The sequence below is a fragment of the Musa acuminata genome, chromosome BXJ1-11, assembly GCF_036884655.1.
Source record: "Musa acuminata AAA Group cultivar baxijiao chromosome BXJ1-11, Cavendish_Baxijiao_AAA, whole genome shotgun sequence".
In the NCBI taxonomy this organism is placed as follows: domain Eukaryota; kingdom Viridiplantae; phylum Streptophyta; class Magnoliopsida; order Zingiberales; family Musaceae; genus Musa; species Musa acuminata.
In genome coordinates, this window is record NC_088337.1 from 9,684,918 (window position 1) to 9,828,714 (window position 143,797).

At 39.5% G+C, this 143,797-nt stretch overlaps 9 protein-coding genes, 1 non-coding gene and 1 pseudogene across 22 annotated transcripts; 6 read left to right on the forward strand and 5 right to left on the reverse strand.

Annotated features, from left to right (window-relative positions):
* Positions 1-314: 314 nt before the first annotated feature.
* LOC103971230 (ABC transporter G family member 42) lies at positions 315-7,992 on the reverse strand. Its single transcript, XM_009385196.3, has 23 exons — positions 7,497-7,992; positions 6,655-6,864; positions 6,496-6,580; positions 6,261-6,420; positions 6,095-6,171; positions 5,959-6,012; positions 5,426-5,516; positions 4,975-5,276; positions 4,609-4,890; positions 4,201-4,517; positions 3,965-4,125; positions 3,782-3,891; positions 3,548-3,698; positions 3,298-3,453; positions 3,037-3,206; positions 2,608-2,940; positions 2,238-2,528; positions 2,057-2,140; positions 1,827-1,960; positions 1,511-1,738; positions 1,254-1,425; positions 925-1,179; positions 315-854 (listed from the first exon to the last, which is right to left on the reverse strand). The coding sequence occupies exons 1-23, from the start codon at positions 7,880-7,882 to the stop codon at positions 585-587; spliced, it is 4,479 nt and encodes a 1,492-aa protein (XP_009383471.2). The 5' UTR covers positions 7,883-7,992; the 3' UTR covers positions 315-584.
* Positions 7,993-13,512: 5,520 nt separating this feature from the next.
* Positions 13,513-20,437, reverse strand: LOC103971231 (pseudo histidine-containing phosphotransfer protein 2-like). 4 transcript variants are annotated; one of them, XM_065089769.1, is made up of 10 exons: positions 20,280-20,437; positions 20,014-20,158; positions 19,821-19,905; positions 16,920-17,348; positions 15,536-16,838; positions 14,623-14,753; positions 14,480-14,548; positions 14,016-14,087; positions 13,859-13,931; positions 13,513-13,772 (listed from the first exon to the last, which is right to left on the reverse strand). In XM_065089769.1, the coding sequence occupies exons 5-10, from the start codon at positions 15,680-15,682 to the stop codon at positions 13,722-13,724; spliced, it is 543 nt and encodes a 180-aa protein (XP_064945841.1). In that variant the 5' UTR covers positions 15,683-16,838; positions 16,920-17,348; positions 19,821-19,905; positions 20,014-20,158; positions 20,280-20,437; the 3' UTR covers positions 13,513-13,721. The 4 variants fall into 4 exon arrangements, with proteins under 4 accessions (XP_064945841.1, XP_064945840.1, XP_064945842.1 ...); XM_065089768.1 differs by having other exon boundaries at positions 16,920-19,905; XM_065089770.1 differs by having other exon boundaries at positions 16,920-17,233; positions 19,821-20,158.
* Positions 20,438-22,423: 1,986 nt separating this feature from the next.
* Positions 22,424-25,835, forward strand: LOC135597178 (clavaminate synthase-like protein At3g21360). The gene is made up of 3 exons (XM_065089772.1): positions 22,424-22,897; positions 22,984-23,237; positions 25,228-25,835. The coding sequence occupies exons 1-3, from the start codon at positions 22,532-22,534 to the stop codon at positions 25,586-25,588; spliced, it is 981 nt and encodes a 326-aa protein (XP_064945844.1). The 5' UTR covers positions 22,424-22,531; the 3' UTR covers positions 25,589-25,835.
* A 597-nt stretch (positions 25,836-26,432) lies between these two features.
* LOC135597177 (sodium/calcium exchanger NCL1-like) lies at positions 26,433-52,656 on the forward strand (annotated as a pseudogene).
* A 992-nt stretch (positions 52,657-53,648) lies between these two features.
* On the forward strand, positions 53,649-56,257 carry LOC135597180 (uncharacterized). The gene has a single exon (XM_065089774.1). The coding sequence runs from the start codon at positions 53,745-53,747 to the stop codon at positions 56,055-56,057; it is 2,313 nt and encodes a 770-aa protein (XP_064945846.1). The 5' UTR covers positions 53,649-53,744; the 3' UTR covers positions 56,058-56,257.
* A 3,382-nt stretch (positions 56,258-59,639) lies between these two features.
* Positions 59,640-100,540, reverse strand: LOC135583147 (probable pre-mRNA-splicing factor ATP-dependent RNA helicase DEAH9). Of its 4 annotated transcripts, XM_065089775.1 has the most exons (23): positions 100,354-100,540; positions 100,088-100,232; positions 98,221-98,295; positions 97,053-97,142; positions 96,851-96,930; positions 96,549-96,618; positions 96,367-96,452; positions 95,911-95,980; positions 95,681-95,776; positions 89,728-89,833; positions 89,562-89,608; positions 89,361-89,444; positions 89,237-89,290; positions 84,263-84,363; positions 83,098-83,188; positions 79,874-80,038; positions 70,991-71,080; positions 70,848-70,919; positions 65,201-65,299; positions 64,989-65,075; positions 62,973-63,026; positions 61,119-61,198; positions 59,640-60,101 (listed from the first exon to the last, which is right to left on the reverse strand). In XM_065089775.1, exons 1-23 carry the CDS (start codon positions 100,461-100,463, stop codon positions 59,954-59,956), a joined length of 2,100 nt encoding a protein of 699 aa, XP_064945847.1. In that variant the 5' UTR covers positions 100,464-100,540; the 3' UTR covers positions 59,640-59,953. The 4 variants fall into 4 exon arrangements, with proteins under 4 accessions (XP_064945847.1, XP_064945848.1, XP_018676249.2 ...); XM_065089776.1 differs by lacking the exon at positions 95,681-95,776; XM_018820704.2 differs by lacking the exon at positions 79,874-80,038.
* LOC135597179 (uncharacterized) lies at positions 76,100-79,344 on the forward strand. The gene is made up of 4 exons (XM_065089773.1): positions 76,100-77,463; positions 77,543-77,749; positions 77,840-79,048; positions 79,141-79,344. Exons 1-3 carry the CDS (start codon positions 76,161-76,163, stop codon positions 79,033-79,035), a joined length of 2,706 nt encoding a protein of 901 aa, XP_064945845.1. The 5' UTR covers positions 76,100-76,160; the 3' UTR covers positions 79,036-79,048; positions 79,141-79,344.
* Positions 100,541-102,697: 2,157 nt separating the features above from the next.
* LOC103971294 (probable E3 ubiquitin-protein ligase ATL45) lies at positions 102,698-103,138 on the reverse strand. Its single transcript, XM_009385286.3, has one exon. It carries the CDS (start codon positions 103,136-103,138, stop codon positions 102,698-102,700), a length of 441 nt encoding a protein of 146 aa, XP_009383561.3.
* A 2,915-nt stretch (positions 103,139-106,053) lies between these two features.
* Positions 106,054-106,127, forward strand: TRNAI-UAU (transfer RNA isoleucine (anticodon UAU)). The gene has a single exon. It is a non-coding gene; the product is annotated as a tRNA-Ile (tRNA).
* A 2,407-nt stretch (positions 106,128-108,534) lies between these two features.
* On the reverse strand, positions 108,535-112,610 carry LOC135597181 (magnesium-chelatase subunit ChlI, chloroplastic-like). 2 transcript variants are annotated; one of them, XM_065089780.1, is made up of 4 exons: positions 112,456-112,610; positions 112,216-112,337; positions 111,066-112,134; positions 108,535-108,746 (listed from the first exon to the last, which is right to left on the reverse strand). In XM_065089780.1, exons 1-3 carry the CDS (start codon positions 112,502-112,504, stop codon positions 111,082-111,084), a joined length of 1,224 nt encoding a protein of 407 aa, XP_064945852.1. In that variant the 5' UTR covers positions 112,505-112,610; the 3' UTR covers positions 108,535-108,746; positions 111,066-111,081. The 2 variants fall into 2 exon arrangements, with proteins under 2 accessions (XP_064945852.1, XP_064945850.1); XM_065089778.1 differs by having other exon boundaries at positions 112,405-112,564.
* Positions 112,611-117,362: 4,752 nt separating this feature from the next.
* On the forward strand, positions 117,363-133,174 carry LOC103971236 (transcription factor GTE4). 6 transcript variants are annotated; one of them, XM_018820829.2, is made up of 6 exons: positions 117,363-118,608; positions 118,690-119,205; positions 119,297-119,342; positions 119,420-119,539; positions 119,663-119,739; positions 132,752-133,174. In XM_018820829.2, exons 1-5 carry the CDS (start codon positions 117,583-117,585, stop codon positions 119,722-119,724), a joined length of 1,770 nt encoding a protein of 589 aa, XP_018676374.2. In that variant the 5' UTR covers positions 117,363-117,582; the 3' UTR covers positions 119,725-119,739; positions 132,752-133,174. The 6 variants fall into 6 exon arrangements, with proteins under 6 accessions (XP_018676374.2, XP_009383484.2, XP_009383483.2 ...); XM_009385209.3 differs by having other exon boundaries at positions 117,363-119,205; positions 119,441-119,539; positions 132,721-133,174; XM_009385208.3 differs by having other exon boundaries at positions 117,363-119,205; positions 119,441-119,539.
* The last annotated feature ends 10,623 nt before the right edge of the window (positions 133,175-143,797 follow it).

The following is a 143,797-nucleotide window of genomic DNA, read 5'->3' on the forward strand; positions in this document are numbered from 1 at the left end:
CAGTCAATACATTAGGGATAAAGGGGAGATGAGAGAAAATATGTGATCTCTTAATAACTTTACGTGAGAAAAAAAAAAGAGAGAGAATATGCAATCTCTCAATAATATTATGCGACATAAGTAATTAAGAGATTTTCTTTTATCAAAATTTCTTAAAGTGACTTGAATTCAAATGTAATTTCGCTGACAGGTTTGCTTCTCGGACAAAACTCTCTCTCTCACTCTCTCTCTCTCTCTCTCTCTCAAAATATACTTCGTATAAAGCTTCATGAAACTAATCTCCAAAAATTCATACAATCTGATAGAACAAAGAATGAAGTCATAAAGACAAAAAAGCATACTCTTCCATGGTGTCTATTTATACATGTTGAAGGAGAGGATTTTCCTCAACTGACAACGAGATTTCCTCGGGAAAATCTCATCTGCTATGTAGTTGGAGAAATCTCATTTGTTGTGACAATCATCACTAAATTTACAACTTAAGTAATTACTTTTCACGGTAATGTATTATATAACGAATGGTACAAAGGAAACCTTAACCTCCAAGCTACAATATTTGAGCTGCCTCTCCTCCCCGCCTCCCCCTACCTCTGCTGGAAGTTGAGCTTCTTGATGCAGAAAGCAAACATGAAAGCAAAGAAGACAGCGAAACCAACCAGCACTATGGCTACCACAGGCATGAAGTCAGTATTGTATCCATAATAGTCCTTCACATAGTTCTTGATCTTCTGATCCGACTGGCCAGGCACTGTGATGTAGCTCTCCAAGTCCCCATATTGTGTTACTATCAGCCCATAGACCGTCCATTGCAATGGGCAAATCCAGTAGTACCACACCCACCATTCGGGAATCCTCTGCAATCAATTACATTACATTCAGCCACCGATCATACAACTCCACCCCACAAAGTACACAGAAACTTACTGGTCTGGGGATGAAGAAGCCTGAGAAGAGGTTAAAGACGGAGTAGAAGGTGGAAGCAAAGATGGCAGCGACTTGATGATTTGGTGACAGCGAGACGGTCATCATGCCGTAGTAAGTGAAGTATAGGAAGGAGAAGAGGGAGATGAAGTAGAACCAAAAGAACTTTGCCGCTGTCCATTGGAAGTTCATCATGGCGTAGACGATGAGGGAGTAGTACACCGCCTGAGTGATCACGTATGGAATTTCCACGAACACCTGCGGTGGATCAAACTCCGTTGGATCATACCAATCAACGCCCGTATACAGTAGATCGCGCGCAGTCCTCTTACCTGAGCCAAGGCATACGGTAAAGCAGAGTACATTCCAGCGGCCCTTTCTCGATAGAACACCGTCCTCTCGATCGCTACCAGTGGTTGCACCGTCGCGCAGTTATTGACGCCGACGAACATGACCGCTGCGTACATCGCCCCGATGACGATCCGAAGACTGGTTGCACTTCCCCTGCACCACGGAGGCCAAACCCAAGTTCCATCAAGATGATCGCAGCAGAGAAATGAGAGGAACAACATGTCCTGCATCCACGCACCTCTTCTGGCCAATTCTCCAAAATATGGAGCCTAGCAGTAGAGCGGTGAGCAAGGTGAAGACAAATCTGACGAGGTTGTAATCAGGGCTCCTCCAGTAGGTCCACCACTGCTTCCAGAGGCAGGCCTTGAACTGCCCCCAAGGAGACTGGGAGTACTGCGTGGGGAAGTAGAGATCATTTGTTCCCGGTGCCGGTTTACTGAGCTCACTAACCAATGCTTTGTTGCGCCTACCCAAGCAAAACTATGCTAATCAGTGATCAAAGCCGCACGTAAATGGATGGATTTCTTGTCCCAAGGTTGCATTTCACTACTTACTGGTAGCGAGCTGATGATTCGTAGTACTTAGCGAAGTCCATTTGTAGGCGCACTTCAGCAGCAACCGAACTGACTTCCAGCATCCATGTCGCAGGATTGTATTTGTCTTTGATCTTTGGAACTCCAGGAATTGCCTGAAACATGCAAAGCAGGAGTTTTCATTTCTCATTCTCGGCTGCAAGGAATTTAACCTGAAGCTAATAATGAGTTCAAAGCAAGAGAAATTGCACCTCGAAGTAGTCGATTATCTTGTAGGAGTTTCTTCCCAAAGGTCCAGAGTAGATTACTTGGCCTCCTCTTTTCATGAGCAGCAGCTGTTGCAAGATCGAAGAAGTTATAGCATCATCGGAACATAAGCAAGCAAGAATGCATTCTATAATCTGTTGGAGGGTCGTCTCGAGATGGGCAGACCTCGTCGAAGGCCTCGAATATGTCGATGCTTGGTTGATGGATCGTACAAACAACAGTTCTTCCGGTGTCGACTGTGTTCCTCACGGTTCTCATGACGATGGCTGCTGCTCTTGCATCGAGGCCTGATGTCGGTTCGTCCATGAAGATGATAGAGGGATTGGCAACAAGCTCCACTGCTATCGTCAGCCGCTTCCTCTGTTCCGTAGACAGCCCTGTGACTCCTGGCAGCCCCACTATGGCATCTCTCAGGTTGTCGAGCTCCACCAGCTCCGTCACCTCATCAACAAATTTCTGAGATTACAGGAATTAGCTTTGGTTCATCATACACGTCACGATTGGATCGTGTCGGGCATCGTCGTCTTGGACTCACCAGCTTTTCTTCATCGCTGACTTCCTTGTGGAGACGGAGAAAAGCAGAGTATATCAAGGACTCCCGGACGGTGACCTGAGGCGAGTGGATATCGTTTTGCTCACAGTAACCGGAAATCCTTGCGAATGTCTCTTGTTTCTTGGGATAGCCGGAGATGCGGATGTCTCCTTCGATGTAGCCACCAGTCTTTCGCCCAGCCAAAACATCCATAAGGGTGGTTTTCCCAGCCCCGCTCACGCCCATGAGGGCTGTGAGGACGCCCGGTCGAAAAGCCCCTGTTACATTCCTTAGGAGCTGCAGCCTATCTTCTGCGACTCCTTGATCTTTCATTTCCTGGTGAACAGAACAACAACGCATCGTTGCTACTCGATTCCAAGATCATATTGCTCTGCTTCATCCACAACAAGGAGAATGAATGAGAGAGCTCACCGGAGGCATGTCGACGTAGTAATTGACTTCATCAAAGGACATGGTCAGAGGCGTGAAGGGAAGAACCATTCCTCTCTTGGGAGCAACGCCGGAAGCGGCCGTATCGATGGACGTATCACGGCTGAGCCCGTTCGTCCCACCGGAGCTCATTCGCAGCTTCATCATTTCTCCTGTTAGAATGAGCTCAAGTTAGAGCACAGCAGCGACCTTATCGTTCCGAAGCATGGCGAGGGTTGGTGCTATCCTAATTGCGGCACTTACTGGTGTTGTTTCCGTCCCTTTTTGACAATGCGCGAGGTAAAGGATCATTCTTGGAGTTCGTCCTCCTAATTCTCGGCGACTCTCTTGTTTCGTCTCGGTCTTCTTCCATTTCTGCTGCTGTTTCTTCAGATATAACAGCTTGCGGTTTTCCAATAGCTGCGCGTCAAAGTATACTGAGCTCAACTGATAAGAACAGGAAGGAAGTCTGCATCATCAGCGAAACATACGGAGAGGTAGGTTGACAACATACGATTCAGATACATGAGGAAGAAGGTGAACAGCAAATTGAAGAGGATGCTGAATCCCAGAAGCGCCAAGGCTCCAATCCAGTACCATCTGGCCTCTGCGAAGACATTGGCATTTTCGAGGATTGACCTTCCTAGCGGTCGACCATCTGCTGCCTGTCACCAATCGTATCAGAGATCTTAAGCTCACACAAAATGGAGCTGCACAAGATCTCACAGTTCGTGGGAGAAGAACTTACCCGTCTGTTCATCCACCTGGGAGCCAAAAATTCGTTCACCGCTAAAGCATTATATCCGTAGGTAAGTGGCGAAATCCAGAAGCCCCATATCCACCATTTGGGAATCACATCTGTTGGTGAAGAACGAAAAGTTCAGTAATCATTCGCCCTTTCGTGTCCTCATCTCAGGCGGTGCATGAGTACCTTTGGGTAGAATGAAGCCTCCAAGTACAAAGATGATGAGCACGGACAGAGCCCCACCGGTGTTGGAGATGATCATGGACCTACAAATACCGGCGACGGTTCTGAACAGCCCCGCCGCCATTTGCTGGATCAGGAACACTAGCACCAGCTGCTTGAAGAACCTGTGACATAGAGAACGGTGAGTGCTACGGCTCAGCAAAAGAGATCAGTATGTCTGTGGAGAGCTAGAAGTTTACCTGCTGGCCTCCGGGGCGTAGCCAATGGTGTAGTAGGTCATGGCAGTCCAAACGATGGTTTCCAGGATCGATATCGGTATTCGGAGGAGAAAGTTCGGCAAGGTGAATACCCATGCCGGATAGAAGAGCAGGTCCCTGTGCTTGTAGAACACCGGGAGACGCGAGATGGCGATGGACAGCTCCGCGAAACCATTGAAGACGTTCACGATCAACCCGAAGAGGAGCGCTCCAATGTAGGTGACACCATCGTCTTCGGTCCTCGTGTGCATGCGAGTCCTCAGAAATACGGTTGACGCTATGAGCGCCACGATGACGAGCTTCGCGCGAATCGAACAAGAAGATGATGTCAATCGTAGGACTCCGAGGCGAGCTACCAGCAAATTCAGGTGACGGGGTTGGGGGCGTTACCTGAACAGTCTTGAAGATGTAGACGAAGGAGTTACGCTTGATGAGGAGCCACTCCTTGGCAAAGGAGGCTTTGAGGAGCTCCGAGTTGGAAACGGACTTCTTGGAGAAGACCAAAGCGGCCTTGTGGCTCTGCGACTTGTCGAAGGGGATGGAGAGCTCGTTCTCCAGACGAAGACCGACGTGGAATCGCTTGAATCGCTGAGCGAACTCGGAGACGGAGATGTAGCGGTACGGCCTTTGTTTGTCCGCCCAGTACTGCTCCTGGTCTTTCCTCGACGTGACCTGCGACCAAGATCGAGATCATCGAGGGCCGAGTGCGCACGCTGCTCGTCGGCGAGGACTGAAGCCTGAGCTCTGTTTCCTTACCTCCTGCAAGAAGTCGGCGGTGCCTTTGCGCTCGGGGCAGCGGAAGCCGCAGGCCTCGAAGAAATCGAGGACGAACTCGCGGGGGCCCTGGTAGACGATCTGGCCCTCGGAGAGGAGGATGATGTCGTCGAAGAGCTCGAAGGTCTCGGGCGCGGGCTGGAGGAGGGACATGAGGATGGTGGCCTCACCCAGGTGGACGATCTGCTGCAGGCATTTCACGATCTGGAAGGTGGTGGAGCTGTCGAGGCCGGTCGATATCTCGTCCATGAACAGCACTTTGGTCGGGCCAACGATCATCTCACCTGTATTGCCATGCCGATGGAGGTCTCATTACGCAGCGAAGCAAGGATCGGATTCCAGCATTCGTCGAAGGAAACAGGAAGAAGGTGCAGGTTCTGTTCATTCACTGTTCCTTCCTTGCAGATTGTTCGAAGATTTAGAAGGTACGAACCTGTGGTGACGCGCTTCTTTTGACCTCCGGAGATCCCTCTCTGCATCTCATCGCCCACAATCGTATCACCACAAATGTCCAGCCCAAGTATCTGCAGCAATTAACGAGTCAACGCCATGGTTAGACCTTCCCTCGTCCATCTTCTATAATGAATAACCCACTATTCGTCGACTAATTTGATTTCATTTGCATTATAATCACTCGATTATTATTTCCGAATTCTTGAAATATGGTGAGATTTCTGTCACTGTGATCGAAATCAACACGTCATTTCTACGCATCTTAGTGGAGCAAAAGTAGAGGGTGGAGGAGGAGGACGACGTAATCGAGCCGGTTCACCAACCCCCACCGCGTGGGGTGGGTGACCGACTCCCCCCCGCTGGACCCCACCCCCAAACGCCAGGGCCCCGTATCGACCTCGTTGACTTCGTCAGACACAAACGACTGCCGCTCTCCTGCCTCGAGACCAGCAAGTATCTCAAAGCAGTTTGACCCGTCGGAAGCATTCACGAGTCAAGTAAGAATCTACGTACCTTGAGAGTGTAGTCCGTCAGAAGACTGCTCTTGACTCCCTCGATTGCTGTGGCCTGCAGTGTTTTGTTTCGGAGAACCTTAAGATCAACCAATCATCATGGATTAAGGCCTGCTTCTGATCAGATTAATAGTTACCTTCATGAAGAGATCCACTTCAGCTTCTGGGAGAATTCCTGCATCCTTCTCCCTCTTCGCCAGCTCCGTCAGGAGATCTAACAACACGATTCAGCACTCAAACTCTAGTACGAGCTACCATGTGGACTTGCAGACGAGAAAGGGACGGGATGGCATGAATCAGTACCATATCGCGCTCCTACGCCTTGACACCTTGCAGAGAAGTCGAAGGTTTCTTTGACGGTCATCTCGCCCACATGAACATCGTTCTGGCTGATGTAAGCTGCAGATTTCTGGGGCACGAACTCGTCCAATCTGTATCCGTTGTATGATATCTCCCCTCTGGTCTGCAAGTCGTAGATTTCGTTTACGACGGGTTGGTCGAACTGATTAAGCCATGGAGGAGGAGGTCAGTCACCAACCTTCAAACTCGGATCGAGTTTTCCAGCTAAAGCTAGCAAGAGGGTGGTCTTCCCGGATGATGGAGGGCCTAACAGAAGTGTCATCCTGAAAGAAACCATCGTTGACCATTTTAGTCGACTCGATTGCTATTTCTGCAACTTCTTGGCGAGCGTGATCACCTCGAGGGTTGTACGACTCCTGAGACATCTTTCAGGATGGTGAGAGTAGTTCTCTTGGTGAGGTTGATTCCCAGGAGGCCGATGGCGGACTCGGCGATGTCCCTGGCGGTGTTGGTCAGCGTCGGCAGAGCTCTGTTCCCGACATGGCATTCGGCCTCCACGTTCAGATGCTCGAACCTCACCTCCACAGTCGGTAACTGGATGCCAACCCTGCATCACAACTCCCGTTGGTGAGGAGGACTCAGTATTGGTCTCAAATTGTTAGCAAGCAAATCATGTTGGAAATGTGATCACCATCACGACAGCCACCCATTGCTATCAAATCCAAATGCGTCAGGCTCTGGGGACAGGAACTTTTGTCCGGCGGTGCGAATGGAGGTAAACCCATCGCCAAGAAACTTGCTGCACATTAATTATTCTTGTCCTTCCCGAATACCCAACGCACTTTGATGTTGAATAGATTAGAATTAGGCAAAAAGGACACATCTCTGAAAGCAAATTACTATTAAGTACTCGAGAGGTAGTGTTCCCCCACGATCTTATGATGGCCCGACCAATAGCCAATAGGATGGGACCTCGAGCTTTACATCTGTCTACCATTACCCCTTACCGCGGATGGGTGATCCATTTATGATGCAATTCTTGTGTCATAAAGGAAGATAGTTGACAGGTAATATTAATGGATTGATTGGTTTTGCCTTTTTTTTTTATTGCTTTCTGTTGATGATAAGACGTTTTGACTCGTTGTTGGATCATTCTACCAAGCATGTTTCGTGGTCCAAAATAGCGCATAATGATGGACTAACGAAAGAGGAGGAGGAAGAGGAAGAGGAGGAACTCACTTGTCGATACGGTTGCGCAGCTTCTTGAGGAAGCGCTCGTTGTCCTCCTCGGCCACCTTGAAGACGCGCTCGATGAACTCCTGCCGCTCGCTGACGCCCATCTTGCGCACGTCCACCTCCTTGTGCTGGTACCGCCGCCGCCCCTGCTCCCCCTCCTCCACCACCGACCGGAGGATCCCGGTGCGCAGGCGGTTGTAGGTGGGGAGCCTCTCCAGCGCGGCCCACCGCAGCGCCTCCTCGTCGTCGTCGACCCTGCTCCGGCTCCGCCATGACCTCCCCCGCGTGCTCGACGGCGCGAACACGTCCTCCATCCCCCAGTTCCCCACGTTCACGCCCCTGCTGAGGCTCCGGCTCGCCCGCCGCCCCGAGTCCCACACCCTCTCCATCCCTTCACCTGCCTCTCCTTGTCTCCCTCTCCCCTCGTATCGTAGAGCTCCGTGGCGTGTTATGTAAGTAGTGGGGAGGGGAGGGCAGGAGTAGGGGATTGGGAGGAGTTGGGGTGGGTGTGGGAGCCTCGTTTTCTATATATACACATCAGGCCGAGAGTCCGATAAGGCGCGGTTGGTGAAGCGGTCTTTCCTTTCTCTGAAGCATCGAACGCTTAATTCGTCGCGTTAGGTGCAATCAATCAGCGGCAATTTGGCTACAGTCGATGCGCCCGGTTCACCATGTAATTTAAAGTTGCTTCACGAGCCGGTCCGAACCCACCAACCCGAATCGGCTCTTTTTTTATGTGACCTGACTCGAACGGACCCAATTGAGTCGGCTCATGTTCTGGTCGATCGAGCTCCGTTAACGTATCGCTCCCAAAGCTGATGATGTCAGGGAGAGCGAAGGCAGCGGAAAACATTGAGAAAATTCTCAAAATTAAAATCATAAAATTTCAGTTTACACCCTTTTTCATTTGTTCTCTCATGTGTTTTCTTTTTCGTAAAAAATGATATTAGTCTTGTTGTCGCTTCTATCCTTTGTCCGGAATTATCGTTGTGCCCTCGTCCACCCCTCAACTCTCGCCCTTTGTTGTCATCTTCTTCTCTTATTTATTGTTATGTTGGCGTGATCGAGGTGGCTTATCTCTCAAGAGAGTGATTGAGGATGGGCTTAATCTTGTGTAAGCCAATTGTAGCAAAGTTATGGATTGAGTTTGTGCGAGCCACCCTCCAAGTCGTTGTCATTGTTCCCGGCCTTCACTCCTCTTTGACACCTCCCCCTCTTCTACTTATCCTTATGAGGTCCAATCACATGTGCTCCGACGAGATGAAGTCGAAGATGATCATACTCTTACACATCTTTGGAACCCCTCGTTCCTCATTATGATAGTATTAGACGAGGGGTGGAGGCGACAAGGCGAGATTGTGATAAATAAGGGTAAGAGGAAAGATGACTCTAAGACTCTCCTTCATCCTATCGTCCACATCGTTGATAACAGCTAAGATTTTTCCAACTGCACGAGGAAATCTCGCTACTCTATTGAGAGAAATTCTCTCTCTTAGTGTGTATAAATAGGGAGCACATATCAAACATAAATACATCTTCTATTTTTCTATCTTCTTCATAATTTATTCTATCAATCGTCAACCTTGATAGAGGGGCAATAACGAAGATCAGGTTAGAGACAGATGTGTAATCAACGATGGAATTGACACTGATGGGGATATAAACAGGAATAACCTTTGTATAGGAACAAATACTAGAAGACCAAAATACGCAGCGGAATAAAATGGAAACACAATCAAACAGAACACCAAGATATACGTGGAAAACCCCTTCAATGTGAAGGGTAAAAACCACAGGGCAAACTAGAGATAATCCACTATGAGAATAATGAATATACAAATCTCAATCTCTTGCCCAAAACCCTAGCAACAACCACAAGAGAATAACTGGGATACAAGGATCACGTCACTGCCCACAATATCTAAAACCTCCCCAAGTAATCACAGCAAGAGTCTACTGTAGATTTGATCTAACCTGAGATGAGAACACTGCTAGATGATTGTGAACAGTCTCTCTGCGTTGTCCTTGTCTTCTTCCCTTTCTTTCTCTTCCTTTTCTGCCTTGTTCTCCTTCTTCTCTTTGGAATCTCGTCGCTCCAAAGATCTGCCTCGTTGCTGCCTTTTTATAGCTTTAATCTGCCTCTAAAACGTAGCCACCACACCTCCCTAATCTTAATTAGGGTTAGGTTAAGAGGGGGTGTGGGCTGTGGGCTAATAAAGCCCACATGGGCTGAATATGGGCCATCAGCCCAACAACCTCCCCCTTCAGCCCATAAGGGAGGCTGTCCCATGACTCCTCAATGTGAAGTCATACCGACCAATTGTCGGCATATCTCCTGTCTTTCTTTTTGCTCAACATGTCCTGCAGGTAAATCAACATCAGGCTCGACACTATTTTCCTGCACATCTCCCCCATCACCCTGATATACTGGAGGAATAACTGGGTCACAATCTGCTAATCCTTCTACAGAAGTCTTAGCTGGTGCCTTCTTCTTCAAATCCTCAAAGGTTTGATCCTCAAAGAAGACCACATCTCTGCTCCTGAACACCTTCTGCTTTTCTGGATCCCAAAGCCTGTAACCAAACTGATCATGTGAGTAACCAAGAAAAATACATTCTTTAGACTTACCATCCAGCTTGGACCTCTCATTATCTGGAACATGTGCAAATGCACGACAACCAAATACTCTCAAATGCTTGTAGGAAACATCTTTCTCTGACCATACATGCTCTGCAACGTCACCATCTAGGGCTGTACATGGTGATAAGTTGATCACATCAACTGCAGTCCTCAAAACCTCATCCCAAAACCTTTTGGGTAGCTTGGCCTGTGAAAGCATACATCTGATCTTTTCCATGATGGTGCAGTTCATCCTCTCTGCAATTGCATTATGCTGAGGTGTACCAGGAACTGTCATCTCATGTTGGGTCCCATGTGACCTGCAATAGTCATTAAACAATCCTGTATACTCACCACCATTATCTGATATTATGCATTTTAATTTCCTTTCTGTCTCCCTTTCAACCCTAGCATGAAACTCTTTGAAGACATTAATAACCTGATCTTTGGTCTTCAAAGCATAAGCCCAAACTTTCCTGGAAAAATCATCTATAAAAGTGACAAAATAAAGTGCACCATTTATACCAAGAACATCAACAGATCCACCAGGAGTTTTTGTCCTCAAAGGACCACATACATCTGTATAAACACGGTCTAAGGCATGCATTTTTCTAGACAAAGCAGCACTAGCAAATGAAACTCTATGTTGTTTACCAGCCAAACAATCAATACAAGGGTTCAGATGTATACCTCTGAGATCTGGTAATACCTCTCTCTTGGAAAGAGCTTGCAGCCCCTTCTCGCTCATGTGTCCCAATCGCCTATGCCACAACTCCATACTGAAGTCTTTCTCTGTAGCATTTAACTGCTCACCATAAGCTTTAGCCTGCAACCTGTACAAAGTATGACATTTCTTTCCACTAGCTATAACAAGATAACCCTTACTGAGCTTCCATTGCCCTCTGTGAAATCTGCTTTCATACTCTTCATCTTCTAGTCTTCCAACTGAAATTAAATTCAGCCTCAAGTCAACCACATGCCTCACATCCTTAAGTACCAACTTGCAGCCAAGGTTGGTCTTTAAATGGATATCACCCATGCCAATGATGTCTGCTGTGCCATAGTTGCCCATCTTGACAACACCAAAGTTTCCAGACCTATATGTAGCAAAAAACTCCCTCCGTGGTGTAGCATGATAAGAAGCACCTGTGTCAATCACCCACTCAAGATCCTGACACACACAAGAAAAAATATCATCAGAAGGAGACAAAATCAAATAATCACCACCCTGCACTATAGCTGTAGTATTATCCTTTGACTCTGTAGACTCCACTTCTTTTCCCTTTTTCTTGTTCTTCTTATGTTGCTTACATTGGTTCTTGTAATGTCCTTTCTCACCACAGTTATAGCAAACAATATCTTTTCTTGATCTTGACTTGCTCCTACCCATACGTGAACTGCTTCTGGACTTTGACCTTCCTCTGTTCTCTGATATAAGTGCTTGTGAATCATTCTGAGATGTTGCCGAACTTTTTCTTCTCAACTCCTCATTCAACAAACTGCTTGTTACTTGACTCATAGTGACAATATCATCTGGTGCAAAATTACTGAGGGAAACCACCAGTGTCTCCTAACTTTCTGGTAATTAACCGAGAAGTAACAATGCCTGCAACTCATTATCAAGAGACATTTTTATAGAGGATAACTGGTTAGTAATACTCTGCATTTCATTCAAATACTCAGCAATAGAAGCACCCTCTCTATATTTTAGGTTCACAAGTTTTCTGATCAAAAAAGCTTTGTTGCCAGCTGTTTTTCTTTCATAGAGACTTTCCAATTTTTTCCAAAGAGAATATGCAGAAATTTCAGTAGAAACATGGTGAAAGACACTATCATCAAGCCACTGTCATAAACCTAATTGTTTTTCGATCTAACCTCTTCCACTCATCATCTTGCACTATCCCCTTGCAAAGGTCCATACAAATCTTTGCAATACAAGAGATCTTCCATTCTTGGTTTCCATATCATCCAATTGTTTCCATTCAAACTAATCATACGAGAAATATTACTGGCCTCCATGTTCAAATACAAAAATTAAATCACCAAAACCCCGCTCTGATACTAGTTGATGGGGATATAAACAGGAATAACCTTTGTATATGAACAAATACTAGAAGACCAAAATACGCAGCGGAATAAAATGGAAACACAATCAAACAGAACACCAAGATATACGTGGAAAACCCCTTCAATGTGAAGGGTAAAAACCACAGGGCAAACTAGAGATAATCCACTATGAGAATAATGAATATACAAATCTCAATCTCTTGCCCAAAACCTTAGCAACAACCACAAGAGAATAACTGGGATACAAGGATCACGTCACTGCCCACAATATCTAAAACCTCCCCAAGTAATCACAGCAAGAGTCTACTGTAGATTTGATCTAACCTGAGATGAGAACACTGCTAGATGATTGTGAACAGTCTCTCTGCGTTGTCCTTGTCTTCTTCCCTTTCTTTCTCTTCCTTTTCTGCCTTGTTCTCCTTCTTCTCTTTGGAATCTCGTCGCTCCAAAGATCTGCCTCGTTGCTGCCTTTTTATAGCTTTAATCTGCCTCTAAAACGCAGCCACCACACCCTCCTAATCTTAATTAGGGTTAGATTAAGAGGGGGTGTGGGCTGTGGGCTGAATATGGGCCATCAGCCCAACAGACACATCACTAAGTAATGCTAAGGTCATCAGCAAGTGACAATAGATCCTTGCGAATGACGAGAGAGGAAGAGGGAAGGGAAGGCAAGGACAACAACAACAAAATAAGAGGGGAGGCGAGGTGAGGGTTAAGGGGAGGAGGGCAATGAAGGAGAGGGGAGGGCGGTCCGACGTACTTTTAAAAAAAAGGAATTTGTCCTTATTATTTTTCAAAGTTAAATGGTCCTTAAATACTATAAAAATTGTTCTTTTTCTTAGATGTACGATTTGGACAACTGTGCGAATACTTCTCTATTAATCTAAATTAATTGGCGCCGTGTCATGCGATCTCAGTTGAGATCACATCAATTATTATCATATCATCATCATCGTCATCCCAACGTAGTGCAGAAGGTTTCGTTGGAGTGACCCATCCTCAACTTCAGCTGACGAAGCTACGTTGACTCGCACACGAATCCACGAATGGGTTTACACGATGAGTCAATCAGCTTTGACTTAATCGTCCAACTTTAGCCGGCCACACATCTAAAATATTAGTACGATTGCAGTACATAAAAGCTACTTATTAAACTTTAAGAGATAGAAATCTTATCCCATAATTTTTAAAAATATTATTTAGTAAAAGATTTTGACTTTTGATAGTAAACTTCTGAAATTAAAATTTATTTTTACTATTTTTGATGAAATTAAATAGAAAAAAAAAAGAGTCGAGGACTTTATACACAGTAATAGAGACTTGAGAGAACATATAAAGAAGAGATGGCTTGTTCTCATGCAATTATATATAATATATAGATGAGGAGGATACAATATAATCGATTCCATTTTGCATTCTACAGCCAACATCAACTGTAACAACATTGCTTATTCTCACACAATCTAGGCTTTATAATGGGTCAGTGGACGCGCATCATGCCTCCCACCGGCGGCATGGCTTCACGAACGAGAGCCTCTCTTCTCAGTTGCCAGAGCGAGTCGCTTTGTCAACAGGACCATCTTGTCTCAGCAACTGGCACAGCAAAAATGAGAGGTGCTTAACAAGTTTGAGGAGATGGAGTTCAGGACAATGTACAGTTTTTTTTGCTCGAATTCAACCTGGAAGTAGTTTTCCAACTTCTGCTTCAGGACGGCATGCTCCTTCTTCACCTTCTGAAATGATCTCAGGCATCTGAATGGGTGTCGATGCATTATTACTAGTAAAGCATGAACAGATCATGATTGAGTGAACTATTGTTGAGGAAAAGAAAAGCACCCTTCACGGTTTTCTTTATTGCAGAATTCTCTGAAACTGGTGCACTCATTCTTCATCTTTGCAGCACCGATGCTACACAAGTTCCGCCAGCTTATGTCAGTCATATTTGCATGTCATCAGGAACAAATGATCCAATAATAAAAGAAAGCAAGAGAGAGAGAGAGAGAGAGAGAGAGAGAACAAGACAAAGAAAAGTTCTTGAAGGGTTGAGCGCAACTTCATGTTTACAAATGTGAGATTTTTGGAGTTCTGGTGAAAGGTTTAGCAGTATATCCATCATCACTCTTTATGTTTTGCAACTTCCACTTAATCATGAGCTAGTTTTTGAATCAAGCAGATAGTCTTTGTGTTTGCAAGGATAAAACTACGTGCATTCACTCTTCTTAATCCTTGCACTGTTGAGGGTCTCATCTACTGGACTGTTCTTGTAAATATGATGTTTTCTAATGGGCACCAAGTATTACCTGGAAGCACTACCCTTCAACTGGTGCATGATGTTGTCCAGCCTACGAAAATCTTGAGGGTACTTCTGACTGCATAGAAATTGATGATATTAACAAATGTGAACTTTCCATGTGCAGACTACTCTGCAAAGAAATGTGCTTACAGAGCCTGGTCGATGTTAGCCACCAATCTGGATGAATCCCTGAAGAACAAGGTGACAACTTCTTCCACAAAATTAGGGCTGGATTCATCCTGCAACTCCTCTAGCTGATAAAATTGTTCATCTAGGTATCCCTGCAATACGACTTGGCAAAATTGATAAACTGGTCTTGTGTAAATAAACATAACAGATATTTGTGTATAAGGAGAAAACACAGTTGCATGTACAAAGATATTGTAAAGAGGATACCTGATGGACATCAGAATATTGATGTGTAGTCTCCGAAGCCTTACATTTGTGAGCTAATAATTCATATAGAACAAAACTTGCAGGTGTTCTTATTTAACATATCAAAACTTTAATGTTATTGTAAGAATGATTATACTTCTCTTGAAGACAACAATATATTTATACATATATGAAAAAAAAAAAGAAATATAAATTCATAAACGTCGTGAAATTATTGGGACATTTTAAGACCAATCTGGAAGCTTAGATGAATAATGTTTAAGAAATATAAGTGACACATTACTGTGGCTTACTCATGTTCTGAATAATGTTTAAGGTAACATCCTGATTCATGAGCTTACAAGGTTCTCAGTGCATCTATGAAACATGAAACTGAGAGAAAGATATGTATGTATGTATATGTACAGAGAGCCAGAGAGAGAGAGAAATCTGTTACTGTTCAAGAATGTCTTGACTAGCAGTGATTCATATATCCTGGTTTCTATCTGATCATTTAGTGTTTTCACTAGAGAACACAACAAAGTTGGACAAATGAAAACCATAATGATCATGGTGGTGTGGCAGTTGAGTCCATTTCTTGAAGTCACTGCAAGAAATGAAGGCTTTGCCTGTATTGAGAGCACCTATAGTACAAAGAGAATAGCAAGGTGGAGAGAAGAAACCCAACCTGATCAAAGAGGTTCTTCTTCATGCTGGCAAGCTGGCGCTGCAAGCTAGAAGCATACTCCATCTCTGGATAAGTGTCGTGAAAAAAGAAACAGAGCAAGTGGTGGAATGCAGAGATAGGAGGTGCTGATGAGATATGAAGAGCCATGTTGGATTGGTATTTATAGAGCAGGAAAAGGGCTTGTGATGTGTGTCACAGAACCCACTAGCAAAGTCTGTATCACTCTGGTGGGGCAGGTTCAGTTGAAGATCCAAGAGATGGACTAAAACCGAATCTGAGTAAAATTAACTTGGCTGGAGCTCATGAAAAAATACTACTCATGTAGCACAGAACCAAAAGGCTCATTTGCTGTATCTACAACACCATGGGCAATATGCACTTTGATTCGTACATGGAACACCCTTAGCTTTACTTGATGATGTCTTAGAGCAGCAAAACATTCCTGGTTAACAAGATGCTTTTGGAGCATGGTATGGTTCTTTCCCAGTGACATCAACAATTGACATTCTTCAGCAGCTAATCAACTAAAAACAATTAGTGCTCTTTGCATCTAGAAAATGTCTACTACCCTCTTGGCAGTGATGTTGAACTGGTTCGACTTTACCTTTAGATTACTCGCATGTGCATAAAACTTGAAAGGCTTTGAAGGCCAGTAGATTTGGATGAATAAGATATATGGAACCGCATAGGATATAATTCTCAAATCAAATTATAAGCAGACATCCAAGTGATTCATGAGCTTCTGATGAATTAACCAGATCTACACTCTTTATCTGTTTATTTATTTCGAGAATGGATGGTAATATGTTAAGCATATCCAATATGTATGTCATCAGATGCTCTACTACATGCCACAAATCATCACCTGTATGTTCTTGTGATCAACATCCCTTGTTAAGAAGTTACCTCTCATGTCGGCCATTTTAATAAAAAATAAGCTTCCATCTCTTTCAGAATTTGGAGGCTGATATAACCAGTATCAATGATATAAACAGAGGCCAATAAGAATTACTTCATAAGATCCGATAAGGAAAACACAGAGCCAGATGAAGTTGTACTCGTTTGGTTGATACTCCCAAAAAATCGCCAACGACTGCTAAAAAGTAGGAATCATGGGAATTACACGTTCATTGAAAATTAGCCACAAATTCCTGTTAGCTAACTTGTGCTCAATCTAGGCTGTAGAGATAAAGGCCAGCAACCCCATGAAGACATCCTTTCTATGATTGATGGCAACACAAGTAATAAACTTCCTTAATATTTCTCACTGCTGACAAGTAGCAGCCACCTTCATGTGTATTATCTGTATTAATTTCCATGAAAGTTAGATAAAAATAATCAAAAAATACAAAAGAAGTTTATCAAATAGTAGTCATTTTCTTGCCTTTTTATCTCCTGAAGCACATGGAAAAGAAAAGATGAGAATGAGAACACACATTTTTGATATGCTATCTTTATTCCATATCCAATATGAGTCGGATGGAGTAACATTTCCCACAGCTCTCTCAAATGGTTTTCAGTTTTGGTGTTTTTGGGGTGCCTGGTCCCATCCACTACTTTGCTAAAGGAGCAAAAGTTGCAGGATGCAAAGCATAATTTGTCTCATCATCATGATTCTTGCCTTCCATCGTTGTCCAATGTTGAAAACAGAATCTTAACCTGGACGGACATACTCAGATGCCAAATCTGCAACGAATACTGTTGGAAAAATTGAAAATTCTCAACTTCGCAAACAATAATGATTGGAAATGATTCCGACAGCAAGCATTGGATAAACCTGATCTCAGTTGTTGCAAGGTGGCAAAATTAGGGCCTGCAAAATTTTCCACAGAAATCCAGTTCCATTCTAGGCACAAACACCACACAAATGCAACACATAACACATTCTAATCTTCCTACATTAAAACTACAGATATCATGGAATGCACTCCAAACATGCTGATAAAAATTTAGTAACAAGCAACCATTAAAAGTGCAATATGGAATTCATTTTCTTTTATAAGTTGTTGGTTAGATAAAAGTAACAAAAAGGACAATATTTCTGTCCTGTGAAGATGACTGAACTAGCAAATTTTCAAGATTAATATTCACATCTACTTAGCCATCACCGCCTGTCTTAAATATTTGGTATTACAAATAAATGCATTCATTTATCAGCTTACAGACAAGAAGGAACAAATTTATGTCTATCTTACTCTAAATGTAGGATCTAGTAGGAGGTTTCAATTTGCCTACATAGATCGCGGACATGTATTGAATCCAATTGAGAAAAGATGACCCAAAACCTCAAGATATCAAATCAAGATGGTTCCAGGAACTTCCGCTTTAAACATTTAAGAAAAACAATAAAAATAGTTAACATGTATCGTGCTGCATTTAAGGTTATAAACACTTCCACTAACATATAATGAAGCACCCTGCTTTATATATTAATGCATATCAGTTGTTTCACTTGATAAATAAGAAAAACATGCAGTGACGAATCTTACCATAAGCAATTTTTAAGTCCAATTTCGCACTAAAATGTACTTCCATCCACAGTATGTTGGGGAAACATGTCAGATTTGTTTTAAACAGCAGAACTCCATCGAAATCAAAGATTCAACAATCAAAAAAATCCTAATGCTTGATGAACAATAAGCTTACAATTTGGAAAATGTTGGGATACATTTTCTTGAACACATTTTTCAAAATTCAATAGAATATCAATGTCTAAATAATGAAAAAGATAATATGGTGAAATTTTCTAAACTCTACACTAGATAAAGTCATGAAATATAACATCAATGTCTTCCAAGATAAAGAACGAGATATATCTTTTATCAGTCATGAGGCTAATATGACAACATAACCACAATGTTTTAGTGAATAATTTTGCTTTGTACTTCTTTAATTTGCCTTCACTCTTTAACTAGTCAATATTCTAGTCAACCATCACGAGACCCTATATCAGAAAGCAAATATATTAAAATAAACTCACTAGGTATCTTCTCACTGACAGAAAGATGACATTAACATTTAAAAATCTGAGATAGGTTGCACATGGGCAAAAGTAAAACAGAGCTGACTCGATATGGACTTATCCAGTTTCTGATCTCAAGTCTCTTCAAGCAGAAGGTAAATTCCGATCCACAAGTATAGCATACTCTTTTTCGAAGCAAATTTGATTTATTTTATACTCGATGGTCAACAAACGTCACAATCTACTTGTACAGATGCACTGTGTCCCACAAATCATCCTTATCAACATATTCATGCATCATACATGACAAACTAATCATTGTGACATCCAGAAATTAGCTTTATAGTTGCTATCTTACCAAGCTTTCTAAAAGAATCATCAGATATTTCTGATTCTTCTCAAGGCCATGTATGCCTTGAGCATCCAGAAGTTAACGTTATAGTTGCTATCTTACCAAGCTTTCTAAAAGAATCATCAGATATTACTGATTATTCTCAAGGCCACGTATGTCTTGAGCATCACTGAAAGCAGAGGATAGTGGCAATTCATGCATCTTGGGCTCTCTCGGAATCTTGTTTCACACCCTACCCACCCATCAAGCACCCAAGTCCCACCTCCCACAGCCAACAACCAAATGGAAAGAAAAAAAAAAAAAAGAGTGAGCCACTGAATGAATAATGCTTTCTACACCCACTTTGTCAAGTACCCAGTCAAACACCCACAAATATAATAAAAAAGTAGATGATGATACTGTATCCTATTTAGCTATAATTGTGGAAGGATGCAGGCAAGGTAATTTGAGTACGTCATAGGAGGTTAGTTGGCTTAGAAAAAGGCATTTGCCAAAGTAAAAAAAAAAATAGGCATTTGAAAATAACGATTATAAAACTTGTGAATGAACACTGAATGGAGTAATGACCGACTTCTTCGATGGAAACATAAATCATGTGTATTTAGTGAGCTGGTAATTCTTCCTTAAATGATGAATGATATGACATATAAATAACAAGGTTGGAAAATTTTAAGGAACTACACATATAAATAATTGCATAATAATGTTCACTATCTTATATGAATATTATCAACACTTGCATAAAAATATTCAAATATTCAAATAGATGAACAAATATTCAAATCCAATATCCAACCCAAATCTGATGGTTATTGTGTATGGAGTCAGTACAAATTAAGTAATGATTATTGCTCTTAGATCCACGTTTAAGTCATAAGCCTTCTTGGTAAAGTAATAACACCATTAATATGAAATGAACATAAGAACACCTAGAACATCGGTATAGTGGTTGTGTACTCAAGTCTACTTACCAAAGGTTGAGGAAGATGCCGATAGTAAAGTTCGAATCCCATCTTCACCGGTTACCATTTGCAAAAGAAAGAACCATCCATCATCCTAATTTTGTTTGGGTAAAAGAACCTTATCTTAATTAACAGAAAAGAAAATGTTCCACCAGCCAGGATGACAACTTTAATCTTCCAAAGAGACAGCCAATGTACGTACAAAGGAGAAAGGCAACCAAAGTGGATGAGATGTCGATGAGCCCCACATTGATGATTGATCAAAAGGAGGTCAATACAACAATTCCATATCAGATTACCAATCAAGCAGTGACTCCGAGCACTTCAAGACGGTCCATTACGAGAATCTTTAAGACAAACATTAGAACAACCCACTTTAGACGACGAATCAGGCAATCAAATTATATAGGAAGCAGTTGGGTACAACAGAAGCAGAAAAGAAAGAGATGGAAGTCAAAGAAACTTTACCGCATCCAAGCAACAAAAATCGGGACTTGCTGCATCATGGCTATACAACTAACGGTCGGATCGGACCGACATATGCTTTGATTGCCCTTCATATCACGACCGCGGAATCGAACTCATCTTCTTGCACGAAGAACCCTAATTACCCGTTCGGACTGCGGGTTGATCCAGGTTTCTGTGTTCCGTCAGACTGACCATACACGTAAAAGGCATATTTCATTGATTCGTACTTCCGGGGCCATAGGCAACTCCGTCCTCCAGTCTTATTCTTTTTTGGAGCCTGTTCCTGACAATGTATCTGATCTTGGATTGAAAGTAAACATACAACTGTGCTTCTAAAGTTAGGTTTAACGTTAATATATCTGCAAAAACCAATTAGCATATATGCCTTCGTAATTAATTAATTAGTGATATCGAAACTCCCAATTGAGATTAATAAAATTTTAACATATCTTTCTTCCCCCTTTTTTTTATAGAGTTATTTTAAATTCATAATCATTAAAATTAATCATACATTAAATTTCTTAAATATCTATATTCTTAACTCAAAGTTGGCCCTGTATTTGGATAAGATTGTAGACATAATCCGAATGTCAACTAATTCGTGTTCATGCGAGAAATAAGTATTAAAAAGATGAAAAAAAAAGATAATTCCTACTAAAAAAATATTTATGTGAGAAAAAAAATTGAATTAATAAACCTAAACTTTTGGATTGAATTAATATCTAATTGATAAATTCTTAGAAAAAATATATAATTTTAAAAAAATTCTCACAAAACACATTAATTTCTAAAAATTTTTGTAAAACATCATTTCTTTCATTAAAAATATGATTTTTCTGCTTTCTCCTCTCTATTCCAACCACTAATCACATTCTTTGTTCACCATTCTTGTCCTACTCCCCCCCCCCCCCCCCCTTCATCAGTGAAAACCCACGAGCTTCCACTCTCATTGTCTTCGCCCACAACCTCCCCACCCATAGTCACCTCGGCCCTATTGCTATGATCAACTACCTCCATGCACAAGCCCTTGGTTGCTTTTGCATGTGGCTCTTTCATATTCACCTATGTATCTTCTTTCTTGCTATCGTAACCCATGACCCTCTCCTTATCATTGCAGCCACCATGATCAACTACCTCCTCCAATATTACATACCCTCATTGTCCCCCGCCCCTCTTCGGCCCTATATATTGGTCACCTTTGTCTCCATCGTCACCTTAATAGAAGGGGCTACAAGCGAAGGTGATAATGCATTGACCGTCTCTTCTTATATTGTTTACATCATACACATCATTAACTTTGATGGAGGCAAGCGATATTAAGCGAAAGTAACGGTAATATCATCATTTTAAAAATAACACTAACTTTTTTTAAAAAAATAGACTTTTTAAAGTATATATATATAATTAATACTAATAACTGCTGCACAAATTACCAGTCAAAAATCAACAAAAAAGTTTTGTTCAACTACTAACAAAGATGCATGAAACCAAAGCTAATTTATCACAAGAATGAGAAGATATAGGGTGAAGTTATTAGAAATTGAATAATGACTAATACTGAAACTTCAACAGCTTAAGCTTTGAGATTGTTTGTTAAACATAATATATGCAATCCGATCTTTCAATATTCAGTAATGTGATATTATTCTCTTAGTTCATCTTAAGAACAGAAAAAGAGTTTGATGTTGACTGATACAGAGAGAAGGTAGCTAATTTAAGGGAAAACTAGGGATCAGAACCCTCATTTTTATCAATCTTGGGTTCTGCATTTATGCTCTCTTTTTTGTTTAGGATTTCTTTTTTTTATTTGTGCATTATTCCAGTGACATCATTTCCTAATTCAAGTACTAATAGATCCATATTTCTTATATTTTCATATCGGTTAGTAAACATCCTCCAAATTAACGATGAGTATTATTCAACTAATGACACTAATTAAGTATATGGAAGGTTTCACATATCTTCTATATCTTTTACTTCTATTTTGTCTATCTGATATCTAAATACATAATTATTATACATTGTTCCTGAAATGAAATTTCGAAGATAAAGAAAACTACTTGAAAGAAATTATTCGAAAACTACAAATTCCTACAGATAATTATCTGTGACCACAATATATTCCTTGCAATAGACCCACGCAAACCCAATGAATGTGGACGTGCTTCTGAACCTCATACCATTTGCATTTGGCTGATATCTCCTCGGTCTCGACCTCAACAGTAGTGGCTCGCAGCGACGGCAAGGGTTTGATGGCCCACGACGAGCTGTTCGTGGAGACGAGCATCCCGGAGCAGAAGGCCGTCGGCGGCGTCCTCTTTCCGGCGGTCCTCTATCCGAGCCCGACCGTGGATCTCGACCTAGGCAGCTTCAACGCGGCCGTGGCATCCCAGAGGCCCCGCCTCGAGTCGCTCCTGCGGTCGAGCGGCGCCATACTCCTGCGCGGCTTCCCTGTCCGGGACGCCGCCGACTTCGACCGCGCCGTGGCCGCCTTCGGCTACGACGAGCTCCCCTACGTCGGCGGCGCCGCTCCCCGCACCAACGTCGTCGGCCGCGTCTTCACCGCCAACGAGTCCCCACCCGACCAGAAGATCCCCTTCCACCACGAGATGGCGCAGGTTCCTCTCTCTCTCTCTCTCTCTCTCTCTCTCTCTCTCTCTCTCTCTCTCTCTCTCTCAACTGACGGAGATTTGGGGTTGGCCAGGTGCCGGAGTTCCCGACGAAATTGTTCTTTTTCTGCGAGGTGGAGCCTGGAAGCGGCGGGGAAACTCCGATCGTGCTAAGCCATCTAGTTTACGAGAGGATGAAGGCAAAATTTCCGGAGTTCGTGGCGCGATTGGAGGAATATGGCTTGATCTACACGAGGGTTTTGGGGGAGGGAGACGATCCTTCGTCGCCAATCGGCCGTGGATGGCAATCGACGTTCTTGACCAAAGATAGAAGCGTGGCAGAGGAAAGGTTTGTGGTATCCTTTGGTTATTTGCACATGGATAGTAACATCTTGACACTGTCCTCGGTTAATTTAGCTTTAGCATTAATAGAATGCCAATGCTTTTTCTATCATTATTGTAGTCATGCAATATATGAAGGAAGGTACCCTCCTATATCATAGGACATCTAATAAATCAGAGTAGATGGAACCAGTCAAGAAGATTATATCAAACAAATTCAGAAAAAATAACTAGAATCGAAGACGAAACTATTTCAATCGATACGTGACATCTTAATTTAAAGATCAAAGGGCAATCAATCAGTTCTTATGTTTGATTAAGGTTAAGTGGTGGGTTATGTTATAATTTATAAAAATGGACAAAGAAGGTAAATGCTGGGAGTTGAAATACGATACTTATAAAAAACAGAGTTATGTTTTTCAAGAAGAAATATAACTATTAAATCAAAGCTGTCCATAGAAAATATCGGTGGTGTCTCGTCATTCCAAAATTTGACAGAGGTATGAACATCAGCAAAACAAGAAATGTCGTGGAAACTTTAATGGCGGCATCTCAAAGAAGTAACTCTTTTCTTTGAATACTTAGGACCCCAGAATGTGACGTGGGTTAGAAGGCATGTTGATCATTTGTTTGGGAACTAATCTCACCCAGATATGCTAAAGATCGAGATTCTAAGCTCACCGGATACCCTCCGGGATAGCCTGGCATTCTGCTTGAATAGCATTAGTCAGTCTTCTATGGTTACATCCAACTGCAATGATCCCCCCACCCATACATTGCTTATAACAAAACCACAACTTGGATTATTTTTGTTAGACATGAAAAAACCACTGCAATCCAAATCGAAACAAGACTCTCTAGTAGGAAACACAAAACCATCTGGAACATATGCTCTACTGCCACCCTCAGTTTGTCTAGAGCCTGGAATGTGGCCATTGGTTAAAGCTAAAACCTTGAGACAAATGGACATTGGCTGGGGCCGATGGTTGCAAAAATGGCATTCATTCCAATGCTTCCCGTAAGAGACAAAATGAATTAGCTATAAGAGCTTTAAAGCCTCACAGCCGATAAGCTATCAGTTTTACTCCAATGGTTGCTAGCATTATTGAGAATAGCAAGTAACCTTTTGGCCTGAATGGTAATCTTAACTAAACCCTAAGACCAATTCTCCCATCCTCAAATTTGGTAAATGTATCCCAACATCATATTGCTATGGGATGGGTTGTGATCCCATAAGAACCTACGAGATAGCTTGACAATTCTGTTTATGCTCTTCACTGAGATCCAAGCGTTTATGAGGAGGATGTGAACAAGAATAGCATTAATATGGAATTGATAAGAATGACTTTTCTGCTTGGGAGATCAAACCTATTTACCATTTTCTCAATAAGGGATTCTTGATACTTTCCAGAGAGTCTTCCATGACTTATCAAGGCACCTTGGTACATACGCCAATTGCCCTCCTTGATCCCAAGAACATCATGAATGTATTGCCCGGTGCCACGGTTATAATTCTTTGGAAAAAGGATATCAAAGTTGCTTCTATTGAGGTTAAGAGTTAAGACCAGTGATGTTAGAGTTCACGTCCAACATCTTAGCCAGATTATGTCAAGACCTATTGTTACCCCTAAAGCAAAATGATGATGTCATTAGCAAACATGAGGTGAATAATTTTAACAATTTACAATGCTGGAACTGAAATTATAGTATATTTGGCTCAGGGAAACTAATGATTCTGTAGCTCAGGTATGTTGGTTAGCTTTGTCGGTCTTTAACTCCTACAAAAGCATTATAATTCATCATCTTAGTGGTCTCACAATTTGCTCTTGGAAACTTCTTCGATGGTTATTCCTCCTACCAAAGCCTCGTTTTTCTCTGTCATTAGCATGTAGCCAGATATAAGATTTTTCAGACTTCAATCTAATTGAAAACCTTTATTCCGGACATTCTTAAATATTTTGCTTGTGAATTTGAAAATCTACATATATCGATCACAGGGCAGCTCACCTAGGAGTGAAGTTGGAATGGTTGGAAGACGGAGTGAAAACAGTCACAGGCCCAATTCCAGCAATCAGACTAGATCAAACTAGAGGACGGAAAATATGGTTCAACAGCATGGTTGCTGCCTATACTGGATGGGAGGATGCTCGCAATGATCCTGTCAAGGCAGTTACTTTTGGAGATGGGACACCTTTGCCAGCCGATATAATACATGAATGTCTAAATATCCTTGAAGAAGAAAGTGTTGCTATAGGTTGGAAGAAAGGTGACATCCTTTTGTTGGATAATCTGGCTGTCCTGCACTCCCGACGATCATTTGATCCTCCACGCCGCATTCTTGCATCACTTTGTAAATAGAGGTTTGCTCGCTTCGGCTGGCCAAGACACTTCGCATATATATTTCTCTTCAGTTCTTGTCATTTCTGTTTTCCTGATCAACCACCATCCTCCCACCACAACCCAAAAGAGTGAGGAATTGCCACCTTCTCCTCATTGCCCAAAGTTCTAGAATTGCTGTAGCTGCTAGTATCACCTGTGATTATAAACTTATCTGCGATGAGAATGATTCATAGTAACCAAATTGATAATTGGGTAGTACTTCAAATTATCGAGCTTTTTGTTAGTGGGATTAATATTTAAGGAATTTTGTGTGGTTGCTGCTGTTTGCAAGTAGATTGTACTGCTTGACCATCAAATTGAAGCTAAAAATAGTTTAACTTGACCTGATAGAATGTTAAATTTGCAAATGAGTTTGGGTTTCTTCTACTTCTCTGCTCGTATCTAATTGCTAGAAGTCTTACAATGATGATGTGATGTAGCGAATGGGTTACTAAAGGTTGGGGAACGATACATATATAGCGAAGTCGAGTACTTAAAACTTCTTTTTGTCAAGAGATAAATAGAAACGCAAGATTGTGAGTCCAGAATATTATGGTAAATTATTGAAGACACGAATATCGTAATTGTAAAAGAAAAAAGAAAAAAAACAACACACCCTTTCTATTTTGGTGAAATTAATTTTATGATGTTTATGAAAGATTCTGAACCGACCCATGTAATATTATTCATCATTCATTCGTACGAATCATATTATCTAATTTAAATAAATCATACATGTTGTACGATAGCAAAAACCTGAACCTAAAGAACACCATTGGAATCTAGTAATACCCCACCCTGCCATCACGTAGTCCCCATGATTTGTTCCGCGTTCTGCGCGGACCGCAGTAATTAAGGTTTGTTTTGGGGGATTATATGCTAAAAGACTAGTGGGAAGAAGGGCTTTTGTGCAAAGCTGACATTACTATATAAAAGACCACTCTTCCCTCGACACTCCGATCGCTTCACCTTCCCGGCCACAATTCGTCCTTCCCACGGCGCGAAGAGTCGTAGTCCCTCCTTCCCCCCCTGCTCCCTCTCCTCCTCATACTCCTCCTTTCCGCCGGCCGCGGTGCCCACGGCCGTTCGATCTCGTCCCCGTCGCTCTTCCGGTCTCCGATGGGGTTTCCTCTCCCTCCGCCCCCGGATCCCAAACCCTCCTCATTTCCCTCCTACAGAGGCCGCGAAGCTCGCGGATTTTTGCCGCGGAGCAGTGCGAGCAGACCTACGGGTTGCTGCCCTGCACCACCACGGTGGTCGGAAACATGTTCCTCGTCGTCGCCTACGGATTCCTGATGTACAAGGCGGCGACGTATCTGTCGTCGGGGAGCGAGCTTCTCCTTCGAGATCATGGGTCCTGGGATTATTGGTGGACTCTTTCTCCCGATTCTTGGGGCTCTCCCTGACGCCATGCTGATTCTTGGTACAAGTTCCTCTTTTGACGTATGAACATATGCGTTTTAGCTCTGATCTCTTCGGCCTTGTCGATCCGAACGTTTCGTCGCGGTCTACCTTTTGGATTTTCTCATTTACGACCCGATCTAGTGGAATTTTTTTGCTTTTGTTCGTTAATATTAAGATTAATTGGGTCCGTTATTCTCTGTTCTGTCATTTGGATCCGTGGTATGTTTTTTGTTCTTTTGCTACTGGCTAGGCGAGAGGTAAATGGGAAGAGTATTGGATTTTTTCTTTCTTTTGTTTGTTTCTTGGGTTGCTGTTGTCCCAATAGAAGCAAGGTTTTGGCATTTGTGTCGGTCGTAGAGTGGATGGACTGCTACTGGTTTCAGCGCAACCATTTGGGGCTACCAAAAGGTTTTGCCCAGGGTTGACTAAGAGTTCGACTTTCCTTTGCAGAGGCCACTGTATAACTTCCTTTTGTAGCCAGACCATGTTGGCATAATGTATAAATACCGGTGAGAAATAGTCCTTTATTATCTACTTAGACACAACCAAGATAATCCAAGGTTTGCTTAATTCTAGATATAACAAAATTTTGATAATGAACATTCACAATTTAACTTATAAAGCACAAGATTTGTTGAATCTTAAATATATTTTTTGAGTTTCAAGATGATACACTATGATCTTGCTTTTGTCGGGGGCAAATTAAATATTTGATATCTGAATTCCATTTCTGGAGAAAATTTTCATGTTCTTTTTCTTTCTTAATAAAGTCCTAAGGATTGTAGTTGTACTCCACAGTCAATGGATTTATAACAAGTGCAACAGAACATCTAATGTCTTGTGTTTGATATAGATTTTAACCTTTTTGCTCTATAGTTAAGTTTTCCTTATTTTTGCATCTATTTCTCCTTATAAAACTTCAGGATTATTATGAAACTACTGAAACTGTGCTCAGCTGAAGTTGTGTTGAGGCACTCAGAAGAATAAACTTGCCAAGGTACCTGAACAACTTACATTAATCAGCATTTAAATTTAGAGAATAGAGCATCCATAGATCCATAAATATTATAGGACAGGCACCTATTTGCATAATGAACCACACCACAAATGCCAGGAAATGTGGACTTCGCTGTCTTTGTTGCAGATCCCATAAAAAGGAGGGTGGTTGTGCTGTTACTGATCTGAGCATGCATGTGGCATATAGATCTCAGATTTCTGTAGATGCTGCAATATGTAAAACATATGTGTCTGTTGACATTAGTCACTTTTACAAAAAGTATAAAATGTTAACTTCCCAACTAATTATACTCTTACATTTCTTGTAGTATCTGGTCTTTCTGGAAGTAGAGAAACTGCTCAAAATCAAGTATTGATTGGAATGGGTTTACTTGCTGGATCGACTGTGATGTTGCTGACAGTACTCTGGGGATCCTGTGTAATTGTTGGCAAATGTGACCTCTCGGAGGATTCAACTTCAATTGATTCACAAGATACCAAAGCCTTCAGTCTGTTTGGTCAGTTCCTTTCTCAGCTTTTTTCTGCAGTTTGTGGGTTCCGTTCTATGGCAGAGGTGTTGTTTTTCCTGTTTCTAGGAAAGATTTTGACCGGTAGTACTTCTCAGATCCCTCGAGTGCTTATAAAATGCACTGATTTAAATAATTGTGATGTTAAGATCAATAATTTTAGTGCTATAGTTGCAGAACAAAGTCAAGAGTTGTTTAGAAATCGAAGGATTATACGCTAATGTGGCCAAGTTTGGATTAGCATAATTTTACATGTTGTATTTAAGCTTCTTCCATGTTTTTTCCCTTTTATTCTAATAATTTTGTTTTGACCCATTTTTCTTCTAGTAATCACCCCATAATGTTGTTACTATAAACAAGGTATACAATTTCGAATAGTACTGCCCGGTATGGGTGGTATGTACCGGTCCGACAGCATACCGGTACGCGGACCGCCCGCTACCGGGCGGAACGTTTAAAAGCACCCCGTATCGGATGATATAGGGTAATATCAGGCAGTAATTGTAGAAATTTCGACTGTTACCGTCCGACACAACTCAATAACGATCGATTTCAACCGTTATCGTTCGGTAACGGTCGAAATCACTGTAACAGTACTATAGTGCTCCAACGGTCAAATTGACCGTTGGAGCCCTTTCTCATAGTATTTAAACCCTTCTTCTCCCCTATTTCACTTCATTACATTCTCATATTCTCTTAAACTATCTCAAACTCTTTTTTTCTCACATTTGTGTTCTCCTAAACTTTACAAAACAACGATTTGTGACGAATATGATTCATGACAATCATCCTACAATCAGCACCACATTGATGCATCAATGACATACAGTGTATCAATACACTATGTCATGGAATCAATTTCATGATTAGGTCCAACAAACATATCATATTGATATGCAGATGTATAGGATCGAGGACCCCGATCCACCACCCATAGAGGCCTATCGTTCGTTTTGGTAGTAGAATCAGTAATCAGGTATATCTACATATGTGATTATTCAATTCATATGAATTTTAGAGTTTATATTGTAACAAAATAGTCTAACAATTCAAATGATTTTTCTGTAGATATTTTAATATTTACATAAGGACAATCCGTAATGGACTGAAATACGAACCTTGCATAAGATATTCTTCAAAGTCCGAAAAAGATATGTGATACTATTCTTACCTAATTTACATTGATTTTGCTAAACTTATTCTATTACTATATTCATTTCTAACTTAAAACTCCTATCCTAACTTTTTTTTTATTTTCAGGTATTTTCGGAGGGTTTTACACCTAAATTAGGTGTACCGCTCGGTACGCCCTGGCGTATCGCTCGGTACACGATACCGTACCGTACCGAGCCAACCTCAAAACACCCGTATGGTACGGTATTGCATTCCTTGCTATAAATATCTAATAATTTAAACTTGCATGTTCTTGAATGATCAAGTGATCAAGTTCAATGTTTTTACATGCATTGACTTGTCAAGATAATGTTTATATCAGCCGTGGTCTGCTTAGGTACTGATTGTTTCATTTCTAATTTGTTTTTAAGGGTCTGGTGTTTCAACTGATCTTCAGACAAGCAATGCTGCAAGGATTATGGCCGTATCCATTATCCCATTTGTAATTGTGCAAATGCCTAGAGTTTTCAGTTTTCCCTCTGGACAGCATCTAGCAGTCTTACTTTCTTTCATTGTTGCAACTGTGCTCTTGGTTTCTTATTGTCTTTATCAGGTAACTATTGAGAAAAATGTAATGTTTTTATCAAACCTAGATATCTATCCATCACTTATCACCTGTTTGGATCAACGAAGCTTGTTCTAGCCTAGAAAAGCACACAAATTAGTAAAACAGCAAGCCATAAAGTCCAGAAAGTCACACTGAACTAGTATACCTTGTCAAATGTACCTGCGCTTCGATGTGTTTTTTTCCTTCGCAATTACTTCTAAATCACAATGCTAAGGGATTCTTTGGTGTTTGAAGATTAAGTTTAGTTTGAAAGTTCAATTATAAATAAAATTTAAGTTGGATCTTTTACAAATTGATCATGGAAAAATGAGATTAGAAATTCAACTCATTCAAGTTGCTAGATGAGGACTATATTGTTTTTCCCATTGTGGCTAATGTCTCAGTGAAACAGAGGTGTCACTGCTCATTAGTGTCACCAGCCTAATTGAATAATCACATATGACATTATTATGTAAGCGTAGCAAAATTTTGCTTGAGAATGAATTTAAATTTGTTCATACTGAAATTGCTATGGTAAAATTTTATCCTTTATCAGGTTAGCATTGTATCTTTTATTTGGATTGATTGTGTGTCACATCTTTTATATATTTATCAGGTTCATGTCGAGCATAACAAGTAGTTCATGTTGAGCATAATAAGCAGTTAGGTCGTATTACCGATTGTTGCTATTATGATTTCATCTACTGCAAGAGGTACTAAAATCTACTAACATAATTTAATTCATACTATGAACCAGGTATTTCAACCATAGATTCAGTGGTGAAGATTGGCATATGCAAAGCACAAACATGTAATATCAGGAATTCTAATACATGCTCAGATGCAATCACTTGGATGGCTCATCAATGATGATGGAGAACCTAATATAAGTGTTGTAAAAAAGTTAGTATTTATTTTTGATTTAATTGGTCGTGAGGTGTTCCACTGATTCTAGCTATTGGTCGTGAGGTGTCACAGGTTGTTCCATAAACTAGATTTGGATTCAAATGGATCACTATCACATTCTGAGTTAAGGGCACTTATCATAGGAATAAAAATTGAAGACGTAGATTTGGATAGGGAGGATGCTGTAAATAAAATAATGAATGAATTTGATACATCTCAAAATTCAAATATCGAAGAAGAGGAGTTTGTTGCGGGAATATCAAAATGGATTGATGAAGCTAAATTTTCTGTTGCAAATTCTGGTGCTTACTCAAAAAAGTTCATGCATGAATTTCACATGGTAAGTTGCTTCTTTCACATCCGCCAAAACATGTTGTGGTTGACATCTATGAAAAGTGGATGGATTGTAATGGATTTTATCTAATGCAGAACACAAAGGATCAACACAATATGCTTATTGATCAGAGTGATGAAGTTGTGGAAGGCGTTTATAATCCCATCTGGATTTGCTTCAAATCCATCCTACTTTTACTACTCGGAACAGCTCTTGCAGCTATTTTTGCTGATCCTCTTGTAGATGCTGTTGACAATTTTTCAATTGCTACAAGCATACCTGCCTTTTTCATGTCATTTATTGTGATGCCTCTGGCAACCAATTCCAGTGAGGCTGTCTCATCGATTATTTTTGCCAGCCGAAAGAAGCAAAGAACTGCTTCACTTACTTTCTCTAAGGTTAGTGTCTCAAGATATATTTCAATTCTAAAAGGATTTTTATTTTTTAGCTTTAATCTTTGTTTCTTTTTCTCTCAAAAGTCACTTCTGTCTTTGTTAGCAAGCATCTTGTGTTTTTGGTAAAAAACACATACTTCACCCATGACAAATTGTTGAAGTGACTTTTTTTTTGCCACTTGGAATAGCATGGGGGCAAGTATGCTAAAGAAAGTCAACTACAACAACATTCTAGTTCATTACGCATTTCTACTTTGTTAGTGCTAGCATTTCTAGTCCACATTTGATTCTTGACAACAATTTAATTATTCAAACTCCTTTTTACTATAAAAACATTTAGGTTCAGGTATTTAAATTTATCTAAAATTTTCAATATTTGAACAGTTTCATTTTGTTTGAACTTTCAGAGAACATAAAATTCATCTCAACCAGTAAATATCTTATTGCTTTTGAACTATCTGAGACCTATCATCTCTCAGTTGCTTTATCTTCAGATGGTGCTTCAACTTCCCTTAGCAATTGTGATTTTAATTAAACATGGAGAGGCTTCAAATCTACATCAAGGCTAGGTTGAACTCCATTAGTTACCAGTAGCAATTAAATATCTGATACACAAAAAAGTTCTTTGGAAAGCAAAATTGTGAACACTATTATGGTTCCCGGTTAAGGTACCTAATTGAGCCTTACTAAGTCTATACCATCTATGTAGAAGTTCATCCCAGTATTCTGTCTACATATGTTAATCTACCAAATATTTTAATCTACACATATTCTAACATGTATTGTTACCTTTTAGTGTGCCGTAGATAATTGTCACATCCCGAATTTATAAAAAGAATAATAAATCAGAAATTTATTATCCATAATTTACATAATAAACTCCCTACTTTTCTTTTCATTCGTCTTTGAATTCAAATCATTGCCTTTACAGTAGTAGATATTCTATTAGCTAGAAAAATGACATCTTCTTCACAGGGTCACAAATCTCTTCCACCCAAGCTTCAGATCTATTACACAATAGTATATTACTCTGAAAATAAATATAAAATAAAAACACATCAGCAACCACACATGTTGGTAGGAACCTCAGAAAAATCATAAAAATAATCTTCAATATTCATGAAATATAAACAAATATCAATAATTCAATATGAAAATATATCTATTCATCATAAAACTTATGCATCAGAAAAATGATGATAATTTCTTGCATAATAAATAAAATCATGCATCAGCCACATGCAACACATACATAATAACAAAGGCGTACATCACCCAATGGTGCGCTTTCCCAATAGCGGATGGAGAGGCATATTCCACGGGATGGATTCCTCCCAACAACGGATGGAGATAATCCAAATCGCACTCCCAACAACGGATGAAGTGGTATCTCTCACCCGCCCAAGTGGGGACACGTTCCTCCTAACAGCAAATGGAGGAACCGTCTAACCATCACGTCTGACGGCCCGCTAATCCCCGAAGGGAATCGCCATACCTACCCTCGGCAGGGATACATAAACATCCATGATCATTCATTTACAATCATTCAATCACTCATGCATACATCAAGAAATCAATATGATTAAATATTATGAGAGACTATACTTGATGTAAATCTACTAGACTATGTTCATTGGTGGCTCCGCACTATGATGGGCCTGTAGCTTCTTTCACAGGTTGCACTCCCAATGTGAACTATTAATCTAGTCACATCTACTATATGATACTTATCATATCAATATCATAAACATAGAAAACTAATAATCATTTTCAAATGACATCTTCAGATAAAATCTTTAAATTCATCATATCATAAAAGCATTAAATATCAATATCTCAATAGTCCTCAATCAATCAAAACCCTAATTGGAATAGCTCAATTGACTTAAACCAAACTCAATTCGATTATGATCTAACGGAACCAATACCAAATCCTTATGGAACCAAGTCTGGAATCACCCTAAACCGATCTAATTTAGATTTGATTGATCTCAATTAGGTCAAATAGGTTTGAACCAGTCAAGTTAGTTTGGAATCACCTTAAATCAGCTTTAACTGATCAAACCTGTTTGATTTCGTCAATTAATGAGCTCAAACCAATAGAGAAGGAGATTGGACTATGTCGTATATGTTGAATCTCGTATTTTGATGATGAAACTACTTGATATATGTTTATGATTTAATCTGCGTTTTGAGTGACGCAGGATGCCTCGATCAGGATGAGACAATTAAAGCAGGAAAATCATGTTGTGCCGGAGGAACATGTCAGAAGATTGGACGTCGGGCCGGTGGATCGGTCGACGTATCGACAGAAGGCTTCGGGCCGTGGACTCGGGCATCGGGCCAAGAAGAGCGGGTATTGTGCCAAGGATATCGGAGTTGCGGAGCCAACTGGCCGATTGGGCAATAGGCCGCAGGAAAGGACGATGCGCTGAAGAATCGGACGAAGCGTCGAGGGACCAATGACATGTCGGACAACTTGGTTAATTGCTTAGGATTAATTGTCTCGATCGAAGTTTTTGTTTTGAGTGTGCAGGATTAACTACGATGGAAGAAAGACATGCAGTAGGAGTTGCGCCGGAGTCAAGACAATGATCACGTTGGGAGTTCGAGAGTTCTACGGAAGTTTGGACGGTCGTCGGAGGTTCTACGGGAACAAATCCGAGAAGTCCAGGAGCTTGCTAAAGAAGCTCGTCGGAACTCGCCAAGTGGATCGTCACAAGTCCAGGAGTTTGCCGAAAGTCCGCAGGAGCATCACCGAGGGTTCATCGGATGATCGACGGAAGTTCGCCGGAAGCTCTCCGAAAGAAGCGATTGACATACCGGAGCAAGTTGCAATAAATGTCTTAGGAAATAATCGTAGTTAGCACAATGATTAAGTTAGAAATGGGAGGTGATCCCATTAACTTAATCTTGGGGCAATCGGGCCCCTGAAAGACCCAAATTGGGCCGAATGAATCAACCCATTCGGACCTGAAATAGTGCTAGGAGGTAGCACCGCCCAGGAGGCAGTCTCCGAGCGAGACTGGGCGGTGCAACCGCCCCAGCCAGGAGGTAGCACCGCCTGGGCTCAGTCTCCGAGCGAGACTGGGCGGTGCAACCGCCCCTGACAAGAGGTGGCACCGCCTGAGCTCAGTCTTCGAGCTCTGGCAGGCGGTGCAACCGCCTCAGTCAGGAGGTGCAACCGCCTGAGCTCAGTCTTCGAGCTCTGGCAGGAGGTGGCACCGCCCAGAGGCTCAGTCTTCGAGCTCTGCCAGGCGGTGCAACCGCTCCAGTCAGGAGGTGCAACTGCCTGATCCCGGAATTCCGGGAATTGACAGTTTTGAGCTCCAAATTTGAACTGGGTTAGGGCCTATAAATACCCACCCATTCAGCACTGAAAGAGCACAGACATACACCGAAATCTTGATCTTTTTCTGTGATTCTTAGAGCTCAAAATTGTTGTAGAGGCCAAAAGTTCTTCTCCCTCTTTTCTTCCAAGTTCTGAGTTGTAAAGAGAGGAGAGAAAATTCTGTAAGGGTTGTCTCCTAAGCCCGTCAAAAGGAGTGAAACTGTAAAAGGGTGGTTGGCCTTCGCTTATTGAAGGAAGGCCTCTAGTTGACGTCGGTGACCTCGTCGGTGGAGGAAGCCAAAAGTGGAGTAGGTCAAGATTGACCGAACCACTCTAAATCTCGGTTTGCATTTACTTTGAGCATATTATCTTTACTGCAAACCTCCTCTGAAGCTTACTGCCTTCTGCGCTTTTACGATCGGGTTTCAAGCCTTTTACTTTCCGAATCAGCGTTTAGACGTAAATCTGCCTTTTTCGTACGATCATCATATTTCAGATTGCGTTTATGTTTTGAGCTTTACCATAACTACAAACTGTCTTCATACTCTTGCTTAAACTGCATCTTACCTAATCAAGTGATTTACGAATCAGCATTTAGACGTAAATCAGTTTCTTCGTACGAACGTCGGATTTCAGTTTGCGCCTATATTCTGGTTTTCATCATAGCTGCAAACTGCCTAGATTAACTTTAATATCATCTTGCTTAGAATCGGATTTTACACAGAAATCGTTTTTATCATTCGAACGCAGCTTTCGGTTTTAATCGCAGAAAGTTTACTGCTGCACTAATTCACCCCCCCCTCTTAGTGCTCTCTATCCTAACAATTAGTATCAGAGCCCGGTATTTCTCATTTCGGATTTACACCCGAGAGAAATGGCTCTTCAAGAGGGCTTATCGGTTGTTCGTCCACCGTTGTTTAACGAATTGGACTACACTTATTGGAAAACTCGAATGAGAGTTTTCTTGACTTCTATGAATTTGGATTTATGGAATATCGTTGAAAACGATTTTCAACTTCCCTCTAAACCGATGAACGAATGGTCGAATTTGGAGAAGAAGTATTTTTCTTTAAACGCAAAGGCTATGAATGCCTTATTTTGCGCTTTGGACAAAAATGAGTTCAATCGGATTTCTACGTGCGAAACGGCTTTTGACATTTAGCGAACACTTGAAATCACGCACGAGGGAACTAGTAGAGTCAAAGACTCGAAAGTTAACATTTTATTGCATGATTTTGAGCTTTTTCGAATGCAACCAAGCGAGACTATAGGCGACATGTACACCCGTTTCACGGATGTCGTCAATAGTTTAAGAGCTCTTGGAAAATGTTTTTCGGATTTTGAACTCGTAAACAAGACTTTGCGTTCTCTTTCTAAGAAGTGGGATCCAAAAGTAACTGCAATACAAGAAGCTAAAAACCTAAACAACTTACCACTTGAAGAACTAATTGGTTCGTTGATGACATATGAAATGGTGCATAATGCACATGATGAACATGATGAACATGATGAACAAAGTCACCTTCCAAAGAACAGGAAGGATTTGGAACTCCGGACAAATGAATACCCACTTGAGCGATGACTCAAGTGATGAGGACAATGATGCTTCGAACACTAAATCTTAATAAGTTTATTAAACAAAAATCTAAAATAGACAATGAACTTGAACGAAGGAAGAGGCCAAAGAAGAGGAAGGCAACCAAGGAGAAAATCAAGAAAGGCGAGGTGGCAAACTACGCCTTAACCACTTTCAATGATGAGGTAATCGAAATCCCCCAAATTTATTTTGAAATTACTTGATGCTTTCATGATGTATTTTCTTTTTTAGTTTAGAATTAATGTTTTAAATATATATATATATTATGATCATGCTAGTAATTTCGAAAATGATAATATTGCATATTTTATGATAAACAAACAAAATGATTTTGATTGAAAATATGAAATCATGGTTAAGAAGTAATAATGTGTATCATGTTGATGTCCATTGTTATTTCTTGATTTTGAGTATATTAAATCATGTTTAATTTGAAGTTATGAGTATATATTTTTGAAATTATGTATGATGATTCTTGATAATTATGGATTATCGATTTTCATGATAATAACAGTGGCTTTAAAAATTGATGCATGTTTTTATTTGACATACATGAAAAGGCATGCTAACATGAAATCGATCACTTAAGATGAAACACTTAAAAAAGGGGAGAAATAAATGAATTGATGCTATAAACACTATGCTATGATTATCCCATGCTTGCATCATCAAGAGATATATGAATTGATATGATTGCCATATTTGCAATGCTTATATGAATTGATGCTATGATTACCAAATTTGCATTATACCATGTTTGCATCATGCGTTAAGATATCAAGAACTTGTATCGTAATTTTACGCATTGATATCTTACCATGTTGTCACGGACAAACTTCTAAACAAGATGTTCGATGTAATGCTTATGTGTGTCCGTGTCTTTTGGCATGTTCATGCCTTGTACAGCATGTAAAGGGGCGGCCGAAGGCTCAATAGTCCCATTTTAGTTGGGTTGGTGGCCTCTTTAGGCTTGTAAATAAAGGTTGTGTCATGTGGACACGTGCGAGAGCTTTTCGGTATGTAATGGACCATTTTACCCTTTGTTGTGCCACTGTTCAGAGCTTGTAAAGTCTGTTTGTAATTTGCATTGTCTATGAAGTGTTTTTCGGAGATGTTTGCTTGTGGATCCCGATTGAGGCGTTTTCTCTAGCCCGTTCTCTCTTTTGTTGGTCCTAAGGGACAATGGGAGGCTTCGGGGAGGCTGACCTTTGCGGACGGACACGCAAGGGTGCCGCACGACTTAGGCAAAACCAGCTAAGTCCGTGTCATATGGTATCAGAGCGGGACAAGCACTCATAGAAACACTTGACATGCAAACGTGGGGGACCTAGCGGGGCTGCGTTGAGGGCAGTCAGCACTCGCGCGACCGTTTGAGGGAAAACGGGCATGGAGATGTAGGGAAAAGGAGTCGCTCAGAGGAGCGGGCATCTGAGTTTGGCATTCCGAGGAATGGCCAACCCTTCGCGCAAGAGGCACCACGAGAACAGGCAAGCTTGGAAGAATGTGGAGCGTACAAAGGTTGGGATGGCTGAGTTTGAGCTACGGCTCAACGTTGACAACTTTACTTGATGGTGCTCAAGGCAAGCGAGGCGCTTGGCAAAAGGACGAGACCATGCAAAGTGGAATGAGTTGCTCAACGACCGAAAGAGTTGTGCAAAGCTCACAGAGGTGAGGGGAATTGCTAACTCGAAGAATTCGGTACTCATGCATGGGCTTGTATGCGGACGATGGAATGTTCGTGGCCATCCCAAGGCGGTCGAGACTCGGCGCCATGGAGCATTGAATCTTTCTCTTCGGCATGCGAAGGATACGTCCGGAGGAGGCTGAAGTGTGCAACGAGTTCAGCATGTTGCTAGGCCTGGAGGGGTGCAGCGATGGCTGTATTGACGTGGAGGCGCAATCTAGCAAGTGCGTTTACAAGAGGCAGAACAATGCACAGTTTGTTCAGCAGATCGGAGTAGTCCAACGGGATGGTGGTCTCAGAAGCGAAGAGAGATGTTGCTCCAACGGGACAGTTATCCAGGAGGGATAAGTCTCGGCTCTCCAAAGGGAGAATCATGTGAGATGGACTTCACATGTTGAGGAGGAGTACCTCAACAAACAACTCCACGAAGCTCGATGGACTGAGCAAGCGGCGAGGAGTTGTCGCATGATCTCGCTCGAGAGAATGCATTGGTGGATGCATTGTGAGATCAAGTGGGGGAGCGACCCAAAGCAACTTAAATGAAGGCACACTTGGAGTCGATGTGGAGATCGGACTCGAGGGAGGGCTGACCCGTGGAATGGTGGGCACGAGGGCCACCATCGACTCAATGCAAAAACGAGGAGCGAAGCAACTTGGGTGTAACTTGGCGAAGTACCCAAGCCGCATGAAGGGAGCCAGCAGAGAAGTTGGAACATGGAGCAGAAGCACAGTGCTTTCCTTAGACAGAGGTCAAAGACATGAACTCTTGCAGAGGCAAGAGTAGGATCATGTTGTTCCATGGGTCCTTCATTCTGACGGAGCAGACTCATCTTGCATGGTGCCAAAGACGAAGGGAGCTTCGGGGCACATGCACCTTATCTCGGAGAAGCATTTGATGGAGGAACTAAGGCGACTCAATTTGCGGAGGCGAAGTTGGGTACAGAAGGCCTTAGCACGGGGCAAGAGGACGCAGAGGCGGGTACTCTTGAAGAATATACCACAGTGTTGCCATTCGAGTTGCTATGATGGAAGCGGTGCGCAGCGGGGATTGTGCTGGTAGGGGCAGAGGCCCAGGATCCAGGCAATAGTGCACAATTTACAGCGAAGTCGGTGGACTTCGGGAGCTACTAGGCGACGGACTGTCCTAGAGCGGTGCTTCATCTAGGTGTGACCCAAGAGTGGGTGGATGAAGGTCGATTGCCAAAGGAGCGAACAGAATCGAAGGTGGAGGAGACCCTGCGATGTATTGGCAGAGGCCACACATGGAGGGTTCACAATTCGAGCTTATTCCACAAGGATCAGAATGCAATGGAGATGTCACCAGGAGGCGACATGGTGCAGCGGATCGTGGTGGAACAGTTCGTGGCAATGCGACACACACGACATAGTCCCGGGAGGGACTAGATCATATGGACGTATGATCGGGAGCTACTGGGAGCTCCACTTCGGTGAACAACACGACGGCAAGAAGGCCTATGGATTCAAGGAGTGAAGGCCATGGTACCGCAGAGGCGGGTCTTCCGGGCGTGCATCGAATTTTGCATCGGATGAAAACCTTGGTCATCAGCATATGGGGGCTGTGTTCCACTAAGGGAAAAGTTCGAATGCAAGTGCCAGTGAGTTCCATGGGAGGGACTTGATCATGTAGAGGTATGATCGAAGTAGCTGGAGATTTGGACTGGTCCAGAGCTCATATTCGCTTAAGGGAGCCCGGCAAGTCAGAGGACAAGGCCGAGTAAGCGAACGTTGCTACCAAGGAAGCTAAGGAGAACAGAATTGGTGCAAACCCTACAACGTGATGGCAGAGGCCATGCATGGGAGTTGCAGTCTGTCTCTCCATCGATCAAACAGACTGCTTAGAGAACACAGAGGTGTTGAAGCAGGGGGTCGAAAGGGGCGAGGAAGCGACGACGAGTCCAGAGGGACCTAGCTACCCAAAATCAAGCAATCAGTTAGAATGGAGGTGGACTCGGAGGAGTGTCACGGAGGCATATCTACTGATTGTGAAGAAAAGGGATGGAGATGCGAGGCGACGGATAGTAGTGCCATGGGCATGGCAGCGCCATGGTACCGCAGAGGCGGGACTTCCGTGAAGGTCATTGATCCCTTACTCTCATGGAGGGAGAGTGTTTGGTCGTGAAAGGGCCCGAGGAGGTGGAGAATGCAGAGGCAATCTCCAAGTACCGAGACAAGGCTGAAGGGCAGAGACCGAGGAACTTCGTAAGACCGGTGTCAACAAGTTTCTCATCAAGATAGCCGTAAGTGAAGGACTTCGGGTCATACAAGAGTGCACGACCAAGGAACGAAGCAAGCAGTACGCGGTGCTGTACCTTTGCTACTCAGTGGAGTAGGCGGCAGGGTTGATGGAGAAGACGGTACAATCCTAGAGGCGACCTCATCTATCAGAGAATTACTCCAAGTTGGGGTGAAAACTTCCTGCATTCCAGAAGTTCAACGGCATTGAGAAGGTGAATCACAGTAGCTAACTCAACGCAAGGAGTGCAAACACTTCAAGTGCTTCAGAAGTGTGAGCAAAGAGCAGGCGAAGGCCAGTAACCAGCTCGATGCATGAAGTACAACCTCGAGGAGGCGGGTGAAGTCAAGTAACCGTTGCCTTCTCAACTCTTAAGAGAATGGGCGAAACCGAGTACTCCAATTCTCTTATCTATCCAGCAGAGGAGCTCTGCACAAGTTCAAAGACCCTTCGAAGAGAATGGAAGACAATAGTTGTCAAATCCTCACCAACGGTGATCAGTGCTACTGAGAGTAGATTGTCCGCTTCATTTCCCAACGAAATGCCAATCGAAAGCGGAAGTGATGCGAACCTACTTGGATGTGACAACTAACTGAAAGAAGAGTCAATGAGCAGATGTTGTGGAGGAAGGACCCAAAACTTCAGAAGTTTGCGAGGCGATGCTCGTTAAAGCTCCAACAAGCATCCACCCAGTTCAAGCAGCATGTGGAATTTTTGAGCGACTGGCGCAGTAAGGATGGTCTCTTCCTTCATTTTGGTGGATCCGCAGGAATCAACGAGGATCAACACAACTCAGCCAACCCCACACCAAAGTCAGAGTCATTGGCGAGTTGAAGCAGCATGGCGGATCAAAGGTTCGACTAATCAAAAACAGCAGCGGAGAGCAACTGGGAGCCAGGAGGCGCATTGCAGCTGGAGCAGAAGATTGAAGACTCAGCAAAGGCGAAGAGTTGCAGTGTTCACAAAGGCTTCGACGAGGACGTCGAAGGGATAAGTGGGGGAGAATGTCACGGACAAACTTCTAAACAAGATGTTCGATGTAATGCTTATGTGTGTCCGTGTCTTTTGGCATGTTCATGCCTTGTACAGCATGTAAAGGGGCGGCCGAAGGCTCAATAGTCCCATTTTAGTTGGGTTGGTGGCCTCTTTAGGCTTGTAAATAAAGGTTGTGTCATGTGGGCACGTGCGAGAGCTTTTCGGTCTGTAATGGATCATTTTACCCTTTGTTGTGCCACTGTTCAGAGCTTGTAAAGTCTGTTTGTAATTTGCATTGTCTATGAAGTGTTTTTCGGAGATGTTTGCTTGTGGATCCCGATTGAGGCGTTTTCTCTAGCCCGTTCTCTCTTTTGTTGGTCCTAAGGGACAATGGGAGGCTTCGGGGAGGCTGACCTTTGCGGACGGACACGCAAGGGTACCGCACGACTTAGGCAAAACCAGCTAAGTCCGTGTCAATGTGATGAAATGCTACAATTGATGAACACTTGAAATGTAATCCTCTATCTTATTGATTTTTCAATAAATCTATGCTTGTCATATATGAATTTATTGAATGTAATTTTGAGGATGATTTCAGATTTGACAAATGCTTGATTCGTATTTACGACATAAGATACACTTTAAATATGAATCATGCTTCAATCATGTTAAATGCTTCAATCATTTTCTATCTCTAGAGTTCTCGATTTTGATGAAATACAAGTGATAAATTCATTTATGATATCTTGTAAATCACTTGAATTATGAATGAGTTTTTTATGATATGTTAAAAGAATCACTTAAAAAGAAAAAGCTTTTCCCATCTTATCGAGATTAATGATTTCATGATATTGTGTGAATCTCGAAATTGATTTTGATGAAATAGTAATAACGTTATTCATGTTATGAATCTTAAAAATGATAATATGCTTCATGTGATAATATGAATACATGAAACACTTATGATATGATTTTTATACAATTCCGTGTATTCATAAAATATTTATCTCATCATCCAATAACTCTTCTTGATATTCCTTATGAGATGAAATGAAATAATGCATGAAATACAAATGAGGAGTTAATGATCATGCATAATAGGATGTAATGAATTTTGACATTTAGATACCATCGTTTGAATATCTATGATCATGTTGCCAAAATGATATATCATGAATGCTTGAATATCATGTTTGATATGCTCATGATGATGATTGATTTTTCGGTATCGTGCATAAAAAAATGAAATGTAATATTAATGAATTTGTGCATTGAAACTATAATGATGCACAAATAAGAATGATTACTTACCTTTGTCATGATTTAGAAATTGATGTAAAGGGTTTTTCCCTTCTTTTTGACAATGACAAAGGGGGAGATAGATTGCTAGCACAATTCAAGAAAAAGGCAAAAATTACAAAAGAGAAGAAATTGCTATCTTGAACATCACCGATAATTGTTAGCTTGAAATGTCAAGAAAATGCAAAAACTTGTTTATTTTCTTGCACATCTAAAGAGAATATGCAAATGTAACACTTGTTAAATTGTTTTCTTGCCTCATGTAAAACATTATCTCTTGCTAGTTTGGCATTTTGCTAGCTTGCACTTTGCAAAGAAAGCAAAAATGACACTTCTCAAAAGAGAAGAAAGAGCTTGTTATCTTGAACATCACAAGCTTGCCAAACAAAAATTGCAAAAGTGTTATCTTGCCTATCTCAAGAAGCAAAACTTGCATATCGTAAAAATTTGCTAGCTTGCAACTTGCATATTTCAAGAAGCAAGAGTTGCCTTCTTGAACATTTCTAAATTGCTACCTTGCAAGTTCTAAAATGTTGCAACATTGCTAGCTTGCATGTTATAAAAGTGCTATCTTGTATGCTGTAAAACTTGCATATCTAAAACTTGATAGCTTGAATGTTCTAAGCATGATGTAACATTTGCTAAATTTTCTGGCTTCAAAACTGCATGATGATAAAACTTGATATTATGTTTTTTCATGCAATGAGTTGAACCAATATCACAAACACTTGATTGTGGTACTTCTCCTTTTTGTTGATGACAAAGGGGGAGAAGTATGTTGATGACATGACATGTTATGCATAAGTTTATGCATAAGTTCATAATGACGTGTTGCAAGTATTCATGATGAATATTGCAATGACTTGAATTCAGTTTGAATTCAAGATTCTATCAATATGGCATATTGATAGGGGGAGTTTGTTTAAACTCCGGGAGTTAAGTTTAACTCCGTCATCAAGTGGTTGTCATCATCAAAAAGGGGGAGATTGTTGAATCTCGTATTTTGATGATGAAACTACTTGATATATGTTTATGATTTAATCTACGTTTTGAGTGACGCAGGATGCCTCGATCAGGATGAGACAATTAAAGCAGGAAAATCATGTTGTGCCGGAGGAACATGTCAGAAGATTGGACGTTGGGCCGGTGGATCGGTCGACGTATCGACAGAAGGCTTCGGGCCGTGGACTCGGGCATCGGGCCAAGAAAAGCGGGTATTGTGCCAAGGATATCGGAGTTGCGGAGCCAACTGGCCGATTGGGCAATAGGCCGCAGGAAAGGACGATGCGCCGAAGAATCGGACGAAGCGTCGAGGGACCAATGACATGCCGGACAACTTGGTTAATTGCTTAGGATTAATTGTCTCGATCGAAGTTTTTGTTTTGAGTGTGCAGGATTAACTACGATGGAAGAAAGACATGCAGCAGGAGTTGCGTCGGAGTCAAGACAATGATCACGTTGGGAGTTCGAGAGTTCTACGGAAGTTCGGACGGTCGTCGGAGGTTCTACGGGAACAAATCCGAGAAGTCCAGGAGCTTGCCAAAGAAGCTCGTCGGAACTCGCCAAGTGGATCGTCGCAAGTCCAGGAGTTTGCCGGAAGTCCGCAGGAGCATCACCGAGGGTTCATCGGATGATCGACGGAAGTTCGCCGGAAGCTCGCCGGAAGAAGCGATTGACGTACCGGAGCAAGTTGCAATAAATGTCTTAGGAAATAATCGTAGTTAGCACAATGATTAAGTTAGAAATGGGAGGTGATCCCATTAACTTAATCTTGGGGCAATCGGGCCCCTGAAAGACCCAAATTGGGCCGAATGAATCAACCCATTCGGACCTGAAATAGTGCTAGGAGGTAGCACCGCCAGGGTAGGAGGTAGCACCGCCCAGGAGGCAGTCTCCGAGCGAGACTGGGCGGTGCAACCGCCCCAGCCAGGAGGTAGCACCGCCTGGGCTCAGTCTCCGAGTGAGACTGGGCGGTGCAACCGCCCCTGACAAGAGGTGGCACCGCCTGAGCTCAGTCTTCGAGCTCTGGCAGGAGGTGCAACCGCCCCTGACAGGAGGTGGCACCGCCCAGAGGCTCAGTCTTCGAGCTCTGCCAGGCGGTGCAACCGCTCCAGTCAGGAGGTGCAACCGCCTGATCCCGGAATTCCAGGAATTGACAGTTTTGAGCTCCAAATTTGAACTGGGTTGGGGCCTATAAATACCCCACCCATTCAGCACTGAAAGAGCACAGACATACACCGAAATCTTAATCTTTTTCTGTGATTCTTAGAGCTCAAAATTGTTGTAGAGGCCAAAAGTTCTTCTCCCTCTTTTCTTCCAAGTTCTGAGTTGTAAAGAGAGGAGAGAAAATTCTGTAAGGGTTGTCTCCTAAGCCCGTCAAAAGGAGTGAAACTGTAAAAGGGTGGTTGGCCTTCGCCTATTGAAGGAAGGCCTCTAGTTGACGTCGGTGACCTCGTCGGTGGAGGAAGCCAAAAGTGGAGTAGTTCAAGATTGACCGAACCACTCTAAATCTCGGTTTGCATTTATTTTGAGCATATTATCTTTACTGCAAACCTCCTCTGAAGCTTACTGCCTTCTGCGCTTTTACGATCGGGTTTCAAGCCTTTTACTTTCCGAATCAGCGTTTAGACGTAAATCTGCCTTTTTCGTACGATCATCATATTTCAGATTGCGTTTATGTTTTGAGCTTTACCATAACTACAAACTGCCTTCATACTCTTGCTTAAACTGCATCTTGCCTAATCAAGTGATTTACGAATCAACATTTAGACATAAATCAGTTTCTTCGTACGAACGTCGGATTTCAGTTTGCGCCTATATTCTGGTTTTTATCATAGCTGCAAACTGCCTAGATTAACTTTAATATCATCTTGCTTAGAATCGGATTTTACACAGAAATCGTTTTTATCATTCGAACGCAGCTTTCGGTTTTAATCGCAAAAAGTTTACCGCTGCACTAATTCACCCCCCCCTCTTAGTGCTCTCGATCCTAACAGTATAGTACTAACCCAAACCGAACCAACCCACCTGAGTCTTGGGCGGGTCATACACATTGCATTTACCTGTTCCAAATACTAGGTTGAGTTGAGGTACGACGGGCTATATAAAAGGAGCGATGATATGTCTAATATCAATCGCGTAGCTGGGCAGGCTTAACTTCATGGACTAAGCTAAGCCTCACTTATAAGTTGGGCTGGGCCTTACCATTGAACTAAGTCATGCTTGGCTCACAAATTGATCATAGACACATGAGTTGGGGTCGTATTTGACCACCTAGACTGAGTTGTACCTAGCCACATAAGTTGGCCCATGCTTAGCCACATGGTTGGGTCGTACCTTACCATATGAGTTGGGTTATACATGGCCACATGGACTGGATTGTATCTAGCCACATGAGCTAGTTCATGCCTAACCACATGGTTGGGTCGTACCTTACCACATGGGCTGGGTCATACATGGCCATATGGATTAGATCGTACCTAGCCACATGGGTTGTGTCATACCTGACCACATGGGCTAGGTTGTGCTTAGTCACATAAGCTAGGTTGTACATGATCACATGGTCTGAGTCGATTCGATCTGATCGATCAACTTGACACCCCAATTAGACTCCTCTTATCAAATTAGATTTTAATATTTAAAATTATTAAAGAATTATTCAAATACATTAATTAAATCTTTAAATTCATGAACTAAAATTTAAAACTAATTACATTACAAAAATTCACACATAATTCTTGAAATATAGATATAACTAATTAAATAAATTAGAACTATTATACTAAATAAGAATTTTAATAATTAAATCAATATTAAAATTTACTTAAGCTTAAAAGATCAATACAAATCAAATAATCAATCTAACATCACAAATCAATTATTATTTTTTAAAAATCATGAAATTTCGAAATTAAAACATCGTTATTCATTATAAAATTGTAACAATCTCAATGTCAAGATTTCAAAACATAAATCAAAGCTAATTAAAAAGAAAAGATCCTACCTCTCTTCGATTATCCCTTCCTTGATATCATCTCCCTAGAAAGTCATCTCCTCAATCCTCCTATAGTTAGGCCTAGTAGAGAATGAGGGATGAATAGTCCCTTTATACAGGAGAAGATGAGATATCCCCGAAAGGTAAATAATAATTTAATTTTTATTTTTAATTTATTTTACATTTACTTTCATATACAAAAAAAGTAATATAATATTTATTTCTTATAGTTCACACACAAAAATGGAATATAAACTATTTACTTCCTAAATATCAAATCACTCATTAGGAAATAAATTAATTAATAATTTAATTGATTAGTAGAATTCCTAACTTATCCATATGATTAAGAAAACCAAATCTAATCATTTCCTTAACTATAATACACAAATATAAAAGTTAATAATAAAATAATATATCATTTATAGTAATTAATTTATGTTAAGGGAAAAATTATCGGTGATTACATTTCTCCCCCACTTAATAGAAATTTGGCCCCCAAATGTGATTAAGAATAACATTAATCAATATAGTTAACTTTTGAAATACTAAATCGGACAAAACTAAATTAGCTTGAAAAATATTTTAATTAAATGTACCACTCGAAAAATTTTTAGTCAAAAATATATATATTTTTAACATAAAATATATGATAGATTAATGAAACTTATTGAATAAATTTGGTTTTAGATTACCCAAGTATATCAAATTCTATATCTAATAAATCAATAAAATTTTTAAGTTTTAAAAATTAATTAATTGTTGACATAAAATATAAGTTGAGGTACAACTCAACAAAAGCAATTTAAATGATGAAAATTTATCCAACTATTCAACATATATTCTTTTATAATTTCGAATAATTTACATTTTATATGTGTCAAAGAAATAGCATTATATCTAATTCTCATTAGACTCATCACTTCATTAAACAAATAATATCTGATAATTTTACATTAAATCAAACTATATTTAAATTAATTACTCATACAATTAAGTTTAAATATCAATGCACAATCAAATATATTCTAACTTTAAAGTCATATATTTTATCAGTGCCAACAATAACTTCTACAAACCATCCTACATATCAAATTTAATCTCAATTTTAAGAATAATATATGGTAACAAAAATTATAAATATAAATACTTTATATTTATATTTATAAAGTTCCTATAAAATTTTTACACTTAAAAATATCAAAACTTTTAAATTAAGAGAATAACTGAAACTTACTATAATCTTAATGAATAACTAAGTCATATATATCTCAAAAATAAAATATTATATAATTAAATTAACATCCCTAATCTACTTTTCAAAAAGGGGACAAAGAGGATAAAGGAAAAATCACATTCAAAATATAAAATCTTATGAGAGTTTATAAGATAAACTAATATGACACTTATTTTAATTTAGAGAAAAATTAAAATTTTGACCTTCTATAATCCTATTTCAAATCATTTAACGAAATTCAAGTAACATCTTTAATCAACTATTTTTATAAAAAAATTATATTTGACTAAAAATGATCATAATATCTTAAATATTTGTTGTATTTAATCTAATTCTCAAAATCAAAATCTCAAACACTAATTGGGTCATCTAATATTCTAGTCCTAGAATCCCATATTCCAACAGGTCCTCAAAATCATTGCTCTGATACCATTAAATTTGTCACATCCCGAATTTATAAAAAGAATAATAAATCAGAAATTTATTATCCATAATTTACATAATAAACTCTCTCATTTTCTTTTCATTCGTCTTTGAATTCAAATCAGTCTTTACAGTAGTAGATATTCTATTAGTTAGAAAATTGACATCTTCTTCACAGGGTCACAAGTCTCTTCCACCCAAGCTTCAGATCTATTACACAATAGTAGATTACTCTGAAAATAAATATAAAATAAAAATACATCAGCAATCACACATGCTGGTAGAAACCTCAGAAAAATTATAAAAATAATCTTCAATATTCATGAAATATAAACAAATATCAATAATTCAATATGAAAATATATCTATTCATCATAAAACTTATGCATCAGAAAAATGATGATAATTTCTTGCATAATAAACAAAATCATGCATCAGTCATATGCAACACATACATAATAACAAAGGCGTACATCACCCAATGGTGCGCTCTCCCAACAACGGATGGAGAGGCATATTCCACGGGATGGATTCCTCCCAACAGCGGATGGAGATAATCCATATCGCACTCCCAACAACGGATGGAGTGGTATCCCTCACCCGCCCAAGTGGGGACACGTTCCTCCCAACAGCGGATGGAGGAACCGTCTAACCATCACGTCTGACGGCCCGCTAATCCCCGAAGGGAATCGTCATACCTACCCTCGGCAGGGATACATAAACATCCATGATCATTCATTTACACTCATTCAATCACTCATGCATACATCAAGAAATCAATATGATTAAATATTATGAGAGACTATACTTGATGTAAATCTACTAGACTATGTTCATTTATGGCTCCGCACTATGATGGGCCCGTAGCTCCTTTCACAGGTTGCACTCCCAATGTGAACTACTAGTCTAGTCACATCTACTACATGATACTTATCATATCAATATCATAAACATAGAAAACCAATAATCATTTTCAAATGACATCTTCAGATAAAACCTTTAAATTCATCGTATCATAAAAGCATTAAATATCAATATCTCAGTAGTCCTCAATCAATCAAAACCCTAATTGGAATAGCTCAATTGACTTAAACCAAACTCAATTCGATTATGATCTAACGGAACCAATACTAAATCCTTATGGTATCAGTCTGGAATCACCCTAAACCGGTCTAATTTAGATTTGATTGATCTCGATTAGGTCAAATAGGTTTGAACTAGTTAAGTTAGTTTGGAATCACCCTAAATCAGTTTTAACTGATCAAACCTGTTTGATTTCGTCAATTAATGAGCTCAAACCAATAGAGAAGGAGATTGGACTATGTCGTATAGTACTAACCCAAACCGAACCAACCCACCTGAGTCTTGGGCGGGTCATATACATTGCATATACCTGTTTCAAATACTAGGTTGAGTTGAGGTACGACGGGCTATATAAAAGGAGCGATGATATGTCTAATATCAATCGCGTAGCTGGGCAGACTTAACTTCATGGACTAGGCTAAGTCTCACTTATAAGTTGGGCTGGGCCTTACCATTGAACTAAGCCATGCTTGGCTCACAAATTGATCATAGACATATGAGTTGGGGTCGTATCTGACCACTTAGACTGAGTTGTACCTAGCCACATAAGCTGGCCCATGCTTAGCCATATGGTTGGGTCGTACCTTACCATATGAGTTGGGTTATACATGGCCACATGGACTGGATTGTATCTAGCCACATGAGCTGGTTCATGCCTAACCACATGGTTGGGTCGTACCTAGCCACATGGGTTCGGTCATGCCTGACCACATGGGCTAGGTTGTGCTTAGTCACATAAGCTAGGTTGTACATGATCACATGGTCTGAGTCGATTCGATCTGATCGATCAACTTGACACCCCAATTAGACTCCTTTTATCAAATTAGATTTTAATATTTAAAATTATTAAAGAATTATTCAAATACATTAATTAAATCTTTAGATTCATGATCTAAAATTTAAAACTAATTACATTACAAAAAATCACACATAATTCTTGAAATATAGATATAACTAATTAAATAAATTAGAATTATTATACTAAATAATAATTTTAATAATTAAATCAATATTAAAATTTACTTAAGCTTAAAAGATCAATACAAATCAAATAATCAGTCTAACATCACAAATCAATTATTATTATTTAAAAATCATGAAATTTCGAAATTAAAATATCATTATTCATTATAAAATTGTAACAATCTCAATGTCAAGATTTCAAAACATAAATCAAAACTAATTAAAAAGAAAGGATCCTACCTCTCTTCGATTATCCCTTCCTTGATATCATCTCCCTAAAAAGTCATCTCCTCAATCCTCCTATTGTTAGGCCTAGTAGAGAATGAGAGATGAATAGTCCCTTTATATAGGAGAAGATGAGATCTCCCCGAAAGGTAAATAATAATTTAATTTTTATTTTTAATTTATTTTATATTTACTTTCACACACAAAAAAAAGTAATATAATATTTATTTCTTATAGTTCACACACAAAAATGGAATGTAAACTATTTACTTCCTAAATATCAAATCACTCATTAGGAAATAAATTAATTAATAATTTAATTGATTAGTAGAATTCCTAACTTATCCATATGATTAAGGAAATCAAATCTAATCATTTCCTTAACTATAATACACAAATATAGAAGTTAATAATAAAGTAATATATCATTTATAGTAATTAATTTATGTTAAGGAAAAAATTATCGGTGATTACATTTCTCCCCCACTTAATAGAAATTTGGCATATAAAACCTGTGTAATAGTTTAAGTGTTTTTTTTTTATAATTTAGACTTAATTCATTATCATTTTCCCAATGTAAGTTGCAATGTTCTGTCCGCATAGGAAGATCAAATTGAGTTAATATCACATTTGGCTGGGGATTACCCAATTTTTTTCCTGATTCTGTCCCTTAGTTGTTTCAGATTTCTTGGGCGTACAACAACATTAAAAATCCATTGAATTTAGTTTTGATGTTTAAATAGACAAGCACAATGTTGGCCCTTCTCAAACACCATTGTTTTAACTAATTCTTGTAGTTATCATGTACATTGTGCTACAGAAAAATGTATACATCACCTATCCCATATTTGGTAATGCTATCTCACACATTGTCTCTCGTGCAGCTGCAGGTTGTACCATCAGTAAGTATCCTAAGCTAGAAACTTCAGGCTAGTGAATCTCATTATATTCAAATTGCTCTTACTATAAAGTCAGAATTCTCTTCGTCTGATATAATTTCTGCATTTATTGGATAACTCTGTCAGAAATTTATTTAGCCATCACATCACAGTTTCTGCATTCAATAGTGGAACCAAGAAAACCAGAACCGTTGGTGATACTGAGGAGGAGTTCTTCCCTACCTAAAAATTTGCTTGTGCAGATATACGGAGCGGTGACGATGAACAACACGCTTTGCTTGGCTGTTTTCTAGGCCCTTGTTTACGTGAGACAATTAGCTTGGGACTTCTCAGCCGAAGTTCTCATCATCTTCATCGTCTGTGTGGTGATGGGCCTCTTCACCAGCTTCCGCACGACCTTCCCACTGTGGACTTGCTTCTTCGCATACTTGCTCTACCCACTCTCGCTGGCGCTCGTCTACGTTCTCGACTTCATCTTCGGGTGGTCGTAGAGCAAAAGTTGGCCATGCGAATCAAGCAGTCACTTTGTTGATGAATTCTGGACCTTTAAAGCTTATGCAATATTTTGTCTCACCATTTTGTGCCGTTCAAGTCCTCAATCAGTAAGTAGTCTGTTCCAGTTGTTCTTCCCATGGTCTTGAGTTCTCTGAAGCTAATTACACTCGAGTGTTGCTTTTGGAATTGTGAAGTTTGTAAGAGTCGAAGACATGGAAAGGGTGTTGTTTTCTTCCTCTTTGTCAGAAAACAGATGAAATCATATTACTTCATAAGCTGAACGCATCACACTTTTCTGCTATTTAATTCGGTGAGTGCTGCTGAAGTATTCCATGCTCTTTACTTCTCTAAATCTAATTACACTTGTGTGTTGCTCTTGGAATTGTGAAGTATGTAAGAGTGGAAGACATGGAAAGGCTGGTTTTCTTTCTTTCTCCCTCTTTGCCAGAAAACAGATAAGCTATATTACTTGAGAAATTGAATGCATCACACAAGAAGAAGAAGACAGGCCTTTAGGCCAATTGTCTTTTCATAAAAAAAAACATGAGCATAGATAGCTTAGCAGAATTTGTCAACAAATTGACACAACAGTTGCCTTCTCTATAAATATAAGATAATTTAAATCTCTAAGAATGTTTATTTTGATTATATGATGCAAAGCTCAACATGTTTGTTCTGTGTTATCCAGAAAATGATGAATTTTTTTTAAAATAAATTTCTTTAACTTTCTCGAATGTACACATCCTCATTTTTTTTCTGATATTTTAAATGCTCCCTCACCATCCCTAATGTCTCTTTCTTGCTTTGTCATGACGGTGGTGTTCTTATCGTCGTCATTCCTCTTTCAAATTAGCATTATTGGCATATCGTTTTCATTATGACATCTTTGTCTGTTGTTTTCATCTTACAGTAATCGCTTTTGCTCCATTATGATCGATGATTTCATATATATATATATATATATATATATATATATATATATATATATATCTTGAATAGATCTTTTAAGCAAAAAAATCACTCGTTTTATCGAAATAAAAAACACAAATTGTAAATTTCTAATGAAAAATAGTTATGGAGTGAGACGGGTTCAGATGACCCAACACCCAACAATTACTTTTCGAACAGCGGTGATCCGAGCATCCGAAAAGGAAACGCGATTCGGACGCCCCGTTTCATTGACACGTTTTGAGTGCACAACAATTTCCAACCCGTCCTCGCTTTCTTCACACGCCTTAAGGCTCAAAGCGTCCCCCTTTGGTTCCTACTCCAAAAAATAAAAAAAAAATAAAAAATAAAAAGGAAAATAAAGACGAAGACGAGCCGCGAGTTCAGTGAACCGAGCAAACCCGCAATAAATTATTGGATCCCTTTGGCGTTCCCCACTCCTCTCCATGCCTCCGCCCAAGAAGAAGAAGAAGAAGAAGAAGACGAAGACCAAGAAGAATTCCACCCAACCCCGCCCTAATTCCTTCCCCGCCTCCCCTCCTCCCATGTCCGGCCTCCAATCCCCCATCGATCCCCCGGAAACCCTCCTCCCCCATCCCTCGTCGCCGCAAGAAAACCCCCAATCGCAATCACCGGCGACCAAGTCTGACAAGGGAGAGGAAGTATCAGAACACCCGGCTGCCGCCGATACGGAAGAAGACGAGCCCCAACTTACTATGTCTCCGGCCGCCGCCCCACCTACCGACGTCGCCGCGGTCGATCTCCCGGCAGCGCCGCCCCGCCCCTCGCCTCTCCCTCGGAAACCCCCGGCCAAGCGCAAGAAAGCCCTGTCGAGTAAGCAGCGCGCCGCTGCCAAGCAGAAGCTCGCCCTCCTGACCGCCGGCTTCCGGCCTGTCCCTTTCCCCTCCGATCACGCCGGGGCCGACGTCGATCTCGCGGTCCACGAGCCCCTCTTCCGCGCCCTCGCCCTTTGGGACTTCGCCCACCTCCCGCTCGACCGCGACGTCCGCACTGACCTCCTCATCCCCCTCATCGCCAACTACGACCCCCCCAATCGCCGCAGCTTCGTTCAGGACCTCCGAATCACCGTCAGCCGCGCTGATCTTGCCCGCGCCCTTATGCTCCCGGTCAAGAAGGACAAGACTGGCTTCTCGGAGTCTGGCGCTGCTGATTCCAACCCCGAGATGTACTCCAGGGAGGAGTCAGCTGCCGCCGTCTTGGGCTTTATGTCAGGCTTCATGCTTTTCCCGTTCCAGGATGATGCCTGCATACTACCCGCAGAAGTCATGGCCGCGCACCTATTGGTGAAGGAAGGCCAGCCACACAAGGTAGATTGGGCGGGGTTGATGTGGATGCTGGTGGAGAAGGAGCTGCTGGAGGCGCCCAAGTCTGCCGTTTGCCATTATGCCTCGCACTTGCAGTGTCTAATGAAACACCAACAGCCGAGGTTGTTCCAGGAAGCTGAATGTAAGCTTGAGCCAGTCCCTGAACCTGTGCCTGAGGCTGAGAACTTGGAGGATGCTGCGATCGCAGAGGAGGAAGATGACGCAGAAGATGTTACAGAGGACGATGCTGCAAGGATTAGAAGTTCAGATGATGTTGTGGATGTCGCTGGAGAAAAACATGAACCAGGGTTAACTTTGGGCTTGGGTGGGGATCTGGATATGACGAATGACTTTGAACAGTTCAAGGAGGGAGAGGAGCAGTGGCTGCGAGAGGAAGATAATGGAGGTACAGAGCAGTGCTTGAGGCGATGCAATTCAGCCGGTGTGAGAAGTATGGAGTTTGAGAATTTATGTAAAGAAGACGGGGAAGGAAGGGTAGAAGAAGGGTATATTGATGACCTCTCAGCAAGATATGCTTCATTGGATGGGTTGACTTCATTCGATAGGTTAACATCCACAGACCTTCTCCAGGTAATGGACAATGTCAATATCTCTTACGGTCAGCCTATGAATCCCCTTCTCTCTTCTGGTGAATTCTTGACAATGAGTACTGATGCACATAAGAACATTCATCTAGACCCTAGTCATGGTAGACCTTACTTCGTTGGCAACAATGGCAAACGACAAATCAGTGAGGTCGATGATGAAGATGATAATGATGATGACCCCCAGCGGTTCTCACAGAACAATCAGCAAAAAAGGTTCAGGAGTGGTGGAATTTGGGAGAGTACATCATCAGAACTTGATGCCATCCTAGAGCAAGTCGAACTTGATGTGGGAAAAGCTAGGATGGTATATGCAGAAAAAGAGCAAGCACGCATGAATGCGCAACTGCAGTTGCAGTGCATGAATGAGATGCTCCAGCAAAAGGACAGGGTCATCCAGTCCTTAGAGAAGACAAGGGAAGAAGAGCAACAGAAGTGGCATCTGGAAGCTTGCCGTTACGAGCATGAGATCAATGTCATGGCCAACTTGGTCATTGGTTATAAGAAGGCATTGAGGGAAATACGCGGAGCTTTTGCCGAGTACAGAAAAAAGTACCCACGGGGTGATGAGCCTCTTTATCATGTTGTCGTTGGCTCTGGTGGTTTGGTTCTTTCTGCCAAGGAGTTGGAAAGGCAACGATTTGAGAAAGAGGAGGAAATTCGACGCACTGCAATGGAGATGATTAATGGTTTTGAAAAGGAATGGATGCTTAAGCTTGAACAGTATGATTCATCGGTTGTCATTCTGTTTGGGAGGATGGTGGAACTCAAAGAAAAGATGGAACTTCTAAAGGGAAGGTTGGCGAAATCTGTGACATCGGATGCTTAGATGCTCGAAGATGCATGTCAATCATCAATTACTTTTCGATCCTTTTTTGTGGCATTAGTCTACTTAATATGGCAAATTATGTGCTTTTAGTACTTTGGAGCATATCCAATAGCTCTGCATCATTTAACTTTTAGTTAGCTGATTCTAAGTTAATCTGACAATCATATGCATGAATTGAGAAGATCATTGCTCTTTATTAATGTGTTTCGCAAGTAGCATTGCTATTCTCATGCTCAGCATTGCATTGTATAGTTTTACTAACTTGTTGCTATCTGAACGTGGTTCTGTCTCTTCGATAAAACATTAAGAATACCTATTTCTCATTTGTGCACACAACCTACAATCTTTTAACTTTCCGATGCTTTTGAATCTTGTTACCATGTTCAATGTGTGTCCTCAGATTTTTGTTGATAAACTGGCAGGCCTTCGTATTAGCATTAGCCAAGTATTCAAATCGTCTTTCGATAGAATTATAACTTAAGGTTGTAACTGTTGTCAATTTTCGAGATCTTTCATATGTTCAAGTTCTTACGAGCTTTATATGTGGAACTCATGCCTGTAGTATTTACGTCCTTGTTTCTGGTTGATTTTTTTTTTTTTCGTCTATGCTGATAACTATGACTACATAGAATTTCTTATTCATATTTTTCATCCATACTTTGGTTGCACTAGTTTATGTATTTTAACTACGGAGTTAGTTAGTTCTTACTTTTACAACATATGATCTGCTTTACTTTGAATCTTCCATTAGCTCTACAACAGAACTAACTTCTAGTTGAGGTGGCTAAGATTATTCTTTGTCGCCCTTTAATTTTCATCTAATCATTCCTAAATTGCTCTGATCTAGGCTTGCCTTAATTATCTAGCCGCATCACTACAGATGTTGCATCAATTTTCTAGAGAATTTTCTTTGCTTAAAGTCATACGAAAAAGAAGCAAAGTTTAGCATATATTAAGCATGACCCGTTATTCGTAGACATCCTTTTGATATTATTTCACTGAAGTATGTGTTTTTCTTGTTATTTATTTATTTGTTTGTTTATCTAATGGTTTGTTGGGGTGAGGTGGTTTGTGTTCCTCCCATCAGAAGAATTATAATCAATCATTGGTCATCAAGAAAGGAGGCTTTTTTGATAATTGGGCTCAACTTATTATAATCAGAATTATAATCATTGACGGTTAGTGTTCAATTCTTGCCTTTAAACATTTTGGTTCTTAGTTAAAAACATGTCCTTTTTAACTTTTTTTTTGTCTGTCTTATATATCTGTAGTTGTAATCATAATTCCCAAAGCACACACTAATATAGTACCCTAAATGATGAAACATGTACTTTGGTACAATGATTCTCTAATTCTATAGTCACATGTGGTGGTATTTATTGCAGCAGTATCCATAACATGAGAAGGTATTAACAAATGATAGATAATGAGACCTTGATGGACAAGAGAATTTTTTATGCTTGCTTTGAATTGTCATCCTTTTATTTTTGCCCTTTTGATTTTTGATATGGTGAATACACACTATTTGTGTCCTGACACATGGTTTCTAGTCCAGCTAGATCCCTACCAAAATAGGGCATTTCCTATGGTGCAAAGTTGTCTTTTTTTTTTTTTTCTGGCATACATACTAAGGACATTGTATCAGAGCATGTCAAGGAAACATCAACTTGTTGTTGTACAAGAGGAGCAACGGGGCTTGTGTGATTTGTAATGGGTTGGTACACTTTGTAGTTGAATATGATGAATGACATGAAAGAGTCTCGTAGAATACTTATAAGATCGATCAACTATGAGCATTGAAGAATCAATCCAATGTTAGGTACACTTTCTAGTTGATATTGATGGAAGACATGAAAGAATCTCGTAGAATACTTACAAGATCGATCAACTATGAGCATTGAAGAATCAATCCAATGTCAGGTACACTTTCTAGTTGAATATGATGGATGACATGAAAGAGTCTCGTAGAATACTTACAAGAATCCATTGTCAATATCTCAATAGTCATTTCTTATTGAAGAATCCCTTACACTACCCTCGTCTTCCTACTAAGCATATTTTCTCGTAACTAAGCCACACCCAATTTTGGCCAAGTGCAAGTGACATGTACCTAAGCTCTCACAAGTAGGCCACAATAGGATGATCGAAAGATTGCATTTGACATGGCAAGTTTTGCATCTCGAAATGCAAATGTTTGGGGGATATGATACCGTGAATATTTCACACCAATCATGGCCTAACACGTGGATCTTAGCTAGCTCGATCCTACTAAAGTAGGCTAATAATACTCGTCACCTCAAGATCAAATCCTAGAAATCGCAATTTTTTTCCTAATCGTAATGACAATGGCACCATAAGAGGGAGCCTTTTCCAAATACCACACACAAAGTTCTTTGTCTATCGCATAAAAAATTGCTAACCAAAGAAGGATACTTGTAGCACCCCATAAGCGTATCGTGTGCAATAATGCTATCGTAGGTATCTATCTGGTCATCGTTTCTTGGAATAATAAAGTCGGAATTAGATATTGGATTTATCAAGCAGGCTAGAAATATAACCATGATGGAGAATGTATCAGAACCATGTATGGTATGTATGGTATGGTATGGTGACAGGAAAATTACTGATTTGTCTCTTTTGCAGCTTCTAGCAATTTTTTTTTTTTTTCTTGTGCAGGAATTAATTGTTAGAGACCTCCTGAGGTGGGAAGTGGGAAGTGGGAAGTGGGAAGAATAGCAAATGGAGAAAATTGAAGAGTGGTTCTTTGTTTTTTACTTCTTTTTTTTTTTTTTAACGCAAACTAGTTATCTTGCCATGTTGTTTACGAAAATGGGTAACACATGAAACAAAGAGATGTGAAGAAGGTACATCCACAACTAGTTTTGCTTGCAGGAGGAGGAAGAGGAAAAAGGGTGCCACCATTCTAATTTTGTAACGAGCCACAAAGCTAATGAGTTTTCACTAATTTTGTAACGAGCCACAAAGCTAACAAATGCTAATGAGTTTTCACTTCATGATTGATTGTTGCTTGTCGACTGACAATACTGCACCTGCTGATTCAACTGGGAGTCTTCAAATTTTGCTGCAGACTGTTGTCTTCTTTTTTCTCTGGAATGTAACAGTCTATTTCAAATGGAATGTAGTCTCGTGTTAAAGTCAGGTGCGAGATATATGATGTGCATGCTTCGTCATCAAGATGAAGTGTTGTTGTTGTTGTTGATCATCTTACGACAAAGAACACGGAATGCATGACTCAAAAATTGATGTTTTGAGCTAAATAGCATGTGGTTTCATGTTGATTTGGTGACTTGCACTCTCTTTGTTGCCCGGTGATAGGCTTTTGGTGAGTAGAGCAGAGATTTTTCGTTTTTTTTTTTGGTGGATAAAATGTAAGTAACTAAAACAGGATTCAAACTCGGATCTTATGATAAACTTCCAAAGTAGCTGCTTCACTTTGTGAGGCTTTCACCACACTTACTGTTACAAGCCGCCCAAATCTAGTGTTGGAATAGCGAGACTTGCAAAAAATTTACCCACAAAAGAATAGAAAAAAAAAGCGCAAATACCGCTCAACGCAGAAAATAGAAGCGACGCAAAACCCACAAAATATACCAATTTACTGACCCAGTTAACCAGACAAGAGGCACCGTTTGGGAGGAAACGTAAATAGTAGCTAGCAAGAAAAGATAAATACAGAAAGGAAAAACAACAACGCAGAAAAATAATGGTAGATGACAGTTGAAACCAAATAGACACGGATGAACAATCCGCTGGATAAATACAAAGACTACTAGTAGCGTCCAACTGATAGTTGCTAAATAAATGGACAATTAAGCGCTGTGTCAACTTGATATCCTCAACTGCAGAGAACAAAAAGGTTTCTACAGTAATTACTGTCAGCAAGGGGCAAGATTAGGTGTCCGAACCTGATAGAAATGTGGTGCAGCTTCGATAAGCCAGGATGGATCTATAGCAATTACATTGCGCATATAATGCTTGTTAGTGGACACGAGGGAATGATACACCACCCACTTTGGGTTAACCCTGTTGACAGCAAACACATGTCAGGAGCAAAGAAAGTTTAGTGAAAGTCCAACACATTTCTTTTTCCCATGCAAAAAAAAAAAAGTACAAAATATAAATAATGAACAAAAGATTTATTCATTGTTAGATTTGCAAAGGATGGCGCGAAAGCTGAGTGGACTAAACTGAGCATAAAATTGTTTGTACCATCCTAAAACTACAAGTTTTATTTATCTCCTGTACTAGTGCAAGAACTGACGAATCACATTATAACTATGATTGTGTACATATTTATAATATACTGGTAACAACAAGCATGGCATCAGACTTTGCTAATCTTCATAATGTTCTATGTTTTTCGATCCAGAGAGTATTAAACAAAGGTTTTCTGTTCTGTTCTTTTTTTTTTCTTTTTGCTTTTGTTTTTTGAGTGCATGCCCCTACGCTGATATTCTATGCTGGCACAATACCACGCTGGAAGTAGCTGAATGTGACAAGGGTATGGACTATCTGACGGTTGGCATGAATTGTGTGCCAACAGGATGTTACATGGAACACAATATATCATATTGAAATTTCAAATTTGTGGAAAATGGCTCAAGTAGCATGTCTCAATTGTTTTACGCTAATGTCTTGATATCCTTTATATTCATCATGTTTTACCTCTTGATGCGAGGGAACTTTCAAAACTATGTCATAACATGGTTTAACGACACTAGAACATGCTGAAAGAGATGACTTCAATCTTTTTGCTCAACTTATTTTTCCTCAGACCAAGAAGATTTCAGCATAAATGCCACAATGTGATAATACAAAAATATGGAAACAGATTATTCTTTTTCTTTCACTCATTCATTCTTTTTTCTTTTTTTCTTTTTTTTTTCTGAAAGGAGGGGATAGGAATTGGAATATTCATTATTAACAATACTTGAAAACAATTTGATTGATTAAATAGAAGTAAGCATCTCATTTAGTTAACTATCATGAGAAAAAAAATGTGGACAAATTAGCAATTCCACAATAATTTGCTCCGCTAACCTGAAGAGTACAGAAGAAGGATGAATGTATACTTCTTCAGAACTCCTGACTGTCTTGTACAATCCATTGTGACTATATTCCTACAGGGAAAAGAAAAGTAATTTAGTCATGCTTATGGCCTCAAATACCAATATCATGTTGTACAAAAATATTCTACGATAGAAAAACAACTATTTTGGTGGTCCTGAGGTAACAAAAGTTAATAATGAATACTGATGTTAAAAAAGAAAGAGGAAGACCAAGGAAATGAGGAATATCTTTATAAAACGAGCAAATTTCCATTGAATGAACTAGTGATACTTTTCTTACCAGGAAAGATTCAATGTGGCCTACCCTTAATAGGTGTGAAGCAAGGAATTTTATTCTAAGTGGCACAAAGATGCACTGAAAAGACATTAATTAATCTTAAGCAAAGTCTCATACACCTCTCTCATAAAATATTGTAATTTCGACTTACCTACTCAAAGGTGAAAGCATACATAAAATCCCTCTACAAGACACGAAAAGCTATTGTAAAAACCTTTTAGCAGCTTACATGAAGAAGGGTCTGCGAGATTTTTCCATGTATATCCTCTAAAGTGGTACTTACAATTGTTTGTGTTTTAGAGACACCACATCACTTCTCAAATGGGTAGATTAGGCATTTTCATAATTTGGAGAGACACAAAATAGCTCCATAACTAGACTTAGGAGGGGCAAAGGACTAAAGGCACTTTTAAACAAAACAAAACCATACGTGAGATAAAAAGATGACGAACTTATAGTCCAACAACTCAACAGGGAAAGCATGATGTTTGACAAACGACACAAACATAAAATTTTCACAGAAACCAAGAAACTTTAATCTAGCATGGCATACCTTACAGTAAAATTTTCAGTGTGACTTTGAAAATTTAAGTTCCATAGGGGCAAATGGTACTGAGCATGACTTTTATTTGACTCAATGCAACACATTTATTTTGCTTCAGATCCTGTTGGGAGTTATATAAGAACTAATTTCTTACTGAAAAAAGAAAGTACATTAGTATTAAATGGCACATGAAAGTACATTAAGTCAGCAGAAATTACTGATTTCAAGAAAATACAGAAAAAATGTTTCTAGATTTTTAAAGAAAAGTTCAATGGATTTTCAACAAATTTATCATATACATAAAAAGAAGTAAATTATGAATTTACTGGATAATCACCAACTTATACTTTCTCTTTTTTATTCTCATCTTCATCTTATCTTTCCCCTTCCAATGGGTTACTAGTCGTCTCACCCAAGAGCCTAGGCACATGTCAGTGCCCTTGCCTTTGTTTTTATATATTAATTATTAAGTATAATTTTTTTTAATCAATAGTTGACGTTTTACCTCTAGTTTGGGCTTTACCCAGCCCACAAATGTCCTGTAAGAAAACTAATATTATGAATGTGATTTACCATGGGTCATCTCTTATGTCAATTAATAGTGTTTGGCCTTCAAAAATAATCTGAACCTCTCCATTTGTGGTTTATTGTCCGACTGGTTCTTTTGACATTGGTTTTAATTATTCATCATTCTATGGCCTAGTTTTTTTGTCCAAATATATTGCTGGTCGTAGCTATTTACAGGTTATAATGACAATGATTTGAATCCTTAAGCCTAAATTTAGACTTTACTACATAGCTCTTCTTAAGGCAAACTTCACACAATATTTATAAAGATGCTTATAATGTTAAATGTATGGCAACAACCACATATTGTGTGAATTTTGTCCAATTAAAGTGAGCCATCAAAACATCTCCCTTGGAATATAATTTTGGAATCATGGTATAAAAATGTCTTAAAGGATAGGTATTCCATAACACAATAATGTCATATGATAACAGACCTCCAAGTGGCATGAATTTGCAAAAAATCCAGCAATTATGGCCTTCCTTAGAATCTGCAAACAACATAAGCCGATTTAATCACCAAAATGCAAATAAAACTTAATTACCCTTACAACTTAATTTAAAATTTAAATCTATCCATTTGAATTATAAAAAGATGAACAACCTTGAAGTTAAAAAGAGGAGCTTAAGTTACAATGAAGCATATAATTGGAGCATTCTAAAAAACTATGGAGCATATTGCTTACCAAAAAACTGGAACAACCAAGGCTTCAGATGGTTTAAGTTTGATCAAGTGAAAAAACCTAATCTCACATTCTTTCAGTTCAAATTTACTGCTTTCTTAAAGGTCGTTTCGGCTTGACAGCACGAAATGACACAATTCTGCAATTGCCATGCATGACATAGATTTTAACTGCTGAGGTAGATTTTGCTCAAGGACTGCCCCAGCCCCCAAGTACCCCTGATTACCTTAGCTAGGAATCAAGAAACTCTTATTTACTAGCTGGAGCATCCCCATAGGGTTTTGAAAAGCTCGCACGGTCAGGATGATGTTGGTTGATGAACCAACCATAAAGCAAAATCATGTAGTGAACTTGACGCCTTCTACATATGTATTAACTTCATAAGGCTTATGATAATGTCAGAAGTACCACATAGACTTCAGTTTAACTATACAGGCCGAGAAGTATAATATAGTACAAAACTCAAGAACAATGGGCACTCTGAAAATCCAATGTGATCTACACCAAAAAGAAAACCTCTTTAAGAGATGCCTCAATACCATGAGTGAAACCGAAACCTTAAGAACATGATCAAGTAAAAATGGCAGACTTCCGTCCAATGTATTTTAACTTGTATCCAATTGATCAAATTAATCTGATATTGAAATGCATAATTCGGGGTACCATCATTTATCCAGGCAACACATCAATAAGTTTAGTATGATACAAACTCACACTCCAAACCCCAAAGCCCATTCCTTTTAAACCATGGTACCATGCTAGTTATTCTGCTCTTTCACCCGAAAAGCAGAAAAGTGCAGAATGCCTCAGCTAAGGCACATATGATGCAAGATAGGTTTGCAGTAATTTTGGATGATCATGGATATGTCATAGCCAGTTAGTCCAAACTGAATCAAGGCCACAAAAGAATTTATCAGCTTGCCTCAGATCCGGATTCGAAAAATTGAACATGATTAATCGACTCTTTGAACTCAGCTATGCTGAGGATAAACCCATAATGAAGGGTTATCAATTTCAATCATTGAGAAAAACATCCTTAAAATCTCTGCATGCTTCAGGCCCTGAGAAAGGATCTTTGTTTGTGCCGGAGCCATCTTCCAGAAATGAACTAGGTTGAAGAACTTCAACGAGTATGACATATCACAGAGTCTATCATCTAAATCTCAAAAATAGCTAGACGGTACCAACTAGGCCAGAGTACAGATGTAGCATAGTAAAGCCCATTTATTGCAGCACATGGACTGTTTTGCAGTTTATTAAAGCAAGCTGGTCTCATATTAAAGAATGTCAAGCTTTATGCCTGTGGTGTGGCTTTTAAGGGAAAAAGCTCAAGATTCTATGTTTCTGATCAATAGAAACTATGGGATGGGACTTTACAGGCATCGGTCATGATGATATCAAAGCATGTTCCCATGTATTGCTGTAGATGGATAAATTTTGAAAATCATGCTCTAATTGATGCTTTTATCCAGCACCATACAGAGAAGAAAACCTAGTGAGCCAAAAAATTGCTGCTTCAACATCTTTGGGGACTTAGTTTCTCTTTGTTATTTCAACAGGGAGTAGCAAGATTGTTGTGGTTAAACACAAATGCAACACGAACCAGGCATGTCAATTATAGTTTAAGCCATGGATATTGGCAGGAACAACTAAATGTTTGAAAAGAGGAAAGAAATGAAATTTATGCTACGCCAGTCCCATACAAAAGCAAATAGTTAACACAAGAATATAAACAGTGAAAAGTGGACAAGTGAACAATAGGATAAATGCCTGTGTGTCTTTTTCACAAGACTTGAGGGCTAAACCAAGTCGCCTCAATAACCGGCTGAGTTGTTCTCTGACATCCACAACCTTCTTCTGCACAAATATTTGCATGAAAAAATGAAAAAGATAATAGCAATCAAAACAATGACACGTATACCCACAATATAGTGTTAAAGAGTATAGCAAGCACCAGTATTCTGCAAAACAAGGAGACTCACCATAGCTTGATAGTTGAGATAATTTTTGTAACACCATTGTGAAGATTTTCCAGAGTTAAGAAACCCTTTATAGACATTAAGATATGTAACATGATCTCCCTGCATATGACCAACAGAGTTTCAACAGGATATTGTAAACATTTTGGAGGGTTAGGTAATACTTCATAGACATTAAGATATATAACATGATCTTCTTGAGTAAAACCAATAGACTATCTTGAACAGGGTATTGTGAAGAAGATTTTGCAGAGTTAAAAGGAATCCTTCATGGTCATTAAGATATGAAATATGATCTCCATGCATTTGATCAATAGACTAATCTTGGACAGGATATATTATGATAAAAGACAAAACAGTTCTATAAGAATCAATCAATTTTCTGTGATGGAAGAATTTAATCTTAAAGGAGCTTAAGGACAAAACATTTAATGGTCTAATTTCACAGTCAACACCAAAATAAAGAGTTTATTTCAAATAAAAAAAGAAAAATAGATACAGCAGGAAAAGTTCAACAGGCAAAGATTTTCCTTTAAGGCAAATATTCCATGAGGGATATACAAAGCGCAAAGATTTTCCTTTAAGGTAAATATTCGTTGAAGGATATACAAAGCATCACTAAGCCGACCTAAAAATATCAATAAGATCACAGTAGGATCTACCTAGTTCAGTATAACTCAAGAAAAGTGAGCAAACAGGTGCACGATCAGAGTAGAATCTCTAAATTCATGCTGCATGTTATGAAGATTATACACCTTTCTGCACTTTAGAGTTTATATCATCCAAGATATAGTCATGAGCCAAGACCTAGACTGTGGTATGAAACACCAGCCATTTCAACACCTAGAACCCCTTGAGTGGCACATAGCTAGATGGGGGATCCCTTATTGTCTAGGAGTGACTAATGGTTTTTAGTGGCTCAACTTGTTTAAAACAATTCAAGTGAATTGGATAAATGTTCATTAGGCCCCAGTCTGCTCTCTCAACTGAAACTTATGAGCGTCCTTTTTCGTGCCCAACAAAGTTCTTCACCTACCCTATGCTTGTATGGTCCCTATAGCAGAGCAATGGCGACATTTTGCCTGTCGTTGTGATCCTCATGTCCTGAAAGGAGTTTGCAACTAGGCTGATATTAAAGTGCAGGATGGCTTAAGAAATTCGAGTTGAATCCGTCACACTCAATGGCCAAGAAATCAAATACAAGCTTTATGAAAGAACTGTATGACACATCACTGAGGTGAGGCTAGCGGACCGCATAGGAGCTGCTAGCTATAGGTGTCCTGTAAACCAATCACATGAGCGATAGCACATCACTCTTTTTGCTTCTTATTATTTATTGGTATTTTCTCATTTTATCTTGTGTGTTGCATATATTGTGATGTCTATCGATCTGTGTAATGAGAATCGGATCTTGATGAGATCGCGATAATGAGACTAATTCGTCTATAAGCACAGACCCTAAATGATCCCGATCGTAGGTTACTCGAGAGGGACATCGAGATAACTGAACATACTTGTTTATTGTATACCCGTCCATATAATGGAGGCGACTAGTCTCATAGTTGCTCATGTGGGGACAACAAGGATACAGTGCAAGTGCTCATTGGAGAATGAGTTCATTGATTGATCCGCTCACGGAATGTTGAATGGTTGATGTTACCTCATTGTCAGATAGTGATTTTGTCGTCCCAATTATGTATATGGTCCTTAGACTTGAGACACCAAGGATGTCTTGTATAAGTACTCCACTCATTGATACCAGACTTATACGCCTGAAAGTTCTAGATCTAGCACAGTCGGTTATCGAGAGTGACAGTCAACCTTTCGAGACAATTAAATGTCAATAGAAGATCATCTGTTCTCAATATCATGAGAGGAATATCCTATGTGTTCTTGCTCAAACAAATCCTTGGTCATGGTCATTTGGATTGAGAGAAAAAAAGTTCTCCAGGAGAATTCGATTAGAACAATACTTGAGTAGAAACCGTATGAGCTTGACAACATCATGCCTAGTATACAGTCTCTAGGATATTAGATGGATGAGGAACTATAGATACACAGTAACTGAGGACAGACAGATCCAATGGATTGGATTCCCCTGTATCGTTTGGGGACTACAGCGCAGTAGCTTAGTGCGTCCGTAGTCGATGAGTCGAGTGAATTATTATAGATATGATAATTCACTGAGACAAAAAGAGTTCTACCAGGTATGACTCACGGCCAGCTCGATATTGGGCCTAGAGGGTCACACACATATGGTAGGTGTTGCGACGAGTAGAGGTTCGGATACGAGATATCCGTTGGAGCCCATAACTTATTGGATATCCAGTAAGCCCCTGAATTATTAGATCTTATAAATAGAATCCAACAAGAGCCAATGACAAATTATTGGGTGGAGGTCCATTAATTTAAGAGGCTTGGGTAGTTGGATGGAGATTCAGTACCCAATAGGACAGGATCCATTAGGGTTAAGTTAACAGGAGACTCTATAAGTAGGAGGGAACCAAAGGGGGCATGGGCTAGACCCTTTTTGGTTGTCACCTCTTATACTTCTCTCTCCCTCTCCTTCTCAGCCAACAGCCCCAGTTTAGGGAGTGTGGACAGCAAGAAGGGTTGGCCCCTTCTTGATCGTGTGATACGCGTGGAAAGAAGAATTGTATAATGATTTAAGGAGCGTCTTCACAGTGCTTGCCGTATGGATCACCGCTAAAGAGGAGAGTTGACCTCCTTCATCCTCTTCCACAGACCTGCAGGTTTTCAAGGATATGCAATCTCCTTAAGTAACATATCTTTCATATACATGTAGTTTTTTGGTTTTGCATTTTTTCACGCACCAATCTTCAAACAACAACGAGAAATTATTTTCTGCGAGAAATCTAGGATTTTTGTTTTTTGTTCTTTCGCTACGCATATGATGCTGCCCCAGGTTTCTCAACAGGAGCAGCTCTAGTCATTCATTGTGGAAGGACGAGTGAGGACTCATGACAAACCTAGAGAAGCCGCTCAAGAAAAGCATGGCATCCACGTCAACGGTCAAGAGGAATACACTTCATGCAAGCTCCATGAAACTCTAAAAAAACAGAAAGCAAATTATGGGGATAGAGCCCACACGAGAAGAGATGGTGATCAAATAAACCAACTTAAGCTCTAAGTAAAAAGGCTAATATCCGAGTCCTGAAGCACCTAAATGAAATTATAGCGGACTAAGAATTGTGATGTTCATCCGATCTCTACATGTAAAGAGAACACCCATGAACAACAAGAATTTCATTTACCTATCATTTTAGGAAGGAATGGCATAGAAAGACAAAGATAGCACTGGCCTACTTAGAGAAGGTTGGAGAGGGCTGCAAAGAAGATAAAGTGGGTAGACTAGGGAGGGTGACCTAAGAGATTAAAGTTGATGATATGATGTTGGTCAAGATGCAACCAGCATCTTCCAATTCTTATGGCAACAAGTGAACAAAGGACTAGTGCACAAACATAGAGTTCAGCGCGAAACATGATTCATAGTCCACAATCTATTCCATATGAGCAACTTGAAGGCTTATCATTCTAATCCACAGGATCCTTCAAGGAACATCCAACTAGTCTACCACCCACAAAGATGTCCTACAACTAATAAGTTAAAGATATCTTGGCAGATCGCAAGTGTAAACTACCTAATGGAATAGAACAAACACAGTACTTGGTGAAGTGGTATAATGCTCGCAAGAAGCAAGTTGGGAATTGGAGGACGGCCTTTGCAGTACCAGCATACGTTAATGAGGGCGTCAACGGATTAAGTGTGAGAGAATGTTACGGATAGTTGCAACTTTCAACATCCCTGCAATGCCCACAACTTTGTCAAGCGAATAAATGTGATAGATCCATGGTACATGATTGAATTGGTATAGTTTCCATATGTGTCAACATAAAAACACTCAGTATAGGTCAGTACCGCCAAGAAAACGAAAGAGGAAGAAGACCGGTGCAAGGGAAGAAGGGGAGATGAAGCAATGGAGGTGGTGGAGGGGACATATGAAGACGCGATGGAGCTTATGGCGAGGAGATGATGACACAACAAGGAGGAGCTCGTGGCAGCGAGACAACAAGGAGGTGAAGAGGCAGAGCCACGGATAGAGAGAGAGTGCTACATGAAATAGAGAAAGAAAAAGCGGAAAAAAGAGGATGAGAGTGGGGAAAAAGAAAGAAGAAAAACTAACAATTGTCGATAGCTATAAAAAATTAAAAAGATGATACGATGATACTCCTGGTTCTTAACTAGTAAGACCATGTGGGGTAATCTTAAACGAAATGAAACTCAGTGGTTCATGAACCAGTTCACAATCAGACTAATACTAACCAACTGATCTGTACCAACTAATATGATTGGTATTTTAAAACTTGGATTTAAGATTATAAGGCTTAACTAAAAATTGTACATACAAGAAAATTATCATGATTGAAGAATCTACAAAGAATAAATTCTACCAATCAAATACAATTATAGAAGAAAAAGACAAACACAACATATAAGGTTCCTACAAATACAGGATCTAAGGACCAATGTACACACTTTTACCTCTATATTTAGAGAGGTGGTTTCATGACTTGAACACTAGTCTCCTATGTTGTAGAGGAGCAACCTTAATACTAAAGTTCGTTCTCACAATCAAATATCTGATCAACAAAAAAAAATATTTGATAAAGAAAATCTAAAAATTCATCAAATCCAAAGAAAAAAATATCATGATTTACATCAACGTAAGCTTCTCACCTATGATCTTAATTTTATAGTTTTCGTCTATGATTTTTCTGTCTATACAAAGGAAAAATGGGTTTGTAATTGAGATATTAATAAATGAAACAATTTTGTTTTCTCACAATATATGTAAATAGTGTGAGGTCACGATCTTCCTCCCAAAATGAGTTCGAAGGACTTATAGAGCGAGTCCAAGAAATTTAGTTATTACTCATCTTTTCTCTCTTCTCTCCTTTGATTATCCTACCCCTTTGACGAAGTCGGAAACATATGGTTCAACATAAAAGCTATTCCAAAAGGGGAACATAAAAAACTTTCATTCGCCTTAATACTAGGGTGTTTAAATATCCACTACTCACGCTTCCATTATTTAAAATTGATTTTTATGTTAATCAAGTTTGTTTTACTGAATCCTTGCCTCCTCCCTTTTTTATTGTTTTTCACAGCATTATTCTCAATACCTACATAATAGGTAACAGATTCCTTGCCTTGATATTATACATAACAAAACTGATTATTTTTGTGCAAATATAAGTTAGTTGATTCTAGAGTAGCTTGGTTTTCAATAGAGCCAAAAATGAGTTATACTAATCCTCTTGATTCCTAGACAAACCATTCCTCTTAATATGTACAAGAAATCAATTATGGTTTTTTTTGTTCATAACACTTGCTTCCACAATAGATAATAAGTTTAAAACTATTTATAATGAATGGTAAAAGAATCATTAATCCCCCAACAGGTCCCCAACAACAATTTGCATGAAGTACTCCATTGCAAGTGGTACCATGTAAGGATCACTAGAAAAGTAATATTCATAGTTAATACAGCAAAAATGATGTAACAATAATATCAAGACCAAACTATTAGCTACTGAAACTCCACATACTAGAAGTTGATTAGGGTACCTCTGCAGCAGCAAAACGTAACTTCACTTCATCAAATTCCTTCTGTGCTCCCCACATAGAAACCCAAATAGACTGCAGGCATCCATAAACATCAAGCACCTTTCACAGGGCAATAATTTAACCTTGAAGCTGCAGAAAATCACCTGAACAGATAGAACTGCTGCTATAGTGATTATCTCCTCAGAACAACCAAAGTTACATGCTGACAAGATCATTTTAGAGATCATAGGGTCCTGCAATTTTTCGTTGAAACCTATAATGTTAGAATAAAATAAAAATGCACAAATATTGAAGGAAAATTTGAAGATAAAATTCCACAGAAGCATGAAATAATGGACCAATAGAGCTTGCAGATCAGGATAAACACGTAAAAGAAAATTTTGTTCATAGCAGAAGATAAAGAAGCCATTGTTTTCAACATATACAATCTGATATACCTCTTTCAACCTTAGTCCACTAGTACAAGTTTGCCATGTGCTAAAAAAAGTTCCAATATGCTGCTTCAAATGTGAGATGTGCCTTCTAAGTCAAAGACCGCCATACCACCCGAAATGGTATGAAACGAGTGGTATGTACTGCTTCGGGCGTGGACCGGTGCACTGACCACTCCCATTTCGGGCGGTCTAGTCCAAATCATATATAAAAAGACCTAAAGATACATGCGACACTGCCCCTAGATTAGAGCTTGCGACCCATTTCTCCCCATGCCGCTGCCATCAGACGTTGCCCACCTGTTGTTGTTTATCTCTCCGGCACATGCCTCCTATTCTCCTCCTCATCTTCCTTCTCCTCCTCCATCGGTCTGTCTTCTTCCTTCCTCTTCCTCTTTTTCCTCCACTGCTCCATAATCTTCCTCCTCATCGCTCCTTCCTCCACTGCTTCCCCTTCTTCCTTCTCCTCCTCCACCACTCCGTCTTCTTCCTTCTTCTTCCTCCTCCTCCACAGCTCTGTCTTCTTCCTCCTCCGTTACTTCCCCTCCTTCCTTCTCTTGTTCCTGTGCTGCCTCCCCTTCTTCCTTCCTCTTCCTCTTTCTTCTTCCTCTTGTTCCTCCACCACGCTTTTCTCTTCTCCCTCTTTTTATTCCCCTTCAAAACACTAGTGCTAAACATTAGTATTGACCATTATGTACCAGTCCGACTAGATCACAGAAACAAGTTCGACACCCGAAAAGGCGATCCTTATTCTAAGTTACAACAAGAGTAAAATGGCATGCTACAATGTAAAAAGTGCCACAACAATAAATGCATCAAGACGTTTGTTGCTAGGGCACTTCATTGTCTACAACTATCATTATCGTCATCCAGCAATTTAGAAGCTACACATTTCTGAGTCAAAAGACGAGAGATTTGTTTACCATTGTTTGCCAGTATCTCAAGTTCAGCATCTAAGTTGGATTTTAACGATGAGATACTAAAACAGCACAAAACAAGGTGTTTAAAGAACAAAGGAAAAAAAGTTCAACACTATGATAAATCATTTTCCAAAGAACAATAAAAGATATAAGTTAATGGTACTATATTTGACAATTAAAGAATGATGGAGGAAGAAAAAGGTCTAGCAGCCAAGATTTGATATACGGTCCTTGTTTTGTCCTGTAAGCCTTAGGACCTTTTCCTAATAAAAAGAACCTCATGTTGTAATAGATGATAGAAAAAAAAAATTAAAAGAACTGCCGAAAAATATCATGACTACATGGTGAAGGATGATGTTCAGGCTTCTGCTTACAAAGGATTTCACAAATTCAGTTGAGATCTATCCTAAATTAAGAGGATTCAAACAAAAGTGGATTAATTGAATCAAGATATGCATCTCCTCCACTAATGCTGCAATATATTTTCAAAGAAGAACCTAGAAATTGGTTCAAACCTAAAGGAGGGGTAAGACAAAGGGATTCCTTTTCTCATCCTCTCAGTCCATCAATAGATGTCATTTTTGAAAGGGTTTGTAAATGGGATTATGCTGAAAAATATCGATGTAAAATTCATCTTGCATTTTTGTCTGGATGACTGCTGTTCTATGTGCTAGTAATCATAGGTTCATCACTTTGACTCTCCTATCCTGCTTTATGAAATATGTAGGTCAACCAACTTACTCAAAACTGTCACAATCTAGAATTATGTGATCTAAAATGCTTAAGGTTGAGTTATTGGTAGTAGGTCGATCTAGTCTCTGTCTTCATAAACATCTTAGTCAAGGGTGTAGCAATCTCCACCACTCGAGAGGCTTGACATCCTCATCAGTATCCAAAATGTCCAAAATTATTTCTATTAGGCAATATGTAGGACCGAGTCGCATGGTGATTTTGTGCCATAAAGTGCTTCCAGCTTCATACATAAGTAGCCTTTTGCTACTTAGGCTCCCTCATCATGCCATTTGATAACAATTATCACAATCTAGCATGACAAGAAACTAACTCACTGACTTGATGAACCAAAAAATCATAAAACCCAAAATGCTTAGACCTAAGCTAATGTAAGTAGACCCATGTAGCCCTCTATCCTGTCACAAACATCCTCTCACTATCAGCATGGGATAATCGAGGTGTAATAGAAACAACAACTCCATAAGTTAGAGATCTGCCACCTAACACCACTATGCTTCAGCTGTTTTTCCATGAGTACCATATCATCACTTTGACAAAACATTAACAAGTTGAAAAAAATCTCCTCTCTTTAAGTGACAGGTTAACCTGGTTAATTTATACCTCTCTATTACGTCTATCTTCCTCCTCCCTAACTGGTCAACTAAAAAAGTCCAATTCTAAACCTTCTTACTGTAACTTCAATAGCACATAAATAGCATTAATGGGACTGGTGTTTGGTAACTTGGAATATTATTTGTGGCAAAGGTTTAAAGATACAGATAGAAAACTAGAAGACCTCAAAGTATTGGAGAAACTATCATCTTGCTAATGTCCAATTCCAGTGTCTACCTCGTTAAAAGGTGTTACAGAGCCAACCTGGTTCAGGACCACCTTTGTCACAAAAGTGGTGTCAGGTACAAGTGGGAGTCAGTCTTTTGACCTGAAAACATAGCTCACAGGTATCATGGTCCACGTTATCGAAATGAGATGCTTTATGGTCTAATTCGGTCACAGAATGGAAGTGGGATGTGATTCGGCTGCATCATGGCTTTTGTCATTTTCTCATTGCCAACTATTGTAACCATCTCCGACAAATACGATTTGCTTTGGTTACGGTGACAGATCTGATCCAATTCATTATCATGATGCTCTTCTGCATCCAACCACCTTGCACCACGCCATGCAATCATTCATTTCCCTACAGCGGAGAACTTCCATAAACTTATGCTCTCAATGTAATGAGATTGAAGGTCCTTTATTATCTATTATTGCTCAAAGAGCAAATTGATAATCTAACTACCAATCGATTTAGTTGACATAGGGCTACAGCTTTTGACTCCTCAAAGCTTTCACAAATTAATTGAAAGGAGAACCTTGAGTACAAACTTGCACCAAAAACAAGAACTAACATGCACCCATTCAAGTTGATGGGCATACCAACCATATCAGTTCGACCACTTATGGATGATCAAAACATATTTCTGTATATAAGTCTAATGGCACTTTAACTAGTTCCTTTTTTTCCTACTAATACCCAAGTATGCAACACTGGTTTCCACAGTGCCGGTGTGAGGTTGATACCCAGGATTCAATTCCTTCCTAGCATGACCACAAAGCTTGGTGGCAAGGATTGACTTACCGAATCGTACCGCCCGGTACGGGCGGTACGTACCGGTCCGATAGGTGACCGGTACGCGGACCGCCCGCTACCGGGCGGTACACCCAAAAACCCTAATATCGGGCGGTAACGGTCGAAATTTCGACCGTTACCGCCCGGTACCACTCGGTAACGACCGATTTCGACCGGTACCACTCGGTAACGGTCGAAATCAACCGGTACCACTCGGTAACGGTCGAAATCGACCGTTACCACACTGTAGCAGTGCTACAGTGCTCCAACGGTCAAATTGACCGTTGGAGCCCTTTCTCCTCCTATTTAAACCAATCTTCTCTCCCCTATTTCATTATACTCTCTTAAACTCTCTCTCAAACTTTTCTTTTCTCTCCTAAACTCTATAAAATAACGATTTGTGAATTCAATTGAGGCTAATTTGGAAAGATCAAGAGGAAGAACTTTCTAATCAAGAGGTATGTATTCGTTTTCTTTAATTAGAGAGTAATTAAGATATTTAAGATTATGATTAGTGTTTTTCATGCATAGTAAATATTGAATAATATTTATCATAGTAAAATAAGTTTAATTAAATTTTATTAAAATTATTTAATGCTGCGATTAGTTATTTTAATGATGATTAAATCAAAATTTATTTGATTTTATATCAATTTAATGTCTTTAATACCTATTAAGGTATTTGTCATGTTTATAGTGGTGAAAGAGAAGTAATTAGTGAAAAATTAACTATATTAATCGTGTAATTAGTGTAGATAAATGATAATTATCATAATTTGAATCATATTAGATTAAAATTACATATTTAATGTTTCTTTTATGTATTTAACATATATATGATGGTAAAATAAGTTTAATTATAATTTATTAAAGTTATTTAATACTGTAATTAGTCATTTTAACGATGATTTAATCGAAATTTATTTGATTTTATGTGAATCTAATTTCTTTAATATCTATTAGGGTGTTTGCCATGTTTATAGTGTTGAATGAGAAGTAATTAGTGAAAAATTAACTATGTTAATCACGTAATTATTGTATCTAATGATGTTAATACTTATTTTATGCATGTAACATATTTATGATAATAAAATACAATTAGTTATGTTTTAATAAAATTACTTAATGTTGTGATTAGTGATTTATGATCGATATTTGATCAATTTAATATGTTTATACTTTATAGTTTATTTGAATTAAATTTGATAGGATCATGGCACCAAAGGAACAGCCACATGATGATGCATGGGTTCATGCCCGAAAGCTAGATGGAAACCGTCATCATTGGCAATGTATTTATTGTGACTACATTGGCAAAGGTGGAGGAATAACTCGAGTGAAAATGCATTTGGCTGGTGGGTATCCTGATGTTGCAAAATGCAAGAAAGTTCCAACGGAGATCCGTAAATTATTTCAAAGCAAGCTTAAACAAACAAAGGAAGATACATTAAAAAAGAAGGCAAGAGTTGAGGAAGAATATCATAGGGCTACACAGGAACCGGTTTATGATCAGTATGAGGGTTGCAGCGATGAAGTCGACCCGGATCTCACAGCTGGGATTCGTGCATCATTGGAGCATCAGTATACGGTCGATGAAGCAATGAGGCATCGACGACCTGACTCACAATTTGAGCATGGCACTGGTAGTGGAATCCAGAGGTCAACCAGCATGAGGCAACCAACTGCTCCTTCTCAGCTAGGCCGAACTAGTAGCATGAGATATGGTGGACTCCGTGGTTTTATGAGAGGTCTTGGCAGGAGGTCCGCACCAGATATTGTTGATATTGATCCGCAAGCCTATCCCCCACAAACAGCGAAACAAACACGGATTGACGATGCATACACAAAAGAAAAAAAACGGGATATTGGGAAGGCAATCTCAAAATGGTTTAACTTTCATAGGATTCCAGCCAACACAGCCAAAGGTCCATATTATCAGAGCATGATCTCCTCTATTCAAAAGTCTGGCACGGGGATCCAACCTCCAACACCAAAGGAGATTCACGGCGTGTACTTAGATGAGGAGGTGGCAGAAATAAAGGATTGGATCAAATCCTTCAAGAGGCAATGGGAAGAATATGGGGTGACATTGATGTGTGACAGTTGGACAGGACCAACAAGAATGAGTATCATCAACTTTCTTGTTTATTGCAATAGAAGAGTGGTGTTTCATAAGTCCGTTAATGCTTCTGAAAAGATCCAAGATGCAAACTACATTGAGAGCTTGATGGACACTATGGTAGAGGAGATTGGACCACAGTATGTTGTACAAATAATAACCGACAATGGAGCGAATTTCAAAAAGGCCGGTTTGCAATTGATGGAAAAAAGAAAAACTTTGTTTTGGACTCCATGTGCAGCTCATTGCATAGATCTAATGTTGAAGGATATTGGTGAGTTGGATGCGGTCAAAAAATGTGTAGCTCGAGCACAATCAATTACCAAATTTATATATAATCATCATTGGGTCCACGCATTAATGCAAAAGTATGTAAATGGTGAGGTACTTCGACCTGGAATTACTCGGTTTGCTACCAATTTTATTGCATTAAAGTCATTACAGCAAAAAAGGCAAGGCTTGAAGGCAATGGCTAGCTCACAAGAGTGGTCTGAATCCAGATATTCAAAATTGAGTGATGGAAAGAAGATAGAAAAGGCCATTCTTTCCTCTAGATTTTGGGATACTATAGCAGAAATCATAAAAGGTGTGGAACCACTTTATATTGTCCTCCGTAAGGTCGATATGGACAAGCGTCCACAAATGCCGTATCTTAAATATATGTTGATTTCAGCAAGAGAGGAGGTCAGGAAAGCATTCAAAGATGATTTTAAGGCCGACCAATATGTACGAATCATTGATCGTCGGACCGATGTTCATATGGATCAAGATATCCATAATGCAGGTAAATTCATATTAAGAATAATTTAATTTATTATTATTTAGAGAATAAAAAATCATACTAACAAAATTATGTTTTGCAGCGTATTATCTAAACCCAGCAATTCAATATCGATATGCTCTCGGAACGCAAAATAATTTCCTAACGACACTACGAAATGTTATATATCGGCTCTTGCCAAACACTACCGAGGCAACCGATGCTCTTATGGAGGGTCGATTATTTCGAGAAACAATTGGTTCATTCTCCGACGTTGTAGCTGTATCGTGCCGTTACACTATGGATCCTGGTGAGAAAAAGTTATGCATATTGATTATCAATTATATTTAATGTTGATTATTTGTTATGCTAATAAAATCTTATTTATATCTTTTTGCAGTCGAGTGGTGGCTACAATTTGGAGGCGATGCACCACATTTAAGGAAGGTTGCCGTTCGTATACTTTCACAGACAACAACATCTAGTGGTTGCGAACGTAATTGGTCAACGTTTGCATTGATTCATACGAAGGTCCGCAACAGACTCTCCTACAGACGGTTAGAGAAACTAGTATATGTCCATTATAACATGCGGCTAAAATTACGATGTGCTGAGTTGGATAAGGAGCCAGAGGAACCAGATATTGATCCCATTGACCTCCAATTCTACAACGAAGATTCAGAGCCAATGTTAGATTGGGTTGAAGCAGCAGAGAACCAAGAGGATCCTCTACTTGATGAGGCGGGAGATCCTCAGCGTCCTTCGCGTTTTATCACCGAGGCAATAGAAGAAGAAGAAGAAGCACAACCCCAACAGGTGGAAAATCCCCCTCGATTACAACATGGTATGAGTCAAACTGCTCGAGGAACTACCGATACCCAACGGTCACACTCGTCCGCCCAACGTACAAAGGCAAAGGGGAAGGCAGTAGCATCAGTTGCATCGTTGGAAAGAATCGAGTCGGGCGACGAGACACCTTCACAATCACATTCTCTTTCTCGCTCGGTCCAGAGACATGATAGCAACACGGACAGCAGTGCCTCAACAGATGATGGCGGTGATACCGGGCAGTCGTTGGTCTCGTCTGCACAACTTGAGGGTGGTGAATGGACTGAGGAGCAATATTTTACACATGCCACTCAAGATTCAGATCATGGAACTCGACAAGGTACTGGTCAAGTTTATGCGCGGAAGGGAAAGGAGAAGGGGAAGGCAGTGGATGAATATGAACAAATGCGACAGAGCATACATGATATAGACACAGAAAGAGACTCATCGTATTCACAGCAATCGTATTATGGAGAATCATATGGGCAACAACAGTATGGTGATAGTTGGTCATCCTTCTCTGAGCAACAGCATGATACAGAACAACATCAATATATGCCTCAAGAGCTGCCTCGAACAAATATGATTCATGACGATCAATCTACGATCAGCACCACATTGATGCATCAATGGCATACGGTGTATCAATACACTATGTCATGGGATCAATTTCATGATTGGGTCCAACAAACGTATCATATTGATATGTATCGGATCGAGGACCCTGATCCACCACCCGTGGAGGCCCGTCGTTCGTTTTGGTGGTAGAATTAACAATCAGGTATATCTAGATATATGATTATTTAATTCATTTGAATTTTAGAGTTTATATTGTAACAAAATAGTCTAACAATTCAACTAATTTTTCTGTAGATATTTCAATCTATAACGAGCTAAAATACGAATCTCGAACAAGACTACCTCAAAGCCCGAAAAAGATATGTGATGCTATTCTTATCTAATTTACATTGATTTTGTCAAACTTATACTATTACTATATTTATTTGTAACTTGAAAACCTTATCCTAACTTTTTTTTTTATTTTCAGGTATTTTCGGAGGGTTAAATCGGTAAAATCGGGTGTACCGCCGGTACACCTCGGTACACCTCGGTGTACCGGTCGGTACACCCGTACCGTACCGTACCGAGCGTGGGTCGAAACGCCGGTACGGTACGGTACGGCGAACCTTGCTTGGTGGTGTTAGTTTTATTTCATTTACAATCAATTGCCCACTACAACTAAACCATAAGACATGTTTGTCACTAATGGCACTTTAACTAGTTCCGTTTTTTGCTACTCATACCTAAGTATGCCAAAGTGGTCTACACGGGCCGGTGCGACATTGGTACCCAAGATTCAATTCCTTGCTAGAATGATCACAAACCACACTAAGTCCCAGCTTGGTGGTGCTAGTTTTATTTCATTTACAAACCATTGCCCACTACAAATAAACCATAAGACATGTTTGTCACTAAATGGATATGACGTTACACAATCTTTCTTAAAAATCCCATTTATCCAACAAATAACTAAGGAAAAAAGTATTAACTAAAAAAAATGCATCTGTAAAGTTGTGTTATTAACAATTGAAGTTAAAGCCAATACCAGTGGAATCTCAGCCACCTGATAACCAATAGGTGACGTGAGTTTGGCATCTTCATCAAGAATTCCAAGAGAGTATAGAACTTCAAGAGCTCGCACCATTGCCTCTGGTGGTGGAGAAGCTAGCCAATCAAAGCCCAATATATTATCTATACCCAATGCCTTTAACTGCAAATTGAAATTATTAATATTAGGTATTGCCCTTGAATCTTGAAGATAGGCTGAAACACTGTGCAATATAAAAAAACAACAATGAAGACAAATAATATCATAATTATCAATTATTAGGTATCATTTTAATGGAGAATCATCTAGCTATACAAAGGATTTCAAAAAAGTTTATTCTAGGTAAAGAAATCAACAAAAAGTTATCAATTAGTTCACCTAGAAATTCTAATATTTGTGTTGAAAATTGAGGAAGTTTTTTGGTATTTCTAGAGACTCCTTTTATATTAAGTGCACTCATTTACTATTTAGATATCCTAGAAATCATATTTTGGATTTCCAAGAGACATACTAATTCCCTAGGAGACTACTCTCGGGAATCATTGCCTTCATTGATTACACTAAGGCTCATAACCCCTATAAATAATGGAGCTTGTCAATTGATAACTTACTTCATATTTGAATGAAAAGAATTACATCTTTTCTAGTCTCTTAATCTCCTCTCTTATCTCACACTTCTCTTTCTGTCTCTTCCTCTCTCTTTCTCTCTACTTTCCTACTTTGTTCTACATCAATTTGGTTTCAAAGCTCATCAAGAAACGTGCCCTGTACCTCATTGGAACCCAACTAGCACCTTCAACCAATAGTGACGTCACTTACAGATCCTTACACCTCCAACGTCAACCCCTTGCGTATGGAGTTAGACTTTGGGGTAACTGTCCCTACGGAATTAGTGGACCACATAGCTCTCAGTGCGAGTAAAATTTTGAGAACTTTACTAATATTTTTTCTATCAGAAAGAAAAATCATATATTTTATTAGATCATGATTTTCATCACTTCTCCTCCCGTTTTCTCCTTTTGTTTTTCTATTTATCACCCTCTCTCTCTCATTTAGCTACAACTACAGTACCACTAAAATTTGAACCCTTGAAAGTTGTCTAGAAAAAACCAAAACAAAATGTAAGAAAAAAAAATGAGTATCATTGAAACATTGCATTTCCACCTTGTGCATTGCAACAATTAACAACCTCATTACAAAAAGATAATTTGTCGATAGCATTAGATCATGACTCGACGAGGTGAAAACCAAACCAATCCTGATGAATCCCTAAACCAACAGAATGAGCTAGACACCCGTAGGACTAAGCTAGCAAATCATGACACGATGTTGAACCAGTTATGTGACAAAATGACCCAAGTCCTAAGAACTCTCCAACACCTTAAAAAACGACCCATGAATGAGGAGATTGATGAGTCGGTTAGGCAACATGTCCATTCTTCACAATTCATAGCTTCAAATCAAATAATTTTACCTACTACCTAAGCCCCAATTCAAACAAATCCTAGGTCTACCTATAGGGCACTTGTTCGTAATCATGCACCAACAATTCCTAATGACCAAGCCTTTGACCTTAATAATGAATTCCTAGAACCTACTAGTAATTCACAAAATCAAGTAATGGCAAACGAGTTTGGTTTGCTGACAATATGAGGGAAATGGCTAGAAGAGTCAAAGTGGATGTGTCGAACTTTGATGGTAGGTTTGACCCAAATATGTTTGTTGACTGGTTAGATAGCATGGAAGACCACTTTAAGTGGTATGGAATGATTGATGTCTAACGTGTACGATTTGCAAAAATGAAACTGATAGGATCCACTACCAAATATTGGCAACATATCCAATGTAGTCTTAAACACCATCAAGGGACTCTTTTTGTATTAAGTGAGCTCATTTACTATTTAGGTATCCTAGAAGTCATATTTTGGATTTCTAAAAGGCATACTAACTCCCTAAGAGATTACTCCTAGGAATCAATGCTTTTATTAATTATCCTAAGGCTTCTAAACCCCTATAAATAGTTGAGCTTCTCAATTGATAAATTATTTCATATTTGAATAAAAAGAATTGCATCTTCTCGTCTCTTACTCTCCTCTCTTATCCCACACTTCTCTTTCTTTCTCTTCCTCTCTCTTTCTCTCTATTTTCCTATTTTATTCTACATCACACTTTAGAATCCCGAGGGAGATATTTCAAAAGTCTCTCTGCTTATCAAGGTAAAAATGTGCATAACGACCCTCCTAGAGTTCATTCTACATTGACGAGAAACTCACACTAGGTTGTCCATTTTAGTCCCTAAAATCTACTATATCTAAATATTTAATTGCTCAGACCCTTCAATGTTGCATTTCAATCCCCAGGACCCCAAACCACAATACATATTCCTGATTATATTTAACCATAAATATTAGCAATAATCCAAAATGTTCATATAATGATGATTAAACCTTTAATAGTACAAAATTTCTCTACAATTACGTTTTTATTTCAAGGTTTCGGATAGACGTCTTTTATATTTTAAGACTTATGTAGTTCTAAATTTATATGATTCAAATTAATTTTACTGACATAGATTACAATTTGGCATATGTGTATTTTATATTTGTTATTTATATTCGCATTACAATTCCATTAAAACGAAGGTCTTATGGTAAATTGATGATCATTTGCATCCTAATTATAGATCACATGTATGCAATTTAAAATGTAGATCTTGCTGGGGGATAGTCGAACAAACTCTTTTCTTTTTCATTTAATTCATCATCGAATAGAATTCAGAGTCATCCTTTTTTCTGTTTTTATTTGTTTCTTTATGAATAAGCAAACCAATCTCCCAAGCCATGAAAGATTGGCTAAATCACAGAACCATGGGCGATAATACAGTCTTTAATGAGTTATGCAACCTTTCTATTATTATAAGAGATACCAGCTCTTTCCTGCAACTTTGTATTTACAAAATAAAGACCATACACAAATATAGAACGACAATAAAAGAATAACATTAAAAAAGACTCCTGTTACATAGTCCAAGGGTGTGTAAATTCTTTCTCTAAATGGTTGACATGAGTACTCGATCATACCACAGAAGCATGGACAAGTAAAATAAGTAGCACTAATACAAAAACCCTAAAGATAACAGGGGCTAACAGGCAATATTATACAAAATAAATAAGGAAAACCAAAAGAAATAAAAGAATTAGAAATCCCAATGACTTACATACTTGTATCACACACGAGACAAGGTTTGATCGTTGCATTTCTGGAATTCCTTCTGTGGGCATTTCCTTCAAAAAGTACTCTTCTGTATATAACCTGTGAAATGATGAGAACAAAGTCAACAAACAGTGAAAGGCTAGAGTTTTGATGGCTGCCACCACATATTTAGGGCGATAGTGTGAGATTAGTATCAAAAATACAAAGCAACCAATCAAAGCAGAAGATAGCTTGGTAGGTATTACACATACAAATTTAACCCCATCTTTTTCTCTTTTTTTGGCTTCGAATGCCAAAGGTATTTCCCTAGCCACTACACTGCTGTGAAATTAAGACTGCTTTCTAGAGAGGCACAACTGGAGAGAAGATACGAAAAAGATAATCTAGCCACAGGTGAAAAGAATGCACACTCCACCGGCAGTCCAGCGCAAAAGGATGTACGACTTTCTTTCCTTTTTGGCTTGCTGGAAGGGGGAGGGATGATTAATCATCATGTCTGTTGCACAAGCACTCATAAGAAATTTTTATCTTTAGTGTAGGCACAACTACAACTACATTACGGCATCATGTGCAAAGAACATCCATTTATTTTTACATATGACAAATTTGAACAAGATCATTCTTTGCAACAGCAAAGCAAATTCACCATCAATAGATGCACAAGAAGCATAGAACTTAAAATCATTTGCTCCTAAAGGTCCGATACAGAAAAAAAATTTGCAAATGAAATTACATGTGCAATACTAAGTAACATGGCACAATTAAGCTTGAAGCAGCAAACAATTTTCCATGCTGATGCAGCTCAATTCCATAGGAGAAAATTTTTTATATCACTTCATGATAGTTTATTAATGGCTCTCAATGTAATGGCTACTATTTATATCAGATTATTGGCAATTATAGGGTGGATAAATGGAGACATAAAAGACCATGGTGAGTAACATAAACAAGTCATATGAAAGAAGCTCTATGCAAAGATCCCCAACACCATCCCATCCTTAAAGACAGAGAGGTGCAAGTTTTCACCTTGCAGACATACTAACCTCTATGACACATTAAACACTAAAAATAAAAAAGATAACAAACACATTATACTATATTATGTTAACTGCATCTCAGACAGAAATTCAGTAGTAAATTATAGGAACTCCAAAAGAGGTCATTCGGTATTACCTAAAGCACTTCCCTGGTTGTATTCTTCCAGCTCGCCCTGCCCTTTGTCTTGCAGAAGCCTTAGATATTGGTGTCACCACCAAGCTCTCAATGTCAGAAATCTAATAACAAGCATGTTAGCAACAGCTTATAACAAAAATATACACAACAAAATAGCTAATTGTCACAACATGACAGTTCATAATTAAACATAAAATATGCCATCTATATGTTATATTGCTTCTCTAAAGAAATTACTGCTAAATTGGAATTGATGAAATAAGTGAAACCTATGTCATAAAATGAACCTTTGAAAGACAATGGAAAGACAGCACTAAATCAAGTATTTTTAAAGAAAAGGAAAAAAATTCTATTACATTGAATAGCGTACAAGATGCGTGAAACCAAAACCTATCACTTATGTAACAATGGACTAACCATAGGAATGTCCCATCAACAAAGACCACAAAATCAAGTATTTAATTTTTTTGCACAATAGCTCAAAATTTATCTTCAGTAATCAGCAAAAAAATTAATGAGATGATGGTGGTGGAAATAGAAGTAGAAACATAGCATAAGCAAAAAAGCAAAATATCCACAATTGTTGGTTGGCTCACTCTCCAAGTTATATAAATTCAAATATTGCAGTATACTGGTGGTACTGACAGTATGATACTAGTCCTATACTATAATGATATACTGTTGTTTTAATGTATTAAATAACTAATAGTATGAAGCATGGAATGATGTTTCATTTAGACCGGTATGAAATGGGCGATACATATCGGTCTGGGCATGAACCGATACGCAGACTACCCTTGTTTTGAGCAGTCAGGTCGAACCCATTAAAAAAAAACTTGAAAGTTAAACATTCAATTAGGCCTCACAAATGCGAGTCAAGCCCTCTTCTCCATAAGCAAGAAGTGCATAATTGCTGCCACCTACCTCCCTGTCACCCACTGCGTGTTGTTGACTGCAGGTATGCTTCCTCCTCTTCTACTCTTCCTCCTCTTTCTCTTCCTCCTCCTCTTCCTTCCTGAGCCTTCTTCTTCCTCCTCTTCCTCCTCTTCCTCCATAGCCATATTCCTCTATAGCCATCTATTCCTCTTCTTCTTCATCCTCTTTGAATCATCGATACATACCAATATACCATGTGTTGACACACTAGGACCGACCTGTCACAGACAAATCTGTACACGATGTGTTCGATGTAATGTTTGTATGTCTCCATCTTTTGGTTTTGTTCATGCTTTGCACAACATATATAGGGCTTGCAGTAGGCTTGACAGTCCCATTTTAATTGGTTTTCATGGTTGTTTTAGTCCTGTAAGCACAGATTGTGTGCAGTCGTCACGCAGAGACAAAACTGCCCAAAAATAAGTCATCCAAATAGCGATTTTGAGAGTTTTTTAGCTCCACAGAGTAGTGTGGAGTATCAGCCAATACAACACCCTGGAGCTACCCAGATGACACATGGCTAGATGGGCCTTTGGGGTATTGTCTAAGGTTGGTTCGCTGCCTTGTTCCGCAACAATGTCATGTGAGCACTTGTGGGGATTTTTGACCACGGCGGACCACCTTGGACCCTTTGTCACGCAACCGTTCAGAGCTTGCAAAGTCCATGTTTCTAATTTGTATTGTATATCAAGTGTTTGCTGAAATGTCTGCTTGTGGGATCCCAAACTAAACACTTCCTCTAACTCGTCTTCTCTTTTGCAAGTCCTTAAGGGATCATAAGAGGTTTTAAAGAGATTAACCCTTTGCAGACAGACACACAAAAGTAACGCACGACTTAGGTAAAACTAGCTAAATCTGTGACATATGGTATTAGAGCGGGACAAGCATATACTTAGAAACACTTGACAAGCAAACGTAGGGGACCTAACGGGACTGCATTGATGGCAACCAGCACGCGTGACCGTTTAAGGGACACGAGCGTAGAGACGTAAAGAAAGGAGTCACTCGAAGAAGCAAGAATTCGAGATTAACATTCAAAAGAATGGTTAACCCTTCGTGCAAGAGGCACCACGAGGATAAGCAAGCTGGGAAGAATGTATAACACACAAAGGTTGGGATGGCTAAGTTCGAGCTATGGCTCGACTCAACGTTGGCAACCAAATTTGACGATGTTCAAGGCAAGTAGGGGCGCTTGGCAAAGACCGTGCAAGGAGGGATGAGTTGCTTGATAACTGAAAGAGTTGTGCAAAACTCACAGAGGTGAGGGGAATTGCTAACTCGAAGAATTCAGTACTCATGCAAGGGCTTGTATGTAGACGATGGATTGTCTATAGCCATCCCAAGGCAACTGAAACTCGACAGTATGGAGTATAAAAACTTTCTCTTCGACATGGGAAGGATACCTCTATAAGAAGCTAAAGTGTGCAGTAGATTTAGCATGTTGCTAGGCCTTGAGGCGCACAACGGAGGCTATATTAGCAAAGAGTCACATTCTAGCAAGTGTGTTAGCGATTACGGAACAATGCATAGTTTGTTCAACAATGCGGAGTAGTCCAAGGGGATGGTGGTCTCCGAAACTTTCAGGGGGAAGGATGCAAAGAGGAAAGTTGCTCCAATGAGATCTCGAGTTAAACGCTTCATCTGACACGTCTTCTATTTTGCATATCCTTAAGGGACCATAAAAGGTTTTAGGGAAGCCGACCATTTGCAAACAAATAAGCAAAGGTGCTGCACAACTTAAATAAAACCAGCTAAGTACGTGATAGGACAATACATACATGTTCAACCTAAGATTAATACTAATCTAGTACCCAAAACAGTGTTTCCTAGAACGGAGTACTGTGACTCAGACTATACTAGTCAGTGAATACCAATATGGTAAAATACTATTACGGGTACTAGTAATGATGTAAAAAATCTTTGTTTCAAGTTTCAACTATATCACCACAACATAAAGATTACAAAGCCAAATATTATGAGCCAGTGAACAATAAGTTGTCAGATAAGTATCACCACGTACCATCAGAAGAAAATTAAAGACCCTCACATCCTCCTTTTGAGTTTTTAAGTATTTCTCCCCCCTTCTTAATTGACTCGTATAAGCCAATGCTATTTGAGTTCTCATAAATAATCTCAATTGTCCTTCCATCCTTCCCTTTCTTAAATAACAAACACCTACTTCATTTAACCTAGCTCTACCATAATTAATTGTCCTTTGTCTACCTTTTTTTCTAATCCACAGCTAAAAAACCAAACGTTCTTCCCAATAAAGCAAATTGTATATTAGCTTGAACCTAAGGTTAGAAGTGGGGTAAGATAATATCTATCTAAATCTGATTTTGTATTTAAATTGAGTCAGATATGGTTACCTAAATGTTTGACTTGTCACATATCCATATCTATATCCAACTTTTTGCCCTTAGATATGAATTTATTCTATTTGTACCCAAAAATCTGAAATCTATATGTATCTCAAAGTGTTAAATTTAATTATATAAAGACAAATGTTATTTAATGATTTTTCTATATACATACACTTTTTCTTCTTTTTTTTCTTATATACAGACAGTCAGATGTTAATTTAATTAAAGTTTTCTATTATAACAACTAAGGCTGATAATTTTGACCTAGTGTCACAATTTTTGCTAGCTATATATCAATATATATAGTTTTCACCTCTATAGTTAATTTAGACTTGGCCAAATTTATATTAGCCATATATTTGTTTCATAGAATACTAAGATGAACGTGTGGAGTTAATAGGAACGATAAGAAAAATATATTTATTCGTGAACAACTATATCGCTTCGACAGAGGAAAAGATGAGAGAGAATTGTTTAAGATTGTATGAATATGTGCCTAGGAGACCTATGGATACAATAGTTAGAAGAGGTGAAACGATTAATGTTAATGGTACAAGAAGAGATAGAGGAAGATCTAAGAAGACCCTAATAGAAACTATAAACAAAGATTTAAGTACTCTAAACTTAATTAAACATATAGCTTTTTACAAATCTCAATGGCAACAAAAGATCCATGTAGCCAACCCCAAATAGTTGGGACTTATAGCTTTGTTGTTGTTGTATACATCTGACTTATATCCATATATGTATTGAATGTTTGGAACTACATAATTTTATATATGCCTAATCTCCCTATATAAATCCATAATTTCTGATTAAAAGTCAAGGTTTGCAATTTCGTATCGTACCGAAGTATCGAGCGGTACGATTTGGCGTAACGCTCGATATATATATATATAATAAAAAAAGTTTAAAAAATTTTAAAAAAGGGCGACATCGCCTCGTTTCTTCTCCCCGCGTGGGGTGAAGAAACCTCGCGAAGCTTCTTCTCCTCGCGCGGATGAGTAGAAGTCGTCGACGACACCAAGGCCTCATCGCCTCAGACGAGGAGGAGACGACATCTCATCTGCGGCGTCCAACGAGGGAGGGCGGCGACAGATCGAGATCGTCGAGGAAGAGCAACGTCGGATCTCCAAGTTCTCCCTCTTCTTCCTTCTCCCTCGGCTAATACCGTCTCGTAGCGAGCAACGACGATTGAAATCGACCGTCACTGATCGATTTCACGTGGTAACAGGGCAGAAACAGCCCCAATCGACAGTACCGCTCGGTAGCGGGTTGTCCACGTACTGATCTACAGCCAGACCAGTACGTATCGCCCGATACAGGCAGTATCATTCGAAATTAAAAACGTAGCTAGAAGTGGATACAAATATGAGCTCTCCAAACATAGACCTGCCTCCTTGTATTTCTCCCACCTATCCCATTATTCCTACAAAAAGACATACACACAGATAATTCTTTAATCTAAAAACTAAAAGAATTTAGAGAAATAAAAGATTGTGGGCAACTAAAGAGGGTGGCCTAAGTACATTATACTATTGTTTTATGTCAATTATTGTTGCCCATATAGATTCATATTCTCCCATGATGCTTCATGGAACTAGTAACATTATATTTCATGTCTTAACAAAGGAAAACATCATCAAAATTATGCATGACTAATTATACAATATACCGGATTGTAAAACCTCTGCTTTGAGAATCCACTATCCACAACGTAGACAACACCCTGCATAAATCAGGAAGGGACAAAATTAAGCCATTGAAATTGCTTTGAGTAAAGACAGAATAGTTGATACCTCTAAAGTCAATGATGTCTCTGCAATATTGGTTGATATCACAACTTTCCTCTTTCCCTTGGGAGTAGGAGCAAATACCAGATCCTAAAGACAACAATTTTCATGTGGATGCATCTAACTGATCAAACAACTCCCATACTGATGGATTTACTTAATTGATATAGACTAGCTAGCTCAAAGTAATTGTTATCCAACATGTACCTGATCAACACGTGAAAGTCCAGAGTATAATGGCAAAACCAACAACCCTAGTAGCAAGGCTACACTGTCATTTACTACCTTCAAGATGCTTTTTGCCAGAACCCTTTTCATTTTTTTTAAAACAAAATGAAAGTAAATATATGATTCAAAGAAGACACAAATCTACCTGATGTGCGTCTTCGATCATCTTGAGTATCCTCCCTCAATAACTTTACAGCAGCATCAATATCATCTTGACCCGTAAGGAACACCAGAATATCACCAGCTGGCTCCTGCACCATATTAAAATGAAAATCAAACACCACATTCAAATGCCCGGAGTCCAACCATAATAAATGACATAACAGCTCCGAATAATAACTTCTAAGTTATCAAGACTTGCATGTCAATGGAATTTTATATTGTTAATCAACATGCAGAGATTATTCAGCAACAAATACCCCTGTCATTATGTGCCACCTTTCCCAGAATAGCAACAGCATAAGAAAAAGATGTACCTATAGTAACCTATGCACAAACTGGACTAATGCACGGGCCTGTGACCGACGGGTTGTCACGGACAAACTTCTAAACAAGGTGTTTGATGTAATACTTATGTATGTCCGTGTCGTTCGGCATGTTCTTGCCTTGTACAGAATGTAGAGGGGTGGCCGAAGGCTTAATAGTCCCATTTTAGTTGGGTTGGTGGCCTCTTTAGGCTTGTAAATAAAGGTTGTGTCATGTGGACACGCTCGAGAGCTTTTCGGTCTGTAATGGACCATTTTACCCTTTGTTGTGCCACTGTTCAGAGCTTGTAAAGTCTGTTTGTAATTTGCTTTGTCTATGAAGTGTTTTTCGGACATGTTTGCTTGTGGATCCCGTTTGAGGCGTTCTCTTTAACCCGTTCTCTCTATTGTTGGTCCTAAGGGACAATGGGAGGCTTCGGGGAGGCTGACCTTTGCGGACGGACGTGCAAGGGTGCCGCACGACTTAGGCAAAACCAGCTAAGTCCGTGTCATATGGTATCAGAGCGGGACAAGCACTCATAGAAACACTTGACATGCAAACGTGGGGGACCTAGCGGGGCTGCGTTGAGGGCAGTCAGCAACGCGCGACCGTTTGAGGGAAAACGGGCATGGAGATGTAGGGAAAAGAGTCGCTCAGAGGAGCGGGCATCTAACATTGGCATTCAGAGGAATGGCCAACCCTTCGCGCAAGAGGCACCACGAGAACAGGCAAGCTTGGAAGAATGTGGAGCGCAAAAAGGTTGGGATGGCTGAATTTGAGCTTCGGTTCAACGTTGACAACTTTACTTGATGGTGCTCAAGGCAAGCGAGGCGCTTGGCAAAAGGACGAGACCATGCAAAGTGGAATGAGTTGCTCAGCGACCGAAAGAATTGTGCAAAGCTCACAGAGGTGAGGGGAATTGCTAACTCGAAGAATTCGGTACTCATGCATGGGCTTGTATGCGGACGATGGATTGTTCGTGGCCATCCCAAGGCGGTCGAGACTCGGCGCCATGGAGCATTGAAACTTTCTCTTCGGCATGCGAAGGATACGTCCGGAGGAGGCTGAAGTGTGCAACGAGTTCAGCATGTTGCTAGGCCTTGAGGGGTGCAGTGGTGGCTGTATTGACGTGGAGGCGCAATCTAGCAAGTGCGTTTGCAGGAGGCAGAACAATGCACAGTTTGTTCAGCAGATCGGAGTAGTCCAAGGGGATGGTGGTCTCCGAAACGAAGAGAGATGTTGCTCCAATGGGACAGTTATCCAGGAGGGATAAGTCTCGGCTCTCCAGAGGGAGAATCATGTGCGACGGACTGCACAAGTCGAGGAGGAGTACCTCAACAAACAACAACTCCACGAAGCTCAATGGACCGAGCAAGCGGCGAGGAGTCGTTGCATGATCTCGCTTGAGAGAATGCATTGGTGGATGCATTGCGAGATCAAGTGGGGGAGCGACCCAAAGCAACTCAAATGGAGACACACTTGGAGTCGATATGGAGATCGGACTCAAGGAAGGGCTGACCCGTGGAATGGTGGACGCAAGGGCCACCATCGACTCAATGCAAACACGAGGAGCGAAGCAACTTGGGTGTAACTTGGCGAAGTACTCAAGCCGCTTGAAGGGAGCCAGCATAGAAGTTGGAACATGAAGCAGAGGCACAGTGCTTTCCCTAGACAGAGATCAAGGACATGAACTCTTACAGAGGCAGGAGTATAATCATGTTGTTCCATGGGTCCTTCATTCTGACGGAGCGGACTCATCTTGCATGGTGCCAAAGACGAAGGGAGCTTCGGGGCACATGCACCTTATCTCGGAAGAGCATTTGATGGAAGAACTAAGGCGACTCAATTTGCGGAGGTGAAGTTGGGTTCAGAAGGCCTTAGCACGGGGCAAGAGGACGCGGAGGCGGGTACTCTTGAAGAATATGCCACAGTGTTGTCATTCAAGTTGCCATGAGGGAAGTCGGGGGACTTCGGGAGCTACTATGCGACGGACTGTCCTAGAGCGGTGCTTCATCTAGGTGTGACCCAGGAGTGGGTGGATGAAGGTCGATTGCCAAAGGAGCGAACAAAATCGAAGGTGGAGGAGACCCTGCGATGTATTGGCAGAGGCCACACATGGAGGGTTCACAATTCGAGTTTATTCTACAAGGATCAGAATGCAATGGAGATGTCACCAGGAGGCGACATGGTGCAGCGGATCGTGGTGGAATAGTTCGTGGCAATGCGATACACACAGTGAGTCCCGGGAGGGACTAGATCATATGGAGGTATGATCGGGAGCTACTGGGAGCTCCACTTCGGTGAACAACACGACGGCAAGAAGGCCTATGGATTCAAGGAGTGAAGGCCATGGTACCGCAGAGGCGGGTCTTCCGGGCGTGCATCGAATTTTGCATCGGATGAAAACCTTGGTCATCAGCATATGGGGGCTGTGTTCCACTAAGGGAAAAGTTCGAATGCAAGTGCCAGTGAGTTCCATGGGAGGGACTTGATCATGCAGAGGTATGATCGAAGTAGCTGGAGATTTGGACTGGTCCAGAGCTCATATTCGCTTAAGGGAGCCCGGCAAGTCAGAGGACAAGGCCGAGTAAACGAACGTTGCTACCAAGGAAGCTAAGGAGAACAGAATTGGTGCAAACCCTACAACGTGATGGCAGAGGCCATGCATGGGAGTTGCAGTCTGTCTCTCCATCGATCAAACAGACTGCTTAGAGAACACAGAGGTGTTGAAGCAGGGGGTCGAAAGGGGCGAGGAAGCGACGACGAGTCCAGAGGGACTTAGCTACCCAAAATCAAGCAATCAGTTAGAATGGAGGTGGACTCTGAGGAGTGTCACGGAGGCATATCTACTGATTGTGAAGAAAAGGGATGGAGATGCGAGGCGACGGATAGTAGTGCCATGGGCATGGCAGCGCCATGGTACCGCAGAGGCGGGACTTCCGTGAAGGTCATTGATCCCTTACTCTCATGGAGGGAGAGTGTTTGGTCGTGAAAGGGCCCGAGGAGGTGGAGAATGCAGAGGCAATCTCCAAGTACCGAGACAAGGCTGAAGGGCAGAGGCCGAGGAACTTCGTAAGACCGGTGTCAACAAGTTTCTCATCAAGATAGCCGTAAGTGAAGGACTTCGGGTCATACAAGAGTGCACGACCAAGGAACGAAGCAAGCAGTACGCGGTGCTGTACCTTTGCTACTCAGTGGAGTAGGCGGCAGGGTTGATGGAGAAGACGGTACAATCCTAGAGGCGACCTCATCTATCAGAGAATTACTCCAAGTTGGGGTGAAAACTTCCTGCATTCCAGAAGTTCAACGGCATTGAGAAGGTGAATCACAGTAGCTAACTCAACGCAAGGAGTGCAAACACTTCAAGTGCTTCAGAAGTGTGAGCAAAGAGCAGGCGAAGGCCAGTAACCAGCTCGATGCATGAAGTACAACCTCGAGGAGGCGGGCGAAGTCAAGTAACCGTTGCCTTCTCAACTCTTAAGAGAATGGGCGAAACCGAGTACTCCAATTCTCTTATCTATCCAGCAGAGGAGCTCTGCACAAGTTCAAAGACCCTTCGAAGAGAATGGAAGACAATAGTTGTCAAATCCTCACCAACGGTGATCAGTGCTACAGTACGCGGTGCTGTACCTTTGCTACTCAGTGGAGTAGGCGGCAGGGTTGATGGAGAAGACGGTACAATCCCAGAGGCGACCTCATCTATCAGAGAATTACTCCAAGTTGGGGTGAAAACTTCCTGCATTCCAGAAGTTCAATGGCATTGAGAAGGTGAATCACAGTAGCTAACTCAACGCAAGGAGTGCAAACACTTCAAGTGCTTCAGAAGTGTGAGCAAAGAGCAGGCGAAGGCTAGTAACCAGCTCGATGCATGAAGTACAACCTCGAGGAGGCGGGCGAAGTCAAGTAACCTTTGCCTTCTCAACTCTTAAGAGGATGGGTGAATCCGAGTACCCCAATTCTCTTATCTATCCAGCAGAGGAGCTCTGCACAAGTTCAAAGACCCTTCGAAGATAATGGAAGACAATAGCTGTCAAATCCTCACCAACGGTGATCAGTGCTACAGTACGCGATGCTGTACCTTTGCTACTCAGTGGAGTAGGCGACAGGGTTGATGGAGAAGACGGTACAATCCCAGAGGCGACCTCATCTATCAGAGAATTACTCCAAGTTGGGGTGAAAACTTCCCGCATTCCAGAAGTTCAATGGCATTGAGAAGGTGAATCACAGTAGCTAACTCAACGCAAGGAGTGCAAACACTTCAAGTGCTTCAGAAGTGTGAGCAAAGAGCAGGCGAAGGCTAGTAACCAGCTCGATGCATGAAGTACAACCTCGAGGAGGCGGGCGAAGTCAAGTAACCTTTGCCTTCTCAACTCTTAAGAGGATGGGCGAAACCGAGTACCCCAATTCTCTTATCTATCCAGCAGAGGAGCTCTGCACAAGTTCAAAGACCCTTCGAAGATAATGGAAGACAATAGCTGTCAAATCCTCACCAACGGTGATCAGTGCTACTGAGAGTAGATTGTCCGCCTCATTTCCCAACGAAATGCCAATCGAAAGCGGAAGTGATGCGAACCTACTTGGATGTGACAACTAACTGAAAGAAGAGTCAATGAGCAGATTTTGTGGAGGAAGGACCCAAAACTTCAGAAGTTTGCGAGGCGATGCTCGTTAAAGCTCCAACAAGCATCCACCCAGTTCAAGCAGCATGTGGAAATTTTGAGAGACTGGCGCAGTAAGGATGGTCTTTTCCTTCATTTGGTGGATCCGCAGGAATCAACGAGGATCAACACAACTCAGCCAACCCCACACCAGAGTCAGAGTCATTGGCGAGTTGAAGCAGCATGGCGGATCAAAGGTTCGACTACTCAGAAACAGCAGCGGAGAGCAGCTGGGAGCCAGGAAGCGCATTGCAGCTGGAGCAGAAGATTGAAGACTCAGCAAAGGCGAAGAGTTGCAGTGTTCACAAAGGCTTCGACGAGGACGTCGAAGGGATAAGTGGGGGAGAATGTCACGGACAAACTTCTAAACAAGGTGTTTGATGTAATACTTATGTATGTCCGTGTCGTTCGGCATGTTCTTGCCTTGTACAGAATGTAGAGGGGTGGCCGAAGGCTTAATAGTCCCATTTTAGTTGGGTTGGTGGCCTCTTTAGGCTTGTAAATAAAGGTTGTGTCATGTGGACACGCTCGAGAGCTTTTCGATCTGTAATGGACCATTTTACCCTTTGTTGTGCCACTGTTCAGAGCTTGTAAAGTCTGTTTGTAATTTGCTTTGTCTATGAAGTGTTTTTCGGACATGTTTGCTTGTGGATCCCGTTTGAGGCGTTCTCTTTAACCCGTTCTCTCTTTTGTTGGTCCTAAGGGACAATGGGAGGCTTCGGGGAGGCTGACCTTTGCGGACGGACGCGCAAGGGTGCCGCACGACTTAGGCAAAACCAGCTAAGTCCGTGTCAGGGTGGCATGCAGCATGTACCATATCAACTTAGGGAATGCAAATGCTTTTAACTAAGTTGCAGGAATGGTGTGCACTGCAATTTTAACTTAGATTTTGCAAATGACAGATTAAGAACATCACGAACCAGCAAAATGATTTTTCAAGTAAACCACCATTACTTTAGCCAAGCAGAAATCTACCTTATCATTGATTGATAGAACAGTACCAACAGCAGCTTGCAAATAATCAGGCACTGGCTCTTCAACATAATGAATTTCCACAGTATAACCTTTACCCTAACACACTAAAGTTAGTCAGCTAATGGTACAGTTCATTTACAATATAAAGATCACTCTGTAACAGTTCTAACAGTAAGCAATAAGTACATCGAGACAAAATATTGAAACACATAAACATTATCAGAGCATACTTCAACAGAAAGGACGGCAGGCAGATGACTTGGCACAGAGTCTTCAGCTGCATGTCGTAAATCCTTCTTTCTGAATGCAATAAATGACAATCAAAAAGTTGTAGCAAATAAAGATGCTCTAAAATATATAAATATAATTATAAAGGTTGATTATGTACTATTTGTAAAACATGGTACCAAAGATAATCAACCACGCGTAGTAGCTGAAATTAAATTTATAAGGAAAAAATCATGGAGAAGACAAGGAGATGCCCCAGAAGAGAATTTCAGGATGGAGGTAAGGAAAGAGGAGAGAGAACAAGGTAATACCAAATAATGCTTGGATTTGGCAAAATAAAATAATTATAGTTCACTTTCAAAGGAGTCCAGAAAAAGGTTCATTGGGACTGAATAAAGCAAGATGATTATATAAAGCATAAGTCAAAAATGATAAACTAAACTAATTAAGGACATGACCTAGCTTTGAAAAAAGTTGACATGGACTTTGCCTCAATTGTTGCAGATGATATGATTATACGCAACTCAGGCCTCCGGCGTTGGATCTGGAATATTAATACACAACATTAGCTTAAAAATATAAAAGAGAGAGTAGCACTTTTAATGAGATAAAAGCTAGATAGGTTCATTAAAAAGTTCACCTTCTTCAAGAGGCCTAATAACATGTCCGTTGACATGGATCTTTCATGAGCCTCGTCCACCATTATGACACTAGGCAAGGCAAGACAAACAGATAAAAGAGTCATTCAAGGATACTATTGTAAGACACTCTATCGCTATCAAATGAAAATCAAAAAAGAAAAAGAGGGAGAAAGTAAAACATAAATGCAAACAATTCATGTTGGAGTAGAAATCACATGAATTACTCGATAAGAATAATTTTATCTTCATAAACATATATGAAGATGTAAGAAAGCAACCACATATAAATCATGAGCAGTACCTATACTTGGTTAAAAGAGGATCATCCATCATTTCTCTGATCAGCACCCCATCAGTGAGAAATTTTATCACAGTTACACTCTACACCAAATACGCAGATCCATAACCAAAACTTATTAGGTGATATCCAATGTTCAAGATAGAAAGATGCTTCACATCCCGACACTTCAGACAGAAATGTCAACAATCATGAAAGTTATTACCGGATTTGTCTGATCTTCAAATCGTATAGTATAACCAACTTCTTCTCCAATTTTGACACCCATCTCCTCAGCTACCCGTGATGCGACTGACTATATGAGTGCAATACAAAAAAAAAAGTATAATTACATTGTTAATGAACCACCAAAGGGTAAGCAAATTCCAAGTGATTACATTTTTTACCTACCTTTTAACATGTCAAGAATGAAGCATTAATTATGTTTCTACTGGCAAAGAATCTGAAGATCAATGAGTCGAACTAAATCTGATGATTTCTTTTATTGCTTGAGTGCCCAGATGTCTTATTTTGCAAATGTAAATAAATGTTCTAAAAAGTGGAAGTTGTCTTCAGCAGCTGGGGTAGCGTAGATATAAGAGTATGATGGCCACATAAGTGGCCAGCTTCCAGCAGACACAGCTGAAAACAAGCAAATCTTAGATAAGAACAAATAAACAAAGGAGGAAAGGGAGAAGAAATGTAGCAGCAGTGCAAACTGCAAAAGAACAAGAGCAATAGAGGGGACAGAGGAAACAAAAGGGGATAAAACGGTGAATAAATGAAGCTACGAGATGGACAGCAAATATAAAATCCTACACGAATTGTAAACCACTTGGTAGAACAGCCAACATGACTAGATATTGCCTTAACTAACCGTACTTACACGTGACCAACAATGTTTTGTTCAGCTTCCAGAAATGATTTATTTTAAAGACAATGTGTTATCTGAAGTCGTAGTTTTAGTTTGCATCACAACATCACTAGCACAAAGTATATCATTATTTTACATAAATTAAACATTACCAGACGATAGTATACACAATAAGAATATTTTATTTATATATTTGTTAATCTATAACATATTATTTCATAATGCTCAGTGGTCTTTTAACATCCCAACATTGATATATAGTAAACTGTGAACCAAACTGAGCCAAATGGACATATTTTGTTCAAATTACCAATTGAGCAAGCCCATTTGCACAAACCCTAATGGTAGTGTTAGCATAGACCAAGCCAATGCACATTTATCAGCAAAAAATTCTTTTTAGGCACAAAAACTATAACTAAACTAGTTAGACAATTTGAAAGAGAAGAAAATAATTACTGGTTGGTAGAATTGGAAGCATAATACACACAGTAATAGATCAAAACTATGCAACAGTAATCACCTGAACAGCCAATCGCCTAGGTTGTGTGCAAGCTACAACACGACCACCTTCAGCCCAACCTGCCTCTTTAAGATACTTGCAAAGAAAACAGATCATTCAACTAACAGTATACTATAAAAATATTAGAGATGTTATCTAAACTATTGATAAATTATATATAAATTTCAATGGCAGAAAAAGATCCATATAGCCGACCCCAAATAGTTTGGACAATGTTGTTGTTGTATCTAAACTACTAATAAATACAAAAGTCCTAAGCTGTTCAAATGACATGGAAGTAAGCAGAAGTGGTTATATGATCAATGATATATTAACATGAACATATTGATAATATTAATATGAAAATAATAATAAATTTACACATGATCAAGATTACTACAGATGTTCCATGTATACACACACAACAGAAGGCAACAATGAAATGGCTTCAATTAGAAGATGGTAACAGTGTTTACTTCCATCAAGTGCTAAAAGCTAGATGATCTTGCAATAGAATTTCTCTTGTAATATGGATGGATAAGACTAGTTAGGATAATGAAGAAGAAATATAATTCAAGAATTTGTTAGGATGAAGATATCATGCTCAACTGCTCTCTCAAGCTTCTGTTGAGGAATAACTAAATCTTGTCAAAAGAGTTGATGTGACACCTTAAATAGTCCCACTCAAACTGTAAGAGAATGAATATGATTTTATATAAGTTAGATGAGCCTACTATCATCAACTTGGACTGACATATTTTGGGATCACATGATTTGAGACCTTCAAGATATTCATGGGAACTCACATCAGAGCAAGTATAGTAATATCACAATGTCTGCTAAGCATGATTCCAGACTATGCGTTGACAAGGACGCCAAACTTTTGAGTGGACAAACAAGAAGGATGAAAGCAATAGTATATAGGACTAGATGGACCTAATATCATAAACTTAAGCACAAACATTTGGAATCACATGGCTAAGCGTTGACGAGGACACCTAGACTATGAGTGGGAGAACAAGAAGGATGAAATAGTATACAGGACTAGATGGACCTGGTACCATCAGGTCCATAAACTTACGCAAACGTTATGGATCACATGTTTTTAGACCTTCAAGTCATTGGTCAACACTCTCATCAAGCCAAGTCATGATCATTGATGAGGAAAAGATTAGATAGACCATATACTAACCAGGGTGAGAAGGCCCCGGGACTTGCAGGTAAAATGCAAGTTTCCCAGCTCACATGGACTAATGTATGTGTGAATATAAATATTTTGCAGAACTTTTTCCAAATTGGAAAATTATCCTGGAAGGGGAAATATTCACCCACGGCTAGGATTTAACATGTAGCTGCCAGCTAAAGAGGCCAAGACAAAATGCAACAAAGCAAATCTGCCACACCAACTAGAATCAAAATGAAAAATATTGCACGCCCCGAATATAAAAGGTGCTTGTCAATGCATTGCACCAGACTAGACTCTCTCTATAATGCACATAAATCCATCTCGCTATTTTCTAACTTGGCATCGGAGAGACATGGTCGAGAGGAGCACTCAACATAGGTCTTGTTGCAGGAGAATGGACATCTGGAATCCTCATCATCAAGCATTGTCGACCAACTCGAGAAAGATTTTCATGTGTATCAAGACTCGAATCGTGAACCGAGTCACTCTGACCTTCCACCTCGGCATTGGCCACCGACACCAAGAGCTAATACATCCAATTCTTTAAATAGCATGGCACATAACCAAGAAATGGGTCCATACAGGTTCAGCAGAAGCGTCAAAATGACTAAGACCAAATAATTTAGCTCCAACAAATTATCCTAAAAACTTCCAATAATTCCAGTTCTTCAGAAGGCCATGACATTGAATGCAAAAGTCAACCTGGGGTATCTGGGTGGTCTTCCCGCTGCCGGTCTCACCAACGATAATCGTAGTAGCGTGATTCTCCACCAGGTAAAGGATGGCATCCCGGTACTTGAACACCGGCAGCCTCTGCCGCTGCCTCTCCAAGCTCGAGTGTCCGAACCTATTCGATCCAACAATACCCAGAACATTAGGGTTTACATGGAAAGCATAAGAATCCGTCTACCGGGCGTGGCAAAGAATCAACCAAAAGTGAGGGGGAGAGACGGAAGAAGGGAGATTACCCGGAGGATGAGGAGGGAGGAGGCGCGGAGACGAAAAGGACGCCGCCCTCTTCATCGTCAACTAGCGTCGCTCGGGGTCGCTCCGAGCCCGGTCGCCAGAACTGAGCCATATGTTCACCGTAGGCGAGAACGCTGCGAAGCCGCGGACAAACTCAAAATTTTAGGGCGCGCCGACACCGACCGTGCCCGATTGCCGGCTAATAAACTGGTCATTTTGGTGAATTTTTATTCTATTCATTTTCAAATCTAATCAAATATTTACAATCTAAACTATCATAAATCTAATTATAATTACATAATTTTATACCTATATCAATTTTAACTTCAATTAATCAATTTCTCGTAGGGCCCAAAAAATTTATTTTTTTAGTATCTTTTTTGTTTTATTTCAACTGAATTTGTAATAAAAAATTATCCATAATCTTCGTATTGTCATTAAGCATGGAGGGGGAGGTCTATCGATGGTTTCACTTGTGACCTTCCGGACTTATTAGTTACCGACTGTCTCATAAAAAAAAAAGACCCATGAGGATTGATTAGCCTTACTCTTTATTGTCTTATGACACTCCTTTTGTCGACCCCTTCCCCCATAGATTCTCAATCAATCTCTATACTGTCGCTTGTTCATTCGATACTTCTTTGGATTTGTCATTAATTTCTCTAATAAAACTAGCATCAACTAACTTCTACTTATCTATAGCATTTGTGGTTAAACGTACTAAAATTAAAAGCGAGTGAACGATAATGAAGCAAGTGAGCGACGACGGAATCCAAGAATAAGAAGTTTCTTAGCATCCCTGTCACCTAGTTCACATTAGCAGCACGAAGGTGAATACGATCAGTCATATGATGAGTAAAGACGATCATGGCACTACCAAATCCAATGTTATCAGGTAACGGGTCAATGAGAGGGATGTTATAGTATTATGAAATTTTATTAACGTTAATAAAGAATAAAGTTAAGTGGATCTTCAAGATGGTGACGTAGCTGAAAGCGGCTCCGACATAATGACTGGGCAAAGGAATAATCTCATCTTTTAGAAAATAGGAGACACTGAAAAAATGAAAGCTTTGGAATTTTTTTTTTGAATTTTGCTCTTTCTTTTAAACTATTTTTATAAATGACAATGAATATATTTGTTAATGGAGATTGCTATTGGTCCATACAACCACTTAAAATAATAAAATATAATTTTACTAAATACAACCTCTCAATTATTATTAATTTATATAATTTATTTTATCTTATCTTTGCAAGCATTGATGTCGTAACCATAATCATGTCTTCTCCGATCATTTCTGACTACTAAGAGGGGGAGAGAAAAAAAGAAAAAGAAAAAGAGAAAGGTGTTGTATGAGTCCTCAATTTCAAATCCAAATCCAAATCCAACTGACTATTCACATACCTGAAGTCGATTTGAGAATCTACTTTTGGCTGATTTCATGAGAAAAACCTCAACTTTTATGTTTTGTTCGGATCATATACTTAAAAAAAGGTTCTTAATGCATTGATTTGGACAAAAAACCAAACTAAACAGAGAGGAAGTGGACAAATAAAGGAGCGTTAATTTATAACATTAAATAAAGAAAAAAGATTAAAATGGGTATTGTTTGTGGAAAAAAATCCAAAATGATTTTTTTTGTTGCAGGAATTCATTAAAAGATTATGAAATAACAAATTTATCGAACATGTATGTAGAATTAGATATTTATTTCTATAGTCCCTTGTCGTAATAATAAACGAAGGATCCAGGCGTCGTCTCTGTGCTCTTCTTTCTCACATTGTTTTTTTTAATGGGAATCGGACACAAGTCATGCCATTTATTTATTTATTTACTTTTAATGAGAAGCGAAGTCAAGTCTTACAACGGAAGTAATATATATTAAACAAATTAACATATGGACCGACAAAAAATATATATACATATAATTATAAATGACACAAATTCGATGTAATCAAATCAAGTTAAACCATTTAGTATGGCCGCCCAAACCACGCTTAATTACGTTGTTGATGTGACCAAATGTTAATTAGTCATTTCTAATTTGAAATATGAAATTTGGAAGATGATCCATGCAGAGTCAATAAACGAAAAACAAAGAGATCATCGAGTTGAATTCACAGGAGAATATTTCCTTGCTTCATCTTATGCGCCATATAATTACGAGATAACAGGTTGTTCGCTCGATCAACAAAATATGTGCTACGATAGCAATAAGGAAATGTTGAAAGCTAAAGGGAGGAAATTATATGCCCATCTCACTCTTTATACATGCCCTTTGGAGACGACAAGTTTACCTCTCGATTACGCTACTGTGACCTTGCAACAACTTCGAGCTGAATTCAAACTACACTGGTGGAAGAAAGAGGAGGCGAAGGAGGAGGAGGAGGAATCTCCGACTCTTCGGTGTCCACCAGGTGGGAGAGCTTGAGATCGGAGCGGCACACGGGGCACGTCGCGCGGGCGCGCAACCAGGCGTCGATGCAGTCGACATGGAAGACGTGAGCGCAGGCTGGCAGCACCCGCACCAACTCGCCTTCGCTCATGGCGCCGAGGCAGACGCTGCACAGCGTCCGTGACGCGCCGCGGTCCTCGCGGGGCCTCTGGTAGGCGACCGTGGGCAGGGCGGCTATGGAGGGTGACCCGAGTCCGGTGATCTTGGGCGGCGAGTTGCGGGCGACGGTCGCGTTGAAGCGGCGGCTGACGCAACGGACGTACAGGGCCCCGATGACGAGGAGGACGCAAGCGGCCACGGCGATAAGGACAGCAGCTCCGACGCCCATGTTGGATGATTGGTTCGAAGCGCTTGTCGAGGGTTGCACTATGTATATATATATGTATATATATATATATGTATATATATATATATATATATATGTATATATATATATATATATGTATACATATATGTATATATATACATATATATATAAAAGATGGAATTTCGAATCCTAAATTTTCTTTTGAGATAAAAAAATGATGTCACAAACAGTATAAATATGTATAATGTATCCGTATAAATATAAATAGACACGATTTAGAGAGTATAAATAGGTATACACAAAAAAAGAGTATAGACACGTATATTTAATGTATAAATACGTAATACGTATAGAGTAGAGTTCTATAACCTAATCCTCGATAGATATAAAGAGACACGACCAACCCACGTCACACGTTCCCTCGTCCATCCATTCCAATTGCCTCTTCCCTTCCCTCCCTTTCTCCCTCACTCTCCTCCTCCTCCTAATCCCCGGTCCGCCGCTGCCTATCCATCGCCGCCAGCCCTCGGCGTCATCGTCCACCCGTCGATCGAAAGAGAGGAACTAGCAACTTAGGGGAGGGTGGAAGACCGATGAGGCGGTCGGGAGTAGTAGCACCGTCATCGAAGCCCTAAAATAAAGCTCCGCGTCAAGGTCCGGTTCCTTTCTGTTTCTTCATTTTGTGATACTTCCTAGTTTGGAATCTAATGGGCTCTGCTACGATTCTATAGGTTTTGTTTCGTTCGAACATTATTCTCGAACATTTACTGGTTGCTGATAAGTAAACTCATCAATCTATGGTTGTGTTCCTTGTATCTACTTTGTTGTTTTATTTAATAATTAAGCACAGATAATTTCTAAAGTTGCAAGAAAAGAAAAATATATCAAGATGTTTAATAGCTTAAGGAAACTAATCAATCTATGGTTGGTTTCCTTATGTCTATAGTTTGTTGGTTTTTAATAATCAAATACAACAAATGTGTAAAGTTGCCAATAAAAATCAAGATCTTTAGCAACTCTTTATCTTTTGATCTCCTTAATTGGAATTTTAAATACATTTGTCCTTTTTTTAGGGTAAGGTACTCCTGTAGTGTCCCTCCTACAAAGCATGCTATTAATCATGTTAACTCCTTAAGATAAGGATTGCTAATCAGTAGTTAAATTGGTCCTTTGGTTGGTCTGATTAATGGATATAAATGAGTTCATAGATAAATTTGTATATCGAACTTAATGTAAATAATATGAATAGGCAAATCTAATAAGTAAACTAACCAACATATGGGTGTTTTCCTTATATCTTGTTTGTTGTTGTTTTATTAGTCAAATACGTCTAATATGCAAAGCTGCAACCAAAAAAAAAAAAACAAGTTATTTAGCAACTCTTTATCTTTTGAGCTCCTTAATTGTAATTTTAAATACATTTTTCCTGTTTTTGGAGGATAAGATACTCATGAAATGCCCCTCCTACGGAGCATCTTATTAATCTTGTTAACTTCCTGAGACAAGAATTGCTAGTCAGTAGTTGAATAGTTGCTCCATGATAGTTTCGGATAACTAAATAGGTTATACCATTATTTCATAAACAAAATTGTATATCGAACTTAATGTAAATGATATGAATAGATATTATGTCCTTCATGGAAATAATAATTAAAATTTTCACTATTCATCTATTTGTTACAAAGAAAATAAGATATTTATCTGACACTATCTTGTCATTTTTATATAATTAGGAAAATGGTCCATCTCACTCCTAGCTGACACTACCATGCATTTTATTAGTTGAAAATTAAAATAGAATATATTAGATATTTTTACAGCATGCTTTATTTGAATATGACATTTTCTACCTCACTACCATGGGTTTTATTATTTAAGAATTAAAATAGAATCTATTAGATATTTTTACAGCATGCTTTATCTGAATTATCAAGAGTACAATTTATTAATTATATTTCCTTATCAAACTCTTAATTCCTTTAGTAGGACATCAAAAAGTTTACCTAATGATTTTTTACATCTGATATGTTTCAGTTTTAATTGAAAGTCTTCCATTTAGATCTGAAGGTTCTTTAAATATCTTCTTGACTAGAACATTTACTAGTTGCTGGATAAAAGCAAGATAGATCAACCTGATTAGTAAACTTATCAATATATTTTTGTTATTCCTTATGTCTAGATTGTTGTTTTTTAATAATTAAATACAAGTATATGTAAAGTTACAAAAGAAAAAAAAAGCAACTCATCCTTTTCTTTATCTCCTTACTTGAAATTCTAGATACACCTGCCTTTTGCTTAGGAAAAGATACTCTCGGAATGTTCCCTCTTATAAAGCATGTTATCAATCTAGTTAACGTCCAATACGAGAATTGCTAGTCAATAGTTGATTGGTATCCCATGTTAGTTCTCGATGATTAGACAAGATATATTATGTCCATTAATGGATATAAAATTAGTCCATAAATAAATTTATATATGTACTCGATGTAAATATATTTTCTTCTTCTTCTCATGTAATTAATTATATCCTTCATGGAATGATGGTAAAAAAATTTCACAATGTATGAGTTGAAAAATGAATATTTATGCAACATTTTTAGTAGGTTATTGTCTGTCTCATTCCTACATGCGATGCCCTGATGGTCTTATTAGAAAGAATCAAAACAGGATTCATTAGATATTTTTACATCATGCATTATTTGAATAAGCAAGAGGATATTTATCAATTAGTTTTCATGTTAGACGTTTAATGTTTTAAAATTTTCTACTCAAGAAATTATCACACAAGTCAATATAGGTTTGACAATTTTATGTATTCTAGAGAATCAAAATATTGGATACCGGATTTTATTAATGTGAAATATTAAATTGGCTTTAAAATTATTACCATAAGTAAATATTTGTTCATTAAGATTTCTTAACAAACATAAACATATGGTCCCGTAGCTCAGTTGGTTAGAGCGTTGGTCTTATGAGCCGAAGGTCGCGGGTTCGAGCCCCGCCGGGACCATAATGTTGTTAAAGTTAATTTTGTTATGTTGCATGTATTTTGTGACAAGGTTTATTGTATTAGCACATTTTAGGCAAATATAAATGGTCAAAATATACTCAGGTTAGTTAATACTTCTTATCAGTTTCTATTAAAGATTTAAAAAGAAAGTTGAAATAAGAGCTATGATTCAATTGAGCACCAAATTTATGTAATTTTAATTATATCCTGTGTATTCTCTGATTATTGCAACTTTACGTTACATGCCTAATCAAATTTAGTTTTATTAGCATATTTTATATACATTTTACATTGTTTAATGTGATCTTTTTCTTTTGTAAAATCATAGTATGGCGATTAGGAATATATGTAATCATTTGACCACCAAATTTTTGTAATTTTAATTCTATCTTCTGTGTGATCTGATTATTACAACTTTACATTGCCTCATCAAATTTAGTTCTATTTTAATATTTTATATATGTAATACATCGTTTAATGTGATCTTTATCTTTTGTAAAATATATTATGATGATTAGGAACATGTGTTATAGTGTTTTTAGAAAGATGCATTCCTACTCAAATATTATTTTTAAAGATGCATTCCTACTCAAATATTATTTTTTACGATAATAATTACGGTTAGATTGATAATAATTTTGTTATACACATGTTTTTCCCCATAAAGATCATAAGTTTTTGTTAGACTGATAATAATTTTGAAATACACATTTTTTCCCTTATATTTTAATGAAACTCGTCTAGCGATAATATACATATAGATTGTGGTGAATTCATAGTTATAGGAATAACTAGGCTCTATTGATTTTATAAAACCTTATAATCAATTGGGTCATAGTCCTATAGTTCCAAGTCCTTTAGAAACTTCTTATTAAAATGAATACAAATATTTTCATACAATTCCAAATTATAATTTCTTCTTCAGCTTGAGAAATTAGGAAACTTCAAAACTAGTTATACTCATCAAATGATGTCTCTGATACTCAAAATATTTCTGTCATACTCTTTTCTTTGATAAAAGTTGTACAGATAATAAACTTGTCTTATGACATAAACATTAATTATAAATCAAGGAATGCTTACTACTCTACAAACTATGCAAGAATTTAAGGTATCACCTGTCTCTTGGATAATAAATTTTTTATCTTTTGCGGCATAATTTTGTGTGTGTATTAATTTATTTTGATTATCAATTATTGGATAATTGTCATTTGAGACCTTCTTAATTACTCCTTACCTTTTTTAATTCGTTTTGAATTGAAGACAATAAATTTCAGTTTTTAGTTGTAATTTTGTGTATATTTTTAATATTTTATAAATGTTTAGTGCTTCAATTGTCATTTTTTCAAAGTGTTGCAGTTTAAATTAATGGTGTTATGTACCTATAAGCTGCTAGATATAATAGTACACGAGCATAATCTATTAGGTCTACTGCTAAATATAAGAATTTCTATTAGAGCAGAAAACGATGTTCCATTATAAGGGGGAAAAAAATTTGCTCTTTAGATATAGAATGTCACAAGGCCTGCTGAACTAAGTCTGTAGTACTTCTACAGTATCAGAAAATATGAATGACAAAAGTACCTAAAATAGTTCCTTGTTTCTGATTTGACAGTATGAAAGTGTCTCAATAAAGTTAAGGATTTAAACTCCTTTTCTTTACCATCCAACATTGTTATTTCCTGACCCATTTAACATCTCGTATTTAGTTATAATTTTTTGTTTTTCTTTTTGCAATTTTTGTTATTATGTCTAACCAAATTAAATTTTGTTTTGATATGTGGACATGCAAACATACATAGTAACATGATATGATCGATTAGAAAAACTTATGATAAATCATGTCATGTTTTGGTCGTAAGTCCAAAGCCACACATCAATATCATAAGTCGCTTTCTCGTTGTTGTCCGATCCGACATATGAAAAATCACATTGTGTATGTTGGGAGTTCTAAAAAATGTATTAAGATCCTTCCTAATAGCTAAAGTTTTGGGACTAGTGACTGCCTAATTATTATCTTATCATGGTATCCTAGCATTTTTATACTCTTAATCTTATCATGGTAAGTTTGTGAAAAATGATGATTAGCTTCTTTTGAGACAAAGGGATAAACTGATACAGGCAAGGATCTGAATATATGAACTCAACCTCACACAGGTGTCCTGACACATCTTGATCTATAATGTCAAGATGATGTCAAGATGGATATATGGGGTGTCTAGGCTTGTGTCCAACACTCCATCTCACCATGAAATGTCTTAAAAACCATTAAGAAAAGAAAAACCACATATTTGACTCTCAATATATTCACTCTAACATAAAAGTTCAATTATATATATATATATATATATATATATATATATATATATATATATATATATATATATATATATGATATCCTCAGCCATATCTAAAACTCATGTCAAACATACAATTTAAGTGTTGTAAATTGACAACTCTTCATAAAAACAACATGGATGGGAATAGATGCATAGAAGACATTGTGACTGACACAAGAACAAATACAAAACTGCAAGGGATATACATGTGTAATACCAGCATTTTAAGGGTTACACATTTCCTTTTATCTTTGTGAATCTTGATGCTCTGCAAGATAACCTGCAACATAAAGTATATTAAATTGAACTTTAGGAAGGAATTAGTTTAAGAATCATAGCAAGGATTTACTTATGAACTTTCTTTAGGTAATTAGGAATTTTTATTTAGAAAGAATTCAGATAGGACTAGACCACTCAATATTAAGACCATATATGTACATTGAGGATATGACATAATTCTCAAGATTTAGTACATGTGAGAATGGAAGAGAAAACATTGATCGATGATGAACATTTTATAATTTTCTGAACACCAACTTCCCAAACAGTTCTTTAACAGATCATGTGTTGCAATCAGATCAACAGAGCTTAGAAGTACACTTCTCCAGGCCTACAAAAGTATATGATATGGTAATATCTTTCTCCAAATGTGATAAACATTGATGTCTAGTCTTGGGTTTCATATCAATATGTCTTTTGACTTTTCCTTCTCCATGAAAGTGCAAAAAATATAAAATCTCCCCAACTCTCTGACAACACTTACCGTTGACTTGAAACTTCTCAGTCTGATAAGGAATGGTGACCTAAATCTCTAGTCTACAATGATGGAGCAAAATTGATAACCATGCAATCATGATCTTTTTCTTCACACTGTTAGAATTTGACTTTATTATCAGGGATTGCAAAATAGTAGAAGCAGACTAATCTAGAACATTCCCTTGGAATTAGAAACTAAGCTGCAAATCATTTTACAAGTCCATCTTCACCGCGAGTTCTACAAAGAAAAATAGTTGTTGAACTAATCTAAGCCATATTTTTGTCAGACCCAGCACTCAATGTATTACTATGAGCTGGACTGATCTAAGTGAAGTTGAGCCCCAACTTGCACCCTCTCATGTCAAAAGGACTTGCATATGGAGTATGAATCTACCAAGTTATGTTAACATCAAATAAAAGAGGAAATTGCATGTCACGATGGCAACTGTCTGTAGTGTCCTCCTAGTCATAGTATCTATTTATTAGACCTTGACACCTTGATACAATTTTCTTGAAGAAAAGAATCCACTTAAAACCTACGATAAAGATTGTTGCTTCCAGCTAGTTAGAACAGGCCCCGCTGCCAATCAATTATCTCGATTCCCACAATTACGTTCAAGTCCTTGAGGATTTCTGCATCATCAATCACTTAAAGTCTATTTATATTGATAGCTCCAGAAGGAAAAGATCAAAACAAAATCTTAGACACTAAAATATCTTTCACATGAATGTATTGAGATTAGAAGAGACTCAAGATATAAGCCTCTCAAATTATCACGATACTCGAGTGATTCTCAGTGTTTCACCACTAAAGAATCACTGTGCTCTAGCTGAATCAGAATGTAAGAGAAATCTAGATATCTCAAATAGTTGTCTAATGCTTGTTCATACTTGTCATTTTGACATAGGATTGTGAATTAGATACTTTTTCTTATTACAAACAAATGTGTATCAATTTGTACAATAGACTAGAGATATAATCTTCTCAAATTATCACATTACTCAAACTCATCTCCCTTTCAGTGTTTCAGCCCTAAAGAGTCACTGTGCTATAGCTGAATCAGAATGCAAGAATAATCTAGATATCTCTAATATATGTCTAATGCATGTTCATACTTGTCATTTTGACATAGGGTTGTGAAGCAGATACTTTTTCTCATTGCAAATAAATGCTTATCAATTTGTCCAAAGTCATCCTGTTCATATGTTACAGTTGTGTATATAACTTCTGGGCTCTGTACCACTTTCAAGTGGGTAAACTGGGGTCAAACTAAATGGCTGACACATGACACCATGTTCAATTTTACCGTGGTGCCAAAAGTCACCCTCTTTCGCTGAAATTGGGTGAGAAAATTATTAATCAATGTTCATTTGTTTTTTTTTTCTTCCTTTTCTGGCACCAATCAAAGTTGTTGATAATTATTTGGATTCTACCTCTTCAAATACTTGCCCTCTACATGTAGGAAGCCTTAAATATTCCTATTATCAATTTACCACTACTGATACTCATACAGTACATCTAGCAGTCATTTTTAAGTTACAAACAAACCTATAACCAACAGACATCACTACATCCTAGCGTCTCTTCCGATAATAGCAAAACTAAAATGCCAAAGTTGCACTATGGCATAGTTGTCTCTTGTTGATCATTCAAAATCACTAATGAAAAGTAAGAAAATCCTACAGACTGAATTCATGTGTACTTTCAAAGCCATGGCATTCTGAATAACATATAATTGCATATAAAAATTAGAGCATTGAGGACAAAATAAGGTCTATAAAAGGTTATGCCAGAATGATCCAAAAGAACAGCCATATAATTTCCTGGGACCTTGCAATTTACCTCTTAGAGTGAATGCTCAGCTAAAGACCTCGTAGAACTTCTCAATGACGAGCAAACCAGAGTCTATCGACTCCAAAGGATCCTTCCTGAGCCGGTGTCTCAAACAGTTCGGAATGACAGTGGCTATGTCTTCTGCAGTCACTTTGTCCCTCCCTTTCAATGCAGCCAAGGCCTTGGCAGCCCTATTGGAGACAATATCCCCTCTCAGCCCATCCACATTCAGCTCTGCACAAACTTTAGAGATCTTCACACGAAGGTCGTGATCGATCTGAACCGATGCAAGCGAGCTCCGTGCCGATGCAATCTGTTGCTGGAGCTTCTCCTGCTCTGCTCGGTAAGTTTCCCTGAACCCCTTGGGGTCTTGATCAAACCCAGCTCTCTCCTCCACAATCTTGACCCGCAGCTCGGCATCCCTCACCGTCCCCACCTGAGCGTGCATTCCGAACCTGTCCAGGAGCTGTGGCCGGAGCTCACCTTCCTCGGGGTTCCCGGAACCGATAAGGATGAACCGAGCGGGGTGGGAAATGGAAATGCCCTCTCTCTCCACGGTGTTCCACCCGGAGGCAGCGGAGTCCAGGAGCACGTCCACCAGGTGGTCGTCCAAGAGATTGACCTCGTCGACGTAGAGAATGCCCCTGTTGGCCTTGGCAAGCAGGCCGGGCTCGAAGGCCTTGACGCCCTCGGTGAGTGCCTTCTCAATGTCGATTGTGCCGCAGACCCGGTCCTCGGTGGCGCCGAGCGGCAGATCGACCATGGTGATCCTGGTGGCGGCCACCGGAAGGGGCTCGCCACGGGCGGCGCGGTCGCGGACGTCCATGCTCATCGACTCGGGGTCCTCGGGGTCGGAGTTAAAAGGGTCGCCCACGACCACCTTGATCTCGGGAAGGAGGTCGACGAGGGAGCGGACGACGGTAGACTTGCCGGTGCCCCGGTCGCCCATGATCATGACGCCGCCGATCTTGGGGTCGATGACATTCAGCAGAAGGCACAGCTTCATCTCGTCCTGCCCCACGATGGCCGAGAACGGGAAGACCGGCCGCTGGCTCTCGCTGCTCATCAACTTCTTTCCCTATCAAATCTCAACAACAAATACGCAAACACCTTTCCAGCATTTGGGATTAACACCATGGGGGAAGCGAGAAGCACCTACCTCATCGGCGGAGGAGAGCTCGGTGGTGGCGGGAGCGGCACCGGAGACCAGGAGGTGGCGCGGCCGGTGCCTGATACTAATTCTGGCACCACTGCTGAGGTTTCTCCGGTGGACAACCCGGGCTGCGAGGGAAAGCAAGTAAGAAGGCCGTGATTCACGACTCGAGGTTGGAATGCGAAGTGGGCTTACCAGGAAATGAGGTTGGAGGGAGAGGAGCGGGGCAATAGGATAGAGTTGGACCTGTGGGAGCGGAGAGGGCGGTGAAGGAGGATGAGAGGAGACCCGCCATGGGAGGATGAAGTCGAGCTCTGCGGCGCTATGCTTGTTTGGAGGCGAGTAACGATGGGCGGAGTCGTATGGTCGGATAAGAAGATAGAGAGGGAAGCGGAGGGATTGCGCGGAATAGATTTCGTCGTTGCCTATGTGGAGTTGGGCCGCCCTTTGAGATCGAGCCCAGTCTTTCGGCCCATTACATACTGTGTTAGGCTTCGGTCCATTTGTGCACCGCTCCGATCTTTTTCTTTTTCTTTTAATTATTCACTCCATACAATAAATATATCTAAGATGTTAAAATCACTTTCCATGATTATTATTCTAAGGCCGAATGGATTTCATATGATTCGCTAATAATTAAGCCAATTGAAATTATCAAACAAAATAGTACTCTATATATATATATATATCAATAATAAGATAATATCCAATGTTGAAAGGTGAAAATAATTATAAGCTGATTTAAATATGAAAAATATAAGTCCATCAATCACCGTTAAGAAGAGTGACCATTCTTTCCCTTCACCACTTCATCCTCGAACGAATCAACAAGATACAGAGACTCGGATGAGAGCGTGGTAAGATGGGAGTTCTCACAATTTGTTTGAGAGAGTTGGCGCAAGTTTGCTAGACATTCATCATCATCTTTGGTGGAATATGGACTCGTTGCCGTGGTGGAGATACACGAACGAGAAAAGGAAAGATCATCGTCGGAAACTTGGAAGGCCGCTCGTGCACACCATACTAGTGTGCATCAAACTCAATGCCTACCTCGTCGAAACCGAAGCAATCAGGAAAAAGGAGGCAATGAGCCATTGCCGAGGACGAGACCGATGCCTCGAGTCACGATGATCCTTTAGGGGATGCATCTGATACTTTCTCCATCGTTCCTTCCGCTGAACTGTAGAGAAGCACGCTGATGCTCCATTAGATGGTATTCATCTCGTATAATATGCACGAAGGATATTATGGGCATAATGTTGTACTAAGAAAACCATGGATGGAAGTGCAGTTCGTCCACCATTATTATGGGGGCTTTCAATGGCCTGTTCTTGGCTCAAGATCTACCTCGGATAGCATCCAAATCTAATCATCGTAATAGGATTTGGAATGCTGGATTTCTCATCAAACCATAGTTTTTGTTCAAGTTGCCAGACAGAGATGGCTGTATGTGCATGATCGACTGCTATATTTATTTGTTTAAGGGGAAAAAAGCCTATGATATTCCAACAAATATTGGTAGCATTCCTATAAAGGCATGATAGTGGAGTAGTAGTAGTAGTGCATCATCAGGAAGACAGAACGAGGTGGCAGTGTGTGTGTATGTGATCGCACGCACGATATTAATGATTGCTTGGCTGTATATAAACGTCGAAGGGCAGATTCAACCCTAAAGCAAAGGTCTCATATGTCCTCATGGCATTAGCAAAGGGCTGATGAGAACACCACAGGGTTCGGGGGGTGTTATCGAACATGCAGAACCCCATCCTCGGTGAAAGTGGTCACTCAATAGTTCTAACATTAGTTTACGCATGCAACTTACGTTGGTGCTTAACCTCCTCCATGTATTCTTTAGTGGTGGATGGGCATAACGTGTTCGCCATCTACGCCGAAATAAGATGAGATTGTTTAGTGTTATATGGTCCCTTTTGCAAGGGATATTTTAGATGTAATATCACTGTGTTGATGTCTTTCTTCTTAGAAGAGAATGCAGATTACAATGCAGAAACCCCACCCTGCCGGAGCGATATCATCACCGACGATATGATATCGCTGAGCGGTTCAATTCTCAGGACAAAAAAAGTGTCAACATAACAATCATAATATATTATTATTTGATAAAAAAAAAAATCTTAAAATACAAAATTAAATAATAATATATTTTAATTTACGATACGTACCTTTTAGATGCTAATCAGAAATTTTTTTTAATCTATAAATACATCGTCGATCGTATGATATACAAAGATAAATCTTGGATATAAAAATATTATACCGTACCACTTACTTGATATGAGCGGTTCATATTGATCCACCAAAGGATCGACACGGGGGTACATCGATATATCTTAACGTATCATGTGTTGGTATAGCTCGATACATATTGTATCTACAGCTGATCGATCTATCTATGATATTCAACTTTACATATAATTAAGAGGAGCCGAGAGAAGATCTATAATCATATGTATCGTATATCCATGTAAGAAAATTTACTATTAAGATCATCTCTTAAGAAATATAATTTATTTTTTATTTATTGATACTTATATTAAATAATATATCTTATTTAATTAAATGGGATCACGTAAAAAAAAATTAAAGATTTTTAGTGTAGGTGGCTTGTGGGGTCCAGGCAGACAAAATCTCAGTGACTAGATTGGCAACTACTACAGCACTAGGATATAAAGGGATACGTATAGTAAGAATGAGTTTTTGTGGAACACACTTTTCCAACAACCGTAGGCGAGAAAAGAAGACCTAAAAGTTCTTTCTGGTAACATAAACTTAGCGACTTCTACGTGGAATTGGCAGACCACGAATCAAACTGAACTAAAAAAACGAGATTTTTAGTCTATTATTAATCATCGCTGGGTTGCCCTGTTTAGTGTGGTATCCTCTCTATATAAGCATGCACACATAGTCTCCTGATGGACATCCGTATTGGCATAGAGATCACTTCCATAGGGCTTCTTAGCATGTCTAAGGAACTCGTGGTGCTCGTCGTCATGTTCTTGGTCTGCTGCAACGCCAGGAGTGAAGCTAGAATGCAGCATCTTCCTGGTGTTCTTCTTGTAGGAGGAGCGCATAACAGCGTCGTCGTCCACGGTGGGAGCTCCACGCCTTGGGCACACGAGAGGAGTGGCTGGCGAAGAATGAAGACAGGTCCAGAGAGAGACGTGCCCGGAGGCCCTGACCGTCTGCACCACATCCTCTCGCCGCCAGCTCCATAGCAACTCTCCTTCATCCTGTTCCGGACTTCATCTTCGGTCTGCTGTTGCACTGTTTCTGTGACAATAAGGGTCTCGTCTTTCCAACTCGAAAGACGAGGAAGAATGGATGATGCAAGTACTTCGGCGAGTTTGAAGTATATTATTGTATTATTATTAGCTTTTGTTGTCGGCGGCCTACGCCGAAGTGGAAGGTCAACCCGTTCATCCTAATTCGTTTTCCAAGCTTTCATGTAACGTAAGAATCCTTCTCGAAATGGTTGGTGACGCTCCTCGGTACAAATCTTCAATCGAGCTTTCACGTCCCTTCTTTTACGACAAGATCAGTGCACCTTTCGATAACGTCTATCTGATACTTAAGTTATCGTAACAAAATATAATTTTACCTATGACTCATATCTATATGTCTCTGTAGGTTCGAAATTAGGAACCATGACAATAGATCCCATGTTTAGTTTTTTTTTAATGATTTTTTTTATTAATTATTGTCCGTAAGACGTTTTTAAAAATCATAATTAAAGGTTAAAATTAAATGATAATTACCAAAATTATGGCAATTGTTTAATTATTATTGTGGTTAGATAAAACTGTAACATAAATTATATTTTGTTGTCTTCGTTATCGTGTTATAGCACTGCATCGAGCTCCCACCATGGAAGAAGACGCTGCTATACATAGATCTCCTTCTTCTGGGACACGACGAGGACCGGTTCCTCGGGCATGCTAAGCTCTACAGAAGTCGGTGATCGACGTCCATCAAGAGTGTACTACTGTGTATTCACGGAGGGAGAGGATGAGAAGAGGGTAGCAGTTCCTCAGACATGCATGCTGGCTACAGATGATGGAATGATACTTCATTCTGTGTTTCGTCGTACGGAGCGCCCCCATGAAAGCACAAGCTTAGTCCTCCTTCTTCTTCTTCTATGTTTGTTTCATCTCGTGATCTCCGTGCAACAGTGGACGATGAAGCCACTGTTTGGCAGGCAATGGATGATGCGAGCCTGCACTGCGTTGGGTGGTGCTGCTCACCCTAACTTATCAGAAAGAAATAGATACAGATCTAAATAAGAAGCAAACATAGCCTTTTGTAGGAGAAGAAATCATAAATGATTGGATGCTCAACTCAATGTTGCTCTTTGATATCTCTACCGGTGAGATACGATCCAAAACTCATTATTTTTTGTGCCAAAAGTTGATACTCTAATAAATCTAATGATAATTATTTATAATCTTATTGATTCTGATTAGCAAAAAAATTTTATCCTCACTTATTACGTATCACTCTTTAATATTTTGGTCTCTGTCTTTTTAAAAGTTACATTAAAAATCTTATATTTACTAAAATAAAATATTTAATCTTATTTCTCTTCATGTCATCGATTCTGCTGGCAAAAATACCACACGTGCTTAGTGATAAATATTTTATTTTTATAAGTATAGAGATTTCAATATAACCTTAAAAATATAGGGAGTAGCTAATTTCATTTTTATAAGTATAAGAATTTTAAGACAAAAGCGATTACGATGAAATGAAAATAATTGATTGTGTTCGTTAGTATTTAGGATATTAAAAAAATTAAATAAGTTAAAAGGGATACCTATAGAGGAAAAACTAAAAAATAAAAAACTTTTTCAGGAAAATAGGTCAAAATAAAACCTTGAAAGGTATGAGCACGTGTGCTGTTTCGTGCATTTCTCACCCCGTAATTTACCTGCTTTTTTATTGGAGAAATTGAGGGAGGCATTGCGGGCCCCATGGATCACCAGTGGCGAGGAAATAGAGGCGAGTGACGTATCTTTAAGGACAGGCGGAGATCAAAAGCCATCCTTTGTCCAAGGACGAACCAGGACGCGCCGCGTGTCCATTTCGTTGTCGTCGTCTCCTCCCCGAGCGTCACCACCTCCACTCCTTTTGTTCGCACTTCCCCCTTCGCGATTCTTCTCTCTTCCCATTTCCCGAACGATGACGAGGACCCCAAAACCCTCTCAATTTCTTTCCTTCGATCCGTTTGACTCCGGGGAAATTGACGGATCCGGTGGAGAATTCTTGTAATCTAGGGTTCCGCCGCCCCAAACCCTAACGACTCCCCCCCGATCGCAGCGGTGATCGATCCCCCCATGGAGGAATTCAATAGGCCCTCTGATGGCTTCGCCATCTGAGAGGGCTTTCATGGCGTCGGGGCCTCTGGTAGGCGGCGGCGCCGGTGGCGACGGTTCCCGCGAGAAGCACCGGTGGGCGGAGAGCAGCAAGGTGTACACTCGCAAGTCCTCTAACAAGACCCCCAAGCCCTCCTCTAATCCCCAGCCCCCTGCACCTTCCGCGGCCGAAAACAACGACCTCGACTCCGCCCGCCGCCAGCACTCCCAGCCGGCGCCGGCGCCCCCGGCTGCCTCGGACGATGCCTCCTCCAGCTTGAATCGTCCCCCGGCCGACCCTGCTTTCGCTGCCAATGGTCATGGCCGCAGCGTCACCATTAGCCTGGCGTCCAGATCGCGCCAGGAGATGCAGGAGCTCCGCAGGAAGCTCGCCACAGAGCTTGAGCAGGTGCGCGCTCTCTCCCGGCGGCTTGAGGCCCATGAGCTCCAGCTCGCCTCGGCGGCTGTCGCCCCTGCTGCTGGGTACACTCATTCGCAGCTCTCTGCCACTGATCCTAACACGCCAGTAGCTGCCAAGAGGGCGCCGGAGCTGGCCACCCCTACGACCGCCGCTGCTGGCCCGTTCTCTCGCCAGCTGAGTGTCTCGGTCTCTGCCATGGAGAACAACCTAAGCGAGGGTGTAGAGAAGGAGAAGCGGACTCCCAAGGCCAACCAATACTATCAAAATTCCGATTTTGTTCTTGGGAAGGAGAAGTTCCCACCACCTGACCCGCATGGAAATAAGAAATCAAAGGCCATTGGGGGAAAGAAGCAGTCCTCGGAGTTGTCAGATTACAGTGGCGCCCATCCAGCTGAGAAGAAACTCTATGTGCAGGCCTTCAAGAGTTGTGTTGTGCTGCTCTCGAAGCTGATGAAGCACAAGTATGGCTGGGTGTTCAATAAGCCGGTCGACGCAAAGGCCCTTGGCCTGCATGACTACTATAACATCATCAAGCACCCAATGGATCTTGGCACTGTGAAGTCCCGGCTTGCCAAGAACTGGTACAAGTCCCCACAAGATTTCGCCGAGGATGTAAGGCTAACCTTTTGCAATGCCATGACTTACAACCCCAAGGGGCAGGATGTCCATGTCATGGCTGAGCAACTTCTGCAGGTATTTGAGGAGCATTGGCCTGCCATTGAGGCCGAGTTCGCCTTTTTTTCCCATCCACCAGCCCCCAAGAAGCCCCCACCTCTTGACATGAGAATGCTGGAGAGATCAGACTCCACCGTGCATCCTGTGGTGGTTGAGCCAAAGACAAAGCCAGTGAACCAGCCGACTCACGTAGGCCGCGCACCTGCTTTGAAGAAGCCAAAAGCCAAGGATATGAATAAGAGGGATATGACTTTCGAAGAGAAGCAAAAACTGAGTAATAACCTGCAGAAGCTGCCTCCAGAGAAGCTGGAGAGCATTGTGCAGATTATTAAGAAGAGGAATTCATCGCTTAACCAGCATGATGATGAGATTGAAGTGGATATAGATAGTGTCGACGTGGAGACACTGTGGGAGCTGGATAGATTTGTCACGAATTACAAAAAGAGTTTGAGTAAGAACAAGAGGAAGGCTGAACTTGCAATTCTAGCTAGGCAGGAGGCCGAACTTAACACACAGGAAATGGCGCAGGGAATGGTATTACTTGGCATATCGTAGCTTTTGTTTTTTGTCAGTATGTTCATTCGGAACTATACATTTACTCTTAGCTCAATCGGCCTTGTCCTAGATTCAAGAGGCAGTTGTTGCTGAAGTACTTGAGAAGAGCAAGACAGGTAAACTACAGGTGTCTCCAGGTTTCTTTTGGTTGCAATACGTCATCAGATGCTTATTAGCTTATTTGAAAATGTAGCGGTTAATGAGAAATTTGCAGCTTCTTCATCACCAGTTGAAGGTGCAAAAAAGGGAGAAAATGCAAGTAGATCTAGTAGTTCAAGCAGCTCTAGTAGTGATTCAGGATCATCATCAAGTGGTACTGGGCTCCATTGTCTTTTGTTTTCAATGACATTCACAGCTTATTACATTCTGAGAATATTAATATGTAGCAACTATTTTTGACTGGAGTGAGTTAGATGAAGCACTTACTTTTGTGCAGATTCAGATAGTGAAAGCTCCTCTGCATATGGTTCTGATGCTGCACGTTCGCCTAGAACATGAACTGATTTAGGAAAGGTAGGGATTGATTATTTCTGAATTCAACTATCATAATTGTTTTCTGTTGACTACATATGACTAGGTTGTTGTATCTCTCTGTCAAATGCCTCTTACTGTGCATTATTTGTAGTTTTGCCTAAGATACAACAACCAGATTGTAGTCGTTACTTTATATGTTGCTCTTAACCATATGCGTGTACATGTTCATGAGAATTTCATATATACATATATCCAAGTGTCTGATTCGCCGAGGAGACAAATTGGATACAAGGACATGTACAAGAATAATAATTAAAATACAAAAAAGTACTTGTATTCTAATGTTAAGAAAATATACAATATTGAAGTTTAAGTGCATAAGAAGCCTGAGAATCATAAAAAAAATGCTTATTCTGTCATTGGATTTAGTGACAGTCGCTACCAGTTTCAATAACCTATCGGGTTAGTATATACTGAATGTCTTAGATGCTATATGGACCTGTACTGTCTGATATTATTGAATGATTAAATACAAGTTAAAAATGACTGCATATGAATTGGGACTGGTTTTATGATTCAATTCTAGTACTTGATTGGACTGGTACATACAGGTGTACATTTCAGCCTGGTGACCATTTAAAACCTTGATTGTCATGTTGGATACTGGAATAATATAATGGAGTCTGCTAAGTGTCATTCCTGTATGCAAGTGATATGCATCCAAATTTTTACATGAGAGCTAATATAGAAATGTTTGTTGTTGAACATTTTCCACACCATTTCCATTTCAAAATCATGCATGTATCTGGCTTCCAGTCCACAATCCATTTGATAGTTGAATCTTATTTAATTTATTAAAGAAGGAATGATATTTTTGGTGCTTAGTTTTTTCTAGCCATTAGTTCAAATCTTGTATATTATAAGGTAGTTACATTTGCTTAAAAAAATAGTTAGATGCATGAGGCAATATCAACAGCTCAATTTCACTTTAGTAGTTAGTTGGCACTTATCATGTAGGTCGGGAGTCTATTTGGGTGGAGGGAAGTGGCAATTTTTAGGCAGACCTTAGCTGGTCCTGTTTGAAATAAAAATTAATTTGTGGATCAATATCTCTAGTTTGCGGTGGCATTCTCTTGTTTTAGTTAGCATTTAATCTTTGCACCATCAGTAGTTGATAATGATATAAAACTAATTTAAATCATGGATCCCATAGGGTGTCTTTTACATTATTAGTTCATAAGTTGGAATAGATGGAATGCCTGCTTAGCAGGCTTGTTGATAATTGTGATCAAGTGCTCTAGCATCTATGAAGGATAGACATGTAAAAATGCTTGTGTCCCTATCAGATACTGACATTTGTCACTCACAGCAAAGCTATATTGATTATACAGTTGGAGTCTAAATCAGTTTGCAAGCTATTTCAGGAAAAAAAATCTGTGCCCTTTTCTGTCTGTTGGTCGATCTCTCTCTCATTTTCTGCTTGTTTCTGTTTCTTGACCTATTTTTTCCTCTTCTCCCATTTTGTGTTCATTTTTTAAATGTGATTCGAGCTGCAGTATTCCATCTGCTCTTTGGAGTCATCTTTTGCACCAGTTCATCATTTATTTATCTTGGTCCATATACTTTCTCCTTTTCTGTTACAGAACCTGAATGCGTCCCTTTTCAGCATATATTTGTTGTAAAACTGATCTTATTTACCAAAAAATCTGTACAGGGCAAGATTCATTCATGTTGAGTCAAGAAGTCACGGGATGTAAAAAGAGAGTGTGACATATGGTGGGGCCTTTACGATAGATTTGAATGTCTCTTGTTAGGAACCCACATAACTGTGCAATCATGAATTTAATCAGGTGAGATGGACTGAGTCTAGTTGTCAGCACATATGAAGATTTCTCCTAGCTGGATTGTCGATATGCATGGGCTTATCACTTATACCACTGTGAAGTGGCATTGTCAAGGTGGGAAAGCATGAGGGAAACTATGAATCCTTTGAGGCAGCTATGCAGACAAAAAAATGTTGTTCTATTTGGAAATTCCAGTTGGCAGGATTGCCTTGGTTGAACATTGGAAAAAAAAAAATCAAAATCTCCTTAGGAGCAAGCCAGATGTGCTGCTGAGGTGATTTCCCAAATTGAGCAGTTGGCTATGTTTTCAGCAGAAGGAATACCATTGGATGGACTTGCATAGCTTGCTTGGTAATGCCATTGGATAACATAGTAATTGGTCATTGGTGTAGCTATGAATATGGACTTTAGTTGATGTTACCACATGCTTGCAAAATCACGACAAGCAAATTTGATGGGCTATCCATGTAAGGGATTTGGATGGTGTGATCAACCAACACAGGGTCGAGTGCTTGCATCATTGCAACTTGTGGCACACAATTGATGGATTTACCATAATATATTTTCAGTGGATGTGCCATTCTTTATGATTGAAGATTATCTGCTTTAATGAATCAAATATGGTGGTACATCCTAGTGGTATAGTCTGAATGATATTTACTCAAATTGGTTTGGGAGGTATTTACCAATGGATTAGCCCAAATATGGATTTTGCACCTTTTAAACTAGGCATCTCTTTCCTATAATTTTCTCTTTACACTTTTACACTTCCATTCACTCTATTATCTTGAAAACTCACAAATATCTCTAAAATTTTTCTTAACTTCCTTTTAAAATGATTGAAGAACATTTGTGGGAGCTTTTTACTTTAAGAAGAAGGTTCAATCCCTAGATCCGATCTGATTTCCTTTCAAATCAATGTAAATTTGAATCTAATCTCTAGGTCAACTTTATGCAATTAGGTTTGGGTTTATAATTATTGTTATATCTTAAGCCTAGATCTTTGCCAATTTACCGATAGATATAGAAAAATTAACCCTAGATTATTGTAGATTTAAGCCATATCCATGTGAATCATTAAGGATAGTTCCATGAGGATCTACACTAATTTAGGCTACATGCATCCAGATTAGCCTAGATTTGCATGGATCTAGCATAGATATACAAAAAGTGTAGCTCATTACAAATCTGGCACTAATTTTTGTATGAGTATGAATTTGTGGATCTTATATGTTCAGAACTTTTATTATGGAAAATGGTCCTAGAGTAGAAATGTTTCGGTTCGGCATTAGGGTTGGAGTAGCACCATTATTGATGGTATTTACATTAGGACCATATCAGTCGGTGTGAAGGAATAATCCGAATGATGGAGTATGTGGTTGGTAGATTTTCCGATGTAGCAAAATGCAAGAAGTTGCCTCAAGAGATGAGAAAGACCTTTAGAGGAGACTTGACGCTCGAAAAATATTACGATTGAGAAAAAGATCGAGTATATGACATGCATACTACAAAGCCTCATGCCTATGATTAGTATGGGAGTCGTGACAATGATGTTGAAGGTGACCTTAACTTTATAACTAACTGACATTCATGCTTTGTTAGAGTTTCAACACGTGTATGAGTCCCTTACTATCATAGTATGATATCCTCAATCTAGGAGGCCAATCCGCCCTAAAAGAGAGATACAATACCTATCTAAATAAGAAGGTACAAGAGATTAGAGACGATTAAATCATTCAAAGGAGTGGGACCTCTATGGTGTTGCAATAATGTACGCACTTGGTTCGGACCCACAACAAAATAAGCACCATTAACTTGTTTATTGCAACAAAAGGGTAGTTATTTGTTGTTGCTTTTAAAATGATTCATGATGCTAACCATATAGAGGTTCAATGAACATAGAAAGTAAGGAGATTACATTAGAGTATGTTGTGTAGGTGGTGATAGAAAATGAGGCAAATTTTGAGAAGACCAACCTGATGGAGTTTAGAAATATTTATTTTGGGCGCCATGTGTAGCCTTATTGTATTGACTTGATAAAGGGCATCAGTGGTTTGATCAGTGATTTCAATAGGTGCTCGGGCGAGGCGAGGCGAGGCCCAAGCGCCTCGCTTCATTTCCAGGCGACGCGCTTCAAAGAGGCGTCGCCTGGGCGCTCGCCCTAGCCCAGGCGCCGGGCGCTTCGGGCGAGCGCCTGGGTTAAACCAGGCGACCGAACCAGCGTTTTAGGTCTGGTTTGGTCTTCGGTGCTTTAGTTGGTTCAAGCGAACTAACTAAATCACCGATATCAACGTGACTTCCCCAACCCTAACCCTGCTTGCCGTTCACGCTATCGTTGCTCGTTGCTGCCGCTCCCGCTCCCTCTCCCGCTGCTCGCTGCTGTCGCTGCCACTATCGTCGCTCTTGTTGCTCGCTGCTACCGCTGCCGCTGCCACTATCGTTGCTCGGCGATGCCGCTGCTCGCCGCTACCGTTGCCACCGTCTCCGCTCGCCGCTCCCGCTCCTGCTGCTCGTTGCTGCCGCTCCCGCTGCCGCTGGTCGCTGCTCCTTGCTACCGTTGCCACTGTCTCCACTCGCCGCTCCCGCTTCGGCTGCTTGTTGCTGTCGCTACCACTGTTGCTGCTGTTGCTCGCGGCTACAACTGTCGCTGCCACTGTCGTCGCTCCCGCTCCCGCTTTTCTTAGTCAGCACCTCGGTCTTCCCTTACACTCTTCTCTTCTCTTTCGATAGTATACTGTTAACGGTATACAGTATACGGTTAACTGTATACTAGTAATAATATTTATATTTATTAGATTAATAATATATTATTTTGATTTTAATACTGTTAATTTTTATTTATTTGAAATTATTGTTAGGTTTCAGGATAAATGACAAGTGTATAGAGCAACTCAATAGAGTCTCTAATGGCATAAAAAAAAGATCCTGTATGGAAGTATTATTATCTAAAGGATCCGAAAGATCCTAATGCAGTGACTTGCATGTTCTGCGATAAGACTACTAGAGGTGGTATTTTTCGTGCAAAACAACATCTAGTAGGAAATTTCAAGAATGCAGCAGCTTGTAAAAAGTGTCCACTTGAGGTAAAAGAAGAGTTGCCGAGTTATATGAATGAAAACTAGATGCAAAAGAATGAATCTTACGGGAATTTACCAGAAGACAATGTTGAACATCTCAGGGATGAAGAAAAAGATTATTCTATGAGTATTAACCCAAGTGGGAAAAAAGTATAGGACAAAAAAGGAAAAGAAGTTATGAGTACTAAGAAGGGTAAAAAAGGATCGATGGATCTATATATGTTTCAAGGATCACAGAAGCAACAAGGGCAAGCAGAAGACTCAAAATTTAGACAAACAAATATAAGTGATGCTTGTGAAAAAGAAATAAGAGACAATTCAACACATTATTCGCTTCTTCTATCAGGCTGATCTTCCTCTTAATACAACTCGTTTAGATAGTTTTAAGGAAATGATTGAAGCTATTGGAAGATATGGTGCGGGATTAAATCACCAAGTTATTATGAGATGCGAGTTCCATTGTTGCAAAAAGAATTGAATTATACAAATGACTTACTAAAGGGTCATAAAGAATTATGGGCAACACATGGTTGTTCTATTATGTCAGATGTTTTGACTGACAGGAGGCGCAGGAGTATAATTAATTTTATGGTTAACTGTTCTTTATGGACTATGTTTGTGAAGTCACTAGATGCTTCTTTTGTAAAATCTGGAGACAAGATATATGATTTACTTGACAAGTTCATGGAAGAAATTGGAGAACAAAATGTTGTTTAAATCATAATCGACAATGGAAGCAACTATGTATTAGCTGGTAATATTCATCTTTTGAATTTTTTAATTATTTTATCTTCAATTAAATGTGTTAAACTGTTAAGTCTTATCATTTTTGTTATCCTTTATCTCATGTAAATTGCTTGGAACAAAAATACAAAACTTATGTTGGACTCAATGTCCGACACATTGTATTGATTTAATGTTGGAGGATATTGGAAAGATCTTAGACATCAAGAAAACCTTAGAAAGGGCAATTTGTGTTGTTGGATTTCTTTATAATCATATTGAGGCTTTGAATATGATGAGAGAATTCACAGGGAATAAAGAATTAGTGAGATATGGTGTCACCCAATTTGCTACTTCATTCTTGACATTACAGAGCGTGCATTGTTAAAAACATAATCTGAGAAACATGTTTACCTCTAAGAAATGGGTGACAAGCAAATGAGCGAAAAAAGCAAAAGACAAGAGGGCTACTGATATCATCTTAATGCCATCCTTTTGGAATTATGTAGTCTTTATATTAAAGGTAATGGGCTCTCTTGTTCGAGTTCTTCGGTTGGTGGATAATGAAAATAAACCCGCAATGAGATATATTTATGAGGCTATGGATATAGCAAAGAAGACGATTAAAATGTCTTTTAATGAAAATAAAAAAAAATATGAGAAAATTTTTACAATCATTGACGAAAGATGGAATTGTCAATTTCATCGTCCCTTACATGCTGCAAGATATTATTTGAACCCTGAATTCTTTTATAAGATTAAATCTGTTGGGTTTGATGCAGAAGTTTTGGATGGATTATATCAGTGTGTTGCAAGATTAGTTCTAAGTTTTGAGGTGCAAGATAAGATTATTTGTGACGTAGTTGTCTTGGATCGAACGACCATTGGAATTCTAAAAAGACATTCGACATTTTTATATAAAGATCATTTGTAATAATAACATAAATTTTACAACTGAATGGTGGAGTTTATTTGGAAATTCCACCCCGAACTTACAGCAATTTGCTATTAAAATACTTAGTTTGACATGTAGTGCTTCGGGTTGTGAGCGAAACTGGAGTGTCTTTGAGCATGTAAGGATCACTAAATAATTTTGTTTTAATTAATTAATTAATTTAGATAGATGTATTAATATATTTTTAAATTATATGATATGACTGATTCACTCAAAAAGAAGAAATCGGTTGGACATCAACGATTGCACGATCTTGTTTACATAAAGTATAATCAAGCTTTGAAGGCTCGTCATGATTTGCAAAATAGAATCGATCCAATCTCATTGTAAGATATTGATGATTCAAATGAGTTGTTGGTGGGAGAAATAGGTGCTAACTTGCAAGATGCCGAAGACGAGCTTGTATTTGAAGATGATAGATTGACATGGGGAGATGTGGCAAGAGCTTCAGGTGCTGGAGAATTATAAACATATACAAGACATATGACAAAGAGAAAAATGAGTGCAAAAGCATCAAACTCGACTTCTGCTATTGTTAAAGACATAGAGAATGAAACATGTTTTGATGAAGAGGAAGGACAAGAGGAAGATGATGAATTCAATGAAGATGATTTGTGTGAAAATGACGATAATATTGATTATGATGAATGACCTTGATGTAAAATTTTATTGTTTTGAATTTTGAAATTTTTTGTTAATGTGACATTGTGATTTTGTACCTTAGATTTTCTTAATTTAATAGCATATTTTTATTTAAAATTTTAAATAATTATATTTATTAATTATATTATATATTTTTATATTTTAGCGTCTCACTTCACTTGGGTGAGCGCCCAACGCCTCGTACGTTTTTGGATCTTAGCGCCTTTTGGCGCCTAGCGATTTTTAAATCACTGGGTTTGATGATAGTCAAGAGGATAATAGCAAGGGCCCAGGTCATCAGTAGATACATCTACAATCATCACCGTTGTATGCTTTGATTTAAATACTCATATACGGAGTGAGATCCTGCGGCTTGACATCGCCTGATTTGTCAAAACGTGGTCTATATGGTCAGACTTTGGGTAGTTTGTCTGTTAGGGACCATGGCAAGACACAACATGTTAAGACATTCAATCGACAAGACAAAGGATCTAAGCTTCGTAGTAAATTGATTTGTTGGACATAATTCCCGAGCAATAGATTTAGTCGGTGATGAGAGACCTTCATAATATGCACTTTATGAGGTCTGTGGAGATAATAGTGATATAAACAGGAGTGTGTTGACCGATGATCTTGGTCACCATAGCGGATAATCATGATTGATATGAACAACATGAGAATCTACATGGTTTGTTAATGATTGTTAGGATAAAGGAAAGATTATTAATTATTATAAGAAGATTAAACAAAACCTATACGATCTCGACATTGACAAGTGTTTACATCATTCACTTCTTACTATGGTGGATCACATGGCCAACAAATGTATGGTGACAATTGATTATAATTATCATGCAACGGAAGTGTAATGTCGAGGGTTGCAGCTCTAGTACACTTTATCCAATAAATCCTTGGCATGATTGTACTTGCCCCAAGTTCCTCCTACCACACTATCATGAACATAGCTTATTTTGCCTAAGCTCTGTGACACCCTTGTGATACCCGTTCGTAAAAAGGTTAACCTCTCCAAAACCTCACAAGGTCTACTAAGGACATGTTAAAAAAAAAAGCTACCAGGTTAGTTAAAATGGGAAAGCATGGAGCAAACTACCGCCATTATACTGTTGAAGCGTAGCTCGAGTTCATATAAGCATAGCTCAGCAAAACATTTTATTTGACAACTGAAATGGTCACACTTTGCTTGTAGGGGATGATTGTGCAACAAAGGGTCCAAGGCTAGTCCCTTGTCCGCAAAGTCCTCGTGCAAAAGTGATTATGCGACATTGGTTGCAGGATCGAGTGATAACATAACCCTAGACATTAGCCTGGAGCCCTACCACCTTAGACGCTACTGCAAGCTTGAGGCCTTGTTTTGGGAGGTTTTGTTCAAGAGTGATGATCTCTCGTGAATTCCACCTACATGCCAAAAAGGCTATACGATCCAATTAAAATTGGGTTGCCAATCCTGATATAAACCCCTTATGTGTTGTTTAAGGCATGAATATATCGAAAAGATAGTCGACTGCATAGACACGATTTCACACTTTACAAGCTTGTGCGAACAGTTCATGGGAGAAAGTACGTTGTATTCTATTGTGCTTATTGCTTCAACGTTCTTGTTGAAGTCTTTGCGAATGTTGCACCTCCTAGTTACATCTTTAAATCTCCTTTGGTTGTGAAGCTCCCCGTTGGTCTCTTGATACTACTACTAGTAGTTGAACTTTGATTTGCCAACATTGCCTGAACTCACCATTGACTCTGACTATAGGATGGGGTTGGTGGATTTATGATAATTTTTGTTGGTACCTATAGATCCTTTTGAGGAAGGAAAATGATCTTTTTCTTTTTGCATGACAGTCCCATGAATATCTTGCACCAATTGAACTGGATTGATGCTTATTGAAGCTTACTGAGCATCACCTCAAAGAATTTTGAGGCCTTCTTTGTAAATTTTTACTCATCGATTCACTCTTTTGCTTAGCCCTTGCCTCTAGGTAGATTCACATTAACTATGCATTTTGATGTCATTTTATTGGGTGGATAACGAGGTACTTGGTTCTGGTTATTCTTTTAAAAGTTGAGGATACCAAGGTTATCTGACTTGGCTTGCCTCCTCGTGATACAATTCTTGCATAAGTTGGCTACTTGACTTGGCTTGCCTCCTCGAGATACACTTATTACATAAATTGGCTATTTGACTTTGCTTCCGTTTTGCCTCTTACTTTTGAAATGCAACAAGTGTTTCCTTAAAAAGAGCAAAATTTCACCAAGATTGGAACAAGTCTTTGATAAACCTAGTCGTCCTTTGGGGGTGTATTGACTTCATCTGTCGCCTACTCCATTGAGCAGTAAAGGATACAACATCGCGTGCCACCTACTCCTCCTTTAGTTGAAAACCATCACATTAATCTGAAGTCCCCTAGTTTCAGCTAACTTGATAAAAAGCTTTTTGACAAAGGCCTAGCAAAGCCCTCTAGCAATTGTCCTACCTTGTCTTTTGTTCTTGGAGGTTATCATTGCATTATTTACTGCATTGGTCCCCTTTCTCAACCATAATGCTCTTTTTGATGAGAGAAAAGTATCCATAATAGTTCGAAAGTCCCATTTCTGTGGTATCAAGAAGCTCTCTCGTGTCCACGACCCTACTATCCATCATTTTGCATCCGCATCCCTTTTCTTCGCAATTGGTAGAATCCACCACTACAACATCATGTCACTCCCATTCATCTCTTCGCTTGATCTTGGGTAGCCAAGTCCCTTTGTACTTATCATTGTTTCCTCACACCTTTTTGACTATTTGTGTTAACACCTTTGTGTTTGTTAAGTATCTCCTCTCCGGTCAATAAAAACACATACTATAACTCCTTTACGCGGCCTTTGTTTTCTTGTTATAGGGTTCACGCTAACTTGCATGCCTTTATTCTTTGTGGCATCACTGGTAGCAATGTTTGTTTGTTCAAACTTGTCCACTGACTGTGTTGGGCTCCCTCGAGCGAATGTAAGCTCTAGAGAAGTTCATTTATAATCTTTGATCATACCTTTGTATGATCAAATCCCTCATTGGACTTCATGGCATGTACTAGAAAGATCCACCTCTATGGTACTGCCATTCATTTGTAGATGTCTGCAACTTCATTTGATGTCAATTTGGTTCACACACGAAAGATCATCTCTATGATACCATGAAATTCACTTGTTGCATCCATAGCCTTTTCTCGTCGTGTTGCCCACTGAAATGAAGCTCCTAACATCTCCAACCAACCATCCCTCAGATGATTAAATCCCTCATAGGACTTCCTACATAGGGTATCACCTTGCCCTGAACGGGCCTCTGCTTTGAGTCATCGCTTGGTGACATCCCAGCAATCCTTTTATCTTTTATTGGAAACGCGATCTGCAACCTTCCCGTTGTAGGACCTTTGCCCATCGATGTTCATCCATTCCCACAGCATCGAGCCACCCATGAATGATGCTTAGCTTTGGGCTAATTCGTCTCCCAATAGCTCTTGAAGTTTCATCGACTTTGTTGAAGGTTATGTAAATGTCTAGATCATGTGCCTCTGCCCCAGCACAATTTCGTTGTGATAGCATCTTAGTGCATTCTCCTATGACAACTTTAGCACCTGAGCATTTTCTTCAAGAGTGCTTGCCTTTGCGGCCTCTCGTCGTGTGCTAAGGTTCTCTAGTTCCATCTTCATTGCTACAAGTTGAGTTGAGTCTCCCTTCCTTGTTTCCCTGTCAATTGCACCACTAAGATATAATGTGTCTGACTTGAAGCTCCCTTCGACCTTGACACCATGTGAGATGAGTCTTGATCGATCAATATGAAAAAAACTAAGTAACGACATGGTTCTGCTCTTGCGTTTGTATTTATGTCCTCAATCTACGTTCGAGGAAATCGCCACAAGGTTTGAACATACTTAAAAGGCAAACGGATGGCTGTGTACAAGGTTTTACATGTTGTGGACCTGCACAATCAGTCTGTGACAACACGGGTTGTTCATGATTATGTGGTGAGATTGCTGTCATGTTATTGCATTAGTGTCACATTGTTTACCTGAGGGCAGTTTTATTCATGAGGCTTGCAGTCACACCCTATTGATGTATAGTTTGATCAATGTCGAGTGTCCTGATTTACCAATTGTTGATTCATGTTGATCATTTTGGTTGTAGGAACAGTATATATTTTACTTTTGCATCTAATTTATTATAATTATATGTTACTTAGAACTCTTTATGTACATGTATTCTTTGGATAATGCATTTGAGCCTTATCCAATATATGTTTCAATTGGGTATTTTATATGTTTTTATATTAGAATCACCTTATTGTTACCAATATTGATTATATTTGTTAATAATAGGTGAGAAAGAACACTAAATTAAGGGTTTTTATTTTTCCTGAATTTTTGGGCTTTTTTGATACCATGGTACATATGGACATACCACGTGCCAGTATGCTGTTAAGTGCCGGACACATGCTGGTATGGGTCTGGCACTCAAAATTCAATTGCATGATCTGCCTAACTAATCTATGCGCAATTTTGTGCAACTTTTCTATGCTCTTGATGTTTCATGAGATTGATAATCGCTTTTGTGGAAATAACATTACTTGACATAACTGGTACTGTTCCATGTATTGTGAGTAATGCTTGGAGTTAAAGGTCGTGCTTAGGAGTAGAATGGCTTACATGGCATTGTGCTTTTGTTACATCATGCCATGCAGCAGATTGTTTCATGACGAGGCATGATGAAATGAATAGTTACAGCACCTTGGGTAATAAAAGGTCAACGAGCTTGGTTACATGCTATTTGGTTCTCTCTTTTCCAGTTTGTGGATGATATTTTGGGTTGCTGTGGTATCCAACCTTTTAACTAATCAAGCCGATTGGGACTTGGGCTGGAATTTATTAATCAATATGCAGACCACAGTTTTCATCCAGTACTGGTTCACACTAGGTTCACCACCCTGTAAGAATATCATACCAAGCCTGGTGTCCAATTTTCCTAGTCGGAATCGTATGCACTGGATGGTAGATCTACTGTCCAATAGCTATCCTTTTTGTCTTACTTTTTGATAGCTTTTGGCAGCTGTTCGTCTCTCTCTCTCTCTCTCTCTCTCTCTCTCTCTCTCTCTTCATCTTCCTCCCTCCTAAGCCATTTTCACCTCTTCCTCCACCCTGTCATGTCGCCTCCATGGCCACTGTCTCCTCTTAAGGGATTCCTGTATGCCTCTCCCTTCATCTCATCTTCCTCCTCGTCTTTCCCCTTCTTTTCCTCCTCTTTCACCTGTTCTCTTCCTTCTTTCTCTCCTCCTCCTTCCCTCTTTTCTCTCTCTTTTTAGTTCAGACAGTATCACCCCATAATAGTACTGATACGTCGGATTTGTTCCAGAATCATGATGGTCCGGCCACTGACTGATATCTGCACTGGCCAAGTTTTTACACCTTGGATAAAACTTCATAATAACCATAGCAACCGTGGATATCATGCCTCCATCTCAAGTAGCATCTCAAGTAGCAACCCTTTTGTTGTGATAGCATCCCTTGCCCATCTCAAGTAGCATGTCTTTGTTATCAACTTTCAAATGAGAACTTGCGCAAATGATCTGTATATATCCGCCTCGAGGATAGCTTTTCCTTTTCCAGCAGTCTTACACGTGCATGCTGCGTTGGATCACCTAGATTCAACCTACGTATTTCCCATGTCATGTACATGCGACAACTCAATTAAACTGCTATCATGGTAATCCTTTTTATTGAACTCTCCATATTTTCAGGTTGACTACAATATTTCCTGTGTGATGACAGATGCCATGTACTTATCAAACTGGATGGTGGCTGGATCATCTTCGGGATGGTAATGCACTAAAAACACCGGTGTGCCAAGCTAGGGGACATCCAACTTCCCACCTTAAAACAATCTTTGTTACATGTTTGAAGCAATTGCAGGTTTCTAGCTGTAGGTTGGGGTTAGAAGGGCAGTAGGAGTAGAGAATTATGTATTTGGTGGTGTTAGTGGTTGTTTTTGTTCATGCAGATGTTCGTTGTAGGGGTGCAGCAATTCATTGGTACAAATAATTTAGTGTGACTGTTGCTAATGTATATGTAGATGATTCCCTAGTCATCCCCATCAACCGGTAAACCTACCTAATGTGGCGAAAGCCACAGTGCACTGGGAAGTGTATTAACTGTTCTGTAAGCTTTGGTAATAAGAAATGTACATTTGGATCACTTGGTCGAAATCCATGAAACTTACCATTATATCTTGTTGGACGGTGGCGTCGTAATTGTCGTGTTGGAACATTTGTGCCGTGATGTACATTTTTGTGATACAATGACTACCGTTCATCTCATTTGTTTTGATGAGCCCGGCGGGGAATAATAATCTTGCAAGAATCCATGGAAAAGACCATCTTTTTTTTGTTTTTTCTTTTTCGGATTTGGTGGGTTTTTTTTTTTTATTTTTTTATTTTTTATCAGTGATGAAATTGCCCTTTTCTTTTTTGAATTTGAAATTTGGTAGAGGAACAATAAATGTTTGGTTGCTATGATCCGACCTAAAATTACACTGTTTACATTACTTAAATTAAAATTAACAGTCGTTCATCATGCAACCCTATATATCAATTCAATTCAAAATTTTGATTGCAGAATAAATAAAGGTGACATGAAAAATCCAAAGCAAATTTTTTCGGTGGATTAATGAATAATCTCTTTCTACTTCGTTCGTTCCTCATGCCAATTACAATCGATATTATTCATCCCGACTTGCTTGATTCGATATGATAATTGGGACATTAATTCGGTGAGCATGATTATTAATAATCTCTTGCCTGAATCTAGAATTACGACTCCTCATCCTGGACGTAGACCTTCAATTCAATTGGGACCGAGTCGATTTCATGAACCTGACGCTTCAACGCATGGGGGTTTCTTATTCTCCCATCATCGTTAAGCTTCATTCCAAAAGAAAAAGTGCAATCGGAACGACACACGACCACTCCCAACTAAAGCGTAGTGACATGGGGGGCACACACACACTAATAAAGCACCCAAAAAGTTCCCCCGCCGTGGATCCATATCCACACATGAATCATTGAATCGTGTTGGTTTATAATAAATAGTGTAGGCATGAGATCGTCATCTACTTTTTTTTTTTTTTAAAATCATATAATAATCTAACTTAAAAGTCATAGTTATGGGGAACACACGAGCGAGAAGAATATTTGGTGGATGAACAGACGTGAATGGCGCAAAAAATTGACGTATACGACAGGGGGGGGGGGTTGAAAAGCTCAATAAAAAAAAGGGTGTAGAATCAAATAATTAATATAATGAATCACCCTAATTATTGATAGTAGGATTTTGAGATCGAATTATGCCAAAGGTCGAGGGTAAACAGTAAGAGATCCTACTATCTATCATGTTTCAATCTCAAGTAGCTTCTTGAATCAGTTCCGAAAGAGATCCAGTTAAAACAGTAGAGCAAAATGCGAAAGAGATGTTTTAACAAGTAGCCAAACAAAGAACCTCTACGTAGGAGAGAACACAGTGATGACTTTAAAGAAACAAAAAAGATTAAGTTTAATGGCTGTTAAGTTTGGTATCATGCATCACGGAACCACATGAAAAATATTTAGGAACATTATCTGCCTCTTTCTGATTTGCTAATGAGGAACAGTGGCAATACATACTATTTTAATCTTGGTAGTGTTCAGAGGAATATTACGGTTCATAATGATATATAGTCAACATTTCAGAAAGTACAGTAGGAGGATTCAGGATTTACAGGTGGTACTTAATTAGGGACATTAAAATGAGAAGATTAGTCTCTTCACCCCATACAAGTTTCTATTTTGTACTTACCCTCCAAATTATTTGCATGGGGTCAACGAGAGAGACACACCATAACCCTAACACAGGAGGAGGAGGAGGAGGAGGATCCTGTTGGAAGCAGAAGAAGATTCACACAACCACACGAACGTTCTGTACGACTGGGCTCTCCTCTATGCTCTCCAGCGTAGGTTTCCACACTTTAGCTTTTCCTCTCTCTTTCTCCATCTCTCGGTGCATCTCCGACAACACATCTTCCAGCCTCTGTTCCCCTTTCTCCTTCAGATGAAGCACCAGCCATTCCAGCTCCTTCCTCGTCAACAAGATCTTGACCTTGCAACTTCCTTCCTCGATGGCTCGTCCATCTCCTCCTCCAGCTGGCTTCATATCTTCTTCCAGCTGCTTCGGAGCACATCTCTCCATGCAGTTGCCCATGTCTCCCTGGCACCCAAGCTTCAGCTCCACAATCTTCTGTAATGGTTGTTGGACTGCAAGGGCTGGTTTAACGATGAGCAATTAGTGGCATGCGTGTGTCAGAGTAGGGTTAAGCGAAAAGGTGGTGGTGGCTTCAAACTGCAAATTAACTATATGTTCCTACTGCACAAAATCTCCTCTGAGCTGGTGGCCATTGTATCGATGGCAAAACATACCTTTTACTGTTTGATAGCAATCCCTCTCTTTCTAAATCATGTGCAGAGCACCACACAGTCGAAAGTTGTCGGAGGACCGTCCTCCCCACTGCTATCTTTTTTCCTGCTTGGTCACTTTTTCATGACACATTTACCCACAATCATTTGATACTTATCTTTTGCCAGTTAAGAAGACCACTGATTTGCTTCCGTTAGTCGAGAAACGAAAAGTGATACTGCTTTAGGACAAGAACTTCGTAAGAGTCCTGCTTGAGCCAAGATATCTGCAAGCATTTCTCAATCAACAATTTATATGTCAAGCTATAGAAAACTAAAGCAGTGAATTAGCATTCGATGTTTCCAAGTGGTGCAGCATAGAGAAAAAGATGATATCATTCCAACCTTCCGAACCTTAAATTTAATGACCTGTTGTAACATCTAACAGGCAGATCGTCGCTATAGGTAATGGCATAAATGGGTCAATATGGATCAGTGACCGGATAAGACCAAGCAGGATTTGATAGAAACCAAACTGAAAACAAAAAAGGTTTAAGGAGTCGAAAAAGAGTGAGCATATTTTAACTAGCAAGAAAACAAATAAAAGCTGACGATGCTGCAAAGAAAATGTTCCATCTTTTAGGTTCTGCAGGCATGTCTTCATTAACTGGTTTTATTAGATGCTGCAAAGAAAAATCTACTTTGCCCTCACTTCACCTCAACAAATTCACTCCACATTATACACAAAAAGATGTTAACTCTGGGTCTTTTAAAGTTGTTCCTGGGTTATACAAAACCATTCTCATTCTAGTCAATTCTTTCAAATTAGTAGAAGGAGATTAAATTTTTGAACGACTAGATCAGTATTCTTTACCTCCCGTATGATTTGTAAGTGGTGCCATGAATCAGTCATCTTAAATATTAGGAAATGGGAGCATTCCTTAACCATTTTAAACTTCACAGTCAGTCTTTTAAAGGAGAAGAGGGGCGTAAAAAGGAGGTTGATCTTTGCCTATTAAAGGAAGATCGATGGTGAATATCGATGGCCTCGACGGAAGAGGAATCGGAGGAGTGGATATAGGTCACGACGATCGAACCATTATAAAATTGGTGTGTTCTTCTCTGGTTTGCATTTCTATATTTAAGCAATTTACATTACTGCAAACTGAATCTTTACTTGTCTACTGCATTCACTTCATATACGAACGAGAATTCAAGCTATCTTTCCGAGTTCGATTTCTAACGTACGAAAGAGTTTTATGAAACCGACGTAATTTACCGCTGCACTAATTCACCCCCCCCCCCCCCCCCCCCTCTTAGTACTGATTTGTTCCTAACAGTGCCACGAATCAGGCATCTTAAACAGTAGGAAATGGGAGCATTCCGTAACCAATTTAAGCTTCACAGTCAGCCTCCTTGCAAGATTGGGACTGCCCGTTGGTCACTGGTCCCCTCGTTCCTGACAGCATAAGCATGAGACAACCATAGTGTCATATATCACCTCCGCTCTTCGGCTGACTGTTGACACTCTTCTTGATGGGTTGAAATGGAGAACGCACGATGGTTATCACCTCCGCTCGGAAGGAGAAGATCAGAGCGTATCTCTTGCTCTGGCCTGAAGATAGAAGAGCTGCTCTTCAATATCACTGGTAGCAGCTACATGGGAGCATTTGATATCATCAGTAACAATTTTTAAGTTAGGTCTTACATCGGATATCACAAGAGGTGTGCCATAAGAAAGTATGCTTGTCAAATATCTGGCATCAGATATTTTGCATTAATTTGTTTGATAAAAAAAGTGAACAGTTTATTGATTTGTTCTAACTCTTGCTTTCTTATTACAAGCATTATTTATACTTGTAATTTTACATTAATTTATTTGATTATTGAAACATATACAAATTCATTGGTCCTTTTTTTTGTTGTTGAAAATTTTGGCTTCTTAACAACTCTCATTCCTCTTCTATTAACTGATGCTCTCTTATCACTGGCATTTAACTTTTCCACACTATCAAATTCTTAAACTTGATCTCATCATCATGCTTAGGTAGGTAATAGTATAATACAATCTTTTGGTCTTTCTATTATTCATGTATACCTCTAACTCAACTTTGAACTTTGCAGGATTTTTTTTTTACATTCGATGCATTTTTTTTTTTAAATTTATAACTTGATATTATTTTGATCGAATTATTGCATATTTCAGTGTCTTTTCGCAAACATATGTGACATTAGGATCCTTTGGATCCGCTAAATAATTATACTTTACACGAATCTTTTTTGAGTTTATTACTTATAATTCATCTAAAGTATTGTAGCTATGATTCAAGATCTTAGGGACAATCCAAAACACTAGAAAGTAGCGATGAGCCAATGAAAAATTCAATCATTTACAAAATTCATATGATATATTAATACTAAAATTAACATAGCAAGAGGAGGAGGATAAGAGGAGCTTGTTGGGTACGAGTGAGGGGGGTTGTTGTCGAGTCGGTGGCTCTCGGTGGCTGTGGATTGCTTTTGGTTAGGAGGATGAGAGGAGCTCAGATGAATCATCACTTACAAACTCAAAAAGACGTCCTTACAAGTACAATTATTTAAAGGACCCAAAGGATCATAACATCATTGCGTTATATCCCATGATAAAATTAATTAATAAAGTAATGATTTAATAATCATTTGAATGAATGACGTAGGACTAACTTCAATCATGAAAAAATAAATCGATTGAAGCAGAAGAATCATACGTTGGACTCGAATGGATCATGTCGGAGGATTAGTCAATGTACCGAAAGATAGACTTCGTGCAATGAGTTCGAGTATTAGGCCAAAAGGATCAGACATTGCGCCAAGAAGATCAGATATTGTAGGAGGTCAACATACCGATGGATTGAGTAATACATCGAAAGAGAGGATGATGCACTGAAGGTTCAAACGAAATACCAAACAACATAGGCTTCATGTTTGTAATCGTTTATGTCTTCATCAAAGTAGTCTAAGCCTTAATTGAGTTAGTTTTAGGTGTAACTATGACAACTTGATTAGGGGCCCATTGAGCCTGAATCAGGGTTGAATTGAGCCTATTGGAAGGCTAATTCAGTGACTTAAAGTTGGGCCAAGCGGTGGCACCGCTAGGCTAAGTGGTGGAACCGCCGGTGAGCTAGAAAGTATGAAATATATATTTTCGAAAAACTTGGCGGCGGTACTGCCAAGGTTATCGATGGAACCACCCAGACTAGGCGGTGGTACCGCTAGTGCACAAGGTGGCAAGCGGTGGTACCGTCGGTACCCCGAAAATCCGAGGATTTAAATTTTTGTCTTCATTTTTGAAGCCATTTGAGGCCTATAAATATCTCACTCATTCTTGCTCGGGATAATAAGAAAACGAGTAAAAAGGGGAAAAAATTCTCGAGAAAAAAAGTGTATAATCTCTATTAAAGTATTGAGTCTCTTCCTCCTAGGGTTTAGAAGTCTTTCTATGGGAAGAGTGAAGTCTCTTTATAAAAAAAAAGGTTATAAAGGTTTTCTATTGAGCCTATAAAAAGGAGAAAGGGTTATAGCAAGGATAGTTATCTTCGTCCGTTGAAAAGAAGATCGATAGTGAAAGCCGGTGATCTCGAGAGAAGAGGAATCAGGAGTGGACATAGGTTAGGACGACCGAACCACTATAAATCTGGTTTGCATTTCTGTTTATGATTTTTCTTATAATTACTAACTAATTTAGTTACTCACTACTTTTACTCATCTTCCAAGTCAAATGCATTTTTGATACGGGTTTGATCGGACGAAAGTTTTCAAATCATAATTTTTTGAAAGCATTAATTTAACCCCCTCTCTTAGTGCCTTTACAGTCTAAACAATTGATGTTAAATTCAAGTTCTCTCAATTATTTTAACACCCAAGAGAGATTAAATGATATTTTTCGACAATCAAGAGGGTCACTCTATCATTCATCCTCCTATGTTCAATGGGATGGACTATATACATTTAAAAATACGAATAAAAATTTTCTTGCTTTGTATAGATTTTAATTTATGGAATGTCGTTTAATTTGACTTTTAAAAACCTTCGAAATCAATGAATGAATAGAATGATTTTAAAAAGAAAATATTTTCGTTAAATACTAAAGCTATGAATGCTTTATTTTATGCTTTGGGCAAAAATAAGTTTAATCGTATTTCGATTTGTAAAACTACACATGATATTTGACGCATACTTAAGTTACTCATGAAGGCACAAGTAGAGTTAAAGAATCTAAGGCTAATCTTTTCGTATATAGTTTTGAATTATTTCGAATGAAGCCAAGTGAAACTATTGGTGATATGTACACCCGTTTTACGGATGTTATCAATAGTTTAAAAGCTCTTGATAAATGTTTTACTAATCTTGAACTTGTTAACAAAATTCTAAGACCCCTTTCAAAAAGTTGGGATCCAAAGTAATTATAGTTTAAGAAGCTAAGGACTTAAACAATTTTCCTCTTGAAGAACTATAGGATCATTAATGATATTTTAAATGACTTGTAAGATACATGACAAATATGAGAACAACCTCCAAAGAATAGGAAAGATATTGTACTTAGAACCAAAGAAGACTACTCGAGCGAAAGCTCAAGTAACGACGATGACATAAAACTTTTGACAAGAAAAATTAAAAAGTTCATGAAAAAGAACAAAACTAATTCTACAAAGCAAGAATCTAAAAATAAACTTAAAAAGGACATAATTATTTGCCATGAATATAAGAATCTGGGATACTTTAAAAATGAGTGCCCACAACTGAAGAAGCTGCCAATGCAAAAGAAGAAAAAACATTCAAGGCAACTTGGGACGAATCAAGTGCATTAGAAGATGAAGAGCAAACTATTAAAAACAAAGTGGCAAACTTCGGCTTTCAGCAATAAGGTATGTGACTCAAATTGAAAACAAGACTTGCTAAGACTTTTCTAAGACCTTTTTCTCAATCTATTGCTTCTAAAAAAGTTGTAATCTCATCCTAAACCAAGTCTAATTTTGGGCCCAATTGGCCCCTAACCAGGATATGGGATTATCTTTTAATCCTAATCCGAATTACATGTGAACTACGTAATTAAAAATATCCCAAGCAAGTTTTCAACCGCGAACGTCGAGTCTTATTCCGGCGAGCTTTCTGACGAACTTCCGGCGGACTTCCGATATGCCCTCGGATTTCTTTCGACGGACTCCCAACATGCTCCCGATCTTGTGACTACTTCAACAAGTAGTCGAGCCTTCTCGGTGATCTCCGCGAACCTCCGACGATCTCTTCGGTGAACTTCCAAAAATTCCGACAAGTTCCCGATTTCTTCTCGGTTGGTTCTGGCAGCATCTCCGACGATTCTTTGGACTCTTAAACGTCCATCGAACTTGACTCCGGTATTCTTGCTTTATGTTTTCTGGTTATCGTAGTTAATCCTGCACACTTAACTCAATAATATGAATTAGATCAATTAACCCATCAATTGATTTTATCATCAAAATCCGAGATTCAACAATCTCCCCCTTTTTGATGATGACAATCAATTGATGACGGAGTTAAACATAACTCCCCCTATCTATATGCCATATTATGAGAAGATAAAAATACTTGAATTCCATCCCATTGAATTCAAGCATAAATAAATACGAAACTTCGTATTTCTATTTATGAAAATCATTTTCAAGTCGAATGATAAGAGACAATTTTTACTACGATAGGAGATAAAGATTTTCAACATGAATTTCATGATATAAATGTAAGGCATGATTTCATATGATCAACCAATCTAAAAACATGCGATATACTCAAGGATTTTGCAAGGCATATAAGATATTTGTATTATACAAGCTCTTGTAATTTATATAAGTCATGTTTTCGATGCACATAAGATATTTTCATTAAGTCATGCTATCGAAATGGTATAAGTCATCACTTAGTCATCACTTCTCCCCCGTTGCCATCAACAAAAAGGGAATGAGACTTGAAGCACACAATTTGTGATTATAACATCAGGAATTCAGCATTGATCATACAAAATTTATCATTCAAAATTAAGTATGATAAAATATTTACGCAGAGTTCATCTTAAAGGAAAATTCAGCATTCATCCATTTTATCAAATCTCTTCTTTTTATAAATAACAAAAATTGTAGGTGTACAAAGAAGAGATTGTGATTAAAAAAAAATTTCAAGTAGTAACTCCAATAAGTCAAGATCATAATTCAAATACAAACTCATTCAAATTCAAATCGTCAAATTCATCAAAATCTTAGCATTACTTTCGAGAGATTCAAAATGGTATACATAGATTTATCATAAATCAAAATAATTTTCGGTCATCACATAAGGTAGTGAAAGAGATTTTTTTTAAAACATAGAAGAATGATTAATTTAAGCATGCAATATTTCAATCAAATTCAAATCATGAATACCAATCCTTTCATATTGTGAGAATCAATTCATGAATACCAAAAGATATTATTTGTGATTCCAGGTTTGTAAGATAAGTGTTGAATCTCGTATTTTGATGATGAAAATACTTGATATATGTTTATGATTTAATCTGCGTTTTGAGTGACGCAGGGTGCTTCGATCAGGATGAGACAATTAAAGCAGAAAAATCATGTTGTGCTGGAGGAACATGTCAGAAGATTAGACGTCGGGCCGGTGGATCGGTCGACGTATCGATAGAAGGCTTCGGGCCGTGGACTCGGGCATCGGGCCAAGAAGAGCGGGTATTGAGCCAAGGATATCGGAGTTGCAGAGTCAACTGGCCGATTGGGCAATAGGCTGCAGGAAAGGACGATGCGCCGAAGAATCGGACGAAGCGTCGAGGGACCAATGATATGCCGGACAACTTGGTTAATTGCTTAGGATTAATTGTCTCGATCGAAGTTTTTGTTTTAAGTGTGCAGGATTAACTACGATGAAAGTTAGACAAGCAGCAGGAGTTGCGCCGGAGTCAAGATCATGATCACGTTGGGAGTTCGAGAGTTCGACGGAAGTTCGGACGATCGTCGGAGGTTCTACGAGAACAGATCCGAGAAGTCCAGAAGCTTGCCAAGCGAAGCTCGTCGGAACTCGCCAAGTGGATCGTCGCAAAGTCCAGGAGTTTGCCGGAAGTCCGCAGAAGCATCACCGAGGGTTCATCGGATGATCGACGGAAGTTCGCCGGAAACTCGCCGGAAGAAGCGATTGACGCACCGAAGCAAAGCTGCAAAAATTGTCTTAGATCTAATCGTAGTTAGCACATTGATTAAGTTGGAAAATGGGAGGTGATCCCATTAGCTTAATCTTGGGGCAATTGGGCCCCTGAAAGACTGAAATTGGGCCGAATGCCATTCGGACCCTGATTGCACCAGGAGGTGCAATCGCCTAGGCCAGGAGGTGGCACCGCCTGGGCTAAGCCTCCCAGCGAGACTGGGCGGTGCAACCTCCCCAGCCAGGAGGTGGCACCGCCTGAGCTCAGTCTTCGAGCTAGACTGGGCGGTGCAACCTCCCTGACAAAGAGGTGGCACCGCTTGAGCTCGGTCTTCGAGCTCTGGTAGAGAGGTGCAACCGCCTCAGTCAAGAGGTGGCACCGCCTGAGCTCGGTCTTCGAGCTCTGGCAGAGAGGTGCAACCGCCTCAGTCAAGAGGTGGCACCGCCTGGGCTCAGTCCTCGAGCTCTGCCAGGCGGTGCAACCTCTCCAGTCAGGAGGTGCAACCGCCTGATACCGGAATTCCGGGATTTGATCGTTTTGAGCTCCAAATTTGAACTGGGTTGGGGCCTATAAATACCCCACCCATTCAGCACTGAAAGCACAGAACACACACTCGAAATCTTGCTATCTTTCTGTGTTTCTTAGAGCTCAAAACTGCTAGTTCTCCTCTTTCTATTCTTCAAGTTTGAGTTGTAAAGAGAGGAGAGAAAACTTCTGTAAGGGTTGTCTCCTAAGCCCGTCAAAAGGAGTGAATCTGTAAGAGGGTAGTTGGCCTTCGCCTATTGAAGGAAGGCTTCTAATTGACGTCGGTGACCTCGTCGGTGGAGGAAGCCAAAAGTGGAGTAGGTTAAGACTGACCGAACCACTCTAAATCTCTGGTTTGCGTTTATTTTGAGCACTTTATCATTACTGCAAACCTCCTACATAGCTACTGCTCTCTGCGCCTTTACGAACAAGTTTCTAAGTGCTGATCTTTCCGAATCTGCATTCAGACGTAAATCGGTGTTTTCATACATTACAGTTTACGTTTACGTTTTGATTCTGCAAAACTGTCTTCTGCGCTTTTACGAACGAAGTTTCTAAGTTCAGATCCCTTTAAAACTGTGTTTTAGACGTAAACTACTTTTAAACGTAAAACTACGTTTAGACGTAAAACTGCGTTTAGACGCAAACTGCGTTTAGACGTAAAACTACGTT

Excerpts from the sequence above, each read along its gene's own strand:
- LOC103971230 (XM_009385196.3), bottom strand. The coding sequence starts at position 7,882 with ATGGAGAGGGTGTGGGACTCGGGGCGGCGGGCGAGCCGGAGCCTCAGC. Across the intron at positions 6,013-6,094 it reads AAGTGGATCTCTTCATGAAG|GCCACAGCAATCGAGGGAGT; the intron begins GTAACTATTAAT and ends AAAACACTGCAG. Across the intron at positions 1,961-2,056 it reads AGATAATCGACTACTTCGAG|GCAATTCCTGGAGTTCCAAA; the intron begins GTGCAATTTCTC and ends TGCATGTTTCAG.
- LOC135597180 (XM_065089774.1), top strand. The coding sequence starts at position 53,745 with ATGCCTCCGCCCAAGAAGAAGAAGAAGAAGAAGAAGACGAAGACCAAG.
- LOC135597181 (XM_065089778.1), bottom strand. The coding sequence starts at position 112,504 with ATGGCGGGTCTCCTCTCATCCTCCTTCACCGCCCTCTCCGCTCCCACA. Across the intron at positions 112,338-112,404 it reads CCCTCCAACCTCATTTCCTG|CCCGGGTTGTCCACCGGAGA; the intron begins GTAAGCCCACTT and ends TTTCCCTCGCAG. Across the intron at positions 112,135-112,215 it reads AGCTCTCCTCCGCCGATGAG|GGAAAGAAGTTGATGAGCAG; the intron begins GTAGGTGCTTCT and ends GAGATTTGATAG.
- LOC103971236 (XM_009385207.3), top strand. The coding sequence starts at position 117,583 with ATGGCTTCGCCATCTGAGAGGGCTTTCATGGCGTCGGGGCCTCTGGTA. Across the intron at positions 119,343-119,419 it reads ACTTGAGAAGAGCAAGACAG|CGGTTAATGAGAAATTTGCA; the intron begins GTAAACTACAGG and ends TTGAAAATGTAG. Across the intron at positions 119,540-119,662 it reads TTCAGGATCATCATCAAGTG|ATTCAGATAGTGAAAGCTCC; the intron begins GTACTGGGCTCC and ends ACTTTTGTGCAG.
- LOC103971294 (XM_009385286.3), bottom strand. The coding sequence starts at position 103,138 with ATGGGCGTCGGAGCTGCTGTCCTTATCGCCGTGGCCGCTTGCGTCCTC.
- LOC135583147 (XM_065089775.1), bottom strand. The coding sequence starts at position 100,463 with ATGGCTCAGTTCTGGCGACCGGGCTCGGAGCGACCCCGAGCGACGCTA. Across the intron at positions 89,291-89,360 it reads AGACATCATTGACTTTAGAG|GGTGTTGTCTACGTTGTGGA; the intron begins GTATCAACTATT and ends TGATTTATGCAG. Across the intron at positions 83,189-84,262 it reads CAACCAGGGAAGTGCTTTAG|GTTATATACAGAAGAGTACT; the intron begins GTAATACCGAAT and ends ATCATTTCACAG.
- LOC135597179 (XM_065089773.1), top strand. The coding sequence starts at position 76,161 with ATGAGGCATCGACGACCTGACTCACAATTTGAGCATGGCACTGGTAGT. Across the intron at positions 77,464-77,542 it reads TCAAGATATCCATAATGCAG|CGTATTATCTAAACCCAGCA; the intron begins GTAAATTCATAT and ends TATGTTTTGCAG. Across the intron at positions 77,750-77,839 it reads CCGTTACACTATGGATCCTG|TCGAGTGGTGGCTACAATTT; the intron begins GTGAGAAAAAGT and ends ATCTTTTTGCAG.
- LOC103971231 (XM_065089769.1), bottom strand. The coding sequence starts at position 15,682 with ATGGCTCTTCATATCTCATCAGCACCTCCTATCTCTGCATTCCACCAC. Across the intron at positions 14,549-14,622 it reads GCTAACATCGACCAGGCTCT|TCAGAAGTACCCTCAAGATT; the intron begins GTAAGCACATTT and ends ATTTCTATGCAG. Across the intron at positions 14,088-14,479 it reads TTGAAGGGTAGTGCTTCCAG|CATCGGTGCTGCAAAGATGA; the intron begins GTAATACTTGGT and ends GAACTTGTGTAG.
- LOC135597178 (XM_065089772.1), top strand. The coding sequence starts at position 22,532 with ATGGCCCACGACGAGCTGTTCGTGGAGACGAGCATCCCGGAGCAGAAG. Across the intron at positions 22,898-22,983 it reads TCCACCACGAGATGGCGCAG|GTGCCGGAGTTCCCGACGAA; the intron begins GTTCCTCTCTCT and ends GGGGTTGGCCAG. Across the intron at positions 23,238-25,227 it reads AGAAGCGTGGCAGAGGAAAG|GGCAGCTCACCTAGGAGTGA; the intron begins GTTTGTGGTATC and ends TATCGATCACAG.